We start from the raw sequence: 139,914 nt of genomic DNA, 5'->3' as shown, positions 1-139,914 counted from the left end.
GCAAGTCATGTTCCCTCCGGTGTGTCACCAAAGGTGCTGGGAGGATCTTGGGGGGCTACTCACTTGTCCCCCTTGTCCGAGCCCTCGGGGACCGGGCTGCCCTGGATGGCCGACTTCAGCATCACATAGTCGCGGATGTCCGAGGGGATGAAGATGTACCTCAGGTCCTGCAGCGGGGACACAGACGTGGCGCTTGGGGGGGGGGGGGGGGTTGGGGCACTGCCCATGCCAGTGGGGTGAGGGCTGAGGGCTCCTGAGATGGAGAGAAGGTTTGGGGGGCGGCAAGCCCAGCCAGGGGACAATTTGGGGTCACCTCCCCAACAGGTCCTCGGGTTCTCACCTTGGCCTGGGGTATCTGGGTGAAGCCATACTCCTTGTAGGCAATGAGGGAGTTCTTCATGGTGTTCACCGTGAAGCCGTAGAAGGAGATCTTGGTCCCGACGTCCTCCTCAAAGCCTTTGATCACAGCACCATTCAGCCTGCAGGAGAAGGGCAGGACACGTGTCAAGGGCCAGCCACTCCCCAGCACCCACGGCCCCATCCTGCCCAGGACCCAGCACCCACGGCCCCATCCTGCCCGGGACCCATCCCCACCTGAAGACCAGGTCATGAGCGTCGATCGCCTTGCCCTGCCGCGAGCCATTGAGGATGCCGCCATTGCCCACCACGGCACAGCGGACGCAGCCCCTGGGAAAGGCATCCCTGTCGAAGAGGCGCCTGTTGGCAGAGGTGTTGAGGAGCCGGAGGGTGCTGCCCACCACTGGAACGGAGCAGGATGTGGCCAGTCAGTGGGGAGAAGGTGTGCGTCAGCCCATGTGAGCACTTAAGTGTGCAACAGCACGCACAGACGGGCTTGTGCAACATCACATCCAGGAGCAGCACACAAGAAAGCTCATGCAGGAGAAGGGTCTACACGTGGGATGGGGGGACACCAGCCAGACCCTCGTCTCCCAGGTTTGGCATCGGCCCCCTCGCAGCCCGCGATGTACTTAAGCGCGCTCCAAACAGCAGCTGCCTGAGGCCGTGGGCTGCGCAAGGCACAGGGACGCATGCAGACACCTGCAACCCCAGCCCTGCGGACACTGCTGCCTGTGCTGGTCACGTCCCCTCCTGACAATGTCTCCTTGCAACTGCCACTGCTTCACTCCCCCCTACAATCCCCAGCACTTCCCAGCCTAGGGATTGAAGCCGGCGGCTGCCAGGGAGAACAGAGAGTGGGTTTGGGGTAGGAAGGGAAAAAATCTCCATCCACAACAATGGAGCGGGTTGTCCAAGCTCCTCTGGCCCCAGTTAATAATCATGCACACACTGGAGCTTTTATTCAGGGAAAATGTCACAAGATGCAGCAAGCAGCATTTGCAAAGCCATCCCCTCCACCCCACGCCCCAGGAGACGGAGTGGGAAGAGATCAAGGTCTCTGGCTCCTCTGCAGGGCTTCTCTGCCTGCCCCATGTCTTCAGTCCCTTCTGCTGGGCTCCCCGGGCCCCTCAAACTGCCCTGCACCCTCCCATCACCCCCCTTGCTCCATCTGCTGCCACCCCATCCTGTTTGGGTCCGTACCTGTGTGGGACAAGCCTTGCCAGCCATAGGGTACATGTCGTGTCTTCAGCCTGTCCCAGGTCTCCGGGGTGAAGTGCTGGTCCCACATCAGCACAGGGGCGTCAAAGCGGAAGATCTCTCCAAACTTGGGGTCTGCCTTTGCTCTGGCCATCACTGAACGGAGGCACGTGCTCGGCTGGGAGGGCGGAGGACCTTGGTTCAGTCTCCAGCCTGGGTCTACATTCCCTCCAACATCCCCACCCTTCAGCAGGCACCGAGGAAAGGACAAACCCAGGGACAGAAATGATTCTTGTCCATCGCATGTTCTGCTGGGTCACCCAGGCAGGGCACTGCCTCATGCCTCAGTTTTCTGCTATAAAACACCCTTTGGTACCCAGCTCACTAGGGCTGGGAGGACCAGGGACTAGAGAGTCACCTGAAAGCATGAACCCCATGAAAGATTCAGCACCTTCTAGAGTGGGCACCCTGCTAAAGGCCTTTGCTGTATCAGAACAGCCCCAGTGCCCAGGACTGGTCCCTCCCAGGGCCTGGGTCCATCCTCATGAGTCTGCAGCCCAGGCTGGTGGTCCAGGTGTCACGAGGCTGGAGGGAGCAGGTGATGCTGCTCCAACCTCCACATTGGGGAATTGCTGGGGGAGGTGCTGCAACCACAGCAGGGAGGCCTGGGGAGACCCACACACATGAACAGAGGAGGTTGCTCCTCCACACACACACAAAACCCTTTCCAGACAATGCTGCTCCTCCTCAGCTTCCCCACACAGACCTTCAACCAACAAAACCCATCAAGGAGGGGCACCGGGGACACTAACCGTGCTGTGCTAATGATTACCTGCTTTCTGCTGGGCTTGGGCTCCTCCAGCTCGGCAGAAGGCTTGAAGGACTTCCCACTGGAAACATATAGCAGAGTTAAAAATCCATCACTTGGGCACTGGGGAACCCCACAGCGGGCAGGGGCTCCCGGCTTGTGCCAGGACCACTGTGCACACCTTCCCCCCTTACCTCCCTAAGCCACCTTCAAGGGCCCATCTGCGGCTGCCGACCTGGCGTGACGTCCCCGGCAGAGCCAGGACCAGCGGCTCTGGCTGCAGCAGGCTGGGAGAAGAAGCCAGCGGGGGCTCAGCCAGGGAGGTGGCACTGAGCTGCCGCACCCGACACCCCCCGACCTGCGAAAGCCGTGGGGCAGGACCACATCACCTCCACTCGGCTCCCCTCCACTGCTGCCTGTGCCCACCCACCCCCCCGTCTGCGCGTGTTTCTGCAAGCAGAGAACCACAGATTTGTAAAACACTGCGTTTATGCAGAAAGCAGCTGCCATCTCCCAGTGGGTCCCACTTCCAGGACCCCCACATACCAAAAACTGCACCCAGCCCAGCCTGCAGCCTTGGGGGGACCCTGCCAAGACCTCCTTGGCTCTTTCCACCATCCCACCCTTCCCGAGCCTGAGCGGGACGGGGCTGGGACAAGCTGGGCAGGCCAGCAGGACACGTTTAGTTGCTACACTGGAGAAGCAATCGGCAACTGGGATCTGGAGGCTCTTGGGGTGTATGGGACCCCCCTCTGCCAGGGGGTCAGCTGGGGCATGCCCTGATTTAGCACTGGGGGATGGATGCAGAGGGCTTCCCGCCCCGAGTATCTCTGAGCTCCGTGGGGCCAAGCAGAGCAGACCCAGCCTCCCAGGGCGGGGGGGTGTGAGGCTGGGGGCCAGGGGCAGGCAGGGTCGCAGCCTGGCGAGCAGGAGGTGGGAGCCCACCGGAGGGGAACAGGCTCCCATTCATCCCCGCACAGAAGCGCCCTTCAGAGCCCCCCAGCGCCGCCTCCAGCCCAGCCGGCAGGTGCTCAGGCCAGAAGGGGGGTATTGTGGAGGAGACAAGGGCCCCCTTGTTACGGGATCTCTGCTTGGGAGCCCGGGGACAGGTAGAGGCAGGTGGGGAGCGGGACTCTGCCTCCCCCCTGGCCCCCACCGGCGCGACGCTGCCTGGCGCAGCAGGCATTGGGTTTCCATCCCCGCCACGGTCCCTGTCAACACCAACAGCACCAACAGCCCAGGAGCGGATCCAGACCCATTTGCCATCCAAACCCTGCTCCGTGCCACCCTGGGGGTAGGGCATGACACGGGGGGACAGCCCAGTGCCTTGCCTGGGTGCTGGCACCGGGGGCTGGAGCATCTCCTGAGGCGTGGGTGGGGAGTCAGGGCCACGCAGGCTCCAGTCCCAGCTCCCTCCCTGCTCTATCCCAGCACTGCCAGCTCCGGGCAGGGGGTGCCGAGGGCAAAGCGGAGCAGGGCAGCTTTTTAAGTCAAGCTAGTGCGTCTTGCCTTGGTGTCCCATAAAAAGGCAGCTCCCCAGCAAAAGGTGCTGCCCTGCAGAGCCCCCACCGTTCAAAACACACACACTCCAGCCCGGGGGCAAGGTCCCCAGCTTAGCCTTGCCCCATGGCCACATCCCGCCCTCCAAACACCTGCAAAGAGCCATCCTGCTGCGTGCAGTACAGGAGTGCTGACACCGGGCTGGCCCCAGAGCTGGGAGAGGACTTGGGCACGGCGCTGCCCACCCCTCCCCTTGCAGCCACCAGCTCATCCCTGAGGCTCATCCCGGGAGCACCTGAGCTGGCGGAGGGGAGGGAGGGCAAAGCCCCAGGGAGGTCCACCAAGGTGGGACTGATCCGTCCCAGGGAGATGCCCGAGCCGCAGCTTTCTGCAGGGCCTTTCTGGTGTTATCACCGCGAGCATCTAAATAAACCCAGCCTGACCAAACTTGCCCGTTCCCTTGGCTTGTGGACGGGAGCAGAGCTGCCCTGGCAGGAGCTGCGCACAGCCAGGCACCGGCTGGGAAAGGCCATCCAAAGGCTACGCAAGACCTTGCAGTTCCGCTGGAGGCTGCTCTTTCAGCCCATCTCTGCCAGGTACAGGCAGCACACACTGGTCAGAGCAGAGCTCGCCCATGCAAGTCTCGCAGCAGCTACAAGGAGAGCTCTGCACGCTAGGTCACCTTAGCTGCAACAAACCGCCTTGGGATCCCCAGGGAGCTCACCCTCAGCGAGCTGCCCCAGCCCTGCTTGCTTCCTCCATCTCACGACGCAGGAGATCCCCGGCCCACGTGCCTCACGAGCAGGAGCTTATCGATGTTAGCAGGGACAGAAGAAACCTCCCAGCTCCAAACCCAGAGCCAGAACCAGCTCCTGCAAAGCACCGACCTCCCCAGAGCAACACACCCCCCCCTGCACCCAAAGCCCACGGTCTGGCCACCCGCCCTTTTTCTGGCCGCAGAGGCGCAACCCACCACCAAACCCCAAAAAGCATTACCCTCACACACCATGCCCAGGCTCGTGCTGCCCAGGAGCCACACAAACAGCCTCTCCTGACCCCGCTGCCTCCCCACCCCTTCCCCATCAGGCTCACCAGCCCCAGCTGCACACCTCTGCCCACTCAGCCCCTCCCCAGCCCTCCAAGCTCTCCCACTCTTGTTTCTTGGTACAGACCCTTCCCTTTCCCCTTCCCCTTCCCTGGCTCATCCCGGTGCCTGCAGGACAGGGCAAAGACCCCAGCACTGGCAGCGGGAGGGTGCTATGCTACTTTCTGAACTGCCAGGGATGCTGCAGGAGCACCCAGGGCAGCGCAGGGGGCTCAGGCCCAGCTGGGCTCCGGCTGGCTGGAGGGAGATGGGTGCAGGCAGCCGTCAGCTGGCTCCTGCTGACGTCTGATGGGAGCTGGGACCCACCTCCACCGGTGGCCAGACATGGTGCGTGGCACTTGCTCACCACTTCTTCCAGGACTTGTGCTGACCTGACAAATCCAATCCCTGTGTCAACACCTCCCTGCACTCGCATCCCAGCTGTGGGTGCTGGAGCCATCTCCCCAGCATCGCGGCAGCCATCCTGGCTGTGGCCGCTGCCCAAACCCTGCTGGGGAGGGCGTGGGGCGGCTGGGCCCCCCTGCCAGATGGCAGCTCAGCAGCACGTCAGGGAGCCAAACGCTTTGACGTCACCTGCCAGGATGTGGTGAAGCACCTCGTGATGCTTTGTTGACTCAGAAGGTAGCAACTCTCCCCAGGACCAGCTGATGCACAATGGGGCTCCAGGGAAGGAGTGGCCCATGGCTGCCCAGGCACCGGCCGTGGCAGCGGAGCCAGCCAAGCCTGGGTGCGCTCTCTCACTGCCATGGCATTCACAAATATGACGTTTCTGGTCCATGGCCACCCCCCCATTTCCAGACGATAACACTGTGTACAAGTTTTGTGAGCACACGCTCCAGCCTTATCTTCAGCAAACACTTCCTCAGAACCATTTGAGGGAGCTGAAGCAGCAACACAAACAAGCTCTCAGAAGGCATTTGCTCCATCCCACCATGAAGGGCCAAGCTCCAGAAACATCTTCCCCCACCGCAGAGCCAGAGTGGCATGGCGGGGCTGGGCAGAGCTCCACACTCATCCTGTCTGCCCTAATAATGAAGCCACAAGCGGTGTTGGCAGCTCGGTGGTGGGGTTTCAGAGAGGTGGCCGGGCAGCAGTGGGATGGGGCTGTGCCCGGCTGAACCCTGGGGACTCCAGGGATGCGGCTCCCTGCAGCCCCGCTGACCGCAGGGTGGCCGGCTCTGCGGGGACAGGGGCATTTCGCCCATCTCCGTAGGGGCCTCACCACTGCTACCAGCTTTGTGCTGAACGGGAGGGGGACTCGGCATTGCCGTGGGTACCTGGCTCTCGGCTGATTTGGTGCTGGCATCAGCCAGCATCAATCGGGGGGTCAGCTTCCTCCCGACTCCCTTTGTCCCCCCATAAATCTGCATGGAGACACTGCTCACACCAACCGCCCCACCGAAAAGTGGCTGCCTGCACCGATGTGTGAGCACCCCTGACCCTCCCTTTCTGCCCCAACGGCAGGCAGAGTGGGAAGCGTGCGCTCTGCGATGGCACGTCAGCTGTGCAAAACAGTGGCCATCCCGGTTTCACGTCCAGACTCAGCCCTGCACCCGTCGGCAGGACGGCGACGATTCCTCCGGGTGCGCGGTTCAGGCTGGACAAGCAGCCGTCACAGGGCAGCATGTTTGTAAACACAGGGAATTGGAGCGAACAGGACTTGTTCTGGTTTGGGTCTAGCATCAGTGGTTGGATTAAAGCCAAGAGGAAAAGTCCAGCAGAGCTTTGGAGCACAGGTCAGCTTCGCCCTGGGCTCCTTTCTGGGGCTGGGCGAGCTGACCCTTGGTCCCATCAGTCGCCGGGCAGGAGCCCGGGCTGGCTCCGTGGTGGGGGGACCCGGGGCTGGGGGACATCCAGGCAGGGTTAGGCAGTGGCTGAGTTCCCTACAACCCATCGTGTGGTGCAGGGAACCACTCCCGGCTCCCATCCCTCGGGTCTCCTCTGCACCCTGCTCCCAGGATCAGCCACGGACCTTGTGCCAGGGCATGGCTGGTTGCCATTCCCAGCTCCAACGCAGTCCTTGGGCACATTCTGCTGCCCTCGTGGGCCTCAGTTTCCCCTCTCATGGACATCAAGCTCTTTGGGGTGCGGAGCAGCTCTCCGCAGCCGCAAACTGCCCTGAGCATCGTGCGGTACGGGCCAACGCTGCTGCCGCCAGCACCGCTGCTCACCCAGCACGGCCGAGGGTGGAAACGGCCAACCTCTGCCTGGGCTGCTGGGGATACTTCTGCTCCACAAGCCCAGCAGGAGAGGGCATCTCTGCCCTGGGCAGGACAGGAGGGGGCAAGGAGAGCCCCCAGCTCCCAGCTGGGGAACAGAGAGCGCCTGGGCCCCAGGGCAGCCCAGCCAGCTGCATCCCCAGAAACTCCCAGTGCAAATCTGGCTGCACTCAGCTCACCCCGTGCAGCACCGGCTCCGGTCCCCACAGCACCCTCCATTCCCAAGCAGCACCCAGGCAGCTGGGCTCTGTTGCACTGACGGCACCCAAGAGCACCCAGCGTGGAGGTGAGGAGGGACACCCGTAGCACTCTCCTGGCACATTACCTGATGCTCTCAGGAGAGGAGGGTGGCTGGTCCTGCAGGCCAAGTGCTGTGCAGGCTCCCTCGCACCCTGCCCGCTCAGCTGCGCTCCCCAGGGCTCCCTGGGGGACCCCAGCACCCTCGCCCACCAGGCACTGGGTGGATGCAGGGAAGGCGGGTGTGACTGCAAAGTGGGAGATGCAAATTGCTGGAGTTTGGGAAATGCTGCAGCCCCTGGGAGTTTGCAAGCAGCGGGGGGCAGCCCCGGGGATCTGAGTGGGCTGTGGGCAGCCATGCCCTGCCCCTGCAGTGGGGGGGATCAGTGCAGCTCCATGGGGGCCAAACCTCCCCCCAGGACAATCAGCCAGCTCCGATCCTAAATCAACCCAGTGGGGACACACAGGGCTCACAGAGGGTCTGGAGGGCTGCTGAAGGGGGTTTGATCCTGCCGGGGGATAAGCGCCTCAGCTATCCCTGGACCCAGAAATAGTTTCTTTGCACTGTGATGGGCTGAACCCGTGCGGGGACTCCTGCAGCCCCCCACAGCCCCGGGGTCCCGCTCTGGGCACCCCTGGGCTCGGCTGGTGGCGGTGGGCAGGACCCGGTGCCCAGGACACCTTGGGGGGGGCAGAGCCTGCTGCAAGCACGTTTCTCAAACCAGCCAACAACTGGGGGCACAGCTGGGATAAGCCGCACTACGGGGCCCACACTGGCACCCCAGTTCCCCCTCCCCATCCCAGTGCATGGTACCTCATGCTGGATTTGCACATCCCTGCCTCCCACCCCCCTCCATGTCCCCCCTTACCTGTCTACGATCCTCTGGCTGGTGGGTGACTCTACCGTAGCGTAGTAGTGACCGTAGAGGAGCAGGGAGGATATTAACCCTGCCAGGAGCAAAAGGCAGAGCCGTTTCCAGTGCACGGACCCCATCCAGGCACTTCAACCGCTGGAGCAGCGCAGGCAAGCGGGAGCGTGGGAGCCAGCGCTGCCTGCTCCAGGCACACGGGCGGCCCGCCGCTGCCTGCAAGGAGCCCTGCAAACTTCCCAGCCCGGTGGGTGCAGACACCGCTCCGGCCTGGCTCCGTCCTGCCCTGGGTGCCTGCACCTTGGAGCAGGCTGGGATATTCCTCCGGAGTGGTGGGAGGGAGGGTGTGAGCCAGAGGGAGGAGGCACCAGGCTGACTGGTTCAGGCTTGCTGAGAAAAAAAGCACTTTTGATCTGCTTTTTCTCTGAGCTGGGGATTAAACATTTACTCAGACCAGCAGGAGAATGCGCCTTTTTTTTTTTTTTTCCCCCTCCTTTTCATGCCACCCACCTACAGCTCACAAAGCACCGAGGTTCCCCCTTTCTGTAACTTTTTTGTTCGGCTAAAACATGTGCTTTCACCACCGGCTGCTTCACAACCGGCAGCACGCACAGCCCACACCAACACCCGGCGACCCCACGGTGCAGCCACTGCTGGGCACGGCCAGAGGTGTCTGCTGTTTATGATACCTTTTTCAAAAACTCCAGGCTCCAAAGTAAAGCCGGGCTCCAGCCCTGGGGTGCTGGATGGCAGCACCGTGGCACGCACCCGCACTGAGCCGCTCGCCCGCAAACCCGCCACTGAGGGAGAAAATCTGGTGCAAAAGGGGAGAAGGGGGGGACGCTAGTGGGGTGCTGCCACCGGGTCCCTGCCCACTTTCTGGCTGAACATATCGCTCGCCCACAACGTGGATTTGCAGCAAACAAAACCATTCAGGGCTTTGTGCCAAGTTCGACAAATAGTTTGGGCTGGGGGAAAGGAAGAACGAGTTTGGGGGGTTTTTAGGGAAATCCGAATGAAACATTTTGACATTTTCAGAAGAGAAGTGCTTCAGTTTCTTTTTTGAAAGAATATTTCCACATTACTTTAGTAAAACTCATCTAAACAAATAAAACAGCCCTGCAAACTAAAGGATGTGTACACCAAAATGTTTGTTACAGCGGGGGAAGTGACTCAGCAAGGAACACAAGTGTTTTCAGCTGATCTGCAGTGATTTCTGGGGTGGGGGGTGTGGATTTTTAGGAAGCCACCAGACTCAGGGAGCAGCAGCATGCTGAGCCGTGCTCCATCCAAACCCTCGGCCCTGCAACCGCGGCTCCCCGAGCACCCACAACATGTTGCCCCAGGGTGTCACCCCCCCCCAGCCCCTCCCCAAATACCCACTGTCGTTATTCAGACCCAAAAAAACAGGGCCAAACCCCATCCCTGCTCCCAAGTCCCACCCGTGCACCCCCAGGCCAGTGTATTCATGGCTGCATTTTCCCCAACACTTCTTATCCCCCAGATCCAACCACCCCCACTTCCATTCCTGCCTGCCCAGACACATTTCCAATGATGCTGCTTGTTCCAAGGAAGATAAATGCAAAAGTAATTTCCTATGAGTCTGCTTCTGTCTCCATTTGCTTGCATTACTACAAGTCCCCCGGCTGCCAGCCCTGGTCCTCTGGGAATTTTGGCTGTGCAGGGATGGCACTGTGCCGGCATCCACGAAGTGCCCAGGTTGCATCAGTGGCAATGTCCTGCTGCAAACACGGGAGCAGGTCTGCGACCCAAGGCTGGCCGTGGTGGCAGTGCTGGCCTCGTCCCACCGGGAGAGTGGACACTGGACCTGGGTCACCATGAGAGGGGTGGTGGCTGCGCTGATTTTAAAGAAAACTTACAGGGAACATGCCCTGCATTGCGCAGGGGCTGGGGAGCTGTAGCAGGCAGGCTTGGCTGGGCACGGGGCATCTCAGGGAAGGAGAGAGCAGGCAAGAAGCAGGAAGGACAGGACAGACCATCACCGCTTGGACACGCCGGGATGAAATCAGGTCTAAAGCTCAGCTGGAGCTAAAACTACAAAAGGACAGGCAGGAAGAGGGAGTTAACACGTACCCTAGTAGCAAAGTGCAGCTCAGAGAAATGTGGGTGCGCCGATGGAAGAATTTGATGCTTTTTGCCCCTATCAGTAAAGCCTGCTCCCACCCCCCGGGGGTACCGGTATTGTCTAGAGGACTCAGGGCCAGCAGAGGGGGGGAAAGTCTGGAGTCCTGCCCAAAGGTCCCGCAGCCTGGGGCCTGTCCCCCCCTGGTGGGACTCAGGGATTGCCCTTGTTCGCTCTGACCCCATGGATTCACCCGCTGCGACCCAGCACCTCGGCTCGTGTGCTCGACACTGGCCCTTTATTAATCGTGGCTAATTATTACCAACTGTTCGAGTAAGTCACAAGGGACATAGCAAGGTTTGGCCCTGGAGGTGGGTGACCGATGGTTCAGATTGAGTGGCCTGGGGAAAGTCATGAATTTGCCATTCAGAGACATTTATGGCCCAATTATGCAAATGCTGGTGGAGTGGCAGCTTCGGTGCATTTTCCCAGAGGGATGGAGGAGCTGGTTTCTTTGCATTGGTCTCATCTCTCCGTTTCCATGATATATCATTTTTCACTGTTGGGTTTTTTCCAAAGGGGTGAAAATGAGAAGCACAGTACTTCATCTGCTCTACTTGTATTTGGCTACAATGTATTTTGGCACATGCCCCAAAATTAAGTGGTGCTTAATTTAGAAGTTAAATAAGTGTGAAAACCTTTTAGGATGATAGTTGCCAAATAAAGATTAGGAAAAGAACACAAAAGAAATGACAGTGAAAACCAGCAAGTATCATTTTTAGCCTGTGCTTTTTATTCCAGTGATTACTTCTTGGAAACAGAACCCAAGCCATCCGCATGGCTAGAGAGAGCAGAGGAAAATAAGCACATTTTGCACCAGCTGGCTGTTGGCCATGGGTTGGTGGAGGAAAGACTTGTGGTCTTTGCCATGATGAGCTGTCCAGCTGGGAGAAAGAGATCTCCAAAAATCTCCTGGAGGATTTATATATCCCAATTTGTTCAGCACAGGTCAGAGGTGCATTTAAGAAAGTGCCAAAAATCTGCTCATAGAAAATGTCCCTGAAATTCAAAGTCTGGACCTAAGAACGTGTTGCTGTGTCAGCCCTGCTGGAGAACGTAGGGCCATATGGCTGCCTGCGGAGGCAAGGCTATCACACAATGAAAAATTCATCAGCAGATGTCTCGGGAGGCTGATGTACAGCCCCTTCCCGACGGGGCAGGGAGAGCAGCGAGAGCAAGCCTCAGCCAAACCTCCTCTCGCCAGGTCTCCCGCAGAAATGGGGTCAGGCAAAGCACCTGCCCGCACTAACACTGCCTGGGCGGTGCTGTCAATGTGCCCCGACGGTCTTCGCTCAGATTTTTAGGTGCTACTGCAACCAAAGTCAGGGGGCGAATAGGGAAGTGACTGCATGGAGGATGCTTGGACATGGGGACCCCGGCACCCACGCGATGGCAGCGCAGTGGCAGCACTCAGCTGCGGGACCAGAGATGCTCAGGGCTGTGCTCAGCATCACCCCATGGCAACTGCAGCTCCGAGCACTGGGCTCTGCCTTTCCACCTACCTGCACACAATCATAGAATCACAGAATGCTTTGGGTTGGAAGGGATGTTTAGAGATCATCCAGCCCAACCCCACCGCAGTGAGCAGGGACAGCTTTAACCAGATCAGGTTGCTCAGAGCCCCGTCCAACCTGACCTTGAATGTTTCTGGGGATGGGGCCTCCACTACCTCTCTGGGCAACCTGTTACAGTGCCTCACCACCCTCATTGTAAAAAATTTCTTCCTTATATCCAGTCTAAATCTATCCTCCTTTAGTTATCCTACGCTGCGGGTAGAGAAAGGGGCTCGGGGATGCAGCTGTGCAGTGAAACTGAGCTGATGTGCCCCATCTTTGTGGCAAATCTGGCAGGATGCAGCCCATCAGGCAAGAACACCCTTTGGCCTCCTTCTGCTCCTCACAAAAGCAGGAAGGTTGCAGGGACAAGCCATGGGCTGCGGTGGCAGGTCCAGACCTCGCACGCAGTGGCAGCGCGTGGCTCTCGGCTCGCTCCCCTCAACGTTGCTGGGGCCCAGCCCGGCTCTTATGGCAGAGATGCCTGCATCCCGCAGAGCCGTGAGTCAGCCCTGGAGTGTTGACTGGGGCTGAGCTGACACACAGTCCGAAGGCCATCGCCTTTCTGCTGGGCATGAGGCAACCTGTGAGGCCCTGGGTTGTGCCCTGGAGGGGTGCAGAGCTGCGAAAACACCTTTGAGAAATTAGGGTGACAATGCAAACTGCTGCCTTCCCCTTTCTTGCTGGCTCTGGACCAGGCAGAGCAGATGTGGACTGATCCTGCCCTGCTCTTATCAGCGTAAACAGTCCCTGAGGTTTGCCAAAACACGGAAGCCTCAAAGCCCAGGGTTTGGGCCAGGCTCTGTCCCTGAAGCACAGCTGGGGAGAGGGGACCCCCACCAGTGTGGGTGGGCACCAGCCCCTTGTCTGCCTGTGCAGCCCCACCTGATGCTGCATGGCTGCCGTGGGAGGGATGGAGGGAGCCTTGGGATGTCCTCAGGACTCAGCAAGTGTCTTTCCAGGACTTGCCACCCTGAGGGCTGAGTCAGGCCAAGCTGGGAATGCCCTGCAGCACCCAGGGTCGTGCTGCTCAGCCTGGCAGAGGAGCCTGGACTACCATAGCCCCTTGGCGTGGGAAGCAGGGGCTGCTGTACCCCCAGGAGCTGTTTGCCTGCAGGACTCTGCCCTAGCACCTGGAGATGAAGGCTTGGTGCAGGGGAAGTGCTCAGAGGTCATCTGGTGCTTTCTGCACAAAAAAGCCACACGCTGTTCCTTTATCTTGTTCTCCCTCCCCTATTATCAATAGTTTTTCTGGTCTGACTGGATTTCCCTGCTGCCACATCCCCAAAGGGAGAAAGTCCACACAGCAGAGCTGAGGAGGGTGAACCCCCTGCCCACCAACGGCCTGCCCCAAACCTCTCTGCAATTGGGGAACATAAATAGCATCTGGTAAGTTACCAGCACAGGGGGTTTTGTGCTACCCTGGAGCAGGCACACACCTCTGCTACACTCCCATGGTACCCAGTCAGCCACAGCTGCTCAAGAGCGACGCATCCGGAGGGAGCACTTGCTCCGTGCTGGGAAGATGGGCGCTGGTGTCCAGCTCTGGCTGCTCTGTGCCTCAGTTTCTTGCTCGGGAAGAAGAGAGACAGGAGTGTCAATCTGGATGTGTCACCTTGGCACAAGGCTGCCTCGGAGCCGTGTGTGGCACCTGCAGCGGCTCCCTCTGGCGCCTGGCTGGGTTTGGTCTTGGCTGCCAGCGCTCGCAGGCACCCTAAGCTCCAGGACACGGCGCAGAGCCCATCTTGTCCCTGCTCCTGGTCAGCCCAACTCTGCTCTCCAGAGCCTGAAAGGCAAGGTTGGGCTGACCAGGACTGGGGAGGAAATGGGCTCTGCACCACCCACTCATCCCCGAGGTGTATCCCTGTCCCCCAGCCCAGCAAGTCCCCATCCGCTTCCTCCTGCTTCGGCCCGAGCCCCAGTTGAGGAGCTACGTGCCTGTGAACATGCAGCAGGACACGGTCCCTGCTTCTGCTAGACAGGCGAGCAGCCACACCGCAAAAAGGTAAGAAATGGAAACCAAACAAAAGATTCAAAGCCCTGCCCAGAAGGTGACACCGTGAGAGTGACAAGCAGATTTGTCTCTCAAAGCCCAGCAGGGAGTACCTATAGGCTGTTAACTTCTGGGGAATCCAGGGAGGAGTTGGGCATGACTGTACTAATGGCTCATGGTACTCACCAACAGCTTCACAAAAAGCAGGGCTGATGCTACAGCAGCTTCTGGACATGCTAAAGCACAGTTGTGTATTTCTTCCCCAAACCAGACATCTCTGTTTAAACCCAGCAGACCCTGGAGCTCCTGGCTGGCAGTGGGAAAAGATGCTGCTGGTTGCTGGCACTGGGTATCGTGTCTGCGCACGAGGAGGAATTGTGTCTGAGGCATCTCTCAGGATACCAGACCCAATCCCACCATCAGTCCCTCTGCTTGTGCTGCTTTCAGCGCCATGCCACGTTGCACAGCCGAGGCCACACCTTTGCACACATTTTGCTGCTGCAAGAGTGGCACTCAGAGGTACCAAACCTCTTCTATGCGTGTTCCTACATACCGCAACGAGCTCCCGGGCCACAAACCCTACGGGCAGGTGGGCATTACAAAGCGAAGGACACGGGGACACAGATGCAGCGTGGGCAGCTGCAGGGCTGTGCATAGCACTCAGACACGGCCTGTGCCAAACCTGGACGTGCCAGACACGGTGCTGACAGGTCCCCGAACAGGAGCTGCCACCTGGTGGCACTGGGACAATGCTGCTGGCCTGCCAGCCAGGAGGACCTGGATGGGGACATTTGGGGTGGCCCAACACCATAGCACCAACTGTTCAGCTATGCTGGGGCTGCTCCGGCACAGCCCACCACTGCCGCTTTTGCTCTGGAACACACACCCAGGCAGGGAACTCACCCAAGCCCTGAATCCTGGCTCTTGCACGGGTGCTCTGGCTGTAGCTGCTCTCCACAGGTTTTGCAACACCAGTTTGTACCAGGCAAATGCCGCCTCCAAACCCCCTCAATTTCCCATGGCCGCTTCGGACCTGATGCCGCAAGGTCAGGTGGCTCTGGTGAGACGCAGCTGGACTTGTGCTCCACACGATGTGTCCCTGTGCGCACTGCACCTCGGCCAGCCCACAGTGGGATGGGACACCTTGGTGCAGGGGGGACAGAAGTAAAGTGAGGAGGCAAAGGGGACTGTCAGGTCAGAGCTGCTTTTCTGGGGCCAGAGAGGATGTGGTTTAGACCTCGCTGGGAACCTCCAGATCACAGCAAAGGGCCTTCTCCAGCCAAGATTATCCCTGATAACACCAAACTAACCGAGCTGTGCTGAGAGGAGAGCCTGGAGGGAACAGGCGGAAAAAGCCTGGTGGAGAAACCTCCTAGAAGTTTCCTTCCCTTGACTCTGGGAAGCCTCAGCTGCAAAGAGGAGCTGGGCACCAGGGGAAAGTGCAGGCTGGGGGCCACCAGCCTGTCTCCAAAGCCTCCTCACCCACCACGGTCCCCTCGCTCAGTGGGACTCAGCCCCATCCCACTTCCCAGAGGAGAGGGAAACAAAAGAGGAGGAGGGGGAAGGGAAGGGTCTAAGAGAAACTTCTTCCAACTTCTTAGGAAGAGAAAAGCCCTATTCAGGCAGGAAGAATACCCGTGTGGAGCTGGTCACTAAGCAACCCGCAGCAATTCGGCAGGGCCTGATATACAGGCAAGGAACAAAGCAGCTTCACTGCCCACCAAGAGCCCAGCCAGGCATGTGCCAGCAGGGAGAGGGGACAGGGGACAGCAGCTGTGCGTGCACAGCCACCACAAGGGGCTGAGATGCCCAGCGGGGTCTAGAGCTCCTGGGTGCTGCAGGAGTTTGTCCTCAGTCAGCTCTGGAGGGTAACTAGCCTCCATCAGGTTCCCCCTTCACGGGGAGGCTGTTTGCTGGTCAGGAAGGATTTCTGGTCTGCTCCAAAGCCCATGGCTCTCCATGGGTCTGGTGTTCACATACATCATGCCCAACAAAGGCATCGTGCATTTCGGGTAACTCACTGCTCCCATGGATACTGTGGGGCTCTTGCATGGGCACAGCAGGCAACACAGGCTACACCCTCTCCCAGATAATTCTTCATTTAGATTATTAATGTAGGGATTTGTCCTTTGTGAACAAGCTTACTCAGACATGAGAAACTGTTTGGCCTCTCTGCAGCACAAGGGAAAAAGGGACAAAAGAAATCAGGCCTGACAAACCCTGCTGACAATCCACGCTGAAATGCCTCCCTTGGAGCCCGGGGTGTCCCTAGAGACGCTGCCGCCCCCAACAGAAATGCTGCACAAAAGGAAAACCGTTCTCAGCCAGAGCAGGTCCACTGGGATCAGCACACAGCTGGCCTACAATCCAGAGCCCGATGAGCTCAGGGAAATGCGTTGGACCTGCCTGGACCCTGGAAGTGGGTTTTCGCCTGCATGGTGTCATGGGGGAAATATCCAGCCCTTCATGCATTTGTCTCCAGCATTTGATATACTTGGAGAGCAGCTGCTGGGACAAGGACAAACTCGCCAGGCATTTACCCACTTCCTCAGGGAGGTGGTTGGCCAGCTCTGATCCCCATCCTGCGATAACAAGGTGCATGAGTGGGGGATGCTCAGGTATGTCTACACAAGCTGCAGAGCACCTGCAGATGGAGGTATTCTCATTAATACTCAGTCCTGCCCTTTCCTAGCTTCATCGTCCGCTATCTCAGCCTTTAAGCAACTGCTTTGGACGCACACTAAACCACAACCCTCACGGCTGCAATGAAAAAATCAGCTTGGCCAAAGTACTGCCATTTATTTTGCTTGCAAAACCCCTTTCAGAAGGCCAATATGCTGCAGGCTTTCTGGCTGCAACTGGGCTCCTCTCAGCACGATGGGGGACAGGCACTCCAGCCAGCAGCAAGGACGGGTGGCATCCATCCCTGGACTTGGAGAGCTCCTACCTCCCCTGGCAAGAGGACAAACACAGTGCTCATGGCACAGCTGGGAGCCAAGTGTGCCAAAGCCCAACTAAGCAAGGATTTGGCTCACCAGGACCACGACACAACATTCACATGTCCTGCAGCCAGGGGAGCCCCAGAGCAAAAGGCAACAAGTCCAGCGTGCCCGCTGCACCATGGAGAGCATTTACCTGCCCTTGAGCTGATGGTGGTGCTCCTTTGGAGGTGTCATGACAAGGCCATACTGGAAAGTGGAAGTGAGACTCATCCTCTCTCAGCCACCTTGAAGTGTCCAGTCCACCCTTTTTATCTGCAGGGAGCAGAGAGTGAGCAGCACCTTCAGGAATTAAGTCAACCTGAGACAGGATCTGTGTGTCCGCCTCCATCCGCTGTCTGCTGAGGGAGCTTGCTTAGACAATACACCCAACTCCAAGATGGGCACCACTAATGGAGAGGATCTACTCAGAACAGAAGTAGCCCCAGCCTGAGGAGCATCTCCTTGCAAAGAGACAAAACCTGGATGAAGATGCAGGACACTGGATCGTATGCTTCCCAGATCCATCCTGGATTCTTCTCTCCCAATATCAGTGCCTACAACCATCAGCAACAGCCTTGCAGCATAGCCGGATGGGACTTCTTTGTTGGCACGCTGCATTTTCTTGCTGTTCTTCTCCTGGTCTGTAGCATTTGCACATTTGTAGAAATGTGAGAGAATAGAGGTGCTGAAGGAGGGAAATATCTTTGTGGGGATGAAATGTGCCTGGAAGTCCAGAGCTAACCTCGGCTCTGGTGGTCCTCTTCCGTTCCCAGTGAGGCGTTTTTAAGATTTCCCAGGCACTGGCCCTTGCCACACAATCAGGACCTCTGGTAAAGCTTCATGATATTCTCATCATGAAGCTTTTTCCACACCTGCTTCTCCAGGTTGAAGTCGTGGTTAGTGTAGAAAATCAGACGTTTCCAGTCCTTGTCATAGTAGTGATCTGAGTACTTCTCGTGACCCTCTGTGATGTAGCCATAGGCACTCACCTGGGAAAAACGGAGGGCTCACTGGGGAGATGTACCAAGGACAGAGGGAGCTAAGTGAAATACAGGACAGTTCCCAAATGGGGAGGGAGCACAGGACAGGGATGCCAGTCAGAGCTCCTCCTTCCAGACAGTGCTGTGGGCAAGAATCATCGTGCCCTTACCTGGTCACAGAGATGGAGGGCAGTCAGCAGCAGGAAGGCCCCCGTTGTGGGTCTGTACAGCCGCCAGTACGGTTTTTCCAGACTTTCAGATTTTAAAAACCTGCAGGAGGAGAGAAGAAAGCACAGAGCAGTTGCTGGGTGTAGTGGTTCAAGCTGGGCACACCTTGTTCCCCTGTAGCCTGAGTGGCATCTTCCCTCCTTGCAGCCGTTTGTGGCCATACGAGGCATTTCAGACAAGCCATGAGTATGCCCATGTGTGTGGGTACCACTGTATGCTCAGTAAAGCACGAGACCAGCCCAGAATGCTCCATAACCTGTACTGCAACCTAAGCCCAGCTCTGCCCCAGCTTTATGGAAGTGGTAGGTCTTGAGGCAGTGGGGATAAAGAGGGGGTAGATTAAAGGATCTAGTACGTTAAAGCCCACTCTTAAATCTGTCCTTTGCCTTGTAGTGCAGAATTGACTCTGAAGCTCCCTGTTATATCCTACTCCCCTTCCACATTTAGGAGTGAAACGAGACATAGGAAATGTGCAGAGGAGTGTCACAAAACTTGCTAGGAGCTGCAGTGTTTTGTGCCAGCAGTTGTTAGGAAGGTAGGAGTCCACACCAGGAAAAAATAGCATTCGAGCCCTCTTGGCCTTGGAAAAGACCCAAGTCAGAGGGGAGACAGCAGAACAAGCAGGGAGGTGCAAGCCATTTCGCATTGCATTTGCCTTCTCTCAGAGAAGGCATAAGTCAGCCCTCAAGGAGACCGAAGGGTAAACACAGCCAAAGCAGGGCACAACAGGAGCTCTTCTTCTACATCTCTTGGTCACGTGTGGCCCACGATTGGCAGGCCTTACGGTGACAGTGTCCAGCAGGCTTGTGAAAAGGATTAGAGAGGCAAAGAAGAGCAGCCAGGCCAGGCAAATGGGATGCTGAAGAAGTGCCTATTATTGTGTTTGAGGGCACAAACAACCTCCTGTGTCAAGAAGGGATCTCAGGAGAGAAGGGCTGTTACAGAGCCTTCCTCCAAGGTGCTAAGCAATGGGGAACATGAAAGGTTGGTCCTGAACTGGATCGACTATTCTGGCACTTTAGCAACTCTCTTCCCACATCTCAAGTTGCCATTTGCCCTGGACCTCTTTTGGATGCAGAAAGCCAAACTGTCAGACGGTTGTTGCTTCTCCAGCTCACAGACGTTGGACGTCTACCCACCACTAACATCCCACTGCAGCACCACAGAGAATTTTAACTGACTGCACACTGATGAAGCTTACCCCCAATCTGCTGGTGTGGTTAAACTGCAGTTACAAGGGAGTGAGCTGGGAGGAGAAAGCCCAGAGAAACAGAGATGGTGCTGGCCAGAAAAAATAAGCCTGTTAGAACACATAACCCCCAGCTCACCTGTTTTTCATGTATCTGAGGAAATCAGGGTGAACTACCAGGTATTTGTCCATTGTGAAATCTTCATCGAATCTCTCCCGGGGCCTCTGCCTAAGGACAGGAATGGGGAGACTCAGGACAAGCGCCTATATTTCATCACAGCTGGAAAGCATCAGCCCTGATGCACTTGGTGATAAGAGAAGAACGACAAACACTGTTGTCTTGGTTTTGGGTGGGATAGAGTTAATTTTCTTCCTAGTAGCTGACATAGTGCTGTTTTGGATTTAGTTTGAGAATAACATTGATAACACACTGACTTTTTAGTTGTTGCTAAGTACTGCTTATGCTAGTCGAGGACTTTTCAGCTTCCCATGCTCTGCCAGGTGCACAAGAAGCTGGGAGGGGGCACAGCCAGAAGAGTTGATCCAAACTGCCCAAAGGGCTATTCCATACCATGTGACATCATGCTCAGTATAGAAACTGGGGGGAGTTGGCCAGGAGGCTGAGATCACTGCTTGGGAACTGGCTGGGTATTGGTCAGCAGGTGGTGAGCAATTGCTTTGTGCAGCACTTACTTTGTATATTATTATTATTTTTACTATTGTTTTCCCTTCCCTTTCTGTCCTATTAAACTGTCTTTATCTCAACCCACAAATTTTACCTTTTTTTTTTTCCAATTCTTTCCCCCATCCCACTGGGGAATGGGAGAGTGAGTGAACAGCTGTGTGGTGTTTAGCTGCCTGCCAGGTTAAACCACAACAGTCCTTTTTGGTGTCCAACGTGGGGCACGAAGGGTTCAAGATAACGACAGATCTAACCAGAGTGTGTTAAAACAAATTTATTGTAAGTATTCATTATATTAGTTTAATAGTCACTGGTTGCAATGTTGATTCATTTGCTCTCAGAGTTGTTGTGCTTGTTCTCACAGTTGTGCTATGTAACAACTTACTTGCTGTATGCATTCCCTGTGGTGCTGTTTATCACCTCTGGGAGCTGGATTAAAGTTATCGCTTTGCTGTACTGTATAACACTGGTTTACGGTATGACAAAATTATTGGTCATGAGATTGTACTTAGCACTGTCCTCGTTCCCATACTTTGGGAGCCTCAGGAGCCATTTCTCAGAAACTATTAATAATTACACTTTTTACCTCTTCTCCTTGGAGAACTGATTATTGGGGAGACAGAGGGGGATGCTTTCCCCTGCTCCTTCACCACCCCTTTCTCCTTTAGGCTAGTTACAACAGCTCTTGAGAACTTTGAATATCCTTGGGATATTCAAACCAGCATCCTCCTACTGCTATGACCCCTGAATGCAGTTCAGGTCTTGTTTAGGGTTAAACAACTATTTAAGAATATCATCCAGAGACTGACCAGTCACTCCAACCCCCATGACAGGCACTGCAGTTACTCAAATCCCAGTGACAGGCACTGCAGCTACTCCAACCACCATGATATGCAATGCAGCTACTCAAACCTCAGCAACAGGCACTGCAGTGACTCTAACCCTAGTGACAAACACTGCAGCTACTCAAACTCCAGCGACAGGCACTGTGGCTGAACTAGAGAACCAACCCGTGCCGGCATCAGTCGCCCCTATACACAAGAAGAAATACACAAGAAGATTGGCTCATTCAGTAAGGGATGAAAATGAACCAGGGCCATCACAAGAAGAGGAGGAGGCAGCAGAACCCATAAATGAGATGGTAGCCACCTGATCCCTATCCCTGAGTGAACTGTGAGATATGGGAAAAGATTTCAGTCATCGTCCAGGTGAGCACATCATCACCCAGCTGCTCCAATGCTGGGGTAATGGGGCAGTAATCTGGAATTAGAGGGCAAGGAAGCCAAGCAGCTGGGATCCCTTTCTAGGGAAGGGGGCATTGACAAAGCAATTGGAAAAGGGGCACAAGCCCTCAGCCTCTGGAGACAACTCCTGTCAGGCATGAAGGAAAGGTATCCCTTCAAGGAAGATGTTTATATGTCACTCAGGCAAGTGGACCACCATGGAAAGAGGAATCCAGTACCTGAGAGAATTAGCCGTGCTGGAGGTGATTTATAGTGACCTGGACAATGAGCAGTTACCACAGATCCAGATAAAGTCAGGTGCACACAACCCACATGGCGGAAGTTTGTACGGAGCGCACCATTGTTGCATGCAAACTCACTGGCAGTAATGATCTGGAAAGATGGAGAGGAACAAACAGTGGACGAATAGACTGGCCAACTCCAGCAATACAGAGTCTCTTTCCCTCCCTACGGGCCTGTGTCTTGGCTGTGGAAAGACTGTCTAAAAAACTGTCCTGAGAGTCCCAGCAACTCAAAGAGGATATGTCCTACTCCCCACCTGTATGGACCAGTATCTCAGCCATTAGGAGTAAGCATTCCTCCACCCAAGAGAGAGGATATAGTGGATACACACCGTGGGTCACCCTGTGGTTTTACCTGTGTAACCATGGAGAAGACATGAGGCAGTAGGATGGAAAATCTACCTTGACCCTAGAGGCACGGGCATGTGAATTGCAAGGAAAAACAATCACAAAAAGGGGTTCTTCCAGGAAAAATGCTGCTCCAGTTTCCAGTGGGCAATTCCCTAGACACAGTAGGAGGGCTGATCCTCCCCCTGATCTCAATAAAGGGGCTTTTGATTCGTACTTACAAGAAGTGAGTAACAAATACTATGACCAGGAGTAGAGGGGCCCTGCCTCCAGCCAGGTGGAGGAAAGGGACAATTGGGTTTACTGGAGTGTGTGGATTCGATGGCCTGGCACATCAGACCCACAGGAGTATGAAGCTCTAGTGGACACCAGTGCGCAGTGTACCCTAATGCCATCGAGTTATAAAGGGGCAGAACCCACCTGTATTTCTGGAGTGACAGGGGGATCCCAACAGCTAATCATATTGGAGGCTGAAGTGAGCCTGACTGGGAATGAGTGGCAAAAGCACCACATTGTGACTGGCCCAGAGGCTCTGTGCATCCTTGGCACAGACTGCCTCAGGAGAGATGGTATTTCAAGGACCCAAAATGGTACCGGTGGGCTTTTGGTATAGCTGTCTTGGAGATGGAGGAAATTAAACAGCTGTCCACCTTGCCTGGTCTCTTGAAGGACCCTTCTATTGTGGGGTTGCTGAGGGTTGAAGAACAACAGGTACTGACCGCTACCACACCAGTGCACTGGTGGCAATACCACACCAACCGAGACTCCCCAGTTCCCATCCATAAGCTGATTCTTTGACTGGAGAGCCGAGGAATGATCAGCAAGACTCGCTCATCCTTTAACAGTCCCATGTGACCAGTGCTAAAGTCTAATGGAGAGTGGAGACTAACAGTAGACTGTCGTGGTCTGAATGAAGTCATGCCACCACTGAGTGCTGCTGTGCCGGACATGCTAGAACTTCAATACGAACTGGAATCAAAGGCAGCCAAGTGGTATGCCATAAGTGATATCGCCAATGCATTCTTCTCGGTCCCTTTGGCAGCAGAGTGCAGGCCACAGTTTGCTTTCACTTGGAAGGGCATCCAGTACACCTGGAACTGGCTGCCCCAGGGTGGAAACACAGCCCTACCATTTGCCATGGACTGATCCAGACAAGGGTCTGGAACAGGGTGAAGCTCCGAACAACTGCAGCACATTGATGACATCATTGTATGGGGCAACACAGCAGAAGAGGTTTTTGAGAAAGGGAATAAAATAGTCCAAATCCTTCTGAAAGCTGGTTTTGCCATAAAACAGAGTAAGGTCAAGGCACCTGCACAGGAGATCCAGTTTTTAGGAATAAAATGGCAAGAGGGACATCATCAGATCCCAATGGATGTGATCAATAAAATAACAGCCATGTCCCCACTAACTAGCAAAAAGGAAACACAAGCTTTCTTGGGCGTTGCGGGGTTTTGGAGAATGCATATTCCAAATTACAGTTTGATTGTAAGACCTCTTTACCAGGTGACCTGGAAGAAGAATGATTTCAAACGGAGCCCTGAGCAACGACAAGCCTTTGAACAAATGAAATGGGAGACAGTTCATGCAGTAGCTCTTGGGCCAGTCTGGGCAGGGCAGGATGTAAAAAATGTGCTCTACACCTCAGGTGGGGAGAATAGCCCCACCTGGAGCCTCTGGCAGAAAGCACCAGGGGAGACTTTAGGTTGACCTCTAGGATTTTCGAATCAGGGATACAGAGGACCCGAGGCCCACTATACTCCAGCTGAGAAAGAGATATCGGCAGCACAGGAAGGGGTTCGAGCTGCTTTGGAAGTTGTTGGTACTGAAGCACAGCTCCTGCTGGCACCCCGACTGCCAGTGCTGGGCTGGATGTTCAAAGGGAGGGTCCCCTCTACACATCATGCAGCTGATGCTACGTGGAGTAACTTGGTCCCACTGATCACACAACGGGCTTGAACAGGAAACCCCAATCACCCAGGAATCTTGGAAATGACCATGGACTGGCCAGGAGGCAAAGATTTTGGCATATCGCCAGAGGAGGAGGTGACGCATGCTGAAGAGGCCCCACTGTATAACAAACCACCAGAAAATGAGAAGCAATATGCCCTGTTCACTGATGGGTCCTGCCGTCTTGTGGGAAAGCATCAGAGGTGAAAGGCTGCTGTATGGAGTCCTATATGACACGTCGCAGAAACTGCTGAAGGAGAAGGGGAGTCAAAGCAGTTTGCAGAGGTGAAAGCCATCCAGCTGGCTTTAGATATTGCTGAATGAGAAAAGTGGCCACTCCTTTATCTCTATACTGACTCATGGATGGTGGCAAATACCACCACAGGGTGGCTGCAGCAATGGAAGCAGTGCAACTAACAGTGCAGAGGCAAACCCATCTGGGCTGCCATATTGTGGCAAGATATTGCTGCCTGGGTAGAGAACCTGGTCGTAAAAGTACATCATGTAGATGCTCACGTACCCAAGACTTGGGCCACTGAAGAACATCAAAACAACCAGCAGGTGTTTCAGGCTGCTGAGATTGAAGTGGCTGAGGTGGATCTGGACTGGCAACATGAGGGTGAATTATTTATAGCTCAGTGGGCCCATGACACCTCAGGCCATCAAGGAAGAGATGTAACATATAGATGGGCTCACAATTGAGGGATGGACTTAACCATGGACACTATTGCACAGGTTATCCATGAATGTGAAACATGCACTGCAGTCAAGCCAGCCAAGCAGTTAAAGCCTCTGTGGTATGGAGGATGATGGCTGAAATACAAATACGGAGAGGCCTGGCAGATTGATTATATCACACTCCCACAAACCCACCAAGGCAAGCACCATGTGCTTACAACGGTGGAAGCAACCACCAGATGGCTGGAAACATATCCCATGCCCCATGCCACTGCCTGGAACACTGTCCTAGGCCTTGAAAAACAAGTGCTATGACAACATGGCACCCCAGGAAGAATTAAGTCAGATAATGGGACTCATTTCTGAAACAACCGCATAGACACCTGGGCTGAAGAGCATGGCATTAAGTGGGTATATCACATCCCCTGTCACACACCAGCCTCCTGGAAAATCAAATGATACAATGGACTGTTAAAGACTACCCTGAGAGCAATGGGCGGTGGGACATTTAAACATTGGGATACACATTTAGCAAAAGCCACCTGGTTAGACAACACCAGGGGATCTGCCAATCGAGCTGGCCCTGCCCAAACAAAACTTTTATGTACTGCAGAAGAGGATAAAGTCCTTCTAGTGCATGTAAGAAATATGCTGGGGAAGACAGTCTGGGTTACTCCTGCCTCAGGCAAAGGCAAATGCATTTGTGGGACTGCTTCTGTTCAAGGACCTGGGTACACTTCATGGGTAATGCAGAAGGAAGGGGATTTGGTTTTGAGTGAAAACAGCCAGTGAACTGAATGGTATGATGTTAATTGCTGTGTAGAATCACAGAATGCTTTGGGTTGGAAGGGACCTTTAGAGGCCATCCAGCCCAACCCCCTGCACTGAGCAGGGACAGCTTTAACCAGATCAGGTTGCTCAGAGCCCCGTCCAACCTGACCTTGAATGTTGCCAGGGATGGGGCTTCCACTACCTCTCTGGGCAACCTGTGCCAGTGCTTCACCACCCTCATTGTAAAAAACTTCTTCCTTATATCCAGTCTAAATCTATCCTCCTTCAGTTTAAATCCATTACTCCTTGTTCTGTCACAACAGGCCTTGCTAAAAAGATTCTCCCCATCCTTTCTGTAGGCCCCCTTTAAGTACTGAAAGGCCACAATAAGGTGTCCTCGCAGCCTTCTCTTCTCTAGGCTGAACAACCCCAACTCTCTCAGCCTGGCCTCATAGGAGAGGTGCTCCAGCCCTTGGATCATTTTTGTGGCCCTCCTCTGGACCTGCTCCAGCAGGTCCATGTCCTTCTTGTGCTGAGGGCTCCAGAACTGGGCACAGTACTCCAGGTGGGGTCTCAGAGTAGAGGGGCAGAAAGGGTTCACTTGCCACCCCAATTGTGGACTTGTTTCCACTCCTCTAAGACCCTGCCTACATCCTGGTGGGGGGAGGATACTGGCTCCCTTTTGTCATGGGCTTTCTCTGGAGGCTGTCCTTCATCAGGTTTCCAGGAGCTCAGAGCGTGGTTCCACCAGTCTATCTCTTGCTCAGACTCCCTGATGCTCCGTAGCCTGTCTACTTCCTCTCTTAGCTCTGCCACCAGGCCAAGTAGATAGTCCACTTGGTCACAGCGCACACAGCTGTTCCCTCCACTGCCATCTGTTCCCAGTGCAAGCTGGTGGCAATCCCTGCAGCTGGAGACCTGGACAGCTGTGTGTTTCTCTGGGAGTTCAGTCTGGGTAGATACAGCCTTCCTGGGTAGTGCAGAGGATACAGCCTTCTGCCAGGTGGATACCATAGCCATGCCTAGGCTCCCTCTCACCAGCTGAACTTACTGAACCTACCTCTTGAGCTAGGAGGGGAATTTGGCCTTCCCCACACACCCTGCTCATATAATATAATACTGTATGGCATCACTTTTATGGTCGCTATATGCCATATCAGCAGTATTACAGTAAGAATCACCCAGATTAATGAAGAATGAACTTCAATAAAGCCAAGCAAAGTGCAGCTTGGGAACTGGCTGGGTATTGGTCAGCAGGTGGCGAGCAATTGCCTTGTGCAGCACTTACTTTGTATATTATTATTATTATTTTCCCTTCCCTTTCTGTCCTATTAAACTGTCTTTATCTCAACCCATGAATTTTACTTTTTTTTTTTTTTTTTAAATTCCCTCCCCCATCCCACTGGGGAGCAGGAGAGTGAGCAAACAGGTGTGTGGGGCCTGCCAGCTGCCTGCCAGGTTAAACCACAACTGTTAAATTATTCTGCAACACCTCCCAGGTTATGACAAAGCCTCCATAACCTGTGTGCATTGCAGAGGAAGAGATCAGGGAGGAGAGGCAGGAGACAGGAGGATCAAAAGCATGTGTGTGTATAGACAAGAACTGGTGAAACCAAGCCTTCATCCATGAGTAGGCCACCATGTACAGACACCAGACCAGGCAACAGCACATGTTCATCCCAGAGGAGCACAAAGCTTTCTCCAAGCTCTAGCCACACATCCTTGAAATCAGCTACTTCTGGGAAAGAGGTATATTGATTACAGCAGTGCTCAGAGCTGTGGAGGAAATAAGGTATTTCTCCAGACAAATCTGCCAGGGGAGGGAGGCTTTAACCTGGCTTTATCCTGGCCTGCACCTCAGCAGGGCTGAGCACTGTGGAGAGGAAAAGGGCACAACAGAGAGCTCCACACTGAAGTGTATAGAGGTGGGGCCAGTTTGTTTTACCCGTACTCGTTCAAAAATCCTTTCCTGATGTTCTTGTTCAGCAGAAGAGCCTTCAGCCACTCATAGTCTCTATCTCCCTCCAGGAAGTGAATGTATCTGACATGCTAAGAAAACAAGTGAGCATTAATGAACAGCGGAAGAGAGACACATCCTTTAAAAACAAAAAGCAAGCAGGCATCTAGGCTCACTGAGTTTCTTGGACACACATCTTCAGTCTGCAGCTTTTAACTATCCCACAGAAGCAGAATGGAGATAACATCTGCTGTGCAGCTACTTCTACATGCCAGAAGGCTGGAGTAGGACTGATGCAGCTTGCCACTGCAGATACTCACACCAAGCCAAGCCAATGCAGGTTCCCTCACTAAGGGTAATGCTAATGTGTTAGCTCAGCCCCTTTGTTCCTCGTGCATGGTAAGATCAGAACTGAAGGCCACAGACTAACAGCATCCCATCAAAGCTGTGCACACATACAGCATAGGCCTAACTTACTTTTCCCCGCGGGATGTTGCTGAACCCTCTGTGTCCCAAGATCTGGAGTGAGGACACCAGGGAGTAGGCTGTGAATCCATAAAAGGAGGTTTTTGTTCCCACATCTTTTTCATAACCTTTGATTACAGCCCCGCTCACCCTGGCCAAGGACATCAAACAGAGGAGCAAAGTTAGCAGGTGACCACTGAAAACCCTCGCATCCATGTTTATAACAAGAAAAGACAGCATTAGTCTGGAGGAAGGGAGGATTAGGCCCATTTTGAGCTACACCTCTTGATCTGCAACAGAGCCCCTGCTTTGGAGATGGCTCTTTCTGGCTCACCTGTGAACCCAGGCTCTTCCTGTGTCTTTAGGAACTTCCCAATTCCTTTATGTTTTTCATCTCCTCCTGCCATTAGTCATTTTGGCACTTGGGAATCAGTGCAATACTACAAGAGGTGAAGTTATCCAGCTGTAATTATCTGCTAGGCAGAATAAGCTAGCTGTGTATCTTCTAAAAAGGAAGACTGCCTTACCGGAAGACATAGTCATGGGAGTCAATCTCCTGGCCCATGCCAGAGTTATTCAATATTCCTCCATTCCCCACGACAGCACAGCTGATGCATGTTGGCACGCTGCTGTTGCTGTTGGCCAGGAGCAGCTGCTGGTGGGGATTTGGGGGCAGCAGGGTCATGACTTCCTTCACCACTGTGAAGCAAACATGGTGGAGAGTTAGCACAGTGAAACCACCACAGTTTTCACCACAAGATCCACCCAGCCTGATGCCTTTGACAGGGAGATGCTGCAAACCTCCAAGCTACTTGGCATAAGGTTCCTGTTGGGAGTTTGATGGTCCTATCCTGACATGCCCTGAGGAACTCACGTGAGTAATTCAGCTCCATGAAGCCATACGGAGGTGCGAAATGCTCCAGGCGGTCCCACTCACTGTCACTGAAGTATCTCTTGTCTGTGAAGAGCACAATGTTGGGCAGGAAAAGACCTTGCAGCCAGTCAGACTTGGCAGCTTTGGCCTTCACCGATTCAGAGCAGGTCTTGAAAAACAAAAAGAAAACAGTGAGGACTGATTAGCAGGGAGCTGATAAACCTGACTGAGAGCCAGTGCTTGGGTGCCTGTGTGTGAGAGTACTGGAGAGAAGTACAGAAACTCCAGCAGTACATCATCTATTCCCCTCAGTGTCCCCATCACCATGAACATGAGGCATAATTTCAGCACTGCATCAATAACTAGCTGGTGGAAAGTCACCTACAAGGAAACCAGCATGACTCCAGGTCTCTGAGACTTTCCTCTTCAGAACAACAGGCCTGTGATGCTCACATATCTTACTGGCTTTGGGCCTCATTAACAGATGCAAATTAGTATCTGTAATAGGTCTAACCTAAATATATCAAATAAGGCTAGCAGGCCCTGTTGGCAACACACCTCACAAGGTCCTGGCCTCAGAGTGCACATGAGCAAACACACAGAGGAACATGTTAGATCAGATCACCATTATTGCTCCCTTTAAAGATAAGAAAAAGCGTGCAAACAACTTGTTCAATGTCATGAATGAATCACAGAGAATCATGTGGCTGAGAAGGGAATCCAAGTCAGCTTATCAACTCTAACAAGAGGGGTCTCACTACAGCTGGCAAGAGTTAGGCTGTGTGTGCAGATGGAGAGCAGAAGGATGAGATGTCATCCAAAGGGATCTGGACAAACTGGAGAGATGGGCCTGTGTGAACCTCATGAGGTTCAACAAGGCCAAGTGCAAGGTCCTGCACCTGGGACGGGGCAATCCCCGGTATCAGTACAGGTTGGGGGATGAAGAGAGTGAGAGCAGCCCTGCAGAGAAGGACTTGGGGGTACTGGTGGATGAAAAGCTGGACATGAGCTGGCAATGTGCACTTGCAGCCCAGAAAGCCAGCCCTATCCTGGGCTGCATCAAAAGAAGCGTAGCCAGCAAGTCGAGGGAGGTGATTCTGACCCTCTACTCTGCTCTGGTAAGACGTCATCTGGAGTACTGCGTCCAGCTCTGGGGCCCTCAGCACAAGAAGGACATGGACCTGCTGGAGCAGGTCCAGAAGAGGGCCACAAAAATGATCCAAGGGCTGGAACACCTCTCCTATGAGGCCAGGCTGAGAGAGTTGGGATTGTTCAGCCTAGAGAAGAGAAGGCTGCGAGGACACCTTATTGCGACTTTCCAATACTTAAAGGGGGCTTACAGGAAAGATGGGGAGAATCTTTTTAATAAGGCCTGTTGTGACAGAACAAGGAATAACGGATTTAAACTAAAGAAGAATAGATTTAGACTAGACATTAGAAGTTTTTTACAATGAGGGTGGTGAAGCACTGTAACAGGTTGCCCAGAGAGGTGGTAGAGGCCCCATCCCCTGGCAACATTCAAGGTCAGGTTGGATGGGACTCTGAGCAACCTGATCTGGTAAAAGCTGTCCCTGCTCACTGCAGGGAGGTTGGGCTAGATGACCTCTAAAGGTCCCTTCCAACCCAAAGCATTCTATGATTCTGTGAAAAGGTGAATTGGCAACACCTGGGAAAGACTCTCCTCTTGTTGATAAGGAACAGGAAACAAGAACAGGAAACAAGAACAGGAAAAAATGTTACTTTTTAACCATCATTTCTCCAATGGGGCACACATACACATGGTTGAATTTTCACCAATATTGACAGAAAAATCTTACAAATGGAAACGGTCCCCACACTACTGTCTCCAAAGCAGGCAGGTACATGCTTATCAATCCTCATCTAACCCTTCTTCTTTGACCTTACTTGGACTTTAATACAGGCAACTAACAAAGCCTCTGTTCCTGTGCACTAAGACCCTCCCCACCATCATAGCCAGCATCATTCTTCACAGCCACAGCACAAGCATCACTGCTGCCAAAGCCTTTGACTTGCTTTGGTACATAATGTGCTTGGGTGAACAGGCACACAGAGGCATTCCTATTTCTGTTCCGTCACCATGACCCTGCTTGTTTTCTTTAGTTGGGCTGCATAACACAAAGATTAAGGCAAATCTGGGGATTGTAAACCTGAGTCTTCATAGGAATGCAGATGTTCAGTTTCCATTTCTCACCTGATCTCTTGGGGACACCTGTATGAAGACTGCCGTTTAGTGCCAGACACCTAATGCCTGCCCATAGGCATCATAAGACTAGGTGTGACCCAACTTACCTTAGGGTGCCATGCCACACATACACTGCATTGGGTGCCTAAGTCCCCTATGCAATATAAATTAGAAAGGCAAAAGCCCATCTAGAACTCAATCTGGCCAATGCTGTAAAAGATAATAAAAAATGCTTTTACAAGTACATTAGCAATAAAAGGAGAGCCAAGGAGGATCTCCATCCTTTGCTGGATGTGGGGGGGAACATGGTACTTAATGCCTTCTTTGCCTCTGTGTTTAACAGCCAGACCGGTCATCCCCAGGGTACTCAGGCCCCTGAGCTAGAGGATAGGGATGGGGACCAGAATGGAGCCCTCATAGTCCAGGAGGAAGCAGTTAATGACCTGCTATGCCACCTGGATGCTCACAAGTCTATGGGGCCGGATGGGATCCACCTGAGAGTACTGAGGGAGCTGGCAGAGGAGCTTGCCAAGCCACTTTCCATCATCTATCAACAGTCCTGGTTAACAGGGGAGGTCCCTGATGACTGGAGGCTTGCCAACATGACGCCCATCTACAAGAAGGGCCGGAAGGAGGACCCGGGAAACTACAGGCCTGTCAGCCTGACCTCAGTGCTGGGAAAGATTATGGAGAGGTTCATCTTGAGTGAACTCAACAGGCAAGTGCAGGTCAACCAGGGGATCAGGCCCAGCCAGCATGGGTTCATGAAAGGCAGGTCCTGCTTGACCAACCTGATCTCCTTTTATGACCTGGTGACCCGCCTGGTAGATGATGGAAAGGCTGTGGATATCATTTACCTGGACTTTAACAAAGCTTTTGACACCATCTCCCACAATATTCTCCTTGGGAAGCTGGCAGTTCATGGCTTAGACGGGTGTAGTCTTCGCTGGGTAAAAAACTGGTTGGGTGGCCGAGCCCAGAGAGTAGTTGTAAATGGAGTTAAGTCCAGTTGGCAGCTGGTCACGAGCAGTGTTCCCCAGGGCTCAGTTTTGGGGCCAGCCTTGTTTAATATCTTTATCAATGATCTGGATGAGGTGATTGAGTGCACCCTCAGTAAGTTTGCAGACGACACCAAATTGGGTGGGAGTGTCGATCTGCTGGAGGGTAGGATGGCCCTGCAGAGGGACCTGGACAGGCTGGACCGATGGGCCGAGGCCAACTGTATGAGGTTTAACAAGGCCAAGTGCCAGGTCCTGCACTTGGGTCACAACAACCCCATGCAATGCTACAGGCTTGGGGAAGAGTGGCTGGAAAGCTGCCTGGCTGAAAAGGACCTGGGGGTGGTGGTAGACAGCCGGCTGAACATGAGCCAGCAGTGTGCCCAGGTGGCCAAGAAGGCCAACAGCATCCTGGCTTGTGTCAGGAATAGTGTGGCCAGCAGGAGCAGGGAGGTGATTGTCCCCCTGTACTCAGCACTGGTGAGGCCGCACCTGGAATACTGTGTCCAGTTTTGGGCCCCTCGGTACAAGAAAGACATTGAGGTGCTGGAGCGTGTTCAGAGATGGGCAACAAGGCTGGTGAAGGGTCTGGAGCACAGGCCTTATGAGGAGTGGCTGAGGGAACTGGGATTGTTTAGCCCAGAGAAGAGGAGGCTGAGGGGAGACCTTATCGCTCTCTACAGCTACCTGAAAGGAGGTTGTAGTGAGGTGGGTGTTGGTCTCTTCTCCCACATAGTTAGCGATAGGATGAGAGGAAATGGGCTCAAGCTGCGCCAGGGGAGGTTTAGGTTGGAAATTAGGAAAAATTTCTTCACGGAAAGGGTGGTCAAGAATTGGAACAGGCTGCCCAGAGAAGTGGTGGAGTCACCATCCCTGGAAGTGTTCAAAAAATGGGTAGATGTGGCACTTTGGGACATGGTTTAGTCTAGTCTACCCTTGATTGGTTTAGAGTAGACTTGGTAGTGTAGGTTAATGGTTGGACTGGATGATCTTAAAGGTCTTTTCTAACCTAAACGATTCTATGATTCTATATATCAAGGCACCTAAGAGTGGGATCACCTCGTAGCACATCTCGAAGGAAAGATATTTTCCCCAGCTTCTGATGCACCTAAGCTCCAGAAAGGGCTGCTCAGGCTGACTTCCAAAGTTCCTTTCAAACTTCCACCCATGAAAATGCGTGCAATTGCAGTAAGTTCCCATAGTGGAGCATGGTGGAGGACTGGCCAGGCTGAGTCGTACATATAGGTCTCCCTCTCTGGCTCCCAGCAGCATGTGCATATACCAGCAAGTTGACCTACCAGCTTGGAGATCATCCTCAACCACGAAGGGCACACATGCCCAGTGGACAGCAGACAAGGAGATCACCAGGGAGGCATCCATCATTCTTGGCAAACACACACATGGCCATCACACCTACCGATGGTGGAGATGAGCTGTCCAGCAGGTACTTGTCCTCAAAATCCCACCGTGGCTCAGACTTGAAGTCAGCAGCCCTCAGTTTCTTCTTTTCTGTCACTGCAGCAGCCTGAGGAACAGGTCTTACAGTTTTCACTGATGCAGGAGGGTCTTTTGGCTTTGTTTGGTCTTTGGATATGTTGTTTTCATGAGCTCCCTTCACCCCAGAGGATGGTTTCACTGTTTCCTTCTCCTTGACTCCCTCTACCCTGGGAAGTGGTTTCACTATTGTCTTTTCCTTGGCTTCTTCCACCCCTGGGGCTGGTCTTACTTGTTTCTCCTTGTTTCCCTGCACCCTAGGGGCTGTTTCCACTGTTGTCTTCTTGATTCCCTCCAACTTGGGGGGTGGTTTCACAGCCATGTTCTCCTTGGCTTCCTGCACCCTGGCAACTGGTTTCGTCATTTTCTTCTGCTCCTCCTTTCCTTCCCATCTTGGTGTCCCCTTAACGGTATCTTGTTCAAGCCTTGTGATGTCTCTCTCCAAAGCCACCTTTAAAAAGCTCTTTGAGTTCCCATTATCAGAATAGTTTAAACCCTGTTGCTCTTTGGTGTCCACCTGTAGTGTATCTGGGGCAAGTTGGAAAATGTTCACTTGCCTGAATGCAATCAAAGAAAAAGCAGACACATCACACACACTTTCCACTTAACATTGAACACCTTCCAGCCCATTTCTAGTGCTCTTGACTCTGAGCCCCTCTCTGTGCTTCACAGCAACCACTGCATATGACCACCACACTCAGATGACTTTCCTTGGCAACTGCCACTGAGTTTCTGCAGGATACTGGATGAATTCAATTTCACTTTTCAACTTCCCACACCATTCTGGCCTGATTACTGCTTATCTCTCCACTAAACAAATCCCAGAGGTTACACACTCCTCTTCTGCACTTGGCAGTAACTGCAAATCAGCACAGAACAGCTTTGCCCTGCACCGGGCAGGACCCCTGGCAATGTCCCCAGAGCACTGCAGGACTGTTTTGGAGATCCTGAATTCAGGACACAGGACACACCATGAAGGGAGCCATCTGGATCTCTTCTTTGCCAGCAGAGACAAGTGCTTCAGCAACAGAGCATGAAGATCTTCCAGAATTCAGTCAGGGAAGTCTAATAAGAAGTGAAACTCACTCTTTTACCATACATCACTTCTTGAGCATTTGGGGCCACAAGGCACTTTTTCCTCTCCTCCTCCCCCTTAGCCAGCTAATGCAATGGCATCACACTGCACTAGCCAGGTACACATATTAAGACAGGCACTCTGAAGCTATTAAAATACACTCTGAAGCTTAAAAATGTAACATATCTGCATTTTTAGCAATCGCCTCTACTATTGCAGCTGCCCTGTTGCCTGATTCAGAGGCACAGGCAGGTACAAGGATATCATAGGAGGATACAGCTGCCAACAGCAGAACCACCACCTGCAACAAGACTGCGCTGAAACCCAGGAAAAAAAAAAAATCAAGGCAGAAGTGGTGGGGTTTTGTCCCAAACATTTGTTCTTATCTGCACATGGCTGGAGGGTGGAACAGGAAAGAGGAAAGTGAAACATTTCTGCAGCTGAGCTTTTATGTATGGCAAAGCTTTTCAGGATAAACCAGCATAGTTGTGGCAGCCTGATTTCACACTCATGTTCACCCTTTGCATGATGCATTTGTTTCAGAGCTGTGGATTTTTTCCGAGGCAATAAATGGGGGGGAAAAAGGCACCTCTGCAGGTAGTAGGCTGTAGATAACAGTTCAATCGCTGCTGAAGCTTCAGAGTGGTATGGCATTCATTAAAGTGATTAGGAAATTACAACTAAGGAGGCTTTTAAAAATCATTTTGTATCAGATAAATACTTGAACCTTTCCAAAGCTGTTTCTAAGAAAAAGAGGCTGTGGTAAATGGCCTATCACCTTTTCCTCTACCTCCCCTGATAATCATTAGCCAGTTTCAACCAAGTATGCGGCAGTTGCTTTCTATCATAGTGCTTCATGTAGAAACTTGTGTTACTGTTTACTGCCTAATAAGAGGAAAGATTTTATGTATACACCCTAAGTAAGGAGACATTTGGTAAGGTAGCTCAGGCAGATCTTAAATCCCTGGATGATTTTCTGTTGTATTTTTAAGATGATGTTTAAAATTTTGAAATTAAAGGGCAAAGAACAAATGCAACAGGACAATACGACAAACCACCCCCCAACCAAGACTTTCCATACTTGCAGTCTCTCAGGGCACAGATTCCATCCCAGCTCTATTACACTTCAATTTCAAATACCATGCCAAACATACAGAGACCAAAATGTAAAACTGAGGGCCCTTCACATCCAAAACCTTACCCCCTGCAGTCAGACCCACATGGCCACGCACTTGTGCCTACACAGGTCCCTGCTTTCCTGACCAGCATTTTAAATCCAGACAGTTGGTCAAAGCAACTCATCACATTTAAGGATCTAGAGTTCAGATGGCAAACAACTGCAGAAGCTCAATGATATTTACTGTTTTTTTCCTCTCCATTTACAAAGCCCTAGGACAAAGAGAGGATAAAGCCATGAAAATGCTGCTTTGTATATTTTACATTGCATATAAAGGTACAGAAAGAGACCTGACACACAGATAACCACATACAGCTCATGCCTAGTTGTGTTTTACTTAAGTTGCAAAAATATGGACACTTCCATTATCTGAAACCCCAGCAGAATGAAATGGCTTCAAGCAGCTAGGTGTAAAGAGCCAGTTCCTGTCCCAGCTCTTCCACTGACAGGCTCTGTGATAGAGAACAACTCACTTCACTTCTCTCCACCTTTTCCTTCTCCCAGCCTCGCTTGTGCAGATTCTGACCTCTCCTAATTGATAGCTGTCCTCAAGATGTGGTCTCAAGTCAGTGCAGCTGAGCTAAACTCATGCCATCTCCAGAAGAGATCTAGGTGTTCCCAGCCTCACCCCTCCTGCCTGCCCCCACAGCATCAGCCCTGAGAGGTCCAGCTGAAAACTAACCCCACCAAGGCAAGCCAGATGAGCTCATCAGGAGAGCTGGGACCATATGAGGACTGGTGGGGAGGTGGGGAGTGGTGTTTCCTATACACAGCATAGGGCACCAACACATAAGCAAGCCACGCTTGTAGCAGAAAAGGCTCAGGTATCTGCTGTGCTCATGCATGGTTTACCTGCCAACGATTCTGGAGACATTTTACTGCAGTCTACACTGCAATTCCCTCCACACCCATTCTTGTAGGATTTACTTGACCAGTTATATAAAAAAATACATTGATCATGTGTGCATAACGTTGGTCTCCCAGTATGCAGAATATTTATATTAGGAATCAGATGTTGAACTTGCTGTAAATTTGAAGGTATCCCACCAAATTCAGTGCCCAGCAACGCAGTCTGGACTACGGCTGAGTGAGGTCCTTCTAGGAGCCACAAGGAAAAGCAAATACTGTGTAGTGCCAAGTATGAAAACAGGTAGCATCAATAAAACAAAAGCTGCTTTCTTAAACAGCTGTGCAAGGAAACACTGGAAACTAGTGATCCAGCAGAAGCAAGTTTTCGACTGTGGATCTTCCAGCACTGTGCTTTGATTGTACACAACATGCTCTGCTAAAGCAAAGTGGTCATCTAACTCCGATCAGAAGTGCAAGTTTCAGAGTAAAAAGACAGAGACAGAGGGAGAGACAGAAAGCGAGCACAAGCACTCTATCCAGACAGTGCATATCACAAGGAAGCAGGTCTCTTACCTGAAAACCCTTGTCTTCAACAAGCCAAACAAGGAGCTGAAATTAGCAATGAAGATGCAAAAGTGTGTTAAAACAATGAGCCAGATAAGGGCTCTGGGAATTTTAGGAAGCCTTCTCCTGAAAAACCACATAGTCGGATGCCCGAGAGCAACAGAGGCTCTGCTGCTGCTGCCCTGAGGTGCTCACTAGGCAGTGCTTTCCAAAGGTGTGTTGAATGAGTGGGCTGGTCTTCTCTCTGGATTTCCCTACAAGAACGTATACACCCTCTCTCCCAACATTCTCAGACACTCCACACACTGATCCAATTTCTCTCAGACAAGACAGCAGCTTTGCACTGTTCCCATCTATCACCCTAAGCTTACTGCAACACAGAGTGGGGAAACAAACACCTTCTACTACAAGCAACGGAAGTTTCCTATATTTTCCTTAATGCGGTTAGTCCAGTATAAGAAGGAAACACTTTACCGTTAATCTGGTGGAAGTACCACTAGGAACATCTGTGTGAATTATGGAAGTAGCCATAGTTACAGTCAAAGAAATTAGCTTTCAGACCACCACTTGCCCAAGAGCTCAGGCAAGATTCTAGGCATAACCATAAACAGATCTTTATTGTAGCTCCAATCCAGAAGCAATCCCTGCCCCCAAAAGCTGATGGCTAGATACACATCCATTTTACCTTGTGATTGCTTTGAAACCAGTCAAAGTAAGACTCCTTGCAAGTCCACCATAGAATAGAGGAGTTTGTGTTTAAAGGCAGATCAGTGCTTGGGTTAACCATTAGAGGACAGGGCTTAGAGTCAGACAGTTCCCTCCCTCTCTAATAAAGCTGACTTGTCTTTAGGGCAACTGGAAGAACTTCAATCCAGCATTTCACTGTCTGAAAGGTGCCAACTCAATCACAATTTAACCCTGCTATTGCTGACAAACTTGTTACACGGGCCTGTCTGCAGCTCAGGTTCCCAAGCTGGCTCAAGGGTGTGCCACCAGCTCTGAGCTGCTTGTACAGACAGCAGCAATATACATTCTTCAGCTGCTCTTCTTTGTGAGCTCTCAGTCAAGCTTCCTCCAGCACCAACTCTAGGACTGGTCTTTTAATTTTGGCTTTTGAACTCTTGCCCCATCACTTCACAGGGATCACAGAGTGGCCAGGAAATGATAGTTATGTCAGCTCACCACTAAAACAGAACATGTATGGATTCGAGTCTGTGGCTAGCTGTAGAATTTAAAAGAACTAGATTACCCTGGTGACCCCCACGGCACAGCACCTTGAAATTCAGTTGGTTTCAAGGGAGTATCTAATATATCTGAATTTTTATTCCACATAACACCAAAATATGTTTCAAGTTTCTTGTATCTGTGAATCATGCCATCATGGACAGACAGACAACTCCCTTCTACACTACTGCCCTTAGTGCGACCCTGGTCATTTGGGTTTTGTACAGTACAATCAGGCTTTGCTCATCAACAGTGTCAATTAAAACAAAGCTTCACTAATGCCATATGCACAGGAAACGCTCCAAGGGTAATGAAACCCTGCTGCAACCCTAGGGGTTTGATTTACACTTGATTTGAGCCATGAGCATATTCAGACCTGGGATATGTTGCTTCTGATTGATAGGTAGCACCTAACAATCTCTCTCCCCATCCCAGGTTCCACAATACATATCTCAGCCTCTCCTCTTCATGAAAATCAGTGGTCTGCCTGGAGATCGATCTTCGGCAGTCCAGAATACATCTCCTCACCAGCAGAGGGAAAGATTAGCAGAGATGAACACCACAGCCAGATAAACACTTACCTGTACCAAAGATGTAGTTTTACATGCTATAGTAAAGGGCTATTTTGATTCATGGGGAGCTGTTAAATATTAACCCTGACAGGTGAAGGGGAGACGGCCATATTGCTTCTTACAACCATAGGCTGCTTTTGCACAGCTCTTATCAAAAATCAAGCTCAAATATAAAAAAGCTTTTGTTGACAATATCACAAATCTCAGAAACTAGTACCTACACTGTTACTGAATACACAGAGAACTGAAGGTGTTTGCTCTAAGTTACAGGAAAGCCAGTCAACAGGTTTCGCACCTACCTTGCACCCCTCCACGCATCACAGTAAAAAGCTGCAAGGATTCCCACTACGAGGCTCAGCAGTAGCTGCATTTCTTTATTGTCCATACTTCCTGACAAGTTACTCTCTCTGGATTTAAGTGCAAGACATCGGTTATCAGAGGACCTAGGAGAGAAAAATGAAACAATTCCCACTACGAGGCTCAGCAGTAGCTGCATTTCTTTATTGTCCATACTTCCTGACAAGTTACTCTCTCTGGATTTAAGTGCAAGACATCGGTTATCAGAGGACCTAGGAGAGAGAAATGAAACAATAACACAGGTTTGAAAAGCCCTTGAAGAAACACAAGGGAGGTTTAGTCCAGGGTGCAACCCTGCCTCCAGCTACAGCAAAACATTTCACTATTGCTCAAACTGAGCCTAGGATCAAAGGAGATCTGTTGAACAATTACAGGCACTGAGAAAGGGATCAGCCAAGGTATTGCCATATTCCTGGGCAGCCCTCATTAGCTCCAGGCAATTCTAGAGAGGTGGGCTACAGGTCTGGGTGTGCAGCAGGCAAGTAGCAACTCTGTGGCCACAAGATCTCCAAGGGGACATTCTTACAGGAATAAGTATCAGTCCTGAAGCACTGATATGCAGCGTACACAGCAATGGCTTCATTTTAGCCTTCCTCTTTCAAGCCCTATGCACCTTCAGGCATACTGCTTGGAAGAAGCTGCTTGTGTGCGACTACAAGGCCTTTTTTGTTAATAGGGTCCCAAAGGGAAATTCTGGAGGCAGCAAACATTTTCCTTCAACCTCCTCCATGTTACATTACTGCAAAACCAAGAGCCACAAGGGATAGCAAGATTCCTACAACCAGAAAAAGACAGCTTTCTTTGCTTTTAAGGAACTGTGCTGGCAATTGTGGAGAACATGTCCGTAGTACTGTATGTTCAGCAAAGACTCTGCTTGGGGGAATATCCAAATCTCTGGCAACCACATTAGTCAAAAGCAGGCTTGCTATGCAAAGCACACAGCTTTTCACCTTCTTGGTGTAAGAAAGGAAAACCTAAAAAAAACCTATCAGAGTACTGCCTTTCACTTCCTTGGAATATTATTTCATTATCCTCCACCACTGAAATCGGTCTGTCAAAGCTCAGGCAGCCAGGCTGGTTAGCTCAAACATGAGGTCAGATTGGGAAATGGGGATGTATTGTAACTCCTCAGAGATGGCCTGCTAAAGACTGAGGCCAAGAGCAGAGCTACTCCCTTGTAAAGCTCTGTAAGAAGTGTGATTCCTGGGATACACAGGGCTCCCAGCCCACAGACAGGGAGATAATAAGCAAAGACTGCACCTAACACAGGGGTTGGCAACCTCTGAAGGGCCACAGGCCATATGCCAGCCTCCTTTTCCAAGGTTTTGCATGTTTCTCTGGCAGTCCTACCAGCAATCCCAGGAGATGCTGCTTCTCTCATGGTGCAGAGACTCCGAGCCCAGCACTGCTGCTCCATGTTCAGTGTGTCCAGCTACCAACATCAATGCCCACACCAGAAGTTCTTCTATTCTTTAGTGCTGTGAAAGTAAGACTTTTTTTTTTTTCTTAAGCAAACTCTACCTGGGACTATCAAGTGAAGATGGTTATCTGTTAGCCCTTTCCCACCTCTAACAGTCCATTTAATTCCACATCCACTTAACTACATCCTTAGTTACATCTGGAAAAAATAAAAGGCAGATTTGCCTTTCTGGGTTTTTTTTTTTTCCATAAACAAAATTTATCTCCATTAGATCTTAAGCTGTGCGTGTGTTGTGGGTGTCAGCTAGAGTCTGAACAACTCATCCTGTGCATGTTCTCCAGGTGGTTGTGTATCAAATCTTGCTTACTTGCCTGTGCCCTGTGTGCTTTCCCACTTTCCCATGACTCTGGGCTAGGGGACATCACAAGATGTGCTTTAAGGACCAAGCTGTTCTACAAACTGATCAAGATTCACTGTAGGACAAACCTGTCTTTCAGTGATGTCCACAACATACCAAAACCAGTACTTGACTGGAAGCCTGTGGAATAAGGACCTGCTAATGAAGCTGGGGATGTTTGGACCTGTTCACAGTATTACTTGATGATATAAGAACTGAGTGTTATAACTCGGAGAGAAAAAGAACATTGCCTGCAGCATGCAACTACTCAGCAGTCATGCCTGTGGGTTAGCAAAGGCTAAGCTAGCAAAGGCTTGGCTTGGAAATGGTAGGTTCTTGTTTTCCCCTCCCAGTTCAGTTGTCATCTTCAGAAGCACATGCTTTCAGGCTGAGAATACAGGGCAGAAAGAAATTACAAAAGCAAACTCTGCACAGCTATTTGTCTTGCTTTCACCAAACAAAACTGATAGCCCAACAGCTCCCAAGCTTGCCTTAATTCCACACTCGCTGGCCATTTTCCAGCAAGTCCCTTCCCTTCTACGCCAAACCTTCTCTCAGAGACACTGAACAAACACCCAGAGACAACAGCATTTACCAGCACAAAGCCCCCACCGCTTCTACTGCTGCACTTGCAAAAATACACACAGTTTTGTCGCAGAGCAATGCCTCAGAGAACTGCACCAGGAGGTGGGAACAGCTTAGTGAGCCAACTGGTCTGTGTTCTCCACAGGCTGAAATGCCCCAGGAGAGAAAAAGTATCTTTCACGGTGGAATGCTAGCAAGCACCTCCTCAGCATCCACACAGCAGACTTGCAGAGAAGGGAACACTTTCTGTTTTTTTATTAGTGCTGTTTTGACTGCTTGGTATCCAGCCCCACCCAGCTAATGCCCCAGTAAAGAAACTGCCTTGAATCTATGTTGTAACAGCAGATGATATGGGTCCAAGCTGGAATACCTCCCCCTCTCCCACACAGTAATGGGAACATAGGCAGGCTCCCCCAGCCAGCTCCCACACACCAGGGAAAGTCCTTGCCTGGAGCAATCACTGGGAGATTGGGTATAAATGCTCTGAATTTGCCCATATTACAGCCTCACTGGAAGTTGTTTCAGTTCTTTCTGCAAGCACAATGACTACTCAGCTGTTGAGCACATTCCCTGTGGCCACAGCCATAGGTGTTAACCTCTCTGTATTAAGGGAAGCAGACCAAGTCTTCCATTACACTGCTTTTCTGCTTCTTGAGCTCTTCACCACTCACCCCATCCCACCTAAGCTGCAACACTGCATGGCTCTGGTCCTGGCATTCCATTCTCAGACACATAAAGCTGAGAAGACTGATGAGCCACTTTATTTGAGAGAATTAAAAAAAAACCCACCAAACAAAAAACCAGAAAAATACGCTCCCAGAAACAATGGCTGGAAACATCAGATGGAGTTTCACAGGCTGGAAAGAACCAGGGCTCCTTTATCCAAATGCCTCCCTCAGCAGCCTTTTGTCTGTGCCATCCCAGCAGGAAGCCTAACATATCAACCAAGAGCTGACAGACAGAGAGACAAAACTGACACCACTTCAGGGCTGATAGGGGTTGTGGGGTTTTTTTCCCCCTTTTAAAATCTATTTGACGGAAAGGAAGAAAATATTCTGCTCCTTGACTAGGAATCTCTGAGAGAGCTCTTCCCCCAAGCAGCAGGGCAGTACTGCAGACAGGTGAGGAGGTAATTTATTAAACTCATGGCTAGCTGGCCTCCCATCAGAAAAGTAGCCTCTCCAGCTTCTGTCCCTGACAGCTGTCAGGAGCATTCCAGGACTCTCCACCGCTCCAGAGAGAGAAACGCAAAAATCAAAAAGCCCAAATCCCTCTCCATACCCCTGGCAAAAAATACAGGCATATCATCTCAGCAATTCACGTCTGGCTGCAAAAAAATCAGGCCCTGCACCAACATGAGTTACAGAATCACATCTATGTGGGGGTCTACTAATTTTAGAGCCAGAAGTGAAATATTTTTTGCCAAAGGTCTTTCCCCTACTCATCCCACTGACTTAACATCAGAAGCCATTCCTCTTGACATCTGGCAGGACAAATGTGCCATTTGGCATCCTTTGGGCTAAAAACTGCTATAGGAATGCAAGATGTAAGCCTGCTTCTTCAGTGGTATAAATCACCATATCCCTGACTGACACTTGGAAAAATGTGGCCTCACAATGCCTTCCTCTCTGTTCCTGATAGATGCATTGGAGAACTGCAGTCATATTTTCAGATGCAAGAGTAGCACAGCCACAGGGTCCTGTGAGAAGCAAGATGGATTTACTGCTGGAAATCACATGCTTCTCTTCCCTCCTCTCTCTCTTTTGTCTATTGTCTTCTATTTAACAGCTCTTCTGCTTTGTTTAGATACCTAGAGGGTCCTGTGCTACTTACCTCCATCCTCCTCCCATAAACTTGCCAGAGGCTTTTGCCCAGCCGTGGAGAGAAGTTAATTCTTTGCCATCTGAGTTGCACAACACCTACCAACCTCATACTGGGAAAACCCCAAGCAAAGTAATTGCTGGGCAGGAGAGCAGCACACTGTGCTTTTGTAGTGGAAATGCAAGATCCTTGTGCTCAGGAAGGGCATGCCATTCTCTCCTGGTTCTAGGGGAGCTGCTTAGCATCTGTTCAACTGGGGTTTGTCTCACAGGCCTTAAATGTCCAGGAAGGATGCTCCCGTTGCACAGTCTCATCCAGGGCCGAGAGGATCAGCCAGTCTGTTTCTAATAATGCTGCGCAATGACATTATTCATCTCCTCTCATGAGCTGCACTTCCTAAAGATGGGTGTCACTCTAGCAACAAGTGTGACATGGAGAAATTGGGCAGGACGTACACCGAGTGTGTTTGTACCTAGCTCTGCAGCTTGCATTTCAAGCCTTGTGTCCTCATTTTTAGTTATCAAATGAGAAAGATAAGGTCTACAACAGGAACAGCCTAAGCTGCATTGTTAACAGGATGATGTCAAATTCAGGGGGTGTCCAGCCCTTGTGCTAATCTCCACTGGCCTGCCCTTACAGCTCCTTCCTCTGTAGCAGGCATTTTGCACTCACTGAGACACTACCCCATCATCTAGAATGAGTTACGCTGCAGAGCCACAGCAATAAAGGCTGAAAGAGACATCTTGAAAGCTCATCTCATGCAGCTCCAAGCTTCAGTGGTATCTAAACTAAGCCTGTAACTCCATGCAGATGTCAGCTGGGGCTTGTCCATCTTGCAGCACTTGAGGTTTCCCTCTCTCTCCCTAAGCAATCTACACCCCTGTGTCATACTCCACTGATTGTCATCTAGGGCACCACCTTTGCTCCACCCCACCTTTCAGCCTGATCAATATTTGAGGTTGTATTTACCCCTTGATATTGTAATCATAAGTAAACACAAGCCCAGGTAACTAAAATTATTATCTTAAGAGTAAATGCACAAAACAATCAAGAGCAAGAGGACACAAAGAGGTCCATGGAAAAATGGAGCTGTGGAAAATTACTTTTCTGATTATTTAACTATGTGTGCTATTCAGTGGAACCATATGGTAAAGTGCTCTGAGAATCCAAGAGCAAATAACAAGCCCTTCAGTTTATAAACTTTATGTAATTTACCCTAATGCACTTGCAAATTACCTTACTGTGTTTCCTTCAGTTGATACTGAAAGGCAGTGAATGCTGAGAGGAATTTGACAAGCCATGCTACAGCACCACACACTTTTCCAGACAGAAGGTCTCTGAAATAAAGAGAAAGGAGACAGCACAGTAAAAGGCAGTTAATCACATGAGAATTTAACCAGAATGGTACCAACAGTCCTGATTTTGCCCAGAGCTACATGGGTATCTTTTTGTTTTCAGCTTCATCTAGACACTGGTGGCTCCACCACAATGTCCTCAGAACCCTGATGGCTGAAGCCACAATGCTCCAGCAGCTCACAAGTCTAAGGTGGGGTATTTGTTTTGCCACTGCCAAAGTATTTCACTGTTGTTCAACAGGTCGATTTATTAAAACATTTAGATATGCCAAGTGCCCCACAAACACACTAAAATAACTACACTGTTTCATGGATGGAAGTTCAGGTCCTCCCTAAAATACAATTTGATTTGAGAATTAGCTTTACCTCACTCATAACTCACATCTACAAAACGCACACTGTGTCTTTCAAGATAAATAGGTGGCATTTTACTTGTGGATTTTCACATGGTTTCACATGGTTTCACATGGGGGGGGCGGGGGGGGGGAATCCTGTCTCATCATGTGGTTAGTCTTTGGGTTCTCTGTTATCCCGTACAACAATTTATTGCCTAGGGATTGCAGCTGAATTGCAAGAGTTTTTCTACAAGGCCAGTTCCTTCAGTTGTTTACTGTTCCCTGTAGAAGCCAGCCTCTCACTTCTCTTAATATAAGCATTTGACAAGTTCTGGCCTTACAACTTCAAGTAAACCAGAAGACTGCAGTTCCATTTATGCATAAATAAATAGCGCATGTTTCACTAAAAAGGCCATTCACAGTACATAACCCAGACACAAGTTTATCCACTAGAAACTTTGAAGTGCACCACTGGTCTGGGAAGTCAACAAAAATGGTATCTTAAGGCTGCCTGATCTTGTGCCAGGGACTCTAGGTTAGATATACTCAGTCACAGATACCTGTTTTACCTGCCCACTCTGCTACCTGCACCTGAAATGCCAAAATCGAGACAGGCTTTGTGGTCACCAACTTTACCAGGGTTTTCCTGAAGGCCAAATCGAGTCACACTCATGCCTGGCAAACCCTTGGTCACGAGTTTTATTAACCTGGTTTGACTCAGAGCAGAGTCCAGGTGCTTAAATTTTGTTGCAACACTGCAATTGGCAAATGGAATTGATGCGCGGAGAAGAGATGAGCAGAACTGGCAAACAACAGATCATCCTTACGCCATCTCTTCCTACGTGCACCAAAACATGACTATAACATACCTGTCAATACCCTCAGCTAAGTGAGCCGAGAAGCACGCTTTCAGTACCCCAGCCACCTCTTTCTCCAAAACTAGCTGTACACCTGGCTATTCTGTGCTCACAAAGAAGGAAAAAGAATCGAGAACATGTGACAGGCAGCTAATGCAGTGTCCTGTCCTCTGGCAGATTTGTTTAGAGAAAAAAAGGTTTGTATGAGGGGGTCTCGGATCACAGCTCTGCTATCCCACCACATGCTGACGACCCCCTAGGTTGAGGGGACAGAACCCTGCCTTTACCATCACCGCATGCTGTCCCACCTTAGGGCAACGTGGTGGATCAGTCTTTGGCTCCCAGATCCTAACCCCACGTGTCCGCATGTGTGTGCCCCCACAGACATTGAAACAGTCACTTTTTCTCAGCTGAGTCAGTCACTATGACTGCAGAGGGCAGGATAAAGCCCACCATATTTTGATACAAGAGGGTGTCTGCCTCATCTCTTGTTGCAGCAAGGTGAGCAGGGACATCAACACCGTCGTCACGAGCTTGCCAGTATAAATATTACCAAACTGTCATGGACAATGCGGATCATTCCTGGGTAGAGAATATCCATGTACAAACAAGAATAACCCACCCTTTACTAAGAAGCCATTTGCCACAAAAGGCTATAGGAGGTGTTGGCAAAAAGGATGGTGGGAGCCAGAGAGAGAGCAGGTGATGCTCCTGCAGCTCCATGGGATCCCACCCAGACAGGCAGCATCCCTTGGCTGCAAAGACAGACCTTTGTCATGAAGGAGCCTCCCAAGACAGCACTTCTGCTGGAAACCAGTATAAAGGTACTGGATGCAGGTCCCTCATCTTCTCTGCCTGTGCAGCCAAAGTTTTGCAGTGATAAAGATGCCACTCCCCACCAGTACCAAGAGTGGAGCAGCTCCACTAGCAGCCTAGCGGGGATTAAGGGCCTTCTTGTAAAACTGCAGCATCTCTGCAGAGATGACTGCTGAGCTGCAGGTGAAATAACGAAGTGCATGAGGAGAGGAACTATCCCAAATTTTGTCTGCACAAGTTCTCAGCCCTCAGAACAAGAAACCACTTGCTAACACCACAGTTAGCAGGATCTTCACAGCCACGATTGCACTGTGTCCCAGGAAGAACATTTCAGCGGTGAAAGCTTCACAGGAAGCATTTCCTCAAGGTCAACACACAGGTCGAAGAGCCACTGGTGCAGGGTTTTCTTTTTATGACTTTGTATCACACAAGAATGGTGCAATAAATTACGTTCTCAGTTACATTAACATCAGATTTTTCTCCCCTAGTTTTGCTCTCTGATGTGGATGTTTATCTGTGAGAACAGATACAGGGTAGAAGGGAAAGCTTGGGACCAGAGTCCCTTGCAGATCTCAGGGGCAGCACAAAGGACTGCTGGATCTTCCAGTTGCCTGAATGGCATGTTAAACAGCCAAGCAGAAAACTTCCCATCTCAATGGTGCTGATAGGAGTTTAAAAAAAAAAAACAAACCACCACACACAAACAAACCAAAAAAAGCAAACAACAAAGGAGGCGTATAGGACAGTGTGCAATTTCCTCAGGACATTTTAGGGAACCATCTCATCAACCCACTCACAGCACTGCCAATTTAACTGCAGTTGTAGGGTTGTTGCAATTGTCATGGTCTATACACAAAATGAGAGTAAAGGACTGAGGCCCAATGCTCTTGGGTGTTCATGGGCAGCTTAAAAATAGCTGAAAGACCAAATCCCCCGCTAAAAACCAAGTTTTCAGAATGCCTCTGCTCCTTTCTCAAGGTCGCTGGGTTCATACACGGTGGTAGTCTGCTTCTTCACTAATGTCATACAGCTCTGTCCTGCCACAAGGACAGCTGGCGAGACACAGAAATCCTTTATTGCAGGACAAAGAAACACAGCCCATACAGGAGAAAGAATTGGCAATACCCAACCTGCAATTTTCATGCAGCGCTGCCTGAAATAAAGTTGTCTTGCCCATGCCAAAAGCCAAACTTCACCACTAGAAAGTTCATTTAAGTGTGTGGGTGTGAAAATTTCATCATAGTCTGTACAGAGAAAAGCTGGGGTTTCTATTTTCTCTATCCAATTTCCGCTGGTCTTTCTATTGCCAATATGCAGGTAACACCCTGTGTAACTCATCCAATAGCTTCACATCACAGTGGAAAAACAAACAAAACAAAGACCGTGGAAGAGGAACAGACAACATCTACCCAGGCCATCAAAACTGAAGTACATAAACACACACAGGAGATCTTTTAACAAAAAGCCAAAACAAAGAAAGTTCAGAAATCAACAGGTGTAGCTCTTTCTCCCAGCCACTCTGACCACACATAGACCACATCGTAGAAGTATTCAGAAACTATAACTCCTCCATTTTGCAAAAAGACATAGTTCTGACCTTTAGGACAAACATCACATGCCGGGACAAACCTAGGCAGTCAGTCATTCCACCTCCCTGCAAACCTGTTTCTCCAGGCAGTCCTGGTTTATCCATCCAGTCACATTTTCAGTAAGCCCCTCTTCCCTCAAAAGGTCATGGTCATGTAACCATCTAACTGTATGAGGTTCAACAAGGCCAAGCGCCAGGTCCTGCACTTGGGTCACAACAACCCCATGCAGTGCTACAGGCTTGGGGAAGAGTGGCTGGAAAGCTGCCTGGCCGAAAAGGACCTGGGGGTGGTGGTAGACAGCCGGCTGAACATGAGCCAGCAGTGTGCCCAGGTGGCCAAGAAGGCCAACAGCATCCTGGCTTGTGTCAGGAATAGTGTGGCCAGCAGGAGCAGGGAGGTGATTGTCCCCCTGTACTCAGCACTGGTGAGGCCGCACCTGGAATACTGTGTCCAGTTTTGGGCCCCTCGGTACAAGAAAGACATTGAGGTGCTGGAGCGTGTTCAGAGATGGGCAACAAGGCTGGTGAAGGGTCTGGAGCACAGGCCTTATGAGGAGCGGCTGAGGGAACTGGGGTTGTTTAGCCCAGAGAAGAGGAGGCTGAGGGGAGACCTTATCGCTCTCTACAACTACCTGAAAGGAGGTTGTACTGAGGTGGGTGTTGGTCTCTTCTCCCACATAGTTAGTGATAGGATGAGAGGAAATGGGCTCAAGCTGCACCAGGGGAGGTTTAGATTGGAAATTAGGAAAAATTTCTTCATGGAAAGGGTGGTCAAGAATTGGAACAGGCTGCCCAGAGAGGTGGTGGAGTCACCATCCCTGGAAGTGTTCAAAAAAACGGGTAGATGTGGCACTTTGGGACATGGTTTAGTCTAGTCTACCCTTGATTGGTTTAGAGTAGACTTGGTAGTGTAGGTTAATGGTTGGACTGGATGATCTTAAAGGTCTTTTCCAACCTAAACAATTCTATGATTCTATGATCTCCATTAGGTGCTGGGCTATAACATTTCTCCTCCAAAAGGAAACAGATGGATTTTTAAATGGTCCTTGTTGACATGAAAGGACACACTCCACACAAATGGCGCAGCAGCTAAAGGGAATTCAGGGCGACAGGAGGGATTAGAAAGATCCTGAGCTTCAACAGAGAACCACTATGCTGGGTCCAAACAGCTTACAGTAAGATGAGAAATATAGGCATGAATCTGATGCTGTTATTCATCTGAAGTCAGGACTTGCTTCACCTATGAACCACTGGCATCCTCAAAGTAAGATACTATCTATTCTGACCTCTGCTTTCTCCCCACATTTGTAGCAAGCAGTCTCTAGACCCTGGTTAGTCACACCCATGCATGCGTCACACCAGATCAGCTCTCGGTTAGCTCAGACACGGCTGCTCCAGGAACACAGGTACCGACGAAAGCCTTGCCAGTGACACAGAACATAATGCTCTGTGCTGAACCAGTGCTGTCACACAGGGGTTTTCTACCTGTACTCCACAGACTCGCAATGGTTATCAGAAACATCTACTGCCAGCAGACTGCAGTCTTCTCTGCAAAGTTCTCCTCTGCTACCAGAATTTGGGGTATCTGGAAACTGAAAGAAGCTGACAGCCAGTCCTATGATGCTGGAAGGCACTAAAAATTCAAAGTATCACCTTTCAGAAGAGTTACTGAACCAATGCAGCCATCTTCACTTAATACAAACTAAACACTTTAACCACTTCCTTTTTCACCCTCCTATTTCCTTGAAAACAGCGTCTCGAATTCATTTCTACTTCCATCAATTATCAGCAGTAGAATACCAACAACCAAGTCATAGGCAGAGCTTGCAAAACAATTTCTCATACCACACAGGCTACTATTCTTTGTTTTCTTTCCAATAAAAGGCTGTAACAGTGTTGACAAAGAAGACAAATTACAGAGGCAATGACCTACAAAGTCCTCTCCTTTGTAAAGACTGCAGTTATATCTTTGAGAGAGTTATAAAACAATAAAGAGTTACATCAGAACAATGTCACGTAAGTCACACACACCTATTTCAGATTTTATCCAATGCTACGCTAGCTGATGCTGTGGCAGGCAAACAAAATTCAAACTCAAGTCCTGGCCTCTGGAAAGGTGGTTTCATCTGAGGAATGTGTCTCCTCTTCCCCCACAATGAAGTATAACCACAGACTCTGAAAACAAGCTTTTCCTCCAGCAACTTGTAGCTAGCTTATTGCACTTGACTAAGCCAACAAATACTCATCCCGCAGGTGAAACAAAGTTTAACTCTTGGGGGCTGAGGGATAGAGGGAAGTTTTAAACGAGATTTTTAGAAAAATTCTGGTCCTGATCAGGAGGAATTACTCAGAAAATATGAGTTTTCCCATCTGCAGTCATTAGCTAAGTTTAGCCAGTCTCAGGAATGCTGGGTGACAGATGGATTACAACATAAAGGATTTGTGAGAGATTTGCTATGGAGAAAAGAACTGTGCATACCCTTCTTAACTCTCTCTGAAGCAAAACAGTACTTGAAGTCTTCAGTCGGAGCTATGCAGGACTGCTCTGCTGTTTGTATAAAACAACAGCACCATCCAGCGGATAAACAGTACTTGCTTTTCCTCTTCCACCATTCTCATGTTTACCTACATTTATCTACAGAAAATGCAGTATATAAACTTTCTTCCAATTCTAAGCACTTTAGTGCTTCTTACAGCACATTTACCTTAGCCTTGGGTTAGAAAAGGTGACACATTTCAGGACAGCGGTAGAAAATAGCTCCAAAAAGCATCGCACTTTCTACTGCCAGGCAGCTCGGTCAGCAGCACTGTCTCTCTCCAAGTGTTACCGTTCCTTGCACCAAGACTGCAATCTCTTAACCACTGTAGAGGTGGAAAAACTGAACCCCACAGATGCAAGTACTCATCATACCTCACCCTTGGATGTTACCACTGGAAACAACCTCACAGCCAGACGTGCTGCGGTGAGTCCATGTGTGACCACACGGAGAAGGCACGCAACCTCCCCTGCCATGCTCGGCCCCGTTTGCACTGCCAATTTTGGAGATGTGTTGAGACTGCTTAGGATTTCCCAGGACAATGTCAGCTGGCTGTTTCATCTCTTGCTATAGTGGCACCCCTAACAATTTGGCTTAATGTGTGAAAACAGTCAAAATCCCCACAGTAGGTTTGACGCTACCCTCTCACAGAAAACAAAATCAATTATCCCCTTTAAGACAAATGAAGATAAGAAAACCTATGTAATACCTCCTCTGTTAGTTTATTGTTCCCAATACAAATTAGCAGTTAACAAATGTGAGCAGTACACAGCATTCCCAACAGCTGATCACACCATGACTCACTCGCTGCACATATGGATTTCAAAGACTGCATTCCTGACCTACTTCAGGAATTAAGAAAGCATTTCAGACAAGAGATTTTCCAGTCCAAAAAGGAGTGTCCCACAGCTATTCCAGAGTTGTTGGCTGGGATCCAGTGACTGGATGCATTTGATGCACAATAGATATAATCAAAGTTTAAAAAAAAAAAAAAAATCACAGGGGCTTCCATGTTTTGCGCTGTTCCTGTCCTAGCAGAAAGCCAGATTCAAACCCACGGTACTAGCACTCCCATCTCCTGAGGTTATCTTTAGGAACTCTTTATCACCTAGTGCTGCTTCCGTAACTCAGTCTGAACAGGCACTCACAGATCAGCATCTCGGCTGCTTCACCTGACATTTAGAGAGGACTCACAAGAAAGATCACATTCCTGGAACATGTCAGGAACATCCCTACAAAAACTCACCTTTGTGAGAAAAGTTTTAGTCATATTGTGGAGAAAGGATGAAAAAAACAAAATTCCATTCACTTGCCGCAAACAGAAGGTAGCTGACACCACCGTACATTTCCTACCACCTCTGAGGTTATGTTGGTCAGACAACTTCCATTGAAAAGCAAGTGGAAAAGGCTACCTACCAAGGGATTTATAGATTTGTCTCTTTGGCCCCTTTTTATATAGTCCTTGTATCAAAATGGGATTTACCAACAAAAGTGTGGGTGGAAATAAAGGTGAAGGTGCCTTCTTAAAACAGGAGATGCTTATGCCCCACATTCACTGCTTGATTACTATGTAAATTCCCTATAGTCACCACTTACTGCAAATTTCAAAATTGGTTATTCCACTCTTCAGAGGAAATTATATTCTCTAAAATGGATTGTTATCTACATGGATTTTTGAACTTTGTTCCCACTATTCTTATGGGAGTAAACCCAGTCTATTATAAATTCAGAGACTGTGGCTTTAATTCCCTGTTAAACGCATGTAGCCTAGATACAGTGATTAAGAGACATGAGGGACTGGGGGAAAAAAAACTAACAAACAAACAAACAAAAAACCAGGAGTGTGGGGTTTTTTTTAGTGTTATGATAACTCCAAACCCAGTTTGGAAACTCCTACTTGTTCTCCTCTGGCAGATATTAATGAGGACTTTTGCCTTTAATTCATTCTGAGAAATGCCCCAGAGGAATTTACTTGAAATATTTGACATAGTTTTCAAAAATCCTGTAACTCCCCTTAACAGCACAGAAAGCAATGCAAGATGGAAAATAACTAACCTTGTAGGTACAAAAAGCAGAGGGTTTATGGTGGGTATGGGGCCACACTCTTTCCCATCTGTAACTCTTCCCATTTCCTTCACAGAAAAGGACAGCAGAAACCCACCTCTTCACTATCAGATACACTCGACAAGTTCACTGGCACAACTCCTCATACTGTTGGCACAGCCATCCATTTTGCCTACAGTGCTAATGCACTGGGCCAAGCCCAGTTTACATAACTTACACTAGCTCTAAAGTGCAAAGCAGATGCTATCACATCACAGAACATAAGGTTTACTAATTCTAGAGGCAACCTATGCAAAAAAGCTCATTTAAAAGATCTGTAGAGAAAGTCTCCAATCCTGAATTCCCTATCAAAGTTACCTAGAGCCAGAGGGGAGGAACTCGGCTTTCTCTTTCCCCTGCCTTCACCTCCCCCACCTACTAAAGCTCCATAACTAAATCATTCCAGACTTTTCTTAAACCTGGATCTCTGTTTGGTGCTCAAAGACTGCCCGAGCTTGAACAAGAAATAAAACACACCCAAGAACACTGAGAATGTGGAACAAAATGCTCCCTTTCTCTGATTTACCCAAGATTAGATGAAGACAACACCATCTATTCTTTATCTGCAGAATCAAGAGTCGTAACACTAGATTACACTAAAGCACGCTTAGTGTGATGTCAGTAACACACATAAGTAAGGGTATCAGAAAAAATGTGGCTACAAAACACCTTGGCAAAGTTCTAGGATGAACCGTTCTTGCCAAGCACGCCAGCGGGGGCAGCAGCACACACTTCACGTTGCTCTGGGCGCTTTTAGACGGACAGGATTCATTTCCCGTGACGCCAGCACAGACAGATCCCAAGACCATCACCGAACACGAATTTATTGAAGAACAGCTTAAACCACGGTCACCTCGACTTATCTCACTGCACTCAAACTCCAAACCCACTGAAACGAACGTCCTGCCCACTTCAACGGAACTGGGGTCATGCTAAACACCCGGTGAAAACTACCAGTGCACAGGCGGGTTAATCCCGATGCCTCACAAGCCCGGGGCGTTGCCTGCCGGCTGGCGAAGCACTGGACAGGTAAGGTCTGACCCCCCTGCCTCCCCCTCAGGGCAGCCCACCTCCCAGGCCGGGAAGCGGCCCTCCCCGAGCGACCAGGAGCGCCGCCGCGCCCCGCCGCCCGCCGCCATCTTACTGCGAGTCGCGGGGAGCGGCCCCGCCCCGCGCATGCGCGCTCGGCCCCGCAGGCAGCGGGCGGGGCTACGTCACCTGGAGCGAGTGACGCCCACGCAGTGCGCATGCGCACGGCACGGTAATGGCTCCACGTCTTCTTCCTGGTCCGCCCCCCCGCCGTGGCGGGTTACGGGGCCCTGCTAGGGACAATCCAATCCCGTTTCGCGTTGCCGTACGGGTGCCAAGTGGGGACACGTGTGTCCGATGGCGAGCGGCCGAGGGCGGCCCGGGGCCGGTTGCCATGGCAGCGGGCCGCTTCGCCGGGTCCTGCCCGGGCTCCGCCGAGGCCGCGGCCCTCGCAGCCACGGGGACCCGCCGCGCCGGGACCGCGGTCCCCTCGTCCCCCGGTCGCCTTCCTGAAGCGTCCACGACAGCCGCGGGCAGGAGCTGCTCCCGGCCGCGGGAGCGATCCCGGAGGGGGCCTGACCCCGCCAAGACTGGGGCTCACAGGAGAGCAGGCCGCCGTGTTATGGAGGGCTGTGAGAGGCCCCTCAGCGTGAGCGTGGATTCGGGATCCACCCGGCCATCTTTGCAGCCCCAGAGCTTGTCAAAGGGGAGGAGGGTTTCCCCGATGGCCCTCGCAGGGCACCGGCCCGGCCTCGCTACGCGCCGTGCGTTCGCATGGCCGCGTTTGTACCCTACGGCCCTGCATGAGGCTGAGGAAGAGCAGCCAGTGTTATTTAAAGGACAGTACCCAGAAGGGGAGATCCTGCTGTAGCAACTGGTGAAATTTCCTGTATAAATATTGATAAGCCCAGAGGGACAAGGAAATGAGAAGCTGGCTGGCCACGGTGGGCCGTACCCCATCGCTGCAGGTCCCGGTGGCAGCCTCCGAAGGCCACCTCCCCACTGCCATCCATGGAGTGCGCACAGACGTGTCCGGCGGGCTCCTCTTTCTTACAGCCTTGCACTACATGCAGAGAAAACGTACCTTTGAAAATCCATGGGGTTTACATCTAGACATCCCTTTGTTTCATGGCTTGGGCACAGGCTTCTTTATTTCGCTTAGTTTCTTTCATAAATTTGGGCCTAGCAAATGACAGGTCTTTTAGCGCTGTCCTGTCATCAACAACGAAAATGTCAACATTTTGGTGACACTGCTCGGAGAAGGTGTGGACAAGACAGGTTTAATGCCAGCTGCTCTTCCTTATTCAGCATTATGATTGCTGGCATAATATGAAGCTGAGGAGTTTGAGGAACTTTTTTTTCTTTTTTTTTTTTCCCCCAGAAATGTTCCCGTTGAGAGAATGCCCAAATGTAAAAGAAGAAATATAAAAATACTTTGGAAATAAACTGTAAAGTCTACAAGAAAAAGACTGAAAATCAACTAAACCTGAACTCTCCTTTGCTTGCTTTCAAGAAGAGATTTGGAAAAGATCCTGCTTTCAGTTTTGAACTAGGGAGAAGTCCCATATACAAATTTTTACATTTCTCCCTTTGCACAGCTTGACAAAGGAAATTGTGGCCTAGGGACACAGCAAGCTAGCATGACGTTTCACATAATGAAACTCCTTTTCCGGCTTAATTCCTTCATGTTGAATAAGAAGTAGTGATTTTCAGACATTCAATTTAGATTAAGTTATGAATTGGTAGTAAAACCAGCTTGATCTCATAATAAATATGCTTTCACCTAAGTGAAAACAATTAGAAGATAAAATGATTCTTAAAAGTCAAATAGTACAGTGTTATAGAATATACTTTAGTGGGAAACAGTGACCAGATAATGGGATATTTGGTTTCTCAGACTCAAAAGAATTACACAAAATAAAGCAATCCTCATCTTTTAAGAGATCATTCCCTAAAACTGGGTCACAAAATGTTGCCCCCCTTTGTTAGCAGTTATTAAAACCAAGAAAATAATTCCTGATAATAGAGTATTTAACAGGATTTCATAGGTGAGAGAAGTACACCAGAAGACATTCAGTTAAAATTAGGAACGCTCATTCATTTACTCTATCCAAACCACCAAGAGCTGGGCAAAACTGTTCAAAATACTTGATAAATTCACAGAGCTTTCCTAAGTATGTCGTTTCCCACATCATTTTTATGTTAGGAGAACAGGATCTGAATGGGACACAATCATCCTTGTGAAACTGCCAGCCACCTTTCTGTACTACTTTTACCAGTGTCAAGAGGCGAAGAGATGTTTGTGTTTCCAGGCTGAAGTTAGCTGCTGTTTTCTCAGGCGTGAAGATGAGCTCCGTGGGGTCAGCCAGAACCAACCTGGATTTCTTTCAAAAAGCCAGCATGAAGGAGGATGAAGTGTTCCTTCCAAGGAGATGAGAACAGCAGCTCAGCTCTAATCGGCGCACTAATGCCTTGGCTTTGGCTATTCATTTTCTAACTGTAGGTTTGGAAGCCTCTCTGCCAAGAGAGGTTGTGCAGTCTCCATCCTTGGAGGTTTTCAAGACCTGACAGGATAAAGCCCTGAGTAACCTGGCTTGATCTCATAGCTGATGCTGCTTTGAGCAGGAGGTTGGACTACAGACCTCCTTAGGTCCCTTCCAACCTAAGTTATTCTATGATTCTATTATTTTCATCCATTTTACATCTATCATCTTTGGCTTTCTTCAGATATCAAACTGATAAAGACTAGGTTTGCAAGTTCATTTTTATAAAGCATGGCCAGAAAAAAGTTGCGAGTTTAACTACTTTGTATGACTGAGACATATGACCCAGCCAGAAAGAAGTAAAAATCTCTGTATGAGATGAAAATACCGTGATAACTCTTCAAGGAAAAATGATAAAATGGGTGAGACATTACAAGTCTTTTGAAATATGTATCACAGGCCTATATGCGTTTGCAAAACAAACTGGAACTGCAAAATAGCTACCAAAACATGTTTATAGCACTACAGTCTCCAGTGTGCTGCATAATAAGGGCCAAGGTGACTTTTGGGCATAGTCTCCACTGGCTGCAAGGTTATATATCATACAGTCTAAGCTGCTCCTTCATGTCTCCTTCAGACATCTCTCCAAATGTGTCACTTTTTTCCTTCATGAGCCTGAAGATGGCAGCCAGCTGCTCTCTCTGAACCCTGTCAAGAAGAAAAGGAGAAGTAGGAATAGCCAGTCCCCAGAAGGCACTTTGAGCAAGAACACCGTGGTCAAATGAAACATGAAGCCAAATGCAGGTCATTTTACAAGCCCTACTGACTGCAGGAAATCTGCCCGTGTGAGATGAGAAAGAGATAGCCTCTGGTTCCCCTTCCTCCACCTTCCCATCTGTCCAATCAACCTGCACATCTCTGCAGTTCTTTAAATATGGAAGTAAAACAGACTGCTTTAACACCAGCTTTGGAGTTTCTTAGGGCTTATCTGTGCTCAAAGTTTCAGGATAACTTGACATGTGGAATTTCATAAGACCAACATGTCCCAATTTAGCAGACTCCATAATGAAACTGGATTAAGCTTCATCAGCACAGTGTCCTTTCATTCTGTAATGAGAGTATGTAGATACAGAGTAATTCAGGAATAGCTATTAAATTTTAAATGCATACCCTACCTTAGAACTAGAGACTAGACTACCTTCCAGTGTGGACATGACTTTAATCAGACACTGGAAGATAAGATCACAGATAGAAATCTTTGATTCGAGAGTTCGCCTGCCAATGTCAAATGGTGAGATGGACTCATGTAGCCCATCCAGCAATGAGGTGATCCCTGTGTGGGCAGAGGCTGACCAGTGCACCATCTAGCTCAGATTTCCATCCCTATGAAGTCCCATAGTAGATTATTAACTCCCTTCTCCCCATAACAGATGATATCCTGATTTTTCCCTAACCTGAACCAGTTAACCATTGTTGTATGTCCTGCAGCACAAAGACTGGTATCTGTCACAGGGCTTTATTTGAGGAAGCTTTATAGGAGGGCTTATATTGGTCGTACATCTACTGATCATCACTCAGGGATACAGAAGGGCGGACAGCACAGGAGTGTCATTTGTTCGCAAGTAGCTCATGAACTGATGCAACTGATTTTGATGTCTACAAAATCCTCTTTTAGAACAAAATGAATGTGCACCTTGGCTCCAGTCAGGGCTGGCTGTGGGCCGGTTCATTCTCACTGCTGGACTTCTATCTGATTGGGATCAGATTGCAGTATTGCCTAGCACACCTCATACCTGCCTCTCCCGTGTGAGATTGAAAGAACTAATGAGGTTGTGGTGCTTTATGGCTGTAACAAGGGAGAAGCAGTTTCTATTACTTCAAAGCTCATTTTGCCCCTATGTGACTGTGGGGCCAGAATTCAGCGACAGCCCAGCCGCTCAGAGCACAGATCTGCTGCAATCCCAGCTCCTCCTGCTTGTTTAACATCTTTAGACCTCCCCTCGGCTAGAAAGACAGACTCTGGCTTTTACTTCCATATGGTCACCCTGTCAAGAGTCCTTTGTGCTTGTCACAGCCAGCTTTCCGCACAGGACTTTAATACGCTGTAATTAATCCATTTAAATGCACGCCATTAGTTAACCTGGAGTAGTCTTCCTGCAAATCCTGTGTGGACAAGCTATTAGCTGTTCCAGTAACAGGAGGGGTAGAAATACCCATTGACAGGCAAAACCAGGACACAATCTTTGCTTGAAAGAGGAGAGGACAGCATCAACATATCAGAAGCAACCGCACCACAGACAAGATCAATGGAAGGAAACAGCCAGGAACAAGCAAAAGAGCCTTTGCGTGCTGAGCTCCTGCCAAGTGGGGCTCTGCATTTTCCCCTCTCCCAGACTGCCACAGCAGAAGCAGGAACAGCGGGCTGTCCTACCAGCACCATTGCAGCAGGCAGGGCAGGAAAAAAGCAGATCCTGGCAAAAGAAAGCCCATTTGCCAATTCTTTTCTATTGCAATTAAAATGCAACTGTCCTAAGGCCAAACATATCCTGATAATGATGTGGGATCTTTTGGTTATGAAAGCTCTGGCCACAGGCTGTGAAGCGCCTGGATTTGTCTGTCTCTTCTGTAATTTTTTGCGCTCACATGTATTGCATCCAACTGCCCTTTCCAGACAAGAGGAAGGGAAGCACAGTCGTTAGTGATCAATATTTTATTTTAGATCACCGCTGGGCACCAGAGGGCACATTTCCAGTCTGGTGTGGAGAAATTCAATACACGGCTTTGCCTCACGTGTCTGAAATGCATTGCAGCTGGGAGAGCTCTACACAGGTCTGAATGCCTTGCTCATTATTTCACAGACATTAACACTGCTGAAGTCTCCCCAAAGGCCCATTTCCTTGTCTCCAAACCTCCAAAATCAAGATCACAGACAATATTCACTCTATTTTTCTAAGTGCAACATCAATGCATTTTGGCCCTCCCTTCAAGTAGCATGACTGTGTATTTGAGAAACAGAAATAAAAAAGAGCTGTTACTGCTGTTACTTCTCTGTGCTACATAATCTACAACAAAGAGATCACAAAACAAAGATAAAGAGTGAAAAGAGCCTGAGAAGGAAGAGTAAGGCATCAAAAACTTGAAACTGATGTCAAAAAGAGCTTCTCCTATCAAAGGTGACCTTGTAAAACAACTTTGTACTGCTCCAGATTGTTTGTTTGGTTTTTTTTTTTTTTGATGGTTTCAGATCAAACCTACCCCATTCACAAGTAAAATCATTCTCTCTTCCCGTAAGTGCTGTCCTCAAAACTACTTGGATTCAGGAGGTCAAACAGAATTTTACTTATTGCTGACAAAATAGATTAATTAAGGATTTTCAAAGAAGCCTAATTCTTCTTGATAGGCAATTGAATTTGCATACTTAACTCCCTTAGGCTCTTTTCAGACATTTCAGTCCAAGAATTTTACGATTAACTGGAGGTTTGGGGCAATGAGCCATAAGTATGTTAAAGGAGATCTGCGTTTCAGGAACTGCTAGGCATCCATGTTCACAGCATCTGAACTCCTGGACAGAGCTCTGCGCTTAGGAATGCTGCTAATTGTTCCACAGCCAAACAAGACCAGAATCCTGCTGCAACACTGCATTGCACCAGCAGAAATAAGGGAAAATCGCTGACTTTCGCCATTGGTCTGACTCCGTTGTTCAGGAACACAGCGGAATCATTTATGGGGTAAAAGGCATATGACAGAATGTACCTCTAACCTAAAATCCAGATTTTCAACACAAATCTCTTGAGGAAGAAGTTGCAGGGAAAAAAAGCACAAACTAAATAAACTATTCAAAGGTTTATTGGACCAAACAAAGGCAATTTTTACAGATTCAAGCCACTAGAATTACAGTCCTTTGTATAAGAGCCACCATCAGATACAAAACAAACAAACAAAACAAACAAAAGTAAAAAATACCCAGACAGCCATTTGAGTTGAAGAAATAGTTTGACTCGCTGCCACTAGCAAAAATCTGGACTCAACTATAGACTTTGCTTGATGTACATATTGCCATGTAACTTAAACACAATGTATATAAGGCATTCTTTGCATAGTTGGGTGCTCGGGACACAGAGTCAGCCAGCCAGCACCAAGGGGAGACAGCGGCTGTACCAGTGGGATTTTGAAGCAGAGGGTCCAGATGTGCCTAAATTCATATGCAAAGCACTGAACACGCTTGCAGCTGTCGGCTGGGAAGGGGCAGCCCAGCCTCTTCTAAAGCTGAAGCCTCCTGCTGTTCTTTAAATAAGCCCTTTTATGAAGAGTTTGCCAACCCCAGGCGCTGGAAAGGACAACTGTGTACAAGGTTTCAAGTATTGTCTGCATAGGAATTAAAGGGGGGGGGGGGGGGGGCAGAAAAGCAGCCGGTTGGGTTTCTGATATGTTTGCAGCGATAGCCAAGAGGCAGTTGTCCTGCAGTGAGAGAGAAACTTTGAAGGACGCACCCCCACCCAGCCTGGTGTTTCTACAACATGGTTAGAGGACATGGGCCCTCTTTCACTCTCGCAAACTAGCTGGGTTTGATTTGAAACCTGCTATGTCTGAAGTAGTTATACACACCCAGCCAAATTCATCTATATGTGACAGAGCTGAGGAGCAATGCTGAGCTCTGGCTCCAGTGGTCAAGCCACAGGGCTGGCAAGAGAAGAGGGCACTGGAACAGCAGGCAGGCAGAGGAATGGGGAGGGTGTCTCTTCCAGGACCCCCACAATCTCATCCTGAGCCAAAGGGAACCCCTGATGCCACAGCTACCTCCTTGGGTCTCTCCTCTTGGGAACCAGAGCAGGGAAAAGTGAGAATCCAGATATTAACAGCAGCCAAAGCATGGTCTCCTAAACCTCCACCACAAGCAGAACAGCTAAACTATCAATCTTTATCACTTCTCGAGTCAGTCTGTCTACCTACAGAATCAGTTCTCCGCTAAAATAACTACAGAAGCAACATCTGAGTCGGTCCAGCTACCATCTGCCATCCCTCACTTGGATTCCACCTTGTCCCTCCACCCCTCAGAATAAAGCAGCTTTGTACAACATTTGAAATCATAGGCAGTTCCCACCCCCCAGCAATAAAGAGGAGTTTGGCCCCAGGAAGAAACAACTTGATAGTCTGGTATAAGGTCCAGGCTGGTCTGGGAGAAGACCTATGGTTTGCTCACCCCAATATAGAAACAACACAGATTTCAAGGCAGGCCTAATACATGATAATGAACACAACTAATAGACTCGCTGCATATTTAGCGTCCAATTTGGGTTCTGTTTGGGGGAAAGGGAGGAAGGTTCATCTCCTGGGACATCCCAGTTCCCCAAACACAACTCAAGTCACTGCTTGGGCCCAGCCCCAGTCCATGGAGCCACACAACAGGATCTCCTCAAACTTGACACCACAGGAGTTTTTGAAGAACTCAACTTCAGACCAAGAGGGGATCCCAAATTTTGAGGGTTTATGGATTTCTCTTATGGGTGTGTTTGGTTGGTTTTGGTATTTCTCTCAAGCCTTTAAAGATGCCAAGGGATGCCTTTAGGAGGAGGCTAGGGACAACTTCATATAGTCTTCAGTTCTGCAAAGAGAAACAGGGAGAGAAGAGAAATCATTTCAGTCATTTCACCCCTCAGGTTGGTTCATTATTATTCACATAAATGAACAGGGGGAAAACTCGGGGCGGGAAGGCAAGGCAACTTCCCACCTCAGGGCAGAACAAGCTGCTGTTTGCAAACCTCATGCCTCTAAGGAGGGGCACTTTGCTTCATCAACTGCAGCAGGATAGTCGAAACTCAGTCAGAGGTGTAAATCCTCTTGTCTGGAACCAAGTCTAAGTTACAACCCTTCTGACCTACTGATGAGAGCTGGAGAAGCCCAACTAATGGGAAGCCTTCGTTAGCTCTGGGGATTACTGCCTCACTGTCCTGTGCAGAGCCTCCCTGGGCTGCTGGCAACCTTATCCAGCCCAGATTCCTCCTCCCACCTGCAGCCAGCGGAGCCAGGAACTAGTACTGGTTTCACAGGGCAGTGTGCCTGAACAGGCCAACCTTTCTCAATCTCCCTACAGATGTGTCTGTTCAAGGGAAGAAGGCAAAAAAACCCAGACTTGCTGGAGGTCGCGGGGCTTCCTTTTGATGGGAAGCTCTCCCAATATCCCAGGGAAGGAGGGTGAGATGATTAGATGTGTTTTATGGGTGGGGACATCCGGGCACTCCCTGAGATCTTGCAACGTGTTATTAGCAGAGCCAGGGCTTGTTCTCAGCTTGAACCTTTCAGACACTCTGCCCTTACTGCCCCAGCATCTCTCATGGTCCACCATCCACAATGGGAAACACCTGACAGTAGACTGGGCAGCTGCCCATGGTCATAGAGACCTGCACTAAGGTAGAGGGATGCTACAACACACATTACCTGGGCACTTACAAACACACGCAGATGCACCCCAGCCTAATTCCTCCTGAATTCAATAGGGTTCACTGCCCATAACACCTGAGCCCCATTTGAAAGTCCCCTGCTCCTGACAGCCATGATATGAAGGCAAATTACAGCCTCATCTCTTCCTCAATCCTCTGCAAAAGGTTGCCTTCAGCAGTCTCACAAGTGCAGCTGGTGACCCGGATCCCGGATGGGAGATACAGGCTGAAGCATCACGTGGGACCAGGGTTACTCAAGCAACACTGCAGAGGCTCAGTGACTGGCCCATTAGGACAAAGAAAGGAAATTCTCCGGAGTGGATAATCACTCTGCAAGATTCGCAGTGCTGAGGATCGGATCATCCCGCTCAAGTCACGCAAGCATAATCAGATTTCACGCGCGAGGGCATAAGCTCGTTGCCACGGGGGCCCAGAAGGAGAGGTCCCCTCCAGCATGTCGCAGTTGGAGTGGTGAGGGATGGAGGATGTCAGGGAGGGTGGATGGGGCTCAGTTGCAGCCCCTCACAGGGATACTCACCTCCAGGACAGGGCCAGGCCAACAGCTGGCGTGAGAAGATCTTAAACCAAGTATGAACTTAATGAAGGATGTCCATCAGAACCATAAATTCCCCATCTGCACAACAGGGATACCCCTTACTGCTCTTGGAGCAAGCTGTGAGGGGGATTAGACTAAAGAGCATGAGACAGTCTGTCACTGGGGACATCAGGGCCGTACAACCCCTCAGGCTCAGAAGCTCTGACGTTGCTGCCACAGACCCTGAGAGACATAATTAGCTTGGGAAGGAGGCTGAGAGCTTTGAGCCGCTGCTTATCCTTGGCTCTTCCCTCCTTTGCATTTGGCTTGGACGATGAGATCAACGCAGTCGGCATGCTTTCCTGTGGCAGCACATCAATCAAATCAGGTTAGAATCCTCTTTTGCTGGAAGCCTGTATCCTCTCTTCAGATACAAATTATCCAAATATCTCTGCTCTGGCCCCAGCTGAAGGCCAAGTCAGTAAACATATGATCTGTCAGCTGGATGTAGTTCTGTGCAAGGAACAACTGGAGAACAAGGAGCTCAGACAAGGACAGGTCCTGGTTTATGAGGGAGGCTCAGGTACTGAAGGTCTCAAAAGACCATGCTTCTCCTGAAGCATGGAAACTGGATGTCCTTCTGGTGGCCTCAAAAGCATTCCCCTCACCCCAGCTCAGCAGTGGCATCAGCACAAGGGCATGGGCTTCTTGACTTTGAGAGCAGACAGCATCCCAGTACTGACAAATGGGGTGGGCTGGTGGCATTCCCATATGTGTTTATCCCTCACGCATGCAAAATCTGCAGCAGGAGGTCAGGAAATCCTGTAGCCCATCCATAGACTGTAGCTTTCCAAAGGGGTCCTGACCCACTCCAAGGAGATCCTAGAGTACAGCAGTAACCACCGCTGGCAATTGCTTGTGCCCTTTTCAGGAATAGTTTCACTCCAAAAGCTGATTTTCTGAAGTGCAGACCATTACCAGCTCCTTCCCCTGTCAGAGGGAGCAGGTGCTCAGCTTCTCAGGAACATTGGTCCTCTGGTCTGAAATTCTGGCAAGGAGGACAGGTAGCGATCTGGCTCCAGACTCCTTTCAATCCAGACAGGCTAGTTGACCCTTGAGGGCTGAGAGCAGTGAAGAAAGGCCTTGGGTGCTGGGCAGACCTGGCAATGGGTAGTCAAGCTCTCCCCAGGCAGTGCCTTCCCATCTCACTGCTGGGGATGGTCCCATCACCACTGCTTCCCATTTCTCTACCACTGGGGCAGCTACCATCTCATTTCTGGTAGTGACAATAATCCAGTCTTGTCCAGGATTGGGGTATTGCAGGAAGAATATGAGGAATGACATACTAAATCTAAGCTTTCCTCATGGTCCCCAAAGTATGGGCCAGTTCCTTCAGCCAATAGCTAAAACATGGAGAAAGAGGACTTAAATGCAGAACAGGAAGAGACAGTCAGTGCTTAGAAAAGAGTGGGACAGTGAGAGGTACCAAAGGGAGCTTCTATCAACATAAATCCAAAATTCCTCCAGTCAAGCAGAAAAGTTGAAAGGTGCACACGACCTCAGGAAACACCTACTGTTCCACAGGAACACCAGGAAAGCAGTCGAGGCTGCCAGAGCCTGCGTGACTAGGGAGCACAAGTCCCATCACCTTTAGGATAGGGGCCAGCAAGGAGGCAGTGGGGTCGGGGACTGTGTCACCTCCCGCACAGACCTTGCCCACCACTGTTTCAATACAGAATCTTCCCACATTTCCCAGCCACAGCAGCAACAGCTGAAGAGGCCAGAGCACAGCCAGGAAGGTGGCTCAAGCTCCTGGACAGCTCAGTCAAGAGGCCACGATCACTTCCTTCAGTCGTGTGCCCACCCCCTTGCAACACTCCTGACCCCCCCAGCCAATGCTGCAGCAGTGGGGAAAGCCACGGATGGGCCAGCCTGGGCTTTCCTCCATCACTCAGTATTTGTGCTCCAGCTCGCTGTCTACCAATTTGCACCCAGCCTGGGGTGATGCCCTGATTCCCTGCAGCCCTTGGTCTCCCCTGGCCGCAGGTGAGCTGCAGGAGAGGCAGAGCCAGGCTCCCAGAGAGTTAGCGGATGGAGAACGGCAAGCTGCCCATGCTGCACAGGATTAAGCAGAAGCAGATGAAGACGAGTTGTGGGCACTGGGTGAGGGAGACATGGAAAAGCAGCCACAAGCTGGGACAATTCAGGACCTGAGCCAAAAGAAAAAACCTGGGAGCTCAAAGCAGACTCGCTGTCTGGTCTGAAATCTCGTCCCCGGACAGAGTTAGAGATTCACACCCTGCAAAGGCTACAGGGAAGCTTGCAAAAGTTTCCTCTCTGGGACAGGAGAGGAAGAGACAGGGAAGGGGCTTCCTGGCCTCCCCTTCCCCTGGGTTTCCAAGGGAGGCATCCTGAGTTGCTCAGTTTTTAAAGCTGCTGGGGACTCATGACTCAATCAGATGCTCTATAAATAGGGCCAGAGCTCAACTCCACTGACATCTCGTAGGTCAGAGGACATTTTCCCTGGGGATATGGTGGAGGCAGGGAACAGCACTGGGTCACCAGGAGACTCCCTCCTCATACAAGCAGAGTCTGGCACCTACAGAAGGAGCATCAAAGCAGGGGGAGCTCAGCAGGGACCCCCAAACACACAGTGCCCCTTTCCTGCAAGAGGCAGGTGGGAAGGAAACGTGCCTCATGCTCTGGGTGTTTTGCAGCTGAAAGCAGCCTTGCCCATAGTTGGTGCCATCCCCGTGGCTGGTGGCCGCAGTGAAGCAGTGGCCAGCCTGACCTGAAGAGTCCCATGGCCCTAGGCTTTGTGGTCCCTTGCTGCTGCTACTCCTCCTCCCTCAGCCCAGGACAAGTATCGTGCTGCAGAAGATGAAAAGCAAACGAATAATAAAAACCCAAAGAAAGCCCAAACTTACCAGCTTCCCTCATCCAAAAGAAGCACTATGCTGGACAGGACAGCAAAGCTGTTGGGTTGGGGGTGAAGGTTTAGAAGAAGAGAAGGGAGGAGAAAGAGGCCCAGATCCCATGCTATACAGAGGGGGGAGCAAGCAAGTGAGCCAGGGCTATGTGATGGCAATGCAGGGGGTGGACAGGGACAGATGCTGATGGAGAGCTCTCCCGAAATGCAACCTCCCCCAGGCCAGTCCACCCACTTATTTTTGAAGGGCTAGTAGTAGTGGAGATGTTTGAAATAGGTCAAGGTCTGTCAACACGGTCATTAAACTCCTGCAGCTGCTTCCTGCCCTTGTGTGCTCCAGAGTTGTCCTCATAGTATTGTCTTGTTCAAAACTGAGCTTCAGCACCATTCTCCCTGAAGCCACAGCTGCATCCCCACTTCAATCCAGGATGTCTGGCAGAGCAGGGAAAGGTCTCTCCTCTCTGCCATTCCCTAGAGCCAGGGTCCATCCGGGGTATCTTGCTTTGCTGAAACTCCAGGGTCTAAGCCTGAGTTTATTTAGTGCTTCACAACCAAGAGGTACTCTGAACCTAGCTGGGGAGGAGACAGGTTACCATTGCTAAATTACCACCAAGAAAAGGACTGGGTGTGAGACTTACAGCTATCCACTTCCCCTTGCATGAATTCCAGCTTGCAGTTGAGCTCTAGCATTAAGTCTAGCCTGGATTCAAGTAGTGTCTCCTCAAGCCACCCATGGCTGGCCAGGAGATGAGAGGAAAGGTCTGGGAGGCGGGAGGAGAATTTGCTCTTGGAATGGGTCACCTGGCTGTGGAAACTGAGCCCATTAGCCAAGGAAACTGGGAAGCCATCCCTACCTTCTTCTCAGTCTTACAGAGGGTGGAGTGTGGTCTGGGGAATCACCTGCTCCACCCATGAGTGCACCAGCAAACAGCAGAGTGTGTCTGAGCAGTTTGGTGCCATTCACTTAGACCCTGTTCAAGGGGTCTGCAAGAGTGCCCCAGCTGAGGCCCCATGGGGCAGCTTCTGGCTCTCCACCCCCACCTCTTCCTAAACCCCAGAAACAAGAGAGAGGACAGAGAGAGGAGAGACCTTTCCACAGACTGTCACTTGGAATCTGCTCTCCTTTCTCCAGCCATTACACCTAGCGAAGAGTGGCAAGGCCAGAGCATAGACAGCTCAACCCCTCGGCATCACCAAGGCCAACCAATACTTGGCTGGGACCTGCTCTGCCTCATGGAAAGAGAGAACTGAAAGCAGAGACCCAAGGGAGTTGTTTCTCCTGATTGTTTTCTCTTCTGCCTTGAGTGGAACCTTGTTGCAGCTGTCAATGATCACAGTCCTGATCAGACTCCTTTCTAACTGCAAAAAAACCCCACTAACCTCTTTCAACTTCAAGAAAGGTTTGAAAAGCAGCTGGCAGAGACCACTTCAATCCATCCATGCAAGCTAGGCCCTGAAGGCACACTGGGGAGCCTTTCCTCTTCCTCCCTTATCTGCCAGGACAGCAACACCTAACAGTCTGCCCTTGTGGGCTGTCTCATACCTACACAACTCAGCCCTGCCTGAATGGGGGCAAGCTACACTGCTACAAGTCATATTTCTCAGCCTGAACCAGTGCTTTGCACCATGGCAGCTATAGCTGGCAATAGATGGCCAAAAGCCTCAGGTGCAGAAGAGAAGGATTTGGGAAATACGCTGTGCTGGCTTGACTAAGGGCTGCATCCTTCCCATGCACTCTTCCCCTTCCTGCCCAGGCTATTTTTTCTCCCCCAGGGGAGCAAACACTACATGCTTCTTTCTGTTCTAGAAGTACTGGTGACCCACCAGGTGTGATCCAGCAGATCCACCACCTGAGCAGATGTATTTCCCAGCTAGATTTACTGTCCTCCTCCCTCACTGAGAGGTCTCACTATTTTTTAAGACTGAAGTAACCAGAAGCAGGAAGTTGCATCACTCAGTAAAGGTCACATTCCTTCCCCTTTTAGTCCAGATTTAGCAGCAGTTTGAAGCCACAATACTCAAGTGAATACTAGGCAAGACAGCCACAGCTTCTGCAGTGATGCAGGTTAGAGCAGAAGTGGGGTTGTGGTTAAATAACCCAATCTGCTGCATGCCTGTCCTCTCCTGTCTAAAGTCCTATAGTTCTTCCTGGAAAAGGCAAGTAATTCTTTCAATGGCACCTCCAAAATCAGAGGTCCTCAAATTAAGACTTGTGGACTACTGATCACCACAACAAGTAGCCTCAAGGGGGTCTGGGGGATCCACTTGCATTTTTGAGGATGTTGCTTACAGGCTGCTTCATACAGGAACCTGTTGGTCTGTGGGAAATGTGGAAGGCTGACAGGGCGAAAAGACTAAGCCTATCTCAGCTTTGGCAACACACCTTAGGACTAACTACCCACTCACTCAGCAGCCCTAATTTTCCAAATCAGGAAACAGAAGTGGTGGTGGGATGTCCAACTTCAGGCATCCAAGATGGAAGAGGTGAGCATCCAAACATGAGAGCCCCCATTCCCCCCGGAGCGCTTGTGGAAAGCAAGATGGAGGTAGAGGGGAGCGGACTCATTAATCTGTTATGAGGAGGGAAGGGGGAGGGAGGGGGTGGGGGAAGTAGGACAGGCAGTCAACTGCAGCTCAGAAACAAGCCCTCCCCCAGAAAATGAGACCCAAAAGCAAAAAAACCAACACATTAGCAGATGTTATCAGTGGTACCACTACTTCTAAGAAACAGTGTGTCCTTACCAAAAAGATTTGCAAGAATGTTTGTGGCCGAGGACCTAAGGTACTTGCTACAGAGATGTGAGATCAGAGGTCAGCTCAATCCTGCAACATAAAGGTGGCAAACCTGGGTCACAGCAGATCAGCAGCACAGTTGGGGTGCATGGAGTCGGGGAGAGGGATGGAACTGCCGAGGGAGAAGGGTGCAGGACTCGGCTGAGCCGCTGCGCTTAGCTCGCCCGGGAGCTTACCTGGCAGGAGCCCTGCCCCCTTACACCACCTGCAAGGCCTGAAAGGAAAAGCTGCTGATGCCGCAGTGAAGATTTGGAGGGAAAAAAGTAAGCCAGCAACAAAGCAAGACAAAAAAAGAAATTCACAAAGCTGCCTTAAAGAAATGAACAACACAAATATGGAAGAGGAGAAAATAAAGGAGCAGTAGGAAAAACATGTCTGCCAATGGCCCTCAGAGTAGAACGCTGCTAAAAGCCTCCAAGGGACCCTGATGTCCAGGCACTGTCCGTCAGTCTTAGGTGCACTGTCCTGCCCTGGGACCACTCCAGATGGACATGATCAACGATGCCTGGGAGGTCCCAGGAAAGGTCCACCAGCCCCTGGAGCCAGTTCTACAGTCCGGAGTTACAAAACCACCATCCCGCTGCTGTCCATAGGCAATGTCCCCTAGTGTCCCCAGTCCCCCAGGTGACAGCAGGGGCATTTGTTGCCACAGAGGAACCAGCCAAAGGCCCTACAGGACTCATGGCCCTGAAAACCTGAGCAGCGATTGCTCAGCTGTTTTGGATGGAGCAGCTGGTACAAAGAGTTTGAATTTGCCTGCTACAGGTAGATTTCTTCCCGCCCCCCAATCAGTGCTTAGCAGGATCCTGAAAAACAATTCCCATTGATCCCCATGGGTTTCACTCACATTCACTCAGTTCATTCCACCACCACCCTCCCCAAGTGAAAAATACAATGACGCTAACAGACCTGCTTAGCATTTTACAGGCTGGGGGCTCCAGGCATGATAAAGATATAACAAAAGGAAGAAAGCAAAAAACATTTTTCCTGATGCCACCAATGCAGAATCAACCCCTTGCCAGAGGAAACCAGAGCTCATTTCTGTTGCTGACCGCAGAGCACACAGCCCTTGCAGTTCTTCACTCCTGGCAGTGCTACAAGGCAGGTGAAGCCCAAGATTTGAGAACAACTGGGAGCCCAGAAGCCAGGGGAAAAAGGGAAGACATCTCTTGATGGGAAAGTCAGGTTTGACATGGAGAAAACAGCTGTTGGCTGCAGGCTCAGCTAGAGAAGGCAGCCTCCATGGAGCCCTGTCCACCACCTGAGTCTCCCACAGTATCAGAGTGAGGACATGTCAGTGCCAGCCCTTGGGCAGGTCTCTGGATTTATGCTGTGTACTGCAGTGCCCTGCCCATGCCACAGAGCATGGAGAGAAAGCCTGGACAGCCCAGCCACCAGCAACATGGAGATGTTGCCCAGAGGCCTTGAGGCCAGGCTTGCCAGCAGGATCATACGTAACCCAGGGGCAAGGTGCAATCCCTCCATCCTTGCCTTCCCTGCTGCGCTCAAGTTTCTACTTAGTCCGTCTCTGTACCATACCAGTTGTGGTGGTACCCAAACCATGGCATCACAGGCAAGGGATGACAAATTCCCCCAAATCATCCCAGGAGCTGCACACCACTGGGTAGAGAATTGAGTCCTACAGCCCTTGGGACAGCAGCGGAGAGAACAACATCTCCCAGGCTTGCCTTGAGCCACCACTGGAAAAATCGGTTCCCTGCAGCTCGCCCAAGAGGGAAGGGGTACGAGCTGCGCACACCTGCTATGGAGAAGCCTCCCACAGAGCCTGCTCATAGGGCAAAGCCCTTGGCTGCAGGGTTTGGTGTCTCTGGTTTAGCATGGGCTCTGGGTGCCCATGGGCTGAAGGACTCTCTTCACTCAGGGGCAGAGACTTCACACTGAGAGCACAGATTGGTTTTGGATAGTGCTTTGCATCTCAAGGTGCAAGGTTGGGTTTGATTTCCTTTCTATAGGCTGGGAAATCTTTAGCTAGAAAGCTTGTTTTCAGTAACAGGACAGGCTCTTCCTTTCTTCAGGCAAGACTCAAGGTCAGGAGGACACTTTAGCAAAAAGTGCAAGATGGACAATTCTCCTTCTCTACCAGGGCCACTACGTGGCAAATCCCCACCATCACTTACAGCTGAGGAGCCAGCCCTAGGTACGGACGTTCCCAGTCTCAGCCCCATCACAGTGAACTCTAAAGCTCCACGCTCACTCACTTTGCTCCAGCATTTCTGAGCTATGCCCATGTCCTCAGTTTGGAGGCCATCCACAGGTTAAAGGGAGGGGAAGTAGCTAGAGATCAGGTCCTCAACAGATGTAAATCATCATGGTACTAATGGGATCAGGGGAACGACACCAGCTTGCATCAGCTGGGAAATTTGGTCTAAGATTCCAGAGAAGGAGCTTGGACAGCTCCAAGGGTATATAGGGCCACAGTGTCTTCATCTCCTGAATCAGTGTGACTTTATTTGTTCTCATGTCTTCCTGGGTGGGAGAGGTCTGGACCATGGTGCAATGAGATGTTGAGTCCAAGGCTACCAAGGTAGTCTGGGGAGAGAAAGGTCTGAACACACCCAGCTTGCTTCAAGAGGATGCCAACCAGATGGCCTTGGGGAAGAAGAAAAAGGAAACTCAGCTTACCTTTGTTCTTCCTCGAGTTCTTCTTTGGTCATCATTGACTTGTACTGGTTTCCCCTCAGCTTTCCAGGACTGTATTTAAAAGAGAATGTTTCATCTTCAGCTGGAGAGTGGGAGAGCAAGAGACAAAGAGCAAGAGATTGTGTGAGCCAGAGACCTCCCAAGAGCAATGATTAACAGCAGTAGGCTTGTTCCCTTGAGCTTCTCGCCGACCCCTGCTCCCACGCACACAACCTAAACACTATGGCCACCCCGAAAGATTCTTCCACAGTCAGCTCCAGTCTCCAGAAAGCCTGCACAGTGTTGGGGAAGCTGTGTGCATTGTGGTGGAGAGCCACGGTGTTGCTGGCCAGAGGATGGCAGGAGTCTCAGCTGCAGCTAGCACTGGAAACAGCGAGGACTGCTGCGAGCGAGCAGCCCTGCTTGGAAGCAGATACAAGTAAATCCTACAGCACGGGAACCATATGCTATTGCTCTCTTTGGATTCAAAGCCTTGCAGGCCCATCTTGGCTTATCAAGACATGCTAATCCTGCCCTGATTAACTTACAGCATTTTCTGCTTCTCCTCTCCAGACTTGCATTCCTCCTCTCTCCCTTTCCTTGTCTAGGGGCCCTTTCCCATGCTTGGGGCTCATGGATAGTGCCATGAGCAGAGCTGTCCCAGGCCACGCAGCTCAGCAGCTCTCCTGCAGCCCTTGACTGCGAATCCCAGGGCTGCAAACAGAGCTGAGCCAAAGCAGCCCCAGGAGCACCAATGCAGCTGGGTCCAAGTCCCTCTGTCACCAGCCAACAGACCTGAAGAGGAAACTGAGGTCTCCTCCAGGTCTGGGTGCTCTCCTACATGGCTCGCCAGCCTCAGCCCTGTGCTAATTAGAGCACTGAAGCTCATGGACTCTGAGCCAAAGCTGATCCTTTTCCAATCGGATTTTCTTCGACCACTATTTACTTTTAAAAACCTCTCCCCTGCTTTATCTTCCTACAGATGGGAGAAAACAACAGGAGTGGAGGTCAATCCAAAGGGCAGCCCAGGAAGAGCAGCTGCTTCGGGTAGTTGCCTTTATTGGTTATCTGTGGGCTGTTTATCTGTGAGCCTTTATCTCCCAAGGACTGCAGGACTCGGCTGCCTCACGTTGAGCCATCTAGCATTGCTGTTTCCACATCCACCCAGAAACATCTGTTTCCACCAGCCCTGGGGATACTTCTAAGGGGCCCACAAAAAGATGATGTTACTGTATTATCTACATGGTGCTGAAAAATTGCACGTTATCCACAAACCATATATCCAGGATGATACCTCCCAGCACCAGCAAGACCCCCAAGAGTGGTGAAACTCCTGTCTTCTGTGGCAGGAGAGAAAGCCCCAACTTGTACATAACCTAATTCCCTGTCCCCAGCCACCTAGGCAGCCCCTTCCAGTCCTCACCACTGCTACTGCAGGCACCACATTCATGACAGTCTCTCCTCCTCCACCTGCCCAAATGAAAAACATCCCACAGCCCCCCTCCTTCTTTCCTCATACCCAGAAGGATCCAGCATCAGCAGCTTCCCTTTATTTTCCAGCCAATACTCCCTTTAAGAATTTTCTCCCCCTGTCCAGGGTCAACTGCTTGATTTAGCGATTTCTCCAACCCCAAGCTCACGCATGCACTCAGCTGCTGCCAGAACTCTTGCAGACCTTGAGGACCCCTACGCAAAAGGCCTGTCAGAGCCTTATTTTGTAGATGGGGGGTATGGGACTGAGCGTGCTGACTGCTGCAAGGTCACTGCCACTAGCGCACAGAGTGTGCCTGGAGTGATGTTAGTGGGCTGGGAATTTAACAGAAACCTCCTCCCTGCAGATATCCACATTTCCTCCCTCCTCTCTACATCTCTGCATCCCTGATCTTGGGGAGCTTCCCTGGGAAGTCCGGGCAGATTACTGCTCAGTTACTGATCTGGAGTGTTTTTCTAATCCCAAAACACTGTTGGGGCTCCTGGAGGAGCAACGAGGCAAACCCTTTCCCTAGCGTCTTCACAAGTGTCTGAACACAAGCACCCCCATGCTCCAATCCCACAGCCCCAAACATTCAGCTTGGCCATATCCCACTTCCCTCAGCAGGAAAACCCTCCGAATCGGCAGACAAACAAGTCTGGCCAGCTGGAAACAAGCAGTAATGTTGCAGCTTATCAGCCCTTCAGGTAGCTGTAAAAGTGCACGGAAAGAAAATTCAGCTGGCTGCTGCTTTGGGAGATATTAAGGAAGAAAAAAAAAAAAAAAAAAAAAAAAAGGGAAAAAGGGTGTAACATCCTGTTTCTTACCCTGAATCAGAGCAGGAGCCATTTCATTACCTTTGTATAGATTGCCTGATTTCAAGGACAATTAAGAACATTTCCCTCACATGGTTTTCTGCCAAGTAAATTGAGATTTGGGATTTTGCCTGTCCCAAAAAGGGCAGTTTAATTGCCACCCCACCAGAAAAGAATAAGGGAAGAGGGAGGCGAGGAGGCTACCCATCTCCCTGCCCACATGTTGTGGTTAAAAAGCAGCCAGTGTGCAGCTTTGGAAACCACTGGATGTTTTCTGAGCTCAGGAACTTTCTTTGCAGACTGAAAACAAACTTCAGGAAACACATGGAAAAGGGGAGGCTGGGTTTTCACGTGGACAGTGAAAACGCTACAGAAATATGAGGTGACCTACTTACTCAGACCTTCTGTGAGTTCATATTAAAGAAAACATTTGTCTTTCATCTCTCTGCCCTTGCGTTGCCAGCGCCGTGACCCTGGGCTCACAGGGTGAAAGCAGCCCCTTGAGTGCACCTCTGCTCCGAACAGGCTCGCTCCAGCGTGCCCTGCACACGCAGCAAGTACCTGCCTCCTCCCTGCCAGCTCCCCGCCAGCCTGGCTGCCTGAAGCGGGGAGAAGGCTGCTCTTGTGGTTTTGGCCACCATGGCAGCATCCCGGGCTGGTGACAGACTGCCCGTGCCACCCCCGTGTGCCCGAGGGGAATCTCTGTTCGCGGGCTTGCCGGGCAGCAGCTCGGTGGCTTGAGTTGGGCCAGGACCAAGCAATGCACAGGCGAAACGGTGAAGGAAGGAGCGAGGTTTCTCCCCAGCAAAGCCTGGGCAGCACTGTTATTCCCAGCTCACACCGCTCACCTCATCATCATCAAGCTGAGCCATCGCTTTAACCAGTCCCTTTAAAACACCTCAGAAATAGTGTAAATAATTCAGGAGAGGAGTCGGTGGCTGTCTGCAGGAGATGCTTAGGGAGGATGCTGGGGTAGCCACAACCCATGACCAGGGACTGTCATCTCCACCTGCTCCCGAGCCACAGCCACTTCGGGGTGACGCACAGCGCTGCTGGAGCAGCCCTGAAAGAGGGCTGAACCGAAGGAGGCAGACCCTGGCAGAGCAGCGTTACTGAGCATCCATTTGGCAGGATATGTCCATCGTTTCTCAAACCAGGTCTCCCACAGTAACATCCCTGATCACCAGTGCTGCAAGGAAGCCTAAAGGGGTGGAGTAAGTGTCTTTTGGGAACCCTGTCTCCAAAGGCCCCACCTTGCGGGTACAGCACCAGGATTAAAATTTGATTCTCTGTGGCATTAGGCCTCCTGAGCCAGGGGATTGCCACACAGTGCCTTAAAAAGAGCAAGCAGAAAGTGGGGCAGGGAAGAGGAAATGCCCCAAAGTCTCCTGCTGCCCATGGCCACCCCGGGCAGGGGCTCCTGGGGACATCCCAGCATCTCCAGGACTGCTCAGGAGAGCAGAGTCTTCTTCAGACACACACTCTTGCTTGGCACCATCTGTTCCATTTTCTTACAAGTGCAGCAGTTGTCACCCCAATTAGTCAATTAATCATTTTCCAATCAACTAATTGGCTAATCAGTTAAACGGGGCTCTGACTAAAGCCCCTGGAGATCGTCCTGGATGCGAGCAATGAGCTTTTGGGGCAGCTTCTTCACAAAGCTACCCCATGGCAAACAGCCCAGGGGCACCTGGGGAAGTAAATAGCAGCTGCTGCTGGGGTAGGAATTTCCTCTGCATCTCCCAGAGGAAGGAGACCATCCCCAAGCACTCTGGGCTTCAGCCCCTCAGACCCGTCTGTACCCTCCCCGCAGGGTGCTGGCTTGCTCGGCACTCACCATCCTCATCCTCTGGTTCTCTCACCACCAGCTTCTCGTTTTCTGAGTCCGGATCTTCTTCCTGGAGGAGGTAAAAACAGAGCAGCCATGAGGAGAAGGTGCTGTGCTAAATAACCTGTGCTCAACCACGGCACCAGAGCCTGCAGGGCTGGGAGGCAGAGACTGGAGCTCCCGAGACGAGGGCTGGGTACCCCTTTCCGTGCCTCCTTCATGGAATAGGCCAAAATGATGCTCACTAATGAGTGAGGTTCGTTAGCCTGCTTTCTTCTCGCTTGTCAGTGGCGGGGATTTGGCCTTGCTTACTGCACTCCCACCCAAAGCCTGCAAAATGCAAATGCCTCCCCCTAATTGAAGGGATATTAAAGTTTTTAAGAAGACCCTGCTATCCCGGTGTCCCCAGGCACAGCCTTGTGCCCGAGCACCCTCCCGGGCTGGCACCCGCCACCAGCACCCCCTGCGCCCTCCACCCTGCCCCGGGATGTGCAGGGAACTGAGCCACAAGCCACGGGGACTTCTCCTGTGTGCCCTCAGGCCAGGCTTGGACGGACCACCCCAGCACTAGGAAAAGGCAGGTCCCCAGCAAAAGCCACCTTGCAGCCACGGGCCAAGCAGCTGCTTGGAAGCGCAGGAGCACTTGCCAGCCGGGACCAGCGGTGGAAGGCAGCGCTGGGGGGTTCGTGCTGGGACCCTGCCAGGAGCCCTCCCAGCCTCGCCTGGCAGCAACCCCCCCAAGACACCACTGGCTGCTGCCCATGGACCCCCGGCCCCTCGCTCCTCCAAGACACTCCTGCCCACAGGCACCGCGGTGGCACAGCTGATCTCTGGAGCACAGACAGGAGCAGCGACAGCACATTATTTTTTATAAATGCAAAGCAATTTTGGAAGTTTTGTGGGGTTGCTTCCTACAAGCTACAACAAGTTTATCAAGCCCAGATTCCTTCCCCTCGTGGTACACACAGCAGAGAGTCACGCAAACAGCAAACAGGGAGGGAGAGGACTGCTCCAGTGCTGGAGATAAGACAGGGACACATGGCAATGCCCCCACGTACGTGCCTTCCTTGCACAAAGCGCAGCAGCATCCAGCACCCTGGCTGCAAACCCCCATGAGCTAAGCCCGGAGGTCGACAGCACCTCGGAGCACGCATCCTCCTGCATCCTCCCCAGCCCCATGCATTCGATTTGAAGTGATGGGGCTGGTGTGCAAAGGGCAAAGCACATGGGAGAGAGGGGAGGGAGCATGGCAGGGGGAGCCTGGCAAGCCGCCACGCTGTTGAGGACAAGGGAAAAGTCACAGTGAAGGAGACACGAGGGAAACGAAGAGGGTCCGAGAAGGTCCCTGCACAGACCCGAGCGCTGGCTTTTGCAGTGCATGGTTTTAGATAAACTGCTGGAGAGTGGTATGCAGCCCCGACCCAGAACTAGGTTAGTTTGTCATCGGTGAGGAATGCGCATTATTCACAGCCATTTGGCTGCTTCTCTGGCTTCTTCTCGCCACCCTGCTCTCGGGCTCCCCAGAAGGACATGCCGCCGAGACCCCCGCCCTCGGTGGCCACCACTATTTTGGGCCATGCTTCCAAACATGGGCACTTCCTCCCGGGCACCCGGGCTTCCCCCGGGGATGGCTGGAAGTGGGGCAGCAGCCAAAGGAGAGGCCTCAGGGAGGGTGCGGGGAGGGGATGCTCAGCTGGGGACTCGGCCACAAGCCTGGGGCAGTGGTTCCCCATCACATCTGTTTCAACCTGTGAGCCAGGATGCCCCCAGAGAGACACGACCCTGCAGGAACCGGCACAAGAGGGATATTTTAGCCTGTTTCCTGCCCAGGCATTAGGAACTGAGCATTTCTGAGCGTTTAGTGGAAGCAAGAAAGAAATTTGGGTGCCAAGCCTCCAAGAAAGGAAAATATCTTCTCTCCAACCCCGAGGAAGAAACATTTGATGGGAGCAGAGAGGGAGCCACCAGGGATGCCAGGCTGGCAGGCGACAGCAACGTGCTGTGGCCGTGGCTGTGCCAGGAACCCCCTGTTCATGGCAGCCAGTAGCTCACTGCAGCGCAACGTTTTTCTGCTTGGATGGCTTAGAGGCAGATGCCAGCACCTCCCTTCCCCCCGCACTGCAGCCCCGGCCTCGATATCCCCATCCGTCCGCCTTGCTGGGGCTGCTTGCTCCCGCGCACCCATTGCTGCCCCGCTGCCAGAGCCCCCCAGGCCACCTTAGCACGACCCCGCTCACTAACCCCCCACAGGAGCCAGGCATTGCTCCAAGAAGCACAGTTACACCTGGAGCACTGTTTCTCTCTGCTTTAAACAAACCAAGCCATTAAAAACCCACCCAAACACCCCCGGGGGGGAGCACAGCGGGCAAGCTCTGCACCCCCTCCCCAAATGGCCACTGCTACCCTGGGACAATGTCCCATCAATGCAGAGACACCAGCACACTGTTCGCTGTGCCACCCTCCCCAGGCTGGCTCTCCCTCCCACGCACCTCTGCCTTGCTGGAAAGCGCTGCATGGCCGCATCCATCCTCCACTTGTCCCATGTGCCCGAGGCTGGACCCAGGTGAGGCACCCAAAGGTGGGATCTGGAAAGAGGCAAAAGCTTTGAGCACAAACGCCCCCGAGCCCTCCCCATGCTCAACCAACCAGCCCCAGCAGCATCAGCACACATGGACAGATGTCCGGACGCGGCCGGCAGCCCGCCTTGCCCCAGTGCCTGAGCCCATGCTGCCTCCAATCCACGTGCCGAGCCATGGCATGACTGCTGGAGTGAGGAACACCAGTGACCTTCAGTGCCCAGCCCCGGAGCCCAGATTTGGAGCTCATGAGCTGCCCCCTGTGGCAGCCCCAGCCTGCGGGACCAGGACCCTTGCAAGGAGCCATCGGCGAGGGGGAGCAGCTCGGCCAGCACCGGGCTCTGCTGCCCGGGTGTCCTGGCAGGGCTGGAGGCAGCTGCCCGGGATGCTGATGCGGCAGATCAGGGCTAGCAGGAGGGGAGAGGAGAGGAACAGCACAGTGTGCTCAGTTTGTTAACGCTTGCAGGGCCTGCTCTGCCAGCTGCCCGGGATGCTGATGCGGCAGATCAGGGCTAGCAGGAGGGGAGAGGAGAGGAACAGCACAGTGTGCTCAGTTTGTTAACGCTTGCAGGGCCTGCTCTGCCAGCTGCCCTCTCCATCGCAGGGTAATACCCCCTTGAAACCTCGTCCCCCTGCTGCAATCCCAGAGATGGGGCTTCCCTGCCCTCTTGGCCCCACATCAGCTTTGAACACAGACTGACCTTGACCCCCACGCAAAGCCTCCCTTCCCCTACCCTCTCCCAGCCCAAATGCTTCTCAGCTGAACCTTTCCCTGCTGCACCGCGAGGGCGGCTGTGGAGGAGGATACGCGTGGGCAGGGAGCGGGGACATCGCGTCCATTGGCCTTGCAGCGAAAATACCAGTGCCGGGCTGGGAGCAGCCTCCAGGCTGGCTTGAAAAACGGTCAGCAGGGACAAAACCCCCACCCCAAGCCTGGATGTGCCTGCAGCCCCTGCCAGCCGGGACAGCATCCCAACAGCCCCAGGAAGCCTGCCCCAGATTTCAGGGCTCCTCAGCCCTACCGTGGCCGGTGGATGCTGCTGTGCCGGTTCCCCTCGCAGCCGTGGGGTAAGAGCAGCTGAGCCGGGGGCTGCTGTGCCCCAGGCATGGGATGCTCTGCAAAAGCAGGGCAGCATTCTGCAGCCAAAAAACGGAGGGGGAAGGTGTTGGGGCAATGTTGGGAGACTTGACAACCAAAGAGGATACTATGGCACCGCAGGCACTGCTCTCCTATACGAAACAGAGCCCAGGGGCAATACAGAGGGACTGTTCCGAATGGTGGGGAGCGAGGGAAGCATGGACCAAGGCCAGACAGCAGCAGGAGCTGCTGGAGAAACAGGGACCAAAGTGCTCCAGCTGCCAGCCCGCAAGCCAACATCTCTCCACAGTTGCACGCCGAACAAGAAAGCCTCCCCGCAGGAAAAGAAAAGGGCAATAAGAAGCACTGCAGGGAGACTGCGCACGTCATTATCCGGGAGCATCTGGAGGAGACTTGACACGGGCTGCCCAGGCCAGCTGCTGCGGCAAACAAAGATCATGTTGCCACTGGCATCGGCAAGGGGACACGTTCGGCAGCAGCTGCCTGGCCCGGAGGCCACATGGGGTGGGGAACCTGCCCTACACTCCCTGCCTGCTCCTGCTTGCGGGCAGGGTGGACCCAGCCCACTTCACAGCACATCCCGTGCCTGCTGACGTCCAAGTCTTACCTCTGCACAGCTTGCCAGGGGCTTTGGAAAGCCCAGCGCCTGCCACCGCAGGGTTAAAATCCAACAAGTCATTTACCTTAAATACCAGTGCAGCAATACATCTGTCCTGGCTTTTGGCAGCTCTTGGCTTTGGAGCTGAAGCATTTGTTGAATCATCAGAAACACGTTTTTGCCCTTCAGCTTTCACAGCCAACAAGCGAGACGCCCGCGCATGGAGCTGAGTCAGGAGCGAGGACAAGACCCCCAGGGACATTTTGGGCATGGGCAGCCCCAACCACAGACAGCCCCAAGTTACCCAGAGGAAGATGGCTCAGACGCAGGAGCTTGGCGTTGTCCCCCAAAAAGCCTCCCTCGTGGCTCTGCTGCTGTGTGAGCCCTCTCCCACCCGTACAGAAGGAGGCCAGGCTCCCCATCACGGCATCATCTGCTTTTCAGCTCGTTTCTGGACATTTCCTCCCCGCTTCCTCCATCCCCGGCGCAAACCCCTCTGAGCAATGGGTTTCCCTTCTCAGAAGGGACTCGAGGAGCTCATGGGGCTGGTGTGTTCCTCTCCCTGTCCTCAGTCATAGGGACAGCCCCAGCATCTATGGACAGGACCGGGACAAATGAGTGCCCCGCTCCAGCTCCGGGAAAAGGGAAGATCCCAGGCTGCAAAGTAGGGGGAGAAAATTGTCTTGGATTAAACTCCTGGGCCCTGTGTGTTGCCATTTATGGCTGCACTTTCTGCTCCAAGCCTGATGCAAGATGTTGCAAGAGGGAAAGAAAGCAGACAGAAGACAGACAGCCAGAAAGAGAAAAGCTGGGAGGAAAAGGGGAAGGAAGAAGCCTTTAAAAAAAGAATAAATAATAATGTTGGGCAGAGTTTAGCAAAGCAAAGCAGCTGCTACATTGGCAGCTCCCCTTCACCCCATCGCTGGGGCTCTCCATCCTCCCACCAGACAGAGAAGCAGCTGCTACAGAAGGAGAGTGGTTTTCCTGCCCCGGGCGACGGTCCTGCCTCTTGCAGAGGCAGCGCTTCGCAGGTCTGACCCCTGCCCAGACCCCCGCATCTGCTCCCACCAGTCCCCCCGCCACCGCTGCGGGCAAGGATGAGCCCGAGAGCGGCCAGAGCCCCGCTGAAGCTCCGGAGCCATCCCGCCCCTGGCGAGGGGGCAGGCAGCACCAGGTCTCATTAGGAAAACACAGGTGCGTCCCACAGCAGGGTGAGGAAGTCCCGGCTCAGCAGCACCCGTCCCCACAGGCAGTGTAACGCTCCAGTGCAGCACCCCCAGCAGTGCACCCAGCCAGCTCATCTCGTGCTCTCCCCTTTTTGCTCTGGCCTCTGGTGAGCAAATGCCACAGGCACTAACACTGGGACATCTCCTGCTGCCACGGATGGGCCAGGCGGCATCCTTGGGCAGGGAGCAGGGGCGGGCAAAGCCTGCCCTCGCCTTGAGGTCTTACCCAGCGGCTGTTCATGTGGGTGGGCACTTCAGAAGGCAAAGAGTCCTCGTGGCCTCTGCTCCAGCAGCGCACCGGCTCTGGGCAGGCTCCCGGGGCCGTACCCAGCCCAGAAGGGACTGAGCAGCAGCCTGACCTCCCCAACCCACTGTAGGGGACACAATGTAAAGCCCAACGCAACCATGCCCCACACCATGTCCCAGCACCAGCCCTGTGCTCCAACCCCACAACTGGGACGGAGGGGAGGGCACGACACGCGCACAGGGTCCCCGGGGGCGTGACGCACGTCCTGCCTTGCTTCCCAATTTGCAGACACTGCAAGAGATGATGCATTCATTATCGGCACAGACTGCACAGGGTGAGAGCCAGGGCACATCCGAGCAGTTACGGGTCTGGCAGAAGAGCCCTGCATCCCACTGGCAGGGGCCTGGGCTGCTGCCAAGGCTGCGACAAGGGGTAGCACATCACCGCATCCCTCCCCACCGTGCTGCGGGACGGCAGAGCTCTTGCCCCAGCCCTGCAGCAGCATGGAGGCAGCCTGCACAGCCGCCAATTAAAGCCACGCTAATTAGACACCCTCTCCCCTCCGGCACTGGGAAGACAGGCAGCAGGCATTAGAGGGGGAGATGCTGACTTCTTAAATTTAAAGAGTCCCTGCTGGGAGCTGGGTGGTTTGTGCTTCTGCTGCCTGGTGTGTCCAGGCGTGCTGGGAGCCCCCAGAAAGGCGCAGGTGGGGTGGGGGGCACAGGGGAAAGGTGACGGGAGCTTTGCAGAAGAGGCAGGTGACATCCCCTTTCTGCCTTTGCTGTCCGGGTGACAGCACAGCATGCTGTCCTGGCCAGGCAGGGTTTGCATGACTTTCCCTGGCCGGGCCGAGCTGGGCAGCTCCAAATGCGAGGCCCCCCCTTGCCAGATCACCTCCAGAGCTGTCCCCTCTCTCCCTGCTGTCACCCACTTGACCCTGCTCTGCTTGAAGCCACCAGCTGTGGTTAACCCTTGGCAAACCAGCCAGGCTGCCGTGCTGGCAGAGAGCCTGGCATTGCCCACTCGCCCTCCCCGTCCCCAGAGTGTCCTGGCCAGGATGGCATCCCAGCAGTGGCTCTGGACCACCACGGAAAACCCTGCCCCGTCGCTTCCATCTGCCATTTCCACAACAGAAATACTCATTAGAGAATTGAAGTTTGCTGACTGTTTCTTGCAAGAACAAGACTCGGCAGCCCCAGCAATGCTGCAGTTCCCACCCAACAGCTTTTCATTAGGGGATCGCTTTGACAGCACTGCCTCATCCGTTAACGAGCTGGGGATGAGAACAGACAGCGACACACTAATTAACTTCTTTTCAGTGATGGGAGCCAGCAGAGACAAGGGGAACCTCTACCAGCAGTTAATGGAAACGAGGACTCCTGGACTCCTTTCCCTGCTCTGCCACTGCTTTATTCTATAGCCGTGGGCACAATGCTGCAACAGCCCGTTCCTCCCAGCGAGGGGCAGGGAAGCCTCGACCCACACTGATTTTAGCAGCCAGTTGCACATCACAGGCTGCCCTGGCAGGAGGTGGGAGCAAGAGGGAGGCTGAGCCACACAGCTGCCCCAGCTCAGGGTGCTCAGCAGACGCTGGCTTGCATGGGCAGGGAGAAGGGAAGGAAGCAGCGGGGTGCACAGCTCCAGCCAGCCATTAAACACACCAAGGCTGCTCTCCCTGAGCGGGTTCATCCATCAGCATTTTGGTTGAGTGGTTAATGGCCGCAGTGAATCTGAACCAGCCCGGTGCAGTACATGCTGAGCAAACAGGGCGGGGGGGAGAAAGGAGAAAAAAAAAAAAAAAAGGAAAGAAAGCTCTCTGAGTGCCAAGCACACCCTCTGCTTGCTGATGTACTGAGTCAACCAAGAAGCCCTGAGCCTGCAGCAGCCCTGATGCTGCTGGGAGCCCGCAGCCGAGCGGGCAGCGTCTGGGAGCCTTGTCTGCTGAGTCACATCAGGGGACCGCAGCCCTCAGCCGAGCCAAGGCAGGTTTGATAGGGCGCATTTCCAGCAGCACCTGCCTGCAAAGCACTCGCTGCTCTGCCCAAGGCCAGTCCCATCTGCGCCTGTAACAACTGCTGGGCTTTGGCCTAAGCGGTGCTGGAGGAGAAAGATGAAGCAACTTTGAGGATATTTGCAGGGAGCAAAACGAGGGAACCCAGGGGAGACTCTGCAGTGCTGTGGATGGTCTCCCCGACTCTGCCCGCAGGATCAGCCCCTGGACCAGCGGCCTGGGTGCTGCTCCCTGCTCACACGTGTGTGGTGCTTGCTGGAAATGCACGTACTCCCTCCGCCGTGCCACCCAGCACCGCCAGCCCCAGACAGGCATCCTGCGCCGAGTGGTCCTGGCAGCTACAAGATCATGCGTGGGCCAGCACTCCCAAACACTTATTCAGCAGTGAGAAACATCCCTCCCCCTTCCCCCTGCTCTCAATCACCACGCAGATCGCAGCCACTGCCTGGTCCCCATCCTTCCTGAAGACATGTTGCTCAGGTCCAGGGTGACTTGCCCTGCCTTGCTCCTGCAATGAGGTGACCATTCCCAGGACGAAAAACTGGCCACAACCCTACTCACAGGGCCCAGCCAGGCTTCTGGAGGACACAAGACTCCCTGTGCCTTGAGTAAGGGCTCGCCTCCAGGCATGCAAAACCCTGTTATCACACTGTGCTCAAGCAGGGATAAAAGAGATGAGCCCATCTCTGAAGGCAATAAGCATTGCAGCAGTGCCTGTTCAAAGTAATCAGGACTGAAGAGCAGCCAGAGGGGAGGAGAAACATTCCCAAGAAGACTCAAGCTAGTGAGACGGCAGAGGAACCCATGAGCTCTGGCAGAACTGGGCACAGCCATCTGTCCCGACAGGGTGCTGCACTTCATCAGAGAGCGCTGGGTGCGCCCCGGGCCCCACAGCAGCTCTGGCTGGGTGGCCAGCTTTGCTGCCGAGCTAGCCCAGCCAGAACCCAGCCAGCTAATGGCAGCCCAGGGGCTCTCCAGCTTTACAAAGGTCCTGGTACTCAAAGGCACCAATAAATCACGCGGCAGAGGGACAGATGCGGCTTCCAGGATGCTGGGATGAGGGAGGGGGCTAGCTCGAGAGCGGTACCCACGGCCAAGGGGTGCCGGGAAGGGGAGAGAGAGCGCTCTGAGGCTCAGAAACGATGAGGGGAGGTGAGGAGGAACACAGGAGGCAGAACCACGTCGCAGCCCCAAGAGCGGGTCAGGGCTCACCCCTGGGCGTTGCAGAGCATCACGGTAAGGAGGGGGGTGCACAACCCCCTGGGACTTGCCCAAGGCTGTCCAGTGAGTCAGTGGTGATGCTTTCCAAGGCGAGGGCTGTCTGCGCACTGCCCAGCAGCCTGGATACTGTCGCTGAGGATTACAAATACTGCTAATAATAGCCAACAGGCGCCTGGGCCCCAGGCCTGCGCTCCCCAGCTGAAACACACTGCCTGCACACAGACGACGCACCACTCCTGGATTTCGGAGCCACCCCATTACTCACTTCCCCCCATTGGGACAAGGGGCCGCCCTGGGAGAAAGCCACCAACACTGTGAGTTGAGGCACCTTGCGCTGTCACCGAGTCCCATCCAAGCCAGGCAAGAGCAGAGCAAGCTCTTTCCACAGATGCTGGGTCGCCCTTTTATTTTTAAACAAGATCCGGTGCTGGAGGAGGATTTGCCAGGCGTTTATAGACACGGCTGCTCCCCCAGCCCCCCCAGTTCAGCCAGGGGTCAGCGTCCTGCTGGGGTTGGGAGGGAGGGGGACGCCAGTCCCTTCCCCGGGGCAGGCAAGGAGAGCCGGCCGGGGACAGCGTAAGGGAACCCTGCGCTGGCAAGGGGACAGTTTGCTGCAGCCCACAGAAAGAGGATGCAGATGGGAAGAATAAACACACACGCGCGCCCCCAGCACCTGGATTAGCTCTTGGGAGAAGAGCTGATCTTCTTCCCCTGGGAAGGGGCTGGATGTGCAGACAGGAGAGGCTCACACAGGTGAACGCTTCTCTTCCCTTAAATCTTCACTCTCTTGATTATTTTTAAAAGCATACCTTAGGGGGCAGTGGTGGAAAGGAGCCCGAAACACGCCCCCACCGCTGCCGCCCTCGGGGACAAGGGGCTTGTCCCCACCCCGAGGGCAGCCCCCGGCTTTTGCCGGGACCTCCCGTGTTGGGGGGGCAAACGCGGGCGCCGCGCTCCCGCCCGCGGCCCCCAGCCCCTCCCGCGGGGACGGGGGCAGCCGGGAAGGGACGCTGCGGGATGGGGGGGTCGGCACCGGCTGCGGGGACCCCAGCGGGCCCGGGGCACGGGGAGAGGCTCCGCAGGGAGCCGGCCTTACCTTGCTCTCCGCATCCTCCCGCTGCCCGGGCTCCCGGGGCTCGGCGGGCGGCTGCCGGGGGATGCTCTCGGCCGCCGCGGGGCTGGGCTCGGCCGCGGGGCCCGGCTCCGCCGCCCGCTGCTCGCCAGCCGCCTCCTTCCCCTCCTCGCCCGCCCCGACCTCCTCCACCGGCACCCGGCCCCCCTCGTCCTCCGGCCCCTCGGCCGCTCCCGCCGCCTCCGGCGCCGCCGCTTCGCCCCCGGGGCCGCCCTCCCGGGCCGGCTCCGCCGCCGCCGGCTCCCGGGGCCGCTCCGCCGCCCGCTCCCCCGCGCCTCCCCGCAGCCTCACGAAGACGGAGGCGAGGACGAGGGCCAGGACGGTGAAGAGCAGCGAGACGGCCAGGTACAAGTCCACGGCCACGTCCATCCTGCCCTGCCGCCGGAGCCCGCCCGACCCGACTGCGCGGCCGCCGAGGGTGCGCGGCCAGCCCGCTCGGCCTGCGGCGGGGCTGGGCAGGCTCTCAGCCGGCTTTACCCGGCGTCATCTGCCTGGGCCCTGCCCACAGCCCCGGCCCCCCCTCTCCCCGGCCTCGGCACCCACCTCCCGCACGGAGCCGGCAGCCAGAGCGATCCCCCCCGCCCGCCGGGGACGCACAGCCGCAGCCACGGGCGGGATTTGGGCAAGGGGGGACCGGGCGAGGAAGGCTGCCCGCAGGCAGCCCGGCTCTGCCTGATGCGAGCGTCTGGCTCCGGACAGGAGGATCTTTCGTTAGACGCTGCCCTATATCCAGAAAGTCATTCCCAAACCGTTCTGCACGCACACTTGTGTCACGTGTAACTGTTTGACTTGGAAAGGTCTCCTCTGTCTCCTGCCTGCTCGCAGCAGGCACCCACAGCTCGGTGAGCTCTGTGCAGGTTGGGGCATCAGCTGGCCTCCATGTAGTGCTTAATGAGCATCTGCACCTCGTTAGCCCTCGGCTGAGCAGTGGAGGTGCTGGCGGGGCAAAGGAAGGCTGTCCTGACGCCCCCCAATGAAGAGCATCTGGCAGCACACCTACGCCAAGCTTCAGAGCATCGCTCCACCTTCCCCAGGAGCTGTGGGTGATATCGGTGGCACGTTTGTGCCATAAACTGCTGTCAGGCCCACCAGGTAAGTGCGTGCTGAAAGTAGCTGGGCTGCCAGAGCCTCCCCCCAGGCACCTTGCTGCTGGGGCGTCTGAAAAGCAGGAGGCTCAAAGAACGGGATGTGCCCAGAAGCCATCACAAGCTGCCAAGGACACTGGCCAAGGGGTTGTCAGGTCCTTCCAGACTCTGCCACCAAGGATTTCCTGCCTCTTGAGACTGCTGGGAGGATTAGCCAACCTTTTACAGAGCAGGCTGAAATTAGAAGGCCTAAGCTATTCCTGCCAGGGTAAAACCAGCATGCAGCTTTCTCCCAGCTGTGTGCGAGGGGGGCAGACATGGGAATCCGCTCCCAAAGTTTCCCCCAGGGAAAAGGTTTTAGAGATATCTCCGGGAGCAGAGATTTTTATTGACTGGCTAAAAATGAAACATGAACAAAGATGGGATTAAATCCCCGGGGTGGGAGGAAGGAAGTGAAGCCATGATCCTCACTGTGGTTTGTCTTTATTGGTAATCCTATCAGGCAGGCAATCATTAGCGTATGGATAATTGTATTCTTAGTAACAACCAACCATGGTACTTATCTTCCCTTCTCCTGCACAGCTTTGCATTTCCTGGCCCCAGATCATCAGAGCTGCTCTAGAGCTCAGCCAAAACATCCAGAGACTGGTAGCATCGCAGCACTGTTTTGTTCAGCATCTTTTTTGATGTATATTTGGTCCCTTCTTCTCCCTTCCTGTCCAAATCCACTCTTTAGCTTGGTGAAGCTACTGGCTTCCGAAAGTTTGACCCGCTAGATTGAAGGGTCAAAGCACGAGGGATGTGACAGCCAGGACTGCTCCACCAGATCAATACAAAGGGGTATAAATAGGTCTGGAGTACAGCGAGACTGAAATTCTCTCTCAAGCAGCTTCTGGAAGACCCTTCCAGGGGCAGAAGGAGCAAAGAGCCTCAGCTGAAGGGTTTATGGCAAAGCCTGTCTGACAGGACAGGGTGATTGTTGATTAGAGCCTGGCACAGCCTGGGGTATATGATACATTGCTTTGTGTTTTGGGAGGCAGTTTGGGAATGAGCAGTTAATCAGGTTTGTTTGTTTTTATTCTGTTTTTTAAAGTAACCTCAGAGGTGAGCTGACCACCTGCAGTAGCCACAAAGGCATCGTCCCAAATCCAGTGTACCACTTGCTTTCGGAGACCTCCCCTGAACCCTGGAAATTGCTCACAGCTAGAGACAGAACCAGGGTGGGGACACCAACGGGACTGGGTCTTTGGTCCTGTGCTCACGTGGACTGTCAGTTTTGGGGACAAAGAGGAATTTTGGGCGAGACCGCCAGAAACTGGCCACTGTGGCCTGCTAGTAGGGTGACTGGGGGTGTTTTGGCCTTATACACTGATGCAGACTTTGCAGGTGTCACAGTGCCCTCGATCACTGCCGACATCCAGGACACCCCCTGCTCTTTTTCCCTGGCACCGTACATTTTCCATGGCTCTTTGTTGGAAGTCTGTTAGAGGGCGTTTGCCTGCACAGGAATGCAGTGGTGTGTGGCACGCATTAACCCGGTGCAGAGACAGAGCACTTCAGCAAGTACCCTCCCAAGCAGGGTTTATCACCACCTTAAAATACGAGGCACTGGCCCTCACAGCTTCTTCTGAGACCGGGATCACTGATGGGTGAACCAAACGGGAGCTACAGCCAGAGATGACCATTAGCGGCTTCTGCCTTTGGAGCTGCAGTGATTTGCTATCAGGTTGCTGGGACCAGCTGCACTCGTAGGAGTCGTGCGAACTGCAGGGCTCAGACAACTCTGAAAAACAACACTCCTGGTCTTGAGAGCAACAGCCAGGAGCAGCAAGGACGCATCTGCAAGGACAGCTGCTCTAACCGAGCTAACCTCATACAGTAATGAGGTGGTAGAATCAGCAACAGGGCTCAGCTCCCCACATCCAGACCTGGGGTGAGGGCTAGACTCTCCTGCAGAACACGATCCGATCTGATGGGGGTGGTCCCCGAGCAGAAGCCAGGCCCAGCAGGTCCCATGTGATATCCTCTTGTCCCCTCCATGGCTCTCTGGAGGCAACTGGACAGAATAAACTTGCCCTGATGCAGCAAGGCTCCCACTGGGAGGGACAGAGGTTATCTGCATGGTTCTCCCATCAACTCGCTCATAAAAATATGCTGCTGCCCCTCTGAACTGCCAAGGTAGATGGGAAAACCTGACGTGCAGCAGAGAAGGTGGCCCGTGGAAGCTGGTGGTAACTCTCTCGTGCTTCCCTGGAGCGGGGCTGGTGTCACAGCTGCCTGGACTGGACTCCCAAAGGATGGCTGCCACCGAGTCTCTCCAAAACTAAAGAGAGGGGACTGCAACCCAACAGCAAGATTAATGCCTCTGGCTCCTGCCACGCAGCCACACGCTCCGGGACAGGAGGGGATGGATTCGCACGCCGGGTCAGCCAGGCAGGCTCCCAACCAGGGATCTCTGCCCTGCCCCTGCCTGCCAGCTCCGGGAGAGACGAGCTGCGGAGGGGCTGCCACAGCCTCTGCACAGGGACCGCTGCGAGGGGGGGCCCCGGGAGGGCAACCCTCCGGGGGTGCGGCACCCCCGGCCCAGGGCCAGGCTGAAGCCCGGGGGTGCCAGCCGTGCCCTGGGCAGCCCGGGGCGGGGAAGCCGAACGAGCGCGCTGCCCTCTCTTGGGAGGAGAGCGGCTCTGCACGGCTGCGGCCGGGGAAGGGGCTGGGTGGGAAACAGCTCGCCGAGAGCCCCGGCCCCGCACAAAAGCTGCTTTTACAGGGCTGCCGGCTCCAGCGGAGGGGGGCGAAGGGCTGGGTAACAGCTGAAGAGCTTTACCCACAAAGGGGGATTCAGGGGAGCTGCGGTGACAACTGCTCCGGGGAGCATCCCCCGCCACGGAAAACGCTGGGCTGCAGGGAGCCAGCCGAGCTAAATCCTGCCCAGCAGATCTGCCTCTGAGACGTTTTTAGCTCGGCTGGCTCCCTGCAGCCCAGGCCACTACGGTCAGCACTGCTCTCAGTCTCCCGGGTGTAACGTGCTGAAGCCGGGAGAGCTTTCTGTAGGCACAGAAAAGACCTGATTTACCACGTTGCACATTCTTAGTCTCTCCCGCAGCACATGGACTGTGCAGGCAGGAGATGTTTCGAGGTCCTCTGCTTACACAGACGCATCCTTCCCACCCAAAGCAGGAAAGTCAGCTGATGCAAGCCGAGTTTCAATACCCCTCTCTCTACTGCAGCTGTAACCCAAGCATGGGCCTACAAGATCCTGTGAAGTGAGGCGAGCAGATATGTGCTGGTTTCTAGCGGGGAAACGACCTGCTGCTGGTTTGCACGGACCTTAGCTATTTCAGATGGTACCTATTCCAGGCAGATGATTCTGTGTTCCCAGGTCCTCCAAAAACCCATTTCACCTCACATAAAGCTTGAGCAGAGACTGGTCTTCTAACTGCTCCAAACTCAGATAATTTCTGCAAGCCCCAGTCACCGATAACACTTTTTCCTTGCCAAGAAGAGCAACATCCTCTCTATGTTGATGCCAGAAATAAGGAGCTATCCCAGGAAATGTCACTGCACTCACCCTGTTCTTCAGCTTACACAGGCTCGGTGGTCACTAAGGTATCTGGCTGGCTGTAAATTGGCTTCTTCGCACCCGGCTGTGTGCTAGCCCTGATGCTGCAGCGATGCTCAGAGAGCTGGTTCAGTTCACAAGTGGCAGAAGACTGAACGCCACAAGAAGAGTTTGGCTCGCTAAGAGGTCCGAGCCAGCACAAGGGTAGGGATGGCCGTTCCTTGCTCCCACTGAAAGGAACGATTACCAAAGAGCTCTCTTGTGAGTGCTCATTTCTATACCTTCTCCCTGAGCAACCATCACTAACTCCTCTGCTGCCTAGGCCTCTGGCCTCACCCAGTGCAGCTCTTCTTCCATCATGTTAAAACTCATTTTCCAGTCTAGTCCCTGAGCTAGGGCAGGCTCTGAGTTGCTGTTGATGGGCTTCACAGTTTTGAACCAGCTGTACAATTGGCCTTGCCCTTGAAGGCAAGCTGATACAAGCTCAAAGTCCTAAGAGTGAACCAAAAGCTCATGGATACTGGCAGCCAGGCCAGTGCCGGCTGGAGCAGAACAGCTGAGAAAAGATGCAGCCTTGGGTTTAAACAAGGTAGCACTGCATCAGAAAAGCAATCCTTCTGAAATTCTCCACCAGCCCTGGTATGCCTTCCCTGCGTGCACAGCTGGGGCACAGCTGGGACACAGCTGGACCAGCTGCTGCCCCTCCCAGCAGGCTGCACAGGTGCTCGCTGCGATGGCAGGCCCCCCATTTCAGGTCCTCCTTCTGTTAAATGAGAGGACACACAACTGTTAGAGGCATCATGTACAGGTGGGAGCCGCCAGCTCTCAAACCTGAAGGGACACGGAGTGATTATTTCCTTTTGAACACATTTCAAATCAGCTCTACCTGCCTCAATTTACACTTCTCCAGAAACAGAGGAGGTGCCATCCCACAGAGGGGTCTTTACATGCCTTGAAAAAAAGGTGAGATTCTGCAAGTGTATTAGTTTAATCCCAAACCAGTCTTAAAACATGTAGCTACTTAGTGCCGTGGCTAACACACAAGTAGGAATGCAGCCCCATTCTCTTTGCGACTTGCTTTTGTGGCTTTCTAACTGCCACAAAAGCAATAGCAATAGTTATTTGCTTTTACATCAAACTGGAGGAAAAGACCAAGAACATCAGCACGAGTACAGCATAGACGATCCAACCTCTGCATTCCCACTCAGGTAACCTTGTCCTGTTGGCTCTGCGGTAGCAATTAAAGAACATCAGTATGCTGTCCTCCTTGCTGAAATGAAGCGTTAGGTTGCAATTGTCACAAAAAGGAAGATAGGTAGATAAATCAGGGGAATAAAAATAAACCAAGGCCAGATTGCAAGACCACAGAGGCACTGAAGGAGGTAGCAGCAGTACCTGCAAACAGGAAGAACAATGGAATTCTCTTAAAGCTGGGAGCATGCAAAATCGCCTCTCTTGGGAATGAAAAGCAGGAGATATGTTATAAAAGCATTTCTACAATGTCTCTACATTGCTTTCAGCCACCGCAATTCATGCCATTTTCTGGAATTGGTTCTTGTTAAATGCCAAGCACCGATGTGCCCAGAGCACCCACATGGAGAGGAGGGCTCATTTGCTAATTGTGACTGCCTGGTTGCATCGAGCTAGACAGCATCTAGCAGAGGGTATGAACAGGGTACGGGGAAGAGATCTTCTGAAGAGCAATTGGAAAGGAGAAAAAAAAATTGGTTTTATAGGTGACAGTAATCAAGAAGAGTGTTTACATCAGTGTTTGGGAAAGGAAAGACACAGGCTTATGCAGAAATTGGCAAACTCGCTGTCTCCACAAAACCATTTACTCTTCAAGGTGTTTCATTCTACAGTACATTCATATAAATATTTCAAAAGCCTCCAGGCTGCTGTCCCACACTCTGCTTCAGCTTATTTACCTATGGTTCCTGGTTTCAACAAAGCTCACTAACAAAATATACAAGTTTTTCCACTTCCCCAATCCTTGTTCCACTACACAGCCAAATTCATTAAGAGGCAGCTTCAGACACACAGGAGGTGGCTCTCTCCATGAACCCCCAGGAATGGGGGGGAAGGTCGGTCAGCTCTCTGCTTGGAGTCCAGCCCTTCCGCAGTGACTCTCTGCACTGTGTGTCTTATCTAGAAGCTAAGCTGAAAGCAGCATGCGGCACCTGGAAGGTGAAAGCCCCTCCCTGGCAAGAGGCAGCATGAGGTGGCAAGAGAGATGCAGCACAAGGCTTCTTGTAATACATTCCGGGGAGGACAGGGGAGGGGCAAAAAGCACGTGTTGCAGTCTGGTAACAAAGCTACTGACACAAACCTTCTCCCAAAGCCACCACAGCCCCAGCAGCTTCCAAAACACACCCCACCATACAGCCGTACTCATCACACGTGAGGGAGAGCTAGAGAAAGTCCCCAAAGCAGCCCCACAGCTATTACCTCAACACCATTTAGCATACTGCAGTACTTCGGGAAACAGAGGTGTACACCTGTAGGGTTTTTTCAGATCATGATATGAAGAAAAGTGACTAGCCGACAGGATAATGCAAAATAATTGACTTTATTTAAAATAAAAAGCAAAACCACAATCATCCAAACAAGACAATTAAGAGTATCCCAGCTCTGCTGGATGGGGTGATAAAAGCAGCTAATGGCAGTGGCAGGGCTTGGAGCTGACAGTGTGACTGTCAAACGAATCGGTACACTCTTTCCTTCCCCCCTTTGCAAGGGGGATGCCAAAAACCTCCCATGACAATTAGCCCACACAGGCATTTCAGATTTGATTCAGTCAACAGTCTTGCTTCCTGCCCCACGATGGCTGGGGATTCAGGGAGGAAAAGGGTCTAGGTTAATTATGAAAGAGGTTGCTGTCTTTCTTCTAAGCATTTGGAGAGGCTTAATGTAACTGAGAAGACAAACTGGAGCCAGCGTACCCGAGCTGGAAAGGGCAGGAAGGTATGTATGCCAGTGCTTCCTCAGCATCACCTGCTCCCACAGCACTTGTGCAGAGAACAGGTGCCGAGATCAGCACGCCTGTTCACATCTACAGTTCTGACGGGGTATTTATTCATTTACTCCTGAACTGTCATAGCAGACAAGCCTGTATTGGTTACCAGACTCAAAAGCACAGCCAGAGCTCACCAATCCCTTTAGCTTTCGCCAGAGCAGGCAGGACAATGACACCAATACGCACAGTACAGTCGGGAAGCCCATGGTCCAAACCCAGCACACGGCTCTCTAAGCCTGTCCCTGGGGAGCAAGGCAGCCCACAAAGCACGGCCGGGCTGGCAAAGCGCCGGCGGGGACTGAGGCAGAGCAGCGCTGCTGCTTTGGGGCTCAAGGAAACGAGGGGCCCAGCAGGTCTGGGTGCTGGACCACAGCAGCCTGCTGCATCCAGGGGCTCACAGTACACAAAAGCAGAGGGGTCGGAACAAGAGACTTGGATGCCCCAAGAAGCACAAGCCTGGAGAAGTGAGAGCACAAAACCCACTCTCCCCAGTCAGCCTCCCACAAGCACGGAGCTAGGCACAAGGGGAGCACAGTTTAGTTTTATTCCTCATTCACCTGGCCTGGAACGAGGGCTTGGGAAGCACCAGCTTCCCCCACTTCCTGTAAGGCCAGTGAAGCTGACTCCCTGATGAGAGAGAAATTATTCTATTCCTATTTAAAAAAAAAAAATCCTGATCTAGCAGGACCTCCTGTTTAGAGCAGGCCATGAAATGCCAACAGTTAAACTCTGGTGAAAACAAAAAGCCTTGTTCTGCTACAATTTATGTACCACACAGCAATTCTGGAAAGGCTGCCACAGAATACCACGTGGCCAAGAGAGCTGAACAACATCCCCAACATTTTCTGCTACAAAAAGCTAACACCACGTTAGGAAGTCTCAGGTTGCTTAAAATGTCCGGAACACTTTTTGTAGGAGGACAACTTCAAAGCATCTTACACAGTAATTATGTTTCAGCCTCACAACATCCCTGTGAGGTAGGTATTTTCCTCATCTACTGAAGCAAAGACAGAAGCTCACCAATTCGGCTGAGCAAAGAGCCTGTAAGCAGAAGAACCAGAGATCCCAGGAGTCCCAATTCCCAGGTAGCCTGAACAGATACACCTTCGTTTTGTATCACAAAGTGCCTTCTGGAGAAGTCAGTACAGCACTGCTGGTGTCAAGATGCCTGCAGTCCATTCCAAACACACCGCTTTTCTGCGAGGGATGTGAGACTAACACAGGCTTCAATCTGAAATTGTTTTATTTCACACCATGGAAGAGTTCACAGGCATGGAAGAATACTCTGCACGCTGGATCTTCCCACTGTGCTTCTGGTGGCAGAGGTGTAGCTTTCCTGGCACAGCGATCAGGCTTTCACGCACATGTAAGATCTTAAGACCGTAAAATTGAACCGTACATGCTAAATGCAATTGCAAGCTACAGCATAAGCCACCTTACTGACATACTGTCAAACCACCAAAGAGGGCAGCGGACAGTTCTCTAAGGGCTCCTCTCACAGTGACAGAGCTGAGACTTCTGAACCTTCGCCCCTCCAGGTCCTCACGTTCTTCCAGAAGGCAGCAGCTGCAGCCTGCTCTGTCTGAGAAGACATACAGGCTGTTCAATCAGGCAGGAAAAAAGGCAACCTTGGCGAGAAATGCCAGGAGTTCTCAAAGAACTTCTCAAAGTACTTCTCAAAGTTGGGGTTTTTTTTTGTTTGTTTGTTTTTAAATTAAGTAATCTTGTGGAAGAATCTGCAGCACTCTACACAGCAAGCGTGCTCACTTACGCCTGGCTATCACAGGAAATTCAGGAGTCTGGACAGCTAAAGAATGTACCAAAAAACGTTCCCTCTCCATTTTTCCACCACCATGCTGCTCCTGCACAAAGTGACTGGCACAGAAGATTCAGAAACAGAGATCCTGACAAAGGTATTTAGGATTCCCTTGTACAATAGGATATTGCCTGGTCTCCAAGAAGAGAGAGAGTGTTTAAAGAAGAGGAGACAATTTAAAAAAAGAAGATCAGAAAACCCAGACAAGCAATGTTCTGCGTTCCATCAAACCCAACATGTATAAGAAAGTCACAGTTAAGGCTGCCAATCCGCTTTTCAATTCTGCTACCAGTGCCTGGGCATTATTGCATGTTTACTACACGCACACCACTTCTGCTTTTGAGTTTCCTCTCCCAAACAAGAATGGCTGAAGTGAGGTCTAATACCCATGTCCTAGGTCTCAGGAGAGTACCCAAGGAAGCACCCCGACCCAGCTAGCTTCTGGCTGTGCTGTTCAGATAGAGAAGGAGGATCATTTCCTTGCAGCACACCTTCAGCCAGACAGACCTCTTCGCTGACATCACCAGCACAAGCCCCTGCTAAAAAAACCAGCAGCTCCAACAGATCCCTTGGGGATGAGAGCTTTACCCGCCATAATACAAATGCATCTACACAGACTTAAGCAACACATTGCATTTTTAAAAAGCATAAAACAACAATATGTCCCCCTCCCAGTCCTTTAAAATTGGCACTGCAAGTTCTGGAAACGTCTGAACCCATAACCTCAAAGAAAAGCCATTTAGGTATGTGAGCTGCACTGGCCTGAACGAGCCCATGGCCCTATCACTGCTTGGTATTTAAAGCCCAGCAACTGTTGTTAGAATATCAGAGTCAGACTTGGTCAGTCGTTGCCTAGTGCTAGACATCATGCCTGCACCTAAAGGATTGTAATTACTGGCAAATGCTGACTTTTTCCCCATGTTTTTTGCTGTGCAAGAAACTCTAGGATTCTTCTGCTCCATCGAGCTTCCAATCGCAAGGTGCTAGTGCATCTTTGTTACCAGTCATCGTAACGGACACAGAGCAAAAGTAAATGGACTGTTGCTGGTTAAGGTGCTGCACCTTAGATGTATGCATGTAGATTAAGACCATGAAAGACACTTCAGGTTGGTGGTCACCTCCGCTGAAGTTGCTTCAGTGTTTGGAGCAATCATACCACCTTCCCCTCCTGAAATTCTGGTGCAAGATCCGCCGGACGTTCAGATAGGCCAAAAGGGCTGGTGTTCCTTTCCTCAAGTGTACAGGACAACATGTAAACATATGACAGTGTCAAAGCAAGGCAGGTTTTTACATTTACCTGCTCATTTTAAAAAGAGTTCTTTAAAAACTGACCGTCGTCTTCCTTGCCAGTTACGTGAACCATTAAATACTTGGCATGTCCTTACCCAACACTGGGTTATTAGTGCACTCACTTGGGGCGCAGAGGGGACAAAGCATTGCACAATAATGTAGAGTCGGGGCATTCCCCTAGGAGTTATTAAGGAGCCAACCTTCGACAGCACATAATGAAGATGGATGTCTGGATCAAGGAAGAATGACAAAAACTTAAGGACTGTGAGAAATAGAAGCAGAAGGGGGTAGAACAGAGCTGGCTGGCTGCTAACGGAGCTTCGATCGGCAGCTGCCTCTAGGTGGGTGTCGTTATCTCTCAGGGGTAGCTGCGGCCTCCACAAGATTCCCTAATCCTGCCAAAAAAAAAAGTACAGCTGCCTGTCAACAACTATAGCATTTCCTCTCTTATCAGGGCAAAAGATCACAGCATGCAGGTTAATTGTATGCTTATTCTTCCTACAGAATTGTGCAAGCTAGATAATATTTTATATTTGGAACTGTTTTATCAACTAATCCATCACACAGCTGGAGCAGAAAGCCCACCCACCCTCACAGAGAGAAACAGTCAACATACCGGAGGAAGAACAGTGAAACCTGGGAAGCAAGTCTTCTAGGCAATGCGCTAATTTTTAATATTTAAGGTATTCATTTCAAAATTTGAAGTGCAAACAACGTAAAAATGCACGGGATTTTCAGAAGAACAGATCTGCATGTGTGCTCTGCATTTTTACAGCTTTTTTGCTTTTTTTTTAAAAAAACAGGGTCTGCATTAAGATTCGTTATCTCCTGCTGCTCATTCCCTGCCTGAAGCCACACCGACTGCTAACATGGGATTTGACAATGTCATAACAAATTGTTAAAACCTCCAGGGCAAAATAAGCAGTCAGTACAGTTCTCTCCCAACTGTTTAATGATGCTCTGTACTTGTAATTCAATTGTATCGTTATGAGCAACTCCTGAAAACAAGAGAGCAATATATCACAGCAAGATAACTGCCAACATGTACAGGAGCAAACAGGTCTTTAGGCAATACCCTACACTGGGAGTTCAGGCACGATGCTGGGAATCTGGACTTCCTCAGGTAAATTACTATTGCACACCTTCTTTAGCAGGCCACACAGTAAGTCACCACAGCACTTGCATCCATGCCAAACCTGGAGTATCCAACAGCTCAGCAACTAGACAGCACCCTAATGCAGGCAGGCAGCTAATACAGCAGCATCGGTTAACCAAACTGCAAGGAGTTTGCTTAAGAATTTTGGCAAGCCTCTGCTACGAGAGAAAAATGCTTCATTTACCAAAGAATTTCTAAGTTCCTCCCTGCAGTATACTCCCAGATTCCCAGTATTTCACTGTTTTCATCCTGGCAAGTCCAGAGAACTTCCTTCCTTGGCAACTTTACCCTAAGTAATATCAATTCGTGCTTCTGCAATATTAATGTTCCCTCCCTCCACACTGACTAGAAACTTGTTCTTTTTTTTTTTTTTTTTTTGAATAGGTAAACACAGACATTCAGAATTTGGGATGAATTTTGCCTTTAACCGATAAAACAGTGGGCCAAATGGAAGTAATCCAGGCAAAAATAAGAGAAACTGTACAACTACTTGAAGGCTTTCTGTTTGGACAACAGTCATCAAAACCCGAGTCTTGCCTGATCATTCCTCATCTTTAACCATTTACTATTCATTTGCACTCTCTGAAGAGCACAGTTAAAATATCCCACCTCTCCCATAAAAAAACCCAAACCAAACCAACTTTCTCAAAAGACAACTAGGAAAAATAATAAAACTGTTTATTAAATAAAATAAAAAACCTCTTATTTTTTAAAAAAATATGAAGAATCTTAGTTTTCAGTTTGGAGCAATTAAAATAATTTATGGAGGGAAGATATCACCACTGGCCAACAGCTTCACATTCTTGTAAGGGACCCCTCGCTCTCCATCCCTCTGTCCTGAAGAATCACCCTATTTTAACTCTGCCAGCTCTGCCTTGTATTGCCTTTTGCTTGTTTAAAAACAACAGTTGCCATCGGGTCACCTGGAGGAGCTGCGCTCTTTGCTCACACAGTCGTCCTGGGAAGTTGTATCACCGTTACCCATCATGCTGCATGTTCTCCTCTTTTTCCTCCGGTGCATCATCCCCTCTGTCTCAGAGCCAGAGTCACACTGAAGTATGAAGAGAGGAAACCAGAATTCAGAGAAGCCTAGTAAACTGTACTGTGGAATTCACCGTAAGAGCTACCTCAGCAACCCTGAATCAGTATTAAAAAAACATGCTATTTTAGATTAGACACGTGAAATAAATTTTAAATTAAGCTTTAAAAACCAGGAACAGGTATGGTCTTAGATTTCATCACTGACTAACCTGGCTTGGGGCAAGACAATTGATGCATTCATTTTGGCTCCTAGAAGGACCTAATTTTCCGAGAGCAGACTCAGTGCCTTCTGAAGCACTTAGGTGCCTAGAAAAGTGCCCTGTCATAACTGACAGTCTCCATTTTGGATCTTGTTCCCCCTCCCCATTTTTAAAACATTCATTTTGCAGCCATCTTACACAAGCATGGCTTAGCTAAATGAGTGACAGATTTATATATAATCTAAACATAGATCAAACAAACCAAATTCATTTAGCAATACAAAGAGAGGCTGCAACAAACAGAAACGGCTAAAACCACAGGCTCCCCCACCATGTAGATTTCTTTAGTTGCTTTCGAATATTAGGATGAGGACACATGATCAGGTATGGAAAAAACCAATATAATTGCAAGATATGGATCACCTACTGTAGTAAAAAGCATTACCTCTGAATCAGAGTCTGAGGAGCTGGAGCTTGAGGAACTGGAAGAATCGCTAGAACTATCGGACGCTATACCAGTAGATTCCTGCAGGTCAACTGAATCAGCCAAGGCTGCCAAGTCAGGATGTTCCTGCTTTAGGATCCTAAATATAGTTGAAATTTCAGGGTTAGCCTTTGAACAGTAACACTGCATGTAAATGATCAGGGTATTTTGGGTTCTGTTTTAAATAGAGAATATGAAAAGCAAGCTACTAAACTTCTTACCTGTACCATTTCCGTGACAATTTGGGTCTCCCTCTCACTGTCTTGTGCCACACCACAGGGAAGTTGGTACAGCTGGCAAAGTTTTGCGTGATGGCAATAGTTGTGTCAAGATTGAGAACTACATGCCACCAGCCACCTATAAATACAACACCAATGACCATTTCTGGCTACGTAGCAGAAAGCAACTTCAAGAACAGCCGTGAACACTTCTTCCATAGTATAAGTGGAAACTGGACCTTATCTCCCAAACCCAGGTGAGTTTGCCACCATGTCATCTTTCCTCAGTCTTATTTCAGATTTACAGATTCTTGTCCCAGAAGGCTGCTCAACGCTCTGACCAAGTTATCCAGCTCACGAACAGTACTGAAGATCTGACTTGCAGCAATGCGCTGGCTACCACCGGCTGATTTAATAGCAAGAGCCATTGTAGCCCAGACCACACAGAGACCCTCTCTGTTAAGCTGGAGAGCACTTTCCATGCTGATTTAGTAAGGTTCTTATGACTACAGACTAACCTTTCATTTAAAAATAGATGCAAAATTGTTTCCCCACACAGGATAAAAATAGACAGTGGTGTTCTTACAACCCACTTATAACCTCATAAAAAGACTAAGGAAACAGTTTAATGGAACCCGACAGCTACAAAATCTTAACAGAAGGTACACTGAGGAGTCACTAATAAGTGCCAAGACAATCACAAGGCACTCGTCAAACATGAAGTCAGCTGTATGTTAGAGACAAGCAATGCGGATAGAAGCTATGGGCCACACTGCACAAAAATCACGCAAAATTTAGATGTTAGAATTTGTCACTGAACTCACCCACTTTATCCACTAGCCACCTCATCTCCCAGTTATAACAGGCACACAATGTGCAGCCACTCAAAGAGAATGGCATCCTTATCAGATCTTTCTTTAGCTTTTGATTTCAAATGCAAGTTGAAGCATAACCATGGAGAGGTGGGTGGAAAGTGTCAGTGCCTTTAAGTAGTTCTTTTCCCACAGCTAATTAAAATTCATATGCAGTCAGACGACCCAGGCTGCAAAATTCAGTCATGAATTTGCTACGCTGTATATAAACTCAAACATTTTTGTCTAAGAAGTTACTAGTACTCAAACACCTCTATTATTTTACGCCTTGATGGTTTCCTATTACTGCAATTTAGTTCAGGATCACACTCCTGTGATGCTGCAACTGAGGTCCCATTTGTTTTGTCATCTGTACCACACGCAATCCAATGCTACAGGTCACATATGTTTCAGGACATTCAGAAAATAACTGAACAGTCTCAAAGAGCGCCTTGCAATATATATCCCTTTTGAAACAGCTCAGAATAGTTTCTTTTGTAAGAGATGGTCCATATAAGAAAGCTGAAATAGTCTCTTTGTCAGTACTACACACGAACGTTAAAAATATGCTTTTCTCTCCCAGAATTCCTTACTGGAGAGATTCGTACATACCTGGCACAAAGACTGTCTCGCCTGGTTTCTGTAAGATTTCCAGGGGTTTGAATTCAGCGGGCCAGGTGGGGAGCTGCGTCCTAGGATAGATGACATTGAACCAAGTGATAGCCTCATCCTGCTGGTTCCCTCCCTCTTCTCGTGTCACTTTGATCAGCTCTCTGGGAGTGCTGGTAGGGAACAGGCACCAACGCTTATGTCCCTGGACTAAGGCATTCCACGCACTAGTTCCCAAGGGATCGATGTGAATTCCTGTTCCAGAACGAGGTGGGCCCATCACAAACCATCTGCATGGGAGGAAAAAAATCCTTTAGCCATAGAGCCAGCAAGTAGCTACCTTCTCTTTTCTTCATATTAGACAGAAAATTACAGCTGTTAATTTCACATACAGTTAGAAATCAAGGTAGTTACAGTTCCTTAATTTATCTTCTTACACTACAGCAAAAGATACGACTTGGGTTTAACCTAGAAACCAACATGAATTGGGACAGGAAATTACTCCGGGACAAGAAAGTGAAGACAGCTTTTTAAAACAAATACAGCTATGGAGTATAAACAGTTCTTCCATAAAATATAGACTTATTTCAAGGTTTATGAATGTCATTAAGTCGTAACAGCCTGCATTATGATTCTTACTATGCAGGGGAACTCTCCTAATCCTATGTTTTTCTAAAATTCACTACTGAAACGGATCCAGAACTGTGGAACAATGAGGAACAAACAAAAGGCAATATATGTAAGGAACAGAGCAAAGTTATGCAACCCTGGCCTCCCTCTATGCCCTCTGTTCATTTACAACAGGCTTTTCATTCTAACATTTAACTAGTTGGTGCTTAATCTCCAGTGACTGTTCAGGATTTGGTGTGCATATTCTCATTCCCCATTTGCAAGGTTTATTTCTCCCTATGGAGAACTTTATGTGCTACACATGTTTAACAGCAACATCACCTTCAATTGCTCATTTCCCCTGTAAAAGAACAGTAAGATCTACCATACCAGATAAAGCAGTGTAAGGGAGGTGACTTAATATCAGGTGTCAAGAGGAAAAAAAATGGCAGCAATTGTTTACTGGGCAGCAGAGAGGGTAGAAACTAAAGCACCAGCAAGACCCCTCCATTGCGTGGCTGACAGGCAGGCAATACCCAGCAGGAGGAGTTCAAAGGTTCAGAAAATATCAGAAGTCAGCAAGCTCTCCATCTCCCCTTTCCAATGCAGGTGTAAATTAAGCTGGCTTCCAAGTATCACTTGTTAGCACCAATTGTAGGACTGCAAGTTTGGTTATCAAGCTGTGCTCTTCCTACTTCACAAAGGAGCAATAAAAAAAACATAAATAGGCAGGTGTTTGTCACTTCTTCTGTCAATTCAGTCTTTAGATTCATACTAGCCTTGGAAAGCTAACTAAACCACAAGCAGAACAGTCAAAGCTTTTACTAAGAAGTCAGAAGAAATTAAACACATAAAGATCTGTCTGGTACACAGACAGATGCACTGTTCAGTGCCAGTTTTCTGCTGTATCCTGAATCTACGCATGCGGAAGATTTAAAAATCCTTATTTAGCAACACTATCATTTACCAGCATCTTCCTCCAGGCATTTAATTTACAATGAACATAACCCAGTTTGCCACAAGACATCAAATTTACCATTAAACTTCACATCCTGTAACTTCAATTTAAAAGCAAAAAACCCACATCCCACCCTCCCCAAACTAAAATAGCTGCTTCAGTAAATGGCTTCCAAAAATTACTGCCTTTATTTTAAAGAGGAACAACTCCAATAAAGGTGCTCTAAACAGCACGAGTTCTTACTTTAAGATCTATACACTATCACACACCTCTCAATCCAGAGATCAATCTGTACAGTGCCTGTCCTGATCATACGATTAGAAAGCACCACTTCCTGTTGGATTTTCAATTATGCTCCTGAACTACTGGATACTCTTCATCCATTTCTGTACCTAGATGAAACCCCTAACTCCAGGAGGCATCAGTGTGCTCTCTTGCATCACTCATCTCTCAAAAAATGGTAACAGCCTCAAACAAACCCATATTTTCCAGAACAAAGTACAAGGATTGTGAACACCAAGATCACAAGCAAGGAGCTCAGCATGCGCCTGTAGGTGGAGAGGGTGTGGGAGAAAGAGATATCTATGTAATTGAGTCACAACCAGATTATCTAGTTTACCTATAACTTGGATAAATGATTCCTAGTTCTGTAAGTGTATTCAGTTTCTAATAGAGACTACACCTGGTGTGCTTTTGCATTTGATCACAGCATTGTATGTTCTTCTTAGAAGTGAATTATAAAAAGGGTCTGTTACAACACTGTAAAAACAGCTACTTCAGTGATCTTGAATAGAACTGGCTTCATGCTTCACTCCTGCAAAAGCACAACTGGACTACAGACACGTGAAAGATTGTAAAGAGAAGAGAAGAGTACCATTGTTCATTCCTTGTTCTACTTTATTTTAAAAAAATGAAACAATTAAAGATCCACATCACAGCCTCATGTCACTCAAAGGGCAAGGCATTCTCTAGCAATTATAATGTGGCTGTAAAGACTTTAATTATTTGGGAGTGTTCAGCTTATGCTCATACTGCTATGATGCATTATATTAACATAGATAGAAATCCCTTTTGTATCTAACAGCCCAAATACAAGGTTGTTGCATTTGATTTCAGGAATGAAGTGTCATTTCAATCCTTTTTCAATCAGATGCGAAACAACAGTTGAAAAGACTACACAGATGTTAAATATTGTTCCCTCTTAAAATCATCTGAAAGGGAGCTAAGAGCTAGTCTCCACACTTCATACTAATCTAGCTTAAGAACTTTACCTTAAAAGGACTGACTCGTAATTAAACAAAATCCCACTATGTACATAAGCCACTGGTGCAAAACCCAGGAGCTAGTCCTGAGGTATTTAAAATTTGAAAGCCAGAAGGCACACATAGCACAAAATTAATCTTCATAACTTTCAGTAATTATGTAATTTTTTTTAATCTAAGTAGTGAGGTAAACTGACTTAAAAAAAAGAAAAGCCATAAACTTGTAGCAACACTGGTGGCAGAACCAGAAATTGTGACACACAAATCTGCCCTTCCCTCCTCCTGGGTTACAGATGTATGCTCATTTCAAAACAGCAGATGTAAAGCTATCACTTTGTTTTGTACAAAACAATCAGACCTATTTAGGAGTAGCTAATGAGATGGAAAATACCTACTTTTATCTTGCTGTCACTGTACTGTACCTGTAAGGTGGCCTTCGTTTCTCCCCTGCATACTGAAACAGATCATCAGTGAAGAATTTGGGTACTTTGTAGTCCTCCAGGAGTTTCCTGCGCTTGGGGTGCTCTCCATAACTGCTGTCAAAGATGTAGAGCGGGCTGTCATCACGTGTGGTTTCCATATACTCTATGTAGTATTTCATCTTCATCTTCACAGAATAACCGTCATTGTCCTCCCCACATTTGAACTTCTGGTTCCTATACTTGCGTTTCAGTCGTTCCAGAGTCCACTTCTCTTGGGCAGACCAGCCCACCTGAGCATTCAGCAAGACTACAGGCTTGTAAGGTTTTTCGTAACGCTCAACAAATTCCTCCACCGTTAACTGGAGTGCATCTGCCCTCTCCACATTATCCTGTGCAACCAAGAGAGGAATACAGAACAGATATTAGGACAGACTAACGTCCTAGAACCCAGCTTTCTAAGTCAGTGTGGAAGAGCTTCACACTCATACTTTGTTTCACACACCACGAGGGTATCAAGCTGCCTACGTGTTATTTTAAGCTCCCCGAGGCCGCAGTCCTGTTTCTCATGCCCCGCTCCTTGCGCCCATCAGTAACAACCAGCAGGCCGAAGCCGTTTGGCAGCCCTCCCCAGCGAGGTAACTCCCCAGGCGGAGGCCACCCCTGCCCTTTCGGCTGACACATCCCCTGCTGCCTTTCAGCCCCTCGCCACCTCCGGGGCCCCGGGGAAGGCGCCTGGGAACGACACGGGCGCTCAGGCCCCGAGGGTGCCCATCCCACCCCGACGGGGCCCTGACCTCCCCGCACCCCTCGCCACGTGGAGGGGCGGAAAATCGCGGGTGCTGCCTGACCTCCCCGCCCTGGCGCCCCCAGGGAGCCCCGCCAGCTCCGAGGCAACCCCGGCCTCGAGAAAGCGCCCTTTCCCCGTTCCCAGCACACCTCCCCCCCGCCCCCGATTCCCCTCAGGCCTCCCTAACCCCCTGAGGACCCCCTCACTCCGGTCCCCCCGCTTCCCCTCAGGGCCTTCCCGTTCCCCTCAGGCTCCCATTCCGTTCCCCGCGGGCGAGGCGGGGGCGGCGCGGCCGGGGCGCACCTTGCAGGCGGCGGGGCTGAGGGGGAAGGTCTCGCAGTAGTTGTGGCGGGTCCAGTCCAGCGAGTCCTTCAGCTCGGGCCGGGCGCTGCGCTTCGCCTCACGGATCCGCTTCTTGCTCTTATGATTCATGGCGGCGGTGTTAGCGGCGGCGCTGGGGGCTGTCACCATCCGCCGCCGCTGCCCTCGACGTGCCCCAGGCCCCGCTCCGCGCCCGGCCCGGCCCCGGCCCCGGCCCGTCTCGCCGCGGCCCGGCCGCCGCACCTTCGAGAAATTTCACCCCCTTGCCGCCGCTGTCGGCGCGGCCCCGCCCCCGCCGCCCTCCCATTGGCTCGCTGCCCCGACGTCTTCCTCCACGCCTCGCCCGCCCTCCGGCGCTGATTGGCCGAGGCGAGGAAGGGGCGCGGCCGGGTCGCCATGTTGGGAAGGAGGGTGTCGCGGGCGACAGGAAGGGAGCACGGGCGTCGGGCGCCCTTGGCCGCGCTGCCCCGCGCCCGCTCGCCGGCGAGGTCGCCCCGGGAGCCCCGCGCCGCCTCTCCCTTTCCCTCGGCGGCTCCGCACTCCGCGGCCGCTGCTTCCGTGACAGCGGCGAGCCGGCCGCGTGTCACCCGGTTCGTGCGGCACTGCGCGGTGCTCCTCACGGCACCGGCCCGCGGGGGCGAGCCCGTCCAGCCCCTCCGGGCCAACGGTGCGGGCGGGAGCTGCCCGCTTTGACCGCGGCACTCGGGGGAGGCAGCGCGCGGAGCGGCCGCCCCGCGGCCATCAGCGCCCGCGGCGGTGCTCCGCGTGACGCCACCCCCGGAGAAGGCGCCGATTGGTCCGCGCGGCCCGGTGCAATACGTGGCCGCCCGCGATTGGGCGGCGGCGCGGCGCGGCCATGGGAGAGCCGGGGCGACGGCGGGGCGGCGTGCGGCGGTACCGCTTCGCGGAGGGGCCGGCGGCGCTGGCGCTGCGCATCCCCGAGGTACCGCCCCGCGGGGCACGGCGCGACAGCGGGGCGGCGGCGCGGCCTTCTCGGCGGCGGGGCGGGGCCGCGCCCGCCTCCTCAGCGCCGCGCCGGTGTGTTTCAGGTGCTGGACTCGCAGTACGGCATGTACGTGTGGCCCTGCGCCGTGGTGCTGGCCCAGTACGTCTGGGTCCACAGGAGCAGCCTGGCCGGCAAGCGAGTGCTGGAGGTACCGCTGCCGGCCCCTCTCGGCACCCCTGCTCCTGAGCTGCAGGGCCGGCGTCCCCCCCCGCCTCCCTGAGCACGTTGCGGTTGCAGGTCGGTGCGGGCGTCAGTCTGCCCGGCGTGGTGGCTGCCAAGTGCGGTGCTGAGGTGATCCTGTCCGACAGCGAGGAGCTGCCCCAGTGCCTGCAGAACTGTCGGAGGAGCTGCCTGATGAACGACCTGCCCCACGTACCTGTCGTGGGACTCACTTGGGGGCGGGTATCTCCAGAGCTGCTCTCTCTTCCTCCTGTAGACATTATTTTAGGATCAGACGTCTTTTTTGACCCAAAAGGTATGTTAACGCTCTCGGGTATCTGATTTGTGACAAACTGCAAGGAACTTCGTGTCCAAGGAGGACTGGGAAAACTGTCAAGAGATCAGGTGACAGCCTTTATGGTGATACTGTGCTACTGAACTTGTTATTCTTGGGGTAATTGTAGCATTAAGCTGTCATAAATACCACTGGAGGGGGGTGAGTAGAGAATGGAGCAGATTAACTGCTTAAGGCCATGCTTCTTGGGTCTCTCATACAGGTGCAGTTAGTCTTGTATTGATTTTTAACTACCACTTCACATAACCAGACGATATGTAACTATACCTAGAATCCAGAGGCTAACCAAGACTGCTTGATATCCCCAAACTACACAGACTTTGAAGATATTTTAACTACAGTTTACTTCTTGCTGGAGAAGAATCCACATGCTCAATTCTGGACCACTTATCAAGTCCGAAGGTAAACTCTTTTGCATATTTAAGACTCAAATCCTAATTCCTGTCTCAGCTCTTAGTAAAGAGTGTTAACTTCAGATGCACCCCTGCACTGATTCCAGAGAAGCTCCTCCCAGATTGTGAATCAGGCTGGTATTAGCCAAGTAAATCCTCGGGGTATCAGACAAAAAAAGGTGGCCAAACCAGAAAATAATCTAAGAACCACAAATTTACTGTTGACTAGAAAACTGCTACAAACTGTTTTGTGAACTGTTGTTTTTAAACTTAGTGACAGTCTTCTACAATTGCTGCAGGAGTTATAAACTGGGATTACGTTTTCACACACTGGTATTTCCTCCCCTCAGTGCTGACTGGTCGATTGAAGCTTTGCTCTACAAATGGAAACTGAAGAGCATCCACATTCCCTTACATTCGTTCAGTGCAGACAAAGAGCACTTGGCCAGCTCTTCTCTACCAGGAAGACATACGATTGAAATGATGATCATCTCACTAGCAAGATCAGATGGTATTTAAGTTTATTCCACTTGTTGGTTCCAATACAAGGCGATACTTAACTGTTCACTGTAGCATGGATCTGCAGAAAACAGCCCTGTTTACAGCAAACCTCATGCGTATTTTTTGGGAAGCAGATCCCCTTAACAGTGATTCTTAAAACATGCACTGTAAAAATAAAGCTGTTCAATTGTTTAGCTATGGCTTTTGAGAAATTTGTGCTCCTCCCCAAAGACCATGTAATAGTTCAAAGACTCAATTCCATTATGTAAGCCACTACACAACAGAGCTTAACAACCTGAAAATCCACAAGATCCAACTTAAATGCATAACTTCAGCAATGAAGAAAAGTTAACTGCACTCTTTCAAGATAAAAAAATATCCCCATAAGATCTGTTTCCCAGGACTGAAGCTCTTTCCCAAAGATTCATATACAAAAGCCAGCCCCTTTATTTTTAAATGAATCTGCGTAGACTGCCACTAGCCATGCAGTCCTGGAACATACAAACTCAAGTTTGTAGAAAAGTACTTTTAATCCTCAATCAAGCCAGATTGCAAGAATTCAGATGTTTCCATTCCCATTTAACATACATGCATAACAAAGCATTATAACAACCCTTGACACGTGATGGTGTAAGTTACAATTCATTTGCCATCCAAATCAAGAAAAAAAGTCATCACTAAGATTAGCTACCATCAAGCAACAGCCTGTTGAGTCAGGGCAAGCACACAGCAAATGCAATTAGTACTGCTCAGTGTGTATCTTCCGTAACAACATCCAACGGACCTGTCTGATTCTGTATTTATAGTCTGGTGTGCAATACTTGCCATACAACACTTGGGTTAGTCACAATACTAGTTAAGTTTGCCCATAGTAATTTAAAAGCAACCCCAGTCAATAAAATTTATAAGCAGTAGAATGCATTCAGTTACTATATAGAAGTTAAACATTGACAGTATAATTGCAGAAATCTTTTCAAGCTAAAAATAAGCTGACTCAGACATTAAGTTGAGAAAAGTTAACACAGAAAAATGTTTAATATTAACTACAGAGACAGTGGGTATAGTACAGAATGTCTTAAGCAAAAGATACACCAAATCAGTACTTACAAAGGAATGAACCATTTTTCTTAACATTACATTTCTCGTATGTAAGTTCATATATGTAGGTTGGTAAGTTTTACCATTCTGGAAAAAATAAGGTGTGTATATCATCAGCTAGATGTGCTCACTGTATGCTCCATTATTTTTACGCAAGGCCCGGGTGACTGGAAGTGCAGTTGTCAGGCATTTTAATTAACTGGACAGCCATTTGTTTCTGCACGACAAGGCATCGTTACACAGGAGCAATCAGGAGAAAACAGGAAACAGCCAAGCACTCTGCACTGCAACACGCCACCTTAACAGCTAACCAGCATTACTCAACTGCTACACAACTGCGCCTAGTGCACAAAAATACATAAGAGAAGAGATTAGAATTGAGTCTGATAAAACAATCCTTTCAAATATCAACTGTCACCTGAAAAGATTTCTACCAATTTGAATTTGAAGATACTACTTGAATTCAAAGTTAAAAAAAAAAAAGCATTTACAGTACGTTTCAAATTGAAGTTTTGCAGGATTTTATTTAAGGAATGAAGACAAAATTGAGAATACTTTTTGACAGAGTTAGCTACTCAGCATATAATGGCTGCATGTTTCCTCAGTATGAAACTGGAGGCAGCAAGTTACCATCAGTTTAATTTCAAAGTCAGCACTATATAAACAAAAATGAAGTTTTACCTCAAAAATCCAAGCCAATAATGAAATCGGTAGTCGTTCACTTCACTAAATTACAAGAAATTTGAATAACAGCAACAAAATGGCACATAAAATGTAAAATCTGCCACTTCAGGCGCAACTTAAACAAGTAAAAAGTTAGACAAAATGTTACAAAATAACCTTTTCAACAGCTGGTTGCTCGTGCCAGGGGTCTCTCCAAAGGACTGAAGACGCAAGCGATCTTTTCCCCCTCAAAGGCGTCCTTTATGTAGATTCTCATTTATCTGATGCATCTAGGTTTGAAGAAAGAAAAGTTCAGCCAGGTTTCTACCTTGTCTCTTTTGGTTGTGTGGATCACTTCAGGTATACTTCTAGTTGTGTGTCAACTGGCTTTGCCTAATTTAATTAAGTTTTAGGAATTTCCATAGTGTTCCACCTCCCCCCATGTGTTGCTTTACTTCAGAGGCCAAATGTAAGGTTCTGTCAAAGTATTTAGTTACAAAGAAGAATAAGCATCAGGCTGTAGATCAAGCCACCATTAACTTCCATTCAGCCTGTTCAACAATAAATTATTAAAAGTTATGTAGAAATTATAAAACTATTACTTCTTTATAAAGACTTAACTAAACTCTAATTAGCATTCAAAACAGAAAGTGTGACTAATTTTGCTACAATTATCTAACTTCAGAGCTAGCTTAGGCCCTTTCCTTTTAAAAACAGGACCAAACAGTTTGAAGGGTTAAAGACACACTATCCTTTCCCCACCCGGTGTATCCTTAGATGCCTCTTCAAGATGTCGACTTGAGGAAAAACTGGTTTCCATGGTTTTCTCATTGCAAGGAATTTGCCACTTTTCTAGAACAGTTATTACCTCCAGTCAGTATAATGGCCACTGAACCGATCTTCCATTATAAAAGGATAGTGTATCTTTAACATTTAAAGACAAACCTGCTCCAATACACGCCCACAGAAACTGGTCCCTGGAGGATCAGCCAAATCAGTTAAAATCTGCAATACTGGCCAATATTCTTTTAGCAAACAGGAGACCGCAGCTTTAAAGGGGAAAATGCAGATGTTGGATAAATACAGTAAGAAATAGTCATTTTCATCATAGGTTGCGTCTCATACAATATTTTATTAAAACCAAGCCATTAATCTCTCAATAAAACATTTTCTCTGTAAAAAAATTTCTCTGTAGAAAGCCCTTCGGTATTAATTTCCCTAAACCAATAACCAAAAAAGCACTGCTCAAGAAAAAAAAAAGCTATTAATGTGCCCCGTTAGGATTCACTTGGTTCAGGCTATTAATACTCTAACAACTACCCAACACCCCACCTAAGTGCTATAATAAAGTAACATGCAACATGTGCTGATCCCGAGGTACATTACCATGTTCCTAGGAGGATACAGCTCCTTCTTCTTCCGGAGACTTGGGAGGGCTCTTAGACCTGGATCTAGAGTTGGATTCCCTCTTTGAGGCAGGGGGAGGGCTTCTAGATCTGGACCGGGATCTTGACCTGGACCGGGATCTGGAGACAGACGAGGACTTTGACTTGGATCTCCTGGCAGACCTGGACTTCGAGGTGGAGCGGGACCGAGAGCGTGTGCGAGACCGCGATTTGGATCGACTGTAGCGGGACCGACTGCGGGATCTAGAGCGGCTCCTGCTTCTAGATCGGCTGCGACGGCGTCTTCTAGGGCTAAAACATACCGGGGGAAAAAAACAGAGCATTAAAAGTTGAACAAGGCACAACAGACCTCAGCGACTACTTCGGGACAGGGAGGGCGGAACGGGACCCACGTGGGCAAGAAAACGAGCGTTAAGAGGGCGCCATTGTTCAGTGAGTGGCCGGGGGCTAAAACTACTACGGGGCGAAACCCTTCCGCTCCGAGGAACTCCACGTGCCTTCACTACTGAAGCCCTACTCCCCCCTCTCAGCCCCGCCGCGAAACTCACTCGGAAAAGGAAACAAAACGGCGCGGCCCCCGCTGGACAGGCGCATGCCTAAACCCCGTCTCCCTGCCCGATTCCTGAACCTCCGCTGCCCCCCGCACGCTTCCAGGCGCTCACCTGCGGCTGCGGCGGCCGTAGCCGCTGCTCCCGTAGCGGCGCGGCGGCGGGCCACGCCGGCTGTGGTGCGAGTCGGGGGGGCGGCCGTAGCGGGCCATCTGCACGCGGAGTTCGCGGCCATCCAGCACGGCCCCGTCCATGGCGTCCATCGCGTCCTCGGCATCGCGTTTGTCGTGGAAACGGACGAAGGCGAAGCCGCGGCTCTCCTTGGTGTAGCGGTCCCGAGGGATGTAGACGTCGCCCACGCGGCCGTACTTCTCAAAGACCCTCCGGAGCGTGTCCGGGGACGTACGGTAGGTCAGGTTGTCCACCTTGAGGGACGTCATGCCCTCCACGTCCGGCGGAGGGCGCCCGTAGCTCATGGCGGGCAACAGCCCCCGAGGGGCGGCGGCGGCCGAGAAGAAGAAACCTGAGGGAAGGGGGGCGAGTCAGGAGGCGGCGCGGCCCTGAGGGGGAAGCGCCTCACACCGGAGGGGGGGCGCCGGAGCGGCGGCCCAGCAGAGTCCAGAAAGGAGGGGAGCTGCAGGGCATAGGGGAAGGCCGTAGGGTCCTCAGCGGAGAGGGAGGCGCAGGCACCCACCTCGGGTCCGGAGGGGAGACGGCCTGAGGCCGGAGCGGAGACGAAGCGAGAGCAACGGCCGCCCCTGCCCGCTGCTGCGAGGAAATGAGCGGGGCGCCGCCCGCGCGCGCCTAGTTAACGCCACAAAATGGCCGACGGCGACCCGGAAGCGAAAGCGCCGCCCGGCGCGCGCTGCCCCGCCCGCCCCGCGCCCGGCGCCCGCCTCCCCGAGCGCGGCCTTCTCTTTCTTTTTTCTCCTTACCGGCCGCGGATCCCGGAGGCGGCCTTGGGGGGCGCACGGAAAATCGTCTTCTAAATTAATAACTCGCCTGCCGTTGAAAGTGACCGTTAAGGGGGCTCCGCCGTGACCCGGAAGGACTCGGCGGAGGCGGGGAAATTTTGAACAATGTGTGCTGAAAACGGTAAAAAAACGGAAATAAGGCGAGGCCTGTCTTTGCTAGGGGGAGGAGGGGCGCGAAAAGCCCGCCGCGTGAAAAAAAAGCGTTAACGAGGTGAAGCGCCTCTCGCGCGGGCGGGGAGGTGACGGTTTAAAATGGCGGACGCGGAGGAGAGAGAGCTGCGAGGGCAGGCGGGTGGAGGCTCTCGGCTCGGGCCGCTGCGAGGGCGCTTCCTCCGGGGCAGTTGGAGCTCCGTGCCCTTCCTGCTCCCGCCGCAGCCGGTTGTGCGCTGCGGTTGCCGTCGTGAGGCGGCCTGGCAGGCTGGCGTGGGCGCTCCGCGGGCTCCTTCCCCTCCTGCCGGTAGCGGTGCTGGGCGAAGCCGCCTCGGTCCGCGCAGCTCTGGACGCGCCGCGATGGATGCGCGCTGTGGTGCCTTGGCTGCGCAGCGTAGGTGCTGTGGGGCAGATCCCTGCCCGCACGCTGCCGGCAAGGCGAGCGAGCTCCCCCGGCTGCATCGGTGCCTGAGAGCGAGCTGTGGGCCGAGCTGGGAAACCTCAGAAATCTGCCTTTACACACAGCGCTCTGTGCAAGTTCGTGCTTTGGCAGCGTGCGTGGTAAAATCGGAACAAGGATGAGAATTAGCACAGCCCTTGTGTGAGGATGACAAGCAGATCCCCTGAGTTCTGTCTAGGGAATTTGGCAGAAGCTGTCCCCTACCCCAAAAGTTGTTGCCCTGTCATTTCAGGCACTGAATAAAATGCCTAAACTCCGAGTATGAACTATAATACCTAGTTCTCATTTTACAACAGTGATAAATGTTTCTACCCATCTGTTCTGTAACACTATGCTAAAAAAAAATAGAAACAAAGAAGAGACAGTTCTCTACTGATCTGTTTAATGACAGTATTGATATGAGAAAGAAAATTCAGTATTAGAATTAAAATCCTTATTCTTACTGTAATTATGTTTAATATTTTTTCCACTGAAAAAGTATAAAAACAAGCAATGACATCAATACAAACCTAGAAGCAATTGTTTGTTTCCTGCTACAAAAGACTTAAATAAACTAGTACTGCACATTCAGTCTTGCTTTGTGCTATAGTGTTCATTATTTTTTCCCCAGAGGATTTTGATTAAAACTTTTCTGATTAATCTGCTGAAACCCTTTCTCTAAGGAGAAATTTTATCTTTACAATGATTTCCCTAAAATGACGGGGTGGGGGGGATTCCCGTTTCACTAGTTTCACAGTCACTTCAAATCAATACCAGCTGCTGCCAAAAGAATTGGTCCAGCACACCTGCCCGGTTTGCTCTGCAGCTAGATGAATGCTTATGCTGGCACAAGGGGAAGACGGTGTGAGGGGGACACAGTGCCTAGAGGATCTTAAAAATCTGTCACTGTAAATTCATAATATAGAAAAAGAAGAAGAGGACTTTGCTTCTGTTAAAAAAATCCACCTTGATATTCTAATTGGATCTTTGTAAAGCAGCCTCTGAATAGTCATACTGATTTCTTCCACAAGTAAAAAAATCAATCAATCTACATTTTTAGAAAATGCAGCTCAGGGATTAAAAAAGAGTTAAATATGTAACAATACCTGGGATATGGATTTTATTTAAGTCCTTTACTGTAGGTAGCAGAGGTAAAATTTGATGATTCAGTTCAATAAATTCTGTAGTTCTTTTCCTTCCTCTTTGGCTATCAGTTAAGTGGAGCTGATTTAGCTGAATACTCCAATCCTGACTTGGAGGCCCAGCAGGATAGACATGGGTTAGTAACAGTAAAAAGCAGCCGTTCAGTTGATACAAGATGTGTGATCCTCTTTCAGTTTTGCTGACTCTTTAATAGAGATCTTAAAAACTTAAAGATCAATTGATTGTAATTTTATGATTTAGAAATACTGTGAAATAAAATACAAAGGCTATGTAATTACTGAAACCGAATGTTATTCCTTGAGACAAAGCAGTGAAAGATTATGAAGACTTTCCTGAGTCACTGAGACAATGAAAGGCAGAAGCACTGTGTAGAGCATGTGTGTTGGCAGCACCGCGATACTTAGTTTCTCCCAGGTGGGAAACTTTTTCCTTTTGGAATGACTGCGTGTGTGTTTGAATTCAGCTAATTACACAATTTTCTTAGACAGCTTTCTAAGACTTTTTTTTATCTTGCTGGGTTTTTCTTAGTGGATGGAGTTATAATTCTTAAAAACTACTACAAATCTTTTTTATTTTAAGGGTTGGAGATTTCTACCCTTTCAAGTAGAAAAAGTGTACCTTGATAAAACTTCATTTCCCATGGTGCACAAGGGCTTTCGAGGCTGGGTCAGCTGATCCAGATTGTGAAATGTTCCTTATTTCCTGTCCAACATGCGTGGAAATGACTGGCGTGTATGAATGTCTCATCTTTCCTTCATCAGGTGATTTAAAGCCTTCGGACCGGAATTCTGATCTAGAACAATGCAAGAAACTGAGCTGATTAACTATCTTGGTGTCTGGAAAACGGCTTCATTTTGGGGAAAGAGATGTCATGAAGAAGTAACATGCTGCAGTCTGCTCTGTTAGCTTCATGGGAAAAGGTAGAGAGAATCTTGATCTTTACCTTTTTACCAGACCTTTATCTTTGTTTTTTTTGAGTTACTGATTTTGCTGTACATTATTTAAGAGCGTCACCAGATCTCTTGATTAATTGATAGTTATGTCCTAGCAGCTGATAAGTAGCTCTAAGTAATTGTCATTTTTGAAGCTTTCTTTTTTGTTTTATTCTTCTTGCTTGTTTGTTTTTAACAGAGGTTAAGAGGAAACTTTTAAAAGAAAATAGAATCTTTCCAGACTGAAGCTGAGGACTTGGCAAGAAAACACAAAATGTCTCCTGAATCAAAAAAACTTTTCAACATAATTATTTTGGGAGTCTCATTTATGTTTATATTCACTGCTTTCCAAACATGTGGAAATATTGCGGTAGGTGTGAATTTCAAAACATACCACATTTCTGTCATAGTTATTCATCTTTTCTTGTCTTTCGTGTGCTCTAATGTAAGAGTTGCTTTACTTGGGATTTTCTAATGTGCAAGACACCTTGACATTTTGTCTACTTTCTTTTAGTTTAGTGTTAACTAGATTAAGTTGGTTAACTGGATAATAAAGCAGTTTATTTCTTCAAGATAGCATAGCTACATACGTAAGTGTGCCTGATTGCTTAGAAAGTAGAAAATTAATGAATCCTATCAATTGTTTGACTTTAAAATAGCGTCTGTTTTGACACTTGCAATATTTAACAATTGAATTATGTTGGACCCTACATATTTCTGATTATTCTATATAGTCCCTTTCAAAATATTTGCCTAAGTTGTTATTATTAACCGTGCCCCTAGTTTTTCCTAGAGTGTTTTTCCTAATTTAATATGTTTTTCTGTTCTAACTGACTCGACATTGAGGGGGAGTATAACATCTGACAAGTAGTTAGACTTCCACAATTGCTAGAACTGCCAAGTCACTTTCCATCTGAATAAGTAATTTACTGCTTTAGTATCATGTATCTCTGTGTGCTGAAGCAAAATTGGGCATAACATAATCCAAATTTACTATTAAAAGCAGACTGTACTCTTACTACTTAAATTTTTAGAATCCTGCTACTGAAATACTTAGCCCAGATCCTCTAACTTACTGAGTTGTTGGCATTGCTTTCAATATTACTTATATGCCTGAAAGACAGTTAGATTTCAACATACCTCTTGAGCGTAGAGGTCTTACAGCTTCTCTTTTCTTGTATGCAGGAAGAATCTTTTCTGGGTTCGGACATATAAATGTCCTTCACTGCATTACAGAAATAACTACTTAGGATAGTTTTTGTAAAAGTCATAGCGCAGTGTGGTACTGTACATGAGTACAGCCCAGTGATCTTAGAAGTGCTGTAATGAATTCACAGTGCCTAACTGAATTGGACCTAGTGATCATGCAATCATGTAATTTATTGTCATCAAAGTCATTACAAGTGACTTTCAATGAGATCTGCCTGCCAGTCCAACTAATTACATGGTCTCATGATCACTAAAGCTGATTCAAGGGAAAAAAAAAGGAACAGGGAAATAACGGGAAATTGAAAAGAACGGAAACTTATCAGAAGCTCATTGTTAGGTCAAATTAAGAATATTTTGAAACTTCTTCTTTTTTTCCCCACTTTTTAAATTAAGATAGTCATACATATCTACCTAAGAGAGGTGTTTTGTGAAACAGAAGTTTTGTGAACTATTTTAAAGTCATGTTATAATCCTAAAGTACTAAATACTGCTTCAAACATAGATGCTTCCCTGCCAAATATTCCTCCACCTTCATTGTGGAGGTGTTGTGAGATGTAATTAACACTTTAAATTATTTTAAGTACTTTGTAGAGTCTATTAATGATTAATTCTAATATTTAATACTGACTTCAAACTGATGCAAGCGTTCCTAGACTACAAGATATATTCTAACATATACTATAACATATTATTTTTTTCCTCACAGCAAACTGTTATCACAAATTTAAACAGCACAGATTTTCATGGCAGTGGCTACACAAGGTAATTTACACAGATCTTACTACTTTGTTCCTTGCAGGGTGAAGCTAGTTATAATTCCATCTGGTAGAGATATACTCTCAAGAGATTGTAATCTTCTGCTGACTTCACAATTTAATAACATACTTAAAGCAGTTTAAAACATAGTCTTCTCACATTCACTCTAGTTCTACTCTGAATTATTTCTAGTTGAACTACATATCTGTTTTGCATGTTTTCTTTGTAGGGAGAAAAAACACCATACAGTCATCACATTCTCAGCATTTTATCTTAGGAGATAAAGAATGTGGAAGTTTTTTAAAATAAATAAAACTGCTAACTAAGGCCTTCGTGGTTTGCCCTTGTACACCTCTGTGTGTTTGTATAGGCTAGTGTGGATCAACTTCCAGGAAATACTGCAACGTAAGTGTGAAAGGAGCAGTCAGAAAGACAAGAAGCAAAGCCATGAAAAGCCATTCTGTTTGTTTATTGCACTGGCATAGCCAAGCTTGCCAAGCATGATCAGGGACTTTTTGTATGCCAAATTAAGCTGTCATACGGGAAAACATGGTTGCTGCTTGGAAGGGTTTACTGTCTTAATTTAAACTAAAAATACAACTGGCACAAAATATACCTATACAATTTCTCTGGTGTATTTGGCAGAAAATGAAAATGTCACTGATAGACAAATGAGGTTCTGGAACATCCTCCTCTAGAAGTACTAGGCACAAAATACAGTAACTGTTGTTAAGGTGCATTTTGACAAATGCATGTTGTATGTTACAAGATGTGCTTGCCTGCAATAGTTTGGGACTCTATTCAGCAATCCAAGAAACACTGTACACTCCTATATTCTCATATAGAGTGCAATGGGTGAAGGTAACAGAAGAAAGGAAGGAAATGTTTGACCATGAAAGTTACGTAGTTACTTAAGTTACGTTTGTACTTAACTTGATACTTTGGAGTTGACTGAACGTTCTTAAATCAGTTGCACTTATACCCTATCTTTTAAGTACTTAATCATCTTTGGTGTTTATTTATGTAGCATGTCCATTATTTATGGAGTATTCTCTGCATCAAATCTTATATCACCTTCAGTGGTTGCAATACTAGGACCTCAACTCTCCATGGTTGTAAGTGGCATATTTTATAGGTAAGTATTAATTTGGAATTTTTGTCTGCTTCCTTTGAAATCTTTTTTCCATTTTTTCACACCTAAGGCTACCATGCCATACATGAAATTGTACTGGCTAAGGCAGGCAACTCTCTGTATTAGTAGAAGTGTAACTGCAGAGTACTTCAGCCTACTGGAAACAGAGTGTATTTTTTCTACCGCATTTCCAGACGTTGCTGACTGTGGAGTTCAGGTTGTAGTCTCAGATTAATGACTATATGAACAAAATTCCACATGCTTAGTGGAGTAAAAAGATTACCTTTTTTCATGTGACTTGAACTATTTTCCAATGTCACTTAAGAGAGAGTAGCTGATTTAGAAGAAGCCAAGTGAGAGATCTGATTGTTAAAGAGCATTGTTCACGTTAAGTCTATATTCAATAAACTGATCTGTTCTATTCTAGCCTATACATTGCAGTTTTTATCCAGCCTGCTACATGGGCTTTCTACACTGCTTCTGTTTTTATTGGCATTGCAGCTGCTGGTAAGCATTTTTCTTACCCTGCTTACTATTCTTTCCTACATTTGAATATACCTCTAAAATGTTTTTATTTCCTGAGCAATATATTCTGTATATTTCAGTACTCTGGACAGCACAGGGAAATTGCTTGACTGTAAATTCTGATGAAAACACCATTGGAAGGAACAGTGGAGTATTTTGGGCACTCTTACAGTCCAGGTGAGCTTTATTTGTTAATCTTTTTTTTTGTTGTGTACACATTCTACTTTTTACATTCTTTGATAAGTGGGAGACTGCATCTAAAAATACTGTACTGGTACCTTGCAGTCAGTGAAGTGGGAGGGAAGGCTGGAAGCCACATTTCTATTGCTATTGTGCATTACAGAACAACAAATGAAAGTTACATATTGCAAGCCTCTGCTCTCAACATGCTAAAAAGATAAATGTCTGTTAGGGGAGCATTTGACATATGTAACAGAAATCTTGTTGATTGTGGAGGGCTGTGCTAATTTGTGTCAGGATCCTGAGTGCACTAATAAGCCCTAATGGCCCTGAACAACCTCACCTGGGACCTCCACCACACCCTTCCCATCTGCCCATGGGCCCAGGAGCCCCATTTAAACTCAGCCCTGGGCCTCCAGTTCCTCTGGAGCTGCTTTGGATGAGTATTGGTCTCTAGCTGAGCCATAGTTGTGCCCATGCCTGGCTGTGGGTCCTGGTGGTCTAGACCCCAGTCCAACAGACTGACTTCCTATATTGGCTTTGTTCTGCCTTGTCGCTGTGGACCTGTGTGGTAATGACCTGACTCTGGCCTGTAGACTGACTTCCCAGCTTGACCTCATCAACACGAACTTGTATGATGGTCTGGACTCTTGGTTGACCCTGCCTACAGTCTTTTGCTCTGCCCTGCTTGCCTTGCTTGAGTACTGTGAGGCTGGGCTCTAGCTGACAAGGAACCTTCTCTGCTGGATGTGTTATCCCCCTTGACGCTTAACCCCCCTTCCCTGAGGGAGCAGCCAGACCTTGCTGCTTGCTGACAAGTTGAAGTGCAGATAGTAAAGTTGGACCTGGCAGTCAGAAGTCAGAAAAGAGATCTTGTTGATAGTTCTCTGATATTAAGCTTCAAGCGCTGCAACAACCAAAAAAGTCAACAAAAGGTTTGGCATCGAGAAAGGCAGTGCGAACAAGGTAGTGGACGCTGTGTTGCTGCTGTTGAGTATTTTGTGTGGATATGGTTTATGCCTCTTGGGAGAGTGTAATGTAATTAGGGTACAGGGAAAAATAACAAAAATACCCAAGAAGGTATAGCTGCTGACTTGGAGAGACTAGAAAGGCTAGGACTCCTTCCTTTGGAGAAAAAGTGTCTGAGGAGGATTATACTGATGGGTTACTAAAACATGAAGGCAGCAGGTGAGTTGAATGTAGAACTGTTGCTCACCGAATGCTGCTGTACTAGAACTGAGGTCACTTGGTGAAACTAGATGAGGATTGGTTTGAAGCTGATCAAGTGCTTCTTTATACAATGGGTGATTAAACTTTTAGGGCTCGCTGCCACAGGAAGGTGTAGGGTTAGATGGTGTCAGCAAGATCAAAAAGGGATCGAACAACTTCATTGGCAACAGGTCCACAAATGGTTCCTGAAGAGAGATACCTTTTACCACCCCTAATACAGTAATTCTGGATATTGGGAGATAATGAGGGGAATGGATCGCAGAAAGTGCTTAGGCTGGTGAGCTTGCACTAGAAGGCATTGCTAATGCTGCTGTGGGGGCAGAATTAGTAGAACATCAGTCTGAACCAGTGGCATACTTCTTGTGTTCCTTAAGTTTCAGGTTCCAGAATTAACATATGGTATGTTATCAGAGTAGCAGTTTCCACAAACCCAATTAATCATGTGTTTTACAGCGAGTAAAATGCATGGCTTTACATTAGGAAATGTGACTCTAAGGCTGTTTCAAATCACTTTTCATTCAGAATTACTGTATTTTGGGAAACTGTAGGTAGGAACACAGCATTTCCCTTGAACTGTTAACAACCAATTTAGCATCGCTGGGGCAATACTTCAGAAAAGACACATGACTCTCCTAAGGAAGTATTACAAAATCATCTCCATAAATATGTCAGCTTTATAGCCTATACCCTTCCAAAATTAGAGAGAGAGGCAACTTAGATGCAGATTTCCTCATTTTTGTCTTGTGTCTTGATAGCCAGCATTATGGGGAAGGATCCTCTACTGTGTTTGAAGTTTTGTACAGCATAAGCAGTTTGCATGGAGAGTGAGTGACTAGTGTCTTTATTTCTTTCACAATTGCACAGTACTATTTTTTTGCATGGAATAATATTACTGTGATGCTACAACCTTAATCTTACCACAAAAAGTGCTGTTCACCTTTGTTGTCCTTTTTGTTTACAGCTTGTTTTTTGGAAACCTCTATATATACTTCGCTTGGCAAGGAAAAACTCGCATATCAGGTGGGTATTGCTTGTTTATATGGGAGGCCATCCTTTAAAATATGGTAGCATGAATAAACAGACGAAATGATGAACTGGACAGTGGCAAGGAACTTACACAATAGTAGACATTTTTTTTTTCCAAATTTATTGTGAGAGAGACTCTATTTTTGGACTATAGTTTTGATTCAGTGTTCTGTGGTATTCACAGCCCTTGTATTACGTATGTTGCTTTCCTGCATGCAATGCACTTTGAGTACCTTCTTTTAGGATATTGTCTATAAAATTCTTCAGAATGCTTTAGAATAAGGTTTTCCACAATAGCTACTCTGGGATTTCTGCTGTGCAGACACGCTTATGCTAAAATACACATATTTTGGGAGAAAGGTGTTCTGGAATGGCTGTATGTTTAATATACATGCTGTCCTGTTCCAAAGTAAGCTCCTGGTGGAGACTGTCCTTCTAAATCAGATTGGAGACTGATTAACCTATGAAATAAAGGAAAAGGAAGGAAAACCATCCCATTTCACTTCATGGCTGCACTAATCATTGTGCTGGCACAAAGCAGCAGCCAGGCAAGAGGATGAGATGTGCAGCTGGACTGAGAGTGGGCTGCTGTTGCTTAAACTGGCAGCATTGCTGGAAGAGCGTGTAAAGAATTCAGTCTTCCTTTCTTGGCATAGTTTATGAAGACTAACTTCCTAATGGGATTGTAATTAATACTATAGGTTTTTTGGTTTGGTGTTGTGCTAGACTACTAAAGACCAGGAGAGAGAATGGTAAACTTAATATTCTTAAGAAACTGAATAGTGGTTGAGACTCATTGGTTTTAAAGCGGAGATTTCTACTTAAGTAAGCAAGGCAAGGTGGGATGGTATCAGCTAAGAAAATGGCAATGGTGAAAATAGAGCAAAATGTAAGACTTTAATTATAAAACCTGAGTATTGCTAGAAAACCAGATTTTTGTAAATAAATAGGGTTGATTGTAATTTAATGACTGTGAGAGTTTTCTTTATTGTAGTGTTAAAGCAAAATATCTACTGGAATGGTCAATTCTTTTAGCATTTTAAAAATGAGGATACTTCTGCTGTAGTCAATCAGGAATAAGATGTTGATTTTTAAATGATAATTACCAGGCTTCAGAAATACTGCCACGTTGAGATGAATAGTTCACTTCGTGTCTCTGTTAGAGCTGTCTTCTCAGGTTCCCCACAGACATTGGCTTGGTAGCACAGCACAGGTTAATTTTTAAAGGTCAGCTCCCACATTCCCTCATCTTTAACACAAAGGCTTAAATGTTATTGAAAGTATTGGAAAGACTTTGAATCTGGTGGGCCTGAAATTCTGTGCGTTCTAAACTTCATTGCTCTTTCTAACCACAGAATAGAGCAATTAACTATGAGGGACTTCTGATGTTACATCTCCCTCCCCATCTTTAAATGTCTTGAGACTCCTCTTTATTAAAAAATGTTGGTATCAGAAGATCTGACAGTGTTAAAAAATCAATTCTTCCTTCCTTTTACTACCTAAATGAAAATTTTACAGGTATTTCAAGGTGAAGCACATATTCTCTTTTTGATCTGTAATCATACACATTATTTTTAATTGATATAGAACAATTTTATGTTTGCCTTTAAGCTAAAGTAAATACAAATGTAGGCAATATCTTCAGATTCATACACTAGTTCGGTCACAACTATTAGCTGTTTCTTGGCTTTTTTTTTTTCTGCTTAGTATTTGTAAATGGGAATGACTTCTGTATTACGGACTTTCCCGTGCCAAACAAGTTGGTTAGGGCAGCAGAGCTCGTGCATAGGGCAGCAATTACCTTCCTCCAGCTGCACACTGTACGCTGTGTCAGTTAGGTTTCAGTGGTTTTAAGGCCTTTGTAGTTTACAAGCCTACTGGTTTATGATGTTACAGTGCTAATATTTCTGATGCTGGTAAAGAGCTTTTTTTAGAACTCTGAAGGGTTTTGGGGTACTTTGCTGTGCCCACTCTGAATTACATAAGTCTTGAAAGATGTGCTTGCTTCTGCTAGAAATTTATGCACTTCCTTTATTAATTGGCTCCTCCTTGGTCATAGCCTTTGCATGGCAGAAAATGCAAGTGACACTCTTTTATATGCCGATATTTTATTAGCATCATAAAACTGAGACAGGAATTTGCCAGCAGCTGGGTACCTTTTGCTCCATGTGGAAGGTAAGTTAGAAAATTAGTATGCATTTTAAACACTGTTAGGTGGTATGTCTGTATTAGTTCTTTGAAGGTAGCTGAATCAGTTTGAATTGCTCTTGCACATCTAGTTATGACTCTTCCTTGTTTTTCCACAGAGAGTGATCGCAGAACTGTCTTCATTGCTCTGACTGTTATCAGTCTTGTGGGCACAGTTCTGTTCTTTCTGATTAGGAAACAAGAGGACACAAAAACTCCAGGGGAGGAAGGTTCTGCTAATGAAATCCCAGGGGACAGCTCGTAAGTGCTTATGGCAATAACATGTTGTCACATATACTTGTTTGTGCTCCTGCTCCACAACGGAACATTGTGCATTCACTTTCCCCTCTACACTGGAAATATGAATGTTATGAACAACCTGTAGAATTTACAGATTTAGAAATGTCTGTACTTTAACAAATGAGAATTAATGTTCTTTATATGACATATATTCAAGGGTGGAGTGCAGTAGTGCACATTAAGTTTTTCCATTAATAAGTAAGTGCCTTTTGGAAGATACCTTTTGCCTCTCTTCTCCACTGATTATTGTTAAACACGTATCTGACTTTCATAGTCTGTCTTGCCCTCATCAGCACAGTTCATAGGCTGGAATAAGCAGAAATTACTCCCTTTTTTAAAGTTATCTTTTATGTAATGAAACATGTTTTTCATATCTTCCCTAAATATCTACATGCCACCCTGATAAATACATCAGAAATGCATAGGTACACAGATAGATAGATTCAGTACAGTTTTGCCTGAGGCATCAGTTTAAATATTTTTGCTTTATTTAAAGAAAAATGAAAATGTTAGAAAAACATCAGTAAGTATGCAGTGAAAATATGTTCAAAGCTAAAAAGCTCAGAGGAAAGATTCTGTTAAGCAGGTTAATTTTTGAACGGTGTTCACTAGTGCAGAAAGCAAATAAATTTTGTGGTTAGTAGTTTAGATTCTCCAAAACCTTTAATAATGTATTAGTGTTATTCCAGTATATAGTACTAGCTAGAGAATGTACAGAAAATTTGAAAAATTAAGCTGCCTTCCAGCATAGTGATACAGTGTGGTTATTCCTTTTCCATTTTGACCAAGTCATTTATTTACCCAGGTCTGCACAAAACAAAATGACAAGAGCAGTGGCTGCCTTCAGTAAGTACTCTTTCATGTAAGAGTTGCTTCAAAAAATACTGGCATATCCTTTACAGCTTTCCATGATTTTGCTGATAATGTGATCATGTACAAATCACTTGGAACAAAAACTTGTGAACAAATAAGGTTTTAAGAATACATTCCAGTTATTCCACTTCAAATACAGACCTTTGGGGTGGTCTGCTTGTACAAATGACTGCCAGATGGCAATGGTTTTCAGACCAGAGATGACAGTTCACATAGGGACACAGGACTGATGAGTTTTGAGCCTGATAGTTGTCTATGTGAGCATTTGTGATTTTGAGCCTAGCCAAAATGGGGCTTGGAACTGGAAAAGCTTAGGAAGCACTGACCTAACGTGTGGGCAAATTATCATTGATGTGTGATTGGTGTGAGCAGGCTGTCTGCGCTTCAGAAGTGCTCCTTTCAGGTGACAATACCATACAAACCAAGCTTGACTGCAAGCAAAGAAAGTGAAGTAGACTTCACTTCAATTACATACTAGTATAGGCCAGGAGAAATTTGGAGGGGTACTCCCTTGATGTAGTTTCGGATCCAAGCTACTTTACAACAGCTTCCTTATATAGATGAACTCAAAAAGAACAGGTGACCACTTGGGAAAGCTAGTGCATGAAAGTGTTTTTTTGTTTTTTGTTTTTTTTTTTAATTCAGTAACATAACAAGATAAAGAAGTTTTTATAAGTTGTTTTATTTTGTCATGAAATGATACCAGGTAAAAACAACAATTTTGAACTGGAGCATCTGCAGTTTCCATTGAAGTTTGATGTGGTCTGCCTGTGACTTGTTAAGTTTGTTTTGAAAGCGTGGTGATCCTCACTGAGAATTTAATTATCCTTTTAGGAGACAACCGCCATGAACTGAGAGAGAGTACCAAAGTACAGTGAGCAGAAAATTGTCTGCTAATTGAAAACTGTGTATCCCTTCTTTAATATTTCCCCTCTTACATTTCCTACAAAAAAGGATTTCAGATAACAGCACTTCTTTCAAAGGACAAATCAGGGTTGGTTTGTTTAGCACTCCGTTTACTGTAATAAAGTCACAGTTTGCATAATTTTAACCTATTTTTGCAAAGAGCAAAAGAAAGTGTAGATTGTCTTAATAGTGTTATCAGTTATATTAATTTCTGTTATAATGTCTTTACAGAGAAATCTATAAAGCTGAGCTTCACCAAAGAGATTCTGCTTCTCAGTGTTACAACAGCCTACACAGGTATGAAGCAAGCAGAGTGTATAACCATGTAGCAGTGTCAGGGTATTGTTTGGAATTTTAACTCCGGAGCAGGATTGCAATTCCGTATCTCTGCAAACATTACTTGAATATTTCAATTAACTTTGAACCAGTCACGACATTTTTGTGTTCTGGAAAGTGTTTCTGTATGGGAGGAGGGGTGTGCCTAAATCTGCAAATACTGACAGATGGTTGGTTCAGTACCATTCTGAGTCACGCAAATTGAGGGTTAGGCAAAATGTACATAGCTGGTTTTTATGTGATTTGGCATTATCCTATCAATAGGTTGTGATTGTTTAATGCAATTGCACTGTATTTGAATTCAAACTATTTTTGTAGAATACACTTTTCAGTGTCCCCTCCATTGAGGTGTCGGATATTACTCTCAGTCTTCATTTTAGTCTTGGTTATATTGGGAAAAAGTTTAGCCATTTTCAACTATTTTTTGTCACTAGTATTTGCTGTGGCAAGAGCTCTCTTTCTTTTTAGCAACTTCAGTTAAACCTGGTCTGCCATTATTAGACCAAGGTATGAGTTGTAAAATAAAAATACATTTATTTTTGCCATACACTAAAGTGATTCTTCCACAAAAATACTAAAAATGTTCAAAATGTTACTGGGACCCCTTAATGGATTTTTGAGGGGTTTCTTGCTCCTTGTTTGGCTTCAGATGTGGTTGTGTTCATGACCAAGTTTTAGGAAGAATAGATACATTTTCAGAACCTCAGCTCTGAGTCACTGTTATGAAAAGTTGTTGTTAGCTCTTGTAGGTGAAAAGAAAGACTTGGATGCGAACAAACTGTAAACAGTGCCATAACATCTGCCAAAGTTTGCAGTCAGCTTCTAGTAGAGAAATAGCAATAGTAGCTATGAAGTCAGTTTGTACCAACCACTACTTCACAGCATTTTCAGTGTTGTGTTAACCCAGATTAACTAACTTGAATTCCTCTTAAATGTTCAGTGCAATAGGAATGTGAAGCAAGATAACAAGGGAAGGGAGTCAGTCAGGTTTTGTCTGATTAATCTGCAATTTGATCTTAAAGGTAGCAGAAAAAAAATCAGTCCAGCTTGGCAAAAATAGCTGCTGCCATCTGGTGGCTCTTGGCCAACATTGCCACTTTATGTAGGCAAATATAAAATACTGTAAAGGCCAACAAAAGCTTTTCTTTCCAAAATTAATGGTCGGGTTGTTAAGAATACTCAAAGTTCAACCCTTTTTGAGGGGTATATGTGGTTCATATACCGTGTTAGGTAGCCTGCTACTGCTAGACCAGGATATGGTGTACCATGTTTTTGCAATAGCAAAAGACAAAGCAGGTGAATTAGAAACAGTTTTATTTTTGAACTGTTTTAATTTGTTTAATCATAAGTTTGCAGTGTTTTAAATATACTTTTTATTAAGAAACTGATATTTTTACACTGCTTGCTTATAGTCATGCTAGTTGGACTCAGCTATGCTACCTTTCCTCACAGTAATGGCCATAGAAAGAACGGAGCGTTTTAAATAACAGTTGTTCTTTCTCAATTTTAGTTCTTTATGTATAGAAAAGCAGCAGTCTGTTTTAGGTATCTTGGCTCCTTATTGGTATTTGGGGATGCAGGGACTTTCTTAAGAATGCCATAACATGGGCGGGGGGAAATCTTATGCTGAAATTGTGCTTTATTTCTTCAGTTACTTTAAGTGTTATTTCACATGGCAGTTTTCATTTCAATGAAATTCCAGAGTTCTTGAAAAGTAGAAATATACACTATATATAGGGATTGTGTCAACAGAAGCAGTACTGAACCTAAGTGCATGTGACACTAATTAGTGACACTGTTTTTTCTAATATAGTTTTTGTAAACTGGCATAGGAGAATATCATAATTATATAGTTTAAAATTCCCTGCTTGCTTCTATTACGCATACCTCAAATATATGTGAAAGATACTTTAGGGAAAAACAGCCTTTAGACATAAAAATTTTTTTATAACTTTCATGATAGTTCGTCTATCAGTTTTGTTTGGTTTCTTTCAAAGGTTTGGAATTAACGTTCTTTTCTGGAGTATATGGAACATGTATTGGTGCTGTGAATAGGTTTGGCAGTGAAGAGAAAAGCCTTATTGGTCTCTCTGGCATTTTTATTGGTGTTGGAGAAATTTTAGGTGAGTCTAAACTTACTACCTTATAGAGAAAAAAGGATTAAGATGCAGTTGCTCAAAATGTTTGGTTTTTTTTTTATTTAACTGATTAGTGTCTTTCAAGCTTCCAGCAATGATTATGTAAACAAAAAATGAAATATTAGAAATAAAGTTGTCAACGTGGTTCCCTATTGCACTGTTCCCTATTGTAGTGTATAATTATACACTACACCATGCAAAGTGAACGTGGACTAGGATGTGAAATACTGATGATTATGAATCCTAAGATTTTGCGTTCTTTTTGGGTTAGTGCAAAGAAATACGTAAGACTTAGAATGAGAAGCATTAGGCTACAATGTTATTAGGGAATTTTCAGTATTTTGATATTCTGTTTTTAAATAGTATTCTGTTTACATTTTTATTATTTTTTAAGTGATGTAATTGTTTTAAATTCATTAAAAAAGTATTACACTGAAGATTTATCTTTTTAAAAAAGTTAGCTTGTGTTAAATGAGATCTGTTATTTGAATAAAATTGAATACAGGTGATGTTCATTAAATAATTTCTTTTTTTTGCTTAAACTCAAGTACTGCAGTATTTCAAAAACAACAACAACAAAAAAAACCCCACTGTCTTTGTTCACTAGCAGCTTGGATCCATAGAGATGCATGTTTTTGCAATTAAAAGAGCTAAGCACAAGGCCATCCGGTTTCACTTAGTACTGTTGCAATACTGGAGGAAGCAGTTGCTGCTGGGAAAATACTTGCAAAAAAGGTTAAGTGTCTTCATTGGCAATCATCTGCTAAATCTCCTGCCCGCATTTCCCAGACATCTCTAGCAACCCAAAGGTTATGCCATCTGGCAAATGGGGCTGGCAGATCTGGCAAACTCCTTGGGACTTTTTTCATGTCTTTCAATCTTTCAGTTATCCAATATGGGGAAGTTTATAATCTAAGTTTTCAGCTTCCCTCCCCCCAGTATTTTAAGTTTGGTTCTGTTCTTTATATCTGCAGTTCTGATTTAATTATCCACTCTTTTCAACACGTACAGGTGGAGGAATCTTCGGTTTACTGAGCAAGAATAATCGCTTTGGTAGGAACCCTGTTGTGATGCTAGGCATCGTTGTCCATTTCATAGCCTTTTATTTAATTTTTTTCAACATGCCAAATGATGCCCCAATTGCTCCTATGGAAGGAACAGATGATGTTGCTTATATGATTCCAAGGTATGTAAACTTTTTCCTGTGGCTGGTATAACTCAAGATACATATAAAGAACACGTTCCTCTAATAAAAAACTCCTTGAAGCTGCTTTTCTGTGTAGTGACTAACTCCATAGAAAGGGCTCTCAGGAATTCTGTTGTTATTAAAGGTAGATATTCTCCCAGTGTGCACCCAATTTAGGAATTTAAATGGCATAAGAATAAAAAGCATGAGGATGTTTGGTAGCAATTCTGTTACTTGAGAACTGACATTCCTGACATCTAGTACAATAGTGAGACCAGCAACTATTGTACTAGGTGTCAGGAATTCAGTTTATTTTAAATCAGCGTTGGGCTCGGTTTTACTACAGCAGGGGAGCACCAGCCTTGCACTCTTGCACTGGTTTCCAAAGTCTTTGAATGCTCATTGTCAAAGTGCATTTGATCTAACTGGAGCCATGCTATGCCTGTCACTTATACCACTCGGTGTTAGGGGAAGAATTTAGGGAGCTTTCTTATCTGATCATTTCAACTTTCTTTTGGGGTGTATTTTTGCCAAGTTGTGTGAAAATACAGTGGTGTCAGTTTGTGCAGACACAGCTGCTAACTTGCAATTATAAGCATTTGTGCCTGTGCTGGTGGCTATTCTTTATTTAACTGGAGTATTTTTCTGCAAAATGAATTGGTATTTCTCTAATATTCCTGCAGCTTTTATGAACTCGCCATGTGTGTCTCAGCTTTTAATCACTGCCTTGTGGGTTTTGTGGCTCCAAGCACCAAACTGAGTTCTTCTAGTGGTTTTAATTCAGTGCAGAATTGACCGCAGGTAACAGTAACAGAAGTCTTAGCATTCAAGAAATTAAAATCTGATTAAACAAGCCTTTCCAGTTCTTTTCCAGTGAAATTAAAGTTTGGTACCTTTCTTCCATTCTCACTTTTCAAATAAGTCTGCCAAAAATAGCTTATAGACGTGTAGGCTGTTCGAACGAATGCCTTTTAAATTTGATTCACTTTCTCCTTCAGCAAAGAGGTGGCCATATTCTGCAGCTTTCTGTTGGGCCTCGGGGACAGCTGCTTTAACACCCAGCTCCTCAGTATTTTAGGATTCCTGTATTCAGAAGACAGTGCTCCTGCCTTTGCCATCTTTAAGTTTGTTCAGGTATTACATGACACAGCCTTTTCAAAAGTGTGACTGTTGGAATGTTGTTGAAATACTGGGCTGGGTTTTTTAATGAGCTGAGAAGTATTATGTTGTTTCTGCAAAGGATTTCAGCCTGTTTTTTTATCTTTCACAGGAGAGAAAGAAGTTTTTAGGTAGGAGTAGCTTGATTGTATAGCTTGGTGTGATAATATAATCAAACTGCTATTACTTACAAGTTTTGAGGGAAGTTAGAAGTGTTGGGAATTGTAGTTTAAGTCAAAAGGTTAGTACAATTAACCAGACTTGGGCTTTATTTAAATAATCATTTACCAAATTTATTTACTCAAAGAAATCTTTGACAGAGGGGTGTGAGTTAAAAGGAAACAAGTTGTTTAAATAGTAGTTGAAGAGTTTGTGGATGTTGTACCATATCACTAGGAATCATCAGGTGGCTATGCAGACAAAAGAAGAATTAAGTAATGTTTATCTGTCCTTGAGTTGTCAGAATGCCAAAATAAATGCATCTATGCTAGCTGGAGACTTGATGAAAAGTCTTCATACAATGTGAATGTGACTGCTGTGTTTTGGATAGATTGCTTCACTCACAGGCATTAATCTTGTTTGGTACTGAACTTTCCAGATCAAGATCTGTGTTGATCACAGGTGTCGGTAGAAAAACAGTGGTGCAAAGTTTTGAAACTGTTCATGCATGGTCACACTAATAGCAAGCTAGTGCTGGGAGCAGGGGTCAGGATGTGTCTAGTTTAAAAGATGACAGCTGCTTGCTTCAAAAAGGTGTATATTTTTTTTTTTCCTTGTGCACTGCTCCATCTTTATATCCTTCTCAGTGATACGTAAGAATTGGAGATAGACACGGAATATAAAGATTCTTTATATGAGCTCTAATGAAAACTTTACCTTTAAAAATGATAGATTGCAAGTAAGCAACACTTGTCAAAGCCTCTAGCTATTTTGATATAGAATAGTTTGTGATGCTGTAAAACTAGAAATAGTTTTCTGGATTTTGTCTTAAAGCCTTGGCAGTGTCGTTTCTAGACAAACTGTTTTCAAATACCAGAGAACTGCACTTGTGAGATGCTACAAACACTTTTGAGTTTTATGTTCACTTTCTGCAGTGAACACATTTAAATAACAAGTAAAAACTAAATCTGCTGTATATCACATCAAGACATATGTTGGGGTATAATGAAGTTTTAAGACTATATATCTTGTACAGAAGCATACTACTGAGAGTTGCATATTAAACTGCATATGTCAGTTTGATCCTTTTATAGTAATACTACCCTGGATATCTCCACTGATAATGTTTTTACATTGTGTGTTTTCTCTCAGTCCATCTGTGCTGCAGTTGCATATTTCTACAGCAACTACTTCCTTCTGCAATGGCAACTCCTGATCATGGTGGTTGTGGGCTTCTTTGGAACGATTACCTTCTTTACAGTGGAGTGGGAAGCAGCAGCAGCTCTTGTTGCCCGTGGCTCGGACTACAGCAGCATTTGATCTAGATACCGTGCCTCGTCTAACATAAGGAAGCACACAGGGACATCTATTGTGAAGTGATGCGAGAAGGTGAAAAATCAAGTTGCTGCAGAGGTCAAGATGGAGGAAGCTACTGCTAAATCACCATCAGTCTAACTGAATGTGAAACACGGGAGGAAAAAAACGCTAAATCCAAAAGGCTTTTTTGCTTTAATCAACTGAGTGTGGTATGCATGTTCATAAAAATCTGGTATTAGAAATGGAAGGAAATGTAGAGATCTATGTATTGAACAATTCTGTCCTGAGACATACCTTTCAAAATGTAATTGCCTAACTTCACTACAAAATTAGTTCTGGTTTTTCCCCTTAAATTATTTTTCCTATATTCTAGTTCTGCAGACACTTGAATTCTTGTATTGAATGAGTGATATTTTTATAAGGTACATGATATTGCAGAGAGTGTCTGCACAACTGAGAAATCAATTTGTCATTGACTTTTTCAACAATTAGGTATGTAGAAGTATTTCTGTGGGAAATACTGCCTTATTCAGTATCACCTAGTTCCTTGTTTCCCAACCATTTGTTTATTAATCTACTTCATGTGCTTAAATTTTATCAGATGCTTTTTTTTATTTTTGAAGAAAGTGGATCAGGTTATAGTGTGACATGAAAGATTTTACAAGAAATTGAAGAAGTTACCCTTAGCCATCTTAAGGATGTGATCCTGAGATCTGTGAAGTACTGATAATTGAAAACAGTCTCTTGGTTCATCATCTCAGAATTGAATTGTGTTGGCATAGCTGCTGAAACTTTCTCAGGGTAATGCTATATGAAGGACCATAAGACATGGCTCCCCTCCCAGATTCCCAAATAGTTCTTTTGAGTTCAATGAAATTTTCATCATAATCTGTAATGGGAGCATTGTCTAAGACATAACTTTTTAAAGTACAAATTGACTCAGAATGTGAACTGTAAGAATAATCTTGCAGTGTTTGTTCTACTGCGTAGTCTAAAAATACCTGAAATGCTTGACGTAAGTGGTTTCATTCAGTATATTTTGGGAAGACTGTACTGTAATCTTATTCTGCCAAATGTGAAAACAAGGATACTAGCATAGTAACTAAGTTTTAATCCAAAACTGTTATAGATGATATCATACAGGCAGTGAATGCAACTCACCTTGATTTTTATCTGTCTACATGACTCTGTATTACCTGCAGTTATGTGTGTCTGCTGGGCAAACAAGATGCAACCAAGAGCAGGTATGGAACACTGAGAAGGTGTTTTTAGACACTCCACTATGTAGCTATTTTTAGAAAAGTACCATTTGCCAACCTTTTTTTTTATGCACAGTCAGAATGTTAATGTCTTATCTTTAAAGACAAGTAAAAAAAAAAAGTCGACTTATGTGTCAGGAGATCCTGCGTGTTACAAGTACATAGGTGTACCCGAGGTAAACTCTGTGAGGGGGTATGGTATCTCTTGTGACACTTGCTGTCGCTTTTGCTCTCACAGAGCATGTTAACACACACTCCCATGAAGCATAGCCCTCTTCATGCACAGTAAAACAGCAGAGAGGGATTATTTTACAGGCATATAGAAAGGGATTTTTAAATTCACTGCAGGTTTTTGCTGTGAGATCACTAAGGTGTTAATGGGAGGATGAGAGGGCACCTGAACATTTGGCAAGCAAAGAAATCTGTGAGGACAGCCAGGAGAGAAAGCCTTTGTGTGTTCCCAGGAGATTTAATGAGTGATGTAAAAGAGAATGAGACAGAACACATTTGAGCGAGGGGTTACTGAAGCCATTCCAATTTGTCAGACAAACTGAAAAAGCATTCTGTATTCAATCAATATATATATGATTAATGTGACTAGCAGCACTCTAATGCCTCTCTCTCACCAACTCCTGTTACCCTGTGATTTGAAGCATACTATTTTTATATTCTGAGCACTGTAAAAGGTATAGATGATAGGATGCTGCCAGTGATTAGAATTCTCTTGTTGTTACACATTTGTGTTTTCTCCCAAGTACCAAAAGGGAAAATGAGTTTGGGTTGTTTTTTTTTAAGATAGGGAATTACTGACTTTTGTCTCTGAACTCTTCCTGGGACCTGTTTTCCCCTACATACATATCAATGAGAGATGAAAGACTTGGAAGTTCACCAGGAACAATTTTGTCTTGCAGTACATGGCGGGGGGGAAATTATTCTTGGGTCTTGTGGTGATGAGTAACTTGTAAATGCTTTTAAAACAATGCCATTTAATTGTAGCTAGGTTACGGCTACATGAGGGTGCTTTTTAAATTGATCCCTTTTACTGATGAACTTGTGTGTTGTTCATCTGCCATATAAGAATTATATCAACTATTTTATTAGAAATTTAAAAAATAGTTAAGTTTATGTAGTTTCACAAAGCATTTTGAGACTGACTTTCAGGGATACTAATGAACTAGGACTTGCGGATTTTCAGTACCTCTGTGAATCTGATGCTTTGCTTTTTTTCTTTTTCTCTGTTCTGCTTGGTCTGACTCAATATTGGATAATGTTAGAAGGCGGTTCAGAACTATTTATTGGGTCATTAAAGTGAAGTATTATTGCTCTGTGACAAGTTTTACAAGAAATTATGAAATTCTCAAAACTGCATCATGGATAGCCAATTTTTTTTTTTACTAAGTATTGCTTTTGACATTTGATCTTATGAGAGTTCTCAGTTACTCAAGCTGATGATGACACATGGTTGCTTTTCACGTATTGATATTTCTTTGATTTGTCAGGAGGTAAAAAATTCACCCAGCTACACACAATTGTTAGTCTGGTTAAAATTCTTGGTATAGCAATATAAAGAATAGTAATGCTGACATCATTTATGATTCCATCTCTTAATCTTTTTATCAGCATATACCAGTCCTGAGACTGCACCCCATTCATTTCACCTCCTTGGCCTTTGAACAATTTCAGGTTAATCTGAATTGGGAGCTTACTGTTGAATTAAGTGGGATTTGAAAAAAGGCTTTTGCTGTATTTGTGGTATTGTGGGTTTGTTTTATATTAGGGATTTTATCTTTATAAGCAAAATTACACATTAAGTTGCTTGGGTTTATTGAAAAGAAGTCTGTCTTTCATTTGGGTTTTTTGGGTGTGGGGTTTTTTTCCCTCTTATCCTTTTAGGTTGTTACTAGGATTTAATATCTTGACATATCACATCCCCAAGTTTTTCAAACAAATGCTAAAGAGGAAATGAAAACTGATATTCTTGACATTTGAGTGCCAAAGAAGCTGCTACAAATTAGTCTTTAATGCATATCACATAAGCATATCTATATTTTTCTCTTGCCAGTTGGTTTTCATTTTGATATATGAATGTATGGAAAGATAAAATTTCTACAGCTGTAGACCTTGTTCATAATTAAGTGATGTGGTTTTACTGTTTTTGTGTTAATTTCATTAGGTACAATCTATGTTAGCAGCTTGAGATAAGGAAGAGAACAATTTATAAAATGTTCTTTATAAATAATTCTAATCTATAAATTTCTGCAGATACAGCTAAACTTGGATATAAAAAAAAAGTAAAAAACCAACCAAACAAAAAATCCCACCACCATAACCCTTACTGAGGTCCCTGTCTTAGCAGAAACCCTCCTGTGGTACAGTTATTAAAAACAAGAAGTCTTCTGCTGGTATAGTTCTTCCAATTTTTTGACCATTTTAAACTGTACTGGAAAGAGAACTTCCTGGTGGAGTTTGCTGGTATAACTTTATGGAAAAAGAATTTAAGTGTAGAAAACCATAAATTCAGGACCATGTGTCAGTTAACCAGACTGGGAAAGCTCCATTTGACTTTCTTGGAACTCCACAAGTTTACTTCAGCTGGGGAACGTGGTTCCCTGGACACCAACCTGACTAAGTACCAGTAATTAATGCTACAGAGGTTTCCTAGCAGCTTGTCTCTTGTTTGAAGTGTAGGCATGTATGAAGAGAATCTCAAAGATTGTTTTCTAGGGCAATGATTGTTTGCTGTCAGTATAAATAGGAACTGCTATGTTCAACATGCCAGTAGACACAGTACTCAACTTTGGCTTGAACTGTGCAAGTACGTTAGTTAAGACACGATCTTACAATCATGACCATTAATTTTTCTAGCTAAACACGTTTTCCAAGACTTTATCCACACCACTATTTTCCTTGGAAGTCTTGTAGCCCCACTTATGCTAACTGAATGGCAGCAGTAATTAATACCGTGTCTTCCATGTTCCCTGGTAGGTCTCCTAACATGCTGGCAGAAATATTAAAAAATGGGCAAATTTAAAGATGGAGATGAAGTTTAGAAGTTAGCTGCTTAACAAGATACTTACCATTCTGGTGTGACCACACTGGTTCAGAAGCAAGGCTGAGACACTCTCTGTTGTAGCTTTCATGGATAAATTCAGGATGATGCTTCGATAAGTTTAACTTCAGAGATTGTGTTAGTACCTGTCGTGGTTTAGCCCCAGCCAGCAACTAAGCACCACGCAGCCGCTTGCTCACTCCCCCTACCCCAGTGGGATGGGGGAGAGAATCGGAGGAGTAAGAGTGAGAAACACTCCTGGGTTGAGATAAGAACAGTTTAATAATTGAAATAAAGTAAAATAGTAATGCTAATAATAACAATGTAATAATGATAATAACAATAATAATATACAAAGCAAGTGATGCACAATGCAATTGCTCACCACCTGCCGACCGATACCCAGCCAGTTCCCGAGCAGCGATCGCTGCTCCCTGGCCACCCCCCCCCCCCCCCAGTTTCTATACTGAGCATGACGTCATATGGTATGGAATAGCCCTTTGGGCAGTTTGGATCAACTATTCTGGCTGTGCCCCCTCCCAGTTTCTTGTGCACCTGGCAGAGCATGGGAAGCTGAAAAGTCCTTGACTAGCATAAGCAGTACTCAGCAACAACTAAAAACATCAGCATGTTACCAACATTCTTCTACTAAATCCAAAACACAGCACTATGCCTGCTACTAGGAAGAAAATTAACGCTATCCCAGCCAAAACCAGGACAGTACCACAGAGAAGCACTAATGAGAGAGTGGAAAAAACATCCTTAAAGTGCAATAGAGAGCAAATCTGGAACTGAGAATAATTCTCAGTGGGCATGTGAAGGGGGTGCTTTGTTCAGTTGAGTTTGGGCATTTAGCTGCTGCTGGCATTGACTCAATTTCTATTTGTTTCATACTTTCTCTGCTGTCTTAGTTATTTCAGCTGTTGACATGTCCTCCTGCAAGCTATCCTTTCTCTTTTGTTTACATTTTGACACTGTGCAGAAGTCTAATTTAAATGATTGAAACTTTTTTCACTTCAATACAAGGTGTTTTTGGGTTATTGGTGATAATTGAGAACAGGCTCACACAATGATTATCCTAATGAAAATGCTGATTTCATGTGAGTGTACCAGACTCTTTACTGTATTTGTTTTCATGGTCACAGCCATGCAAATACAAGTGAATCACAGACAACGTTTTTGTTAATATGCTTGTTAAGTTGCCGGAATTGCTCTTGTCACTGTTTTAAATAGTCATGCTGGTCTTAACTGATGGATCTCGGAAGTGCTTTATGCCACCTGTAAGGGCCTGCTTAGAAAAATGAAAATGGTTTGTTTAGTGCTAAATAGCCCTTTTGAATCACTTAATTCTAGTCATGACTTAGACTAGTGAAATGTCTTGGGGAAATCAGGGTGGCTGCTTCAGTGCTAGCCTTCCCTGTCCTGTTTGAGAGCCCATCTTAAGAAAACTGACCCCGTTGTTGAGAGGAGAATGTGTCTAATGTGGTTTGTGGGTTTTTTGTGGGTTCTTCCAGTATCCTTTCCCACGACTCTGGATATTTTCCTCCTAAGTGCTGTGTGTCTGAAAGACTCGCAACATTCATTGGAATTGTGGAGTATTTGGGTTCTGTTTATTTAAAATTAAACGTAGATGTGGAGGGCTGTTGTCCAGTCAGAAACTGTGTGGCTAAAAGGCATGATTCAGCCCTGGCTTCATACTGTGATTAAAGGGCATGGAGGGAGCAGCAGGCAACAGCTTTGCTGGCTATCATTTGGCTGGGTTGTATGTGAAAGAGTATGATTGCAGAGATGAGGGGTCCATACTGGGACCAGTGCTGTTTAGTATCTTCATCAATGACATAGACAGTGGGATCGAGTGCACCCTCAGCAAGTTTGCAGATGACACCAAGCTGAGTGGTGCGGTTGACACACCAGGAGGATAAGATGTCATCCAAAGGGACCTGGACAAGCTGGAGAGGTGGGCTTGTGTGAACCTCATGAGGTTCAACAGGGCCAAATGCAAGGTCCTGCACCTGGGATGGGGCAACCCCCAATATCAGTACAGGCTGGGGGATGAAGGGATTGAGAGCAGCCCTGCGGAGAAGGACTTGGGGGTACTGGTGGGTGAAAAGCTGGACATCAGCCAGCAATGTGTGCTTGCAGCCCAGAAAGCCAGCCCTGTCCTGGGCTGCATCAAAAGCAGCGTGGCCAGCAGGTCAAGGGAGGTGATTCTGCCCCTCTACTCTGCTCTGGTGAGACCTCACCTGGAGCACTGCATCCAGCTCTGGGGCCCTCAGCACAAGAAGGGCATGGACCTGCTGGAGCGGGTCCAGAGGAGGGCCGTGTGGAGTAATTGCTGGAGGTGACTTAGACATTAAACTTAGATTTACGATTTTAGGAAAGGCACAGCGTTGAAGAAGCTTTCCAGGTGGAATGCAGCTGGTATGCAAGGAATCTATTCCACAGAAAGTTCCCTAGGCCTGCAACCTTAGATGTCGGCAACACCAGGGAACCTGGTGCGCTGGCTCCAAGAGGAGCTGCCTGGAGGGTGGAGTGGTGTGGAGGCACCACGGCCACGCTCTGCGACACGGGAACTCGAAGGTACTATGGCACCGATAAGCTGCATATTTGTTACCCTGGGCCAACAGACTGTTATGATTTTGACAAAATGCTGTCCTTTTGGTAAACTTTGGTCATTATAATATCATTATAATACCGAAACACACCTCCATCCCAGAAACTACCCGCCTCTAAGGTGTGACCACTCCTCACGGAGCCTGCGCTTTGAATTTTTCCTGGCCTATACCTTTAAAGCAAAGTGAGAAAGTTTTACACGAATCATAACAAAGTATGTATGACTAGAGTCACTCAAGCTCCACCTAAAAGGTAAAAAATAGTATAAATTAGCCTAAGAGAGAGGGGATGTTAGGGAAGATACCATCGCGTGCTACTCTGACCTCTGGGATCAGTCGATGGGCTGAACCTCTTGTCCCCCCGATCGGGACGCCTTTGGGTAAGAATCCAACACTTGGTTGTACCAAGTGCTTCCCTGGGAAACTTAGAAACCTCTATAGAGTCACTTTTATGGCTTTTGATGCATCTGTGTTATCCAAAGCTTTGGTATTTGCATGTGCCTTGCAGTCAGTGAATTTATCACCAGTAATCCAAAGAACCTGTGTGTCTGTTGCTTTAATAAATTGCTTTGATTTGTTGGTCTAGCCGTGTGTCCTGGTTTCGGCTGGGATAGAGTTAATTTTCTTCCTAGTAGCAGGCATAGTGCTGTGTTTTGGATTTAGTAGAAGAATGTTGATAACATGCTGATGTTTTTAGTTGTTGCTGAGTACTGCTTATGCTAGTCAAGGACTTTTTCAGCTTCCCATGCTCTGCCAGGCGCACAAGAAACTGGGAGGGGGCACAGCCAGGATAGTTGATCCAAACTGCCCAAAGGGCTATTCCATACCATATGACGTCATGCTCAGTATGGGGGGTTGGCCAGGGAGCAGCGATTGCTGCTCGGGAACTGTCTGGG

The 139,914-nt window shown here is 48.6% G+C and overlaps 7 protein-coding genes across 12 annotated transcripts in view; 2 read left to right on the top strand and 5 right to left on the bottom strand.

The window, feature by feature from the left end:
- Positions 1–8,420, bottom strand: part of ST6GALNAC2 (ST6 N-acetylgalactosaminide alpha-2,6-sialyltransferase 2) — a 9,700-nt gene extending 1,280 nt beyond the window's left edge. The window contains exons 1-7 of the mRNA XM_075720032.1: positions 8,296–8,420; positions 2,560–2,652; positions 2,390–2,447; positions 1,561–1,735; positions 595–760; positions 341–479; positions 64–167 (exon numbers count right to left, since the gene is read on the bottom strand). Coding sequence (XP_075576147.1) covers positions 64–167; positions 341–479; positions 595–760; positions 1,561–1,735; positions 2,390–2,447; positions 2,560–2,652; positions 8,296–8,420 — 860 coding nt within the window. The remainder of the gene's footprint in view (positions 1–63; positions 168–340; positions 480–594; positions 761–1,560; positions 1,736–2,389; positions 2,448–2,559; positions 2,653–8,295) is intronic.
- A 9,363-nt stretch (positions 8,421–17,783) lies between these two features.
- Positions 17,784–37,112, bottom strand: ST6GALNAC1 (ST6 N-acetylgalactosaminide alpha-2,6-sialyltransferase 1). The gene is made up of 9 exons (XM_075720058.1): positions 36,982–37,112; positions 33,231–33,864; positions 28,613–28,781; positions 28,266–28,437; positions 27,751–27,889; positions 27,262–27,365; positions 19,502–19,591; positions 18,116–18,215; positions 17,784–17,954 (listed from the first exon to the last, which is right to left on the bottom strand). Exons 1-9 carry the CDS (start codon positions 37,110–37,112, stop codon positions 17,784–17,786), a joined length of 1,710 nt encoding a protein of 569 aa, XP_075576173.1.
- Positions 37,113–57,044: 19,932 nt separating this feature from the next.
- MXRA7 (matrix remodeling associated 7) lies at positions 57,045–86,378 on the bottom strand. The gene is made up of 4 exons (XM_075719759.1): positions 85,974–86,378; positions 75,909–75,969; positions 71,789–71,888; positions 57,045–57,159 (listed from the first exon to the last, which is right to left on the bottom strand). The coding sequence occupies exons 1-4, from the start codon at positions 86,376–86,378 to the stop codon at positions 57,045–57,047; spliced, it is 681 nt and encodes a 226-aa protein (XP_075575874.1).
- Positions 86,379–97,099: 10,721 nt separating this feature from the next.
- On the bottom strand, positions 97,100–105,843 carry JMJD6 (jumonji domain containing 6, arginine demethylase and lysine hydroxylase). Its single transcript, XM_075719758.1, has 7 exons — positions 105,676–105,843; positions 104,586–104,974; positions 101,338–101,624; positions 99,878–100,013; positions 99,618–99,756; positions 98,855–98,982; positions 97,100–97,170 (listed from the first exon to the last, which is right to left on the bottom strand). The coding sequence occupies exons 1-7, from the start codon at positions 105,841–105,843 to the stop codon at positions 97,134–97,136; spliced, it is 1,284 nt and encodes a 427-aa protein (XP_075575873.1). The 3' UTR covers positions 97,100–97,133.
- Positions 105,844–106,748: 905 nt separating this feature from the next.
- On the top strand, positions 106,749–108,135 carry METTL23 (methyltransferase 23, arginine). Its single transcript, XM_075719931.1, has 4 exons — positions 106,749–106,847; positions 106,937–107,174; positions 107,531–107,615; positions 107,956–108,135. Exons 1-4 carry the CDS (start codon positions 106,764–106,766, stop codon positions 108,122–108,124), a joined length of 576 nt encoding a protein of 191 aa, XP_075576046.1. The 5' UTR covers positions 106,749–106,763; the 3' UTR covers positions 108,125–108,135.
- LOC104030239 (serine/arginine-rich splicing factor 2) lies at positions 108,110–112,331 on the bottom strand. Of its 5 annotated transcripts, none has more exons than XR_012831544.1 (5): positions 111,936–112,331; positions 111,254–111,564; positions 110,813–110,916; positions 110,045–110,157; positions 108,110–109,545 (listed from the first exon to the last, which is right to left on the bottom strand). XR_012831544.1 is itself a non-coding variant. In XM_075719930.1 (3 exons), exons 1-2 carry the CDS (start codon positions 112,295–112,297, stop codon positions 111,261–111,263), a joined length of 666 nt encoding a protein of 221 aa, XP_075576045.1. In that variant the 5' UTR covers positions 112,298–112,331; the 3' UTR covers positions 109,709–110,157; positions 111,254–111,260. The 5 variants fall into 5 exon arrangements, 1 of the variants encoding a protein (XP_075576045.1); XR_012831543.1 differs by lacking the exon at positions 108,110–109,545 and adding an exon at positions 110,630–110,719 and having other exon boundaries at positions 109,709–110,157; XR_012831542.1 differs by lacking the exon at positions 108,110–109,545 and having other exon boundaries at positions 109,709–110,157; positions 110,630–110,916.
- Positions 112,332–112,747: 416 nt separating this feature from the next.
- On the top strand, positions 112,748–133,472 carry MFSD11 (major facilitator superfamily domain containing 11). 2 transcript variants are annotated; one of them, XM_075719898.1, is made up of 15 exons: positions 112,748–112,916; positions 115,310–115,468; positions 115,680–115,850; positions 117,396–117,451; positions 118,473–118,580; positions 119,005–119,084; positions 119,183–119,279; positions 121,474–121,532; positions 123,845–123,986; positions 124,831–124,871; positions 126,036–126,101; positions 128,138–128,263; positions 129,290–129,464; positions 130,463–130,598; positions 131,934–133,472. In XM_075719898.1, the coding sequence occupies exons 3-15, from the start codon at positions 115,755–115,757 to the stop codon at positions 132,099–132,101; spliced, it is 1,350 nt and encodes a 449-aa protein (XP_075576013.1). In that variant the 5' UTR covers positions 112,748–112,916; positions 115,310–115,468; positions 115,680–115,754; the 3' UTR covers positions 132,102–133,472. The 2 variants fall into 2 exon arrangements, with proteins under 2 accessions (XP_075576013.1, XP_075576014.1); XM_075719899.1 differs by having other exon boundaries at positions 112,748–113,006.
- Positions 133,473–139,914: the final 6,442 nt, after the last annotated feature.

This window comes from Pelecanus crispus, chromosome 12 (genome assembly GCF_030463565.1).
Source record: "Pelecanus crispus isolate bPelCri1 chromosome 12, bPelCri1.pri, whole genome shotgun sequence".
NCBI classification, from domain to species: Eukaryota; Metazoa; Chordata; class Aves; order Pelecaniformes; family Pelecanidae; genus Pelecanus; species Pelecanus crispus.
This window is presented reverse-complemented; position numbering and strand designations above follow the sequence as displayed.

Bases quoted from the DNA above. Each gene is read 5' to 3' on its own strand.
- ST6GALNAC1 (XM_075720058.1), bottom strand. From the start codon at position 37,112: ATGTGGTTTTTCAGGAGAAGGCTTCCTAAAATTCCCAGAGCCCTTATC. The intron at 33,865-36,981 runs GTAAGAGACCTG...GATTGCATTCAG, and splicing joins TTGAAGACAAGGGTTTTCAG to GCAAGTGAACATTTTCCAAC. The intron at 28,782-33,230 runs GTAGGTGTGATG...TTGTTTTTCAAG, and splicing joins ACAGCTCATCTCCACCATCG to ACCTGCTCTGAATCGGTGAA.
- MXRA7 (XM_075719759.1), bottom strand. From the start codon at position 86,378: ATGGACGTGGCCGTGGACTTGTACCTGGCCGTCTCGCTGCTCTTCACC. The intron at 75,970-85,973 runs GTAAGGCCGGCT...TACCTCCTCCAG, and splicing joins GGGAGGATGCGGAGAGCAAG to GAAGAAGATCCGGACTCAGA. The intron at 57,160-71,788 runs GTAAGCTGAGTT...TCTTCTTGACAG, and splicing joins GAACTCGAGGAAGAACAAAG to GGTTCAGAGAGAGCAGCTGG.
- JMJD6 (XM_075719758.1), bottom strand. From the start codon at position 105,843: ATGGTGACAGCCCCCAGCGCCGCCGCTAACACCGCCGCCATGAATCAT. The intron at 104,975-105,675 runs GTGCGCCCCGGC...TTGGTTGCACAG, and splicing joins TCAGCCCCGCCGCCTGCAAG to GATAATGTGGAGAGGGCAGA. The intron at 99,757-99,877 runs GTAAGAAGTTTA...AACTATATTTAG, and splicing joins TTGTCACGGAAATGGTACAG to GATCCTAAAGCAGGAACATC.
- METTL23 (XM_075719931.1), top strand. From the start codon at position 106,764: ATGTACGTGTGGCCCTGCGCCGTGGTGCTGGCCCAGTACGTCTGGGTC. The intron at 107,175-107,530 runs GTATGTTAACGC...CAAACTACACAG, and splicing joins CGTCTTTTTTGACCCAAAAG to ACTTTGAAGATATTTTAACT. The intron at 107,616-107,955 runs GTAAACTCTTTT...TCCTCCCCTCAG, and splicing joins ACCACTTATCAAGTCCGAAG to TGCTGACTGGTCGATTGAAG.
- LOC104030239 (XM_075719930.1), bottom strand. From the start codon at position 112,297: ATGAGCTACGGGCGCCCTCCGCCGGACGTGGAGGGCATGACGTCCCTC. The intron at 111,565-111,935 runs GTGAGCGCCTGG...GGTATGTTTTAG, and splicing joins TACGGCCGCCGCAGCCGCAG to CCCTAGAAGACGCCGTCGCA.
- MFSD11 (XM_075719898.1), top strand. From the start codon at position 115,755: ATGTCTCCTGAATCAAAAAAACTTTTCAACATAATTATTTTGGGAGTC. The intron at 119,280-121,473 runs GTGAGCTTTATT...TTTTGTTTACAG, and splicing joins TGGGCACTCTTACAGTCCAG to CTTGTTTTTTGGAAACCTCT. The intron at 121,533-123,844 runs GTGGGTATTGCT...GTTTTTCCACAG, and splicing joins AGGAAAAACTCGCATATCAG to AGAGTGATCGCAGAACTGTC.